This window comes from Sceloporus occidentalis, unplaced genomic scaffold (genome assembly GCF_023333645.1).
Source record: "Sceloporus occidentalis isolate IW3139 unplaced genomic scaffold, rSceOcc1.0.p SCAF_2, whole genome shotgun sequence".
Taxonomy (NCBI): domain Eukaryota; kingdom Metazoa; phylum Chordata; class Lepidosauria; order Squamata; family Phrynosomatidae; genus Sceloporus; species Sceloporus occidentalis.
In genome coordinates this window covers 245,094,753-245,238,931 of record NW_028316982.1, presented here as the reverse complement: position 1 = coordinate 245,238,931, position 144,179 = coordinate 245,094,753, and the positions used below count along the sequence as shown (strand labels likewise).

Sequence of the window (144,179 nt, the reverse complement as noted above, 5' to 3'; positions counted from 1 at the left end):
TGAAGGCACTACTTTCCCCCACTTCTGTCACAACTCTAGAATGAAGTGGTATTGCCTTTCTATTTAAATCAGTGGGTAGGTTTGCAGGGTCCAGGAGCCACTTTTGCCTTCTCTTCTGGATATTGTTGGGGGAGAATACCCTCCAATTCCCTCTGGCCTAAAAAAAATTGACAATGGCTAATCCCTTCCCAAAAAGGCCTTGGGGAGGAGTGTATTTTGGTATTTAAATATTATTTAAAGAGGTCATTTCCATTCTCTAAATATGTGTATATATCTTTGACCATAGGCCTGACAGATTTACATTTAATCCCTCAGAGGTTACTGGAGGTGGCATTTTCAAGGAAGTTTGGGGATGGAGGTTTAAGACCTCCCATGGTCTACAGGCCACAAATTTTCCAAACCCTGATATAATTGATAGCCATTCTCTCAAAGAATGTCATGTAAATGTTGTGCCTGTAAATGTTATAGCACCTGGCAAACTTGGCAGGCTTTGCTGCTGTTTTCTTTTTTTCACCCCGGGCATTATACAGCTGGTTGATCTAGCCAGACTTTGAATCTTCCTCAATGCTTCTGATCTAGCATTGTTCTGTGGCACTCTAAGAAATTAAATGGCTGGCAAGATATTGCCCTCAGGTCTTGCCTATAGTGCTGCCACTGCAGCCAAATAAATCCCCCAGGGGTCTTGATAGATGGTGGGGGTCTATGGGAGCACACTTTGCCCAGTTCCCCCTCCCTGAGCTGCAACCACAGCTCTTACTTGCACACCCTCCAGCATTTCACAGATGAAAACTGGGTCATGTGTAGCCAAACAACATCAGAGTGTGGTTAAGATGACAAATGTTATTAATGAGGCAGAAAACACAAAGTAGGAGAAGCTGTAGCAGTATGCTTTGTTCAAACCTACTGAGAAGGACAGGATTTTGCCATTGGCTCCTCCCCCCCCCCCCCCACTGAGTAAACTGAATGAAACTACTTTTGCACTTTGACCTCAGTTCACAATGACTGAAGTAAGCTGAGAACAAAGAGGAGAACTGGGACATTTTAAAAGCAGCTGAAAAATAGGATAACAGAGAATTAATCAGGACTGTCACTGCCAAATTGGAGGGTAACTTATAACCCTCAAGAGTGTTAAGGAGCATTAGAGTGTCAATTTGCTATTATTTTCTTCTTACAAGGAAAGTGACTCTGTTAGTGGCTATCCTTGGAACTTCCAACCATATAGAACCATAGAGTTGGAAAGGGTCCTATGGGCTACCAAGTCCAGCCCCCTGTTTAATACAGGATCTCCAGCTATAGCAGCCCCAGCAGGATAATGGGAAGATGCCAATATGACATTTAGGGCCTGTAGCTTAGTAGTGGAGCTCAGGGTCTGTACTCAGAAGAGCCCAAATTCAATCACTAGTAGTTAAAATTACTCCACTTTAAATGATTTCATGAAGTAGCTCCTAAAAGACTTTTGTGTAATGTCATGAATAGTGAGGGCTGGCCAGATTAGACAGCATTAGGTTAGGTTGATCATGTGCATCATAACTTGTGTTTGCATATATGCTGTGAAATTCCAGATAGATCAAGGTCAAATTTTTGAGCTACCAGCAAGAAATATCTATATAAACTGAAACCATGGAGTTTCAGAACAAAGGTCACCACAGTTTGCTTATGCTTTGGATTGATTGTACATGGCTGTGAAGGAGCATCAATTCCATACACATGTTCTGATCAAGCTTGTACAATTGACCAGTTTGCTCAATTTATATGCATTCATAACTTCTATGTGCTTCTTTAGGGGCTATGTAGGAACTGTGAGAGTCCCCCAAACCACACTTACCAGTAAGCAACTGCTGGGATTGTCAGGGGTCTGTTCCCCCACCGATGGAGAAGTGGCTGCCTGCTGTTTTAACCCCACCAAGCAACTGATCTCTGGCTTGAGGGGGATTTATGCCAGGAGTCATTTTTCTGCCTGTCGTGTGGGAGCTTGCTCATGGGAGGGGGTAGGAAGGTGAAGCAAACATTCCTGGATCAACAAGGATACAGATCCCCTTTGATCCCAGCAGCTGCTTACTGGTAAGTAGGGCTTAGAGTGGGGTCTGGCCAGAATCCACTACATAGCTCAATAGCTATGGTGCTACATAATATGTAATGGCCATTGGCCTGAGCCCCACTAACTAATGGAGGGAATAGCTAAATTAATTTTACTGTCAGCAGCATCCTGTCACCATGAGCAACTTGAGCAAGATGGAGACAGTCCCATACCGCTAATTGAAGTAACCCAGCCCAAACTACATTCAGATATATATATCCTCTTGACAATGCTGGAAGGAAAGCTAGGTTGAAAGTATTGACTAGCCCAAAGGCTCCCATGAGCTTCATGGCTGAGAGGGGATGATATCCTGAATTTCCTGAATCTCGGTTTAATATTCTAACCAATAGACCACACTGTCCTAAGGGAAAGGGCCTCAAATGAACATTCTGCCTCGGGCCTACCAATGCCATAAAAAGACCCTGTTAAAAGCCTATTTGGTGTGTGTTTCATGAATTTCACAAGGTTTTCTTATTTGGAGGTGGTTTTACCAGTTCTTTTCTCTGCATGATAGCCTACAACACCTGGTATTCATTGGTGGCTTGGTTTCTCATCCAAGTACTAACCAGAGCTGAACTTGCTTAGCTTCCAAGATCAGATAGGACCTGATGCCTTTAGAGTATTTAGGTGAAGTAGCACCATAAACACATACAATTCTCAGAAATTCAATGGTGGGGATGGGAGGGGCGATATAAACATTTGAACAAAACACTCTAGGTTTTCACAGTCATCTTCCTATCTCTCAAGTGGCTGACTTAATCCAGATGTCATGACTGTTGAAATTTGGTGCCATTGCCGTAATCAAAGCTTGGGAAAGTTGCCATTTTGAACCATAACTTGCAGAATCTCCCTGCAGCCAAATTGTAGCTGTAGCTGGGAACTGTAGTCCAAAATAGGTACTTTTCTGAATACAAGTTATAATCCTTTAGGTATTTTCAGCCCTGACATCATATATGTTAATATGCAGAGGGTATAAAAAGGCAACAGGTTCAGTTTCTAGCAATACCAGGAAAGACATCTCGGTAAAAATGTACTGAGCAACTCTAAGTGAGGGAGGTTCATTCTGGGCTTAGTGATTCAAAAGCAGATTTATATAAAGCAATTCCAATCGTTCATGTACAAGTGACATTTTAAATTATGGAAAGTGTTTTACATAGATGCAAGGGCCAATACTGAAGACTGCAGCAGTAAGTCAATAAGATAGTCTAACATCTCCTTTATTCCTATGTGTAGACCATCCTTCTCCAAAGTGGTGACTTTTCAACATTTTGGACAAGAACTCCCATAAGCACCAGCTAGCATGGCAAATGGTCAAGCATTGTGGAAGATATTGTCCAACACATCTGGAGGGTACCAGTTTCATGAAGGCAAGTGCAGATTGTTGAATTCTGAATGTTATGGGGATGAATTTGGAGATCTGCCCAGTGTGGGCTGAGGACATTGCCTTTTTCTTATAGCACAAATGTTTGTTCTGAGAAGTGAGTATTAATGAGGCTGTATTGACACAAGTAGACATAAAACTAATTTCATATACTCTAAGGTTTACAGCTGCGTCAGTTAATTTGTCGGTTTTACTGGCCTTCTAAGTGAGCTGTAAGGTTAATCTAAATGTAAGCAACTTTACAGGTTGACTACACTCTTTACAAGCTTGGTCTACACAGAAGTGTCAAATTAGGGCTATATCAATAGATAAAGGGGAAGAAAATAGCAACACTGATGGCCTGGTCTTTCCCAGCTGATATCTTTATACAGTGCTATAAAAGCCAATTACTCTTAATTTAAAGAGGTGACAGATGTTGACAAATCTTCATCAAATTGTACTCTTTAGGAAACTATTAAATCCAAACCTAATTTCAAGCAAATCATGGCCAGATCTCACTAAGGCACCATAAAAGCACATAATGGTATTGACACTTCCAGATAATCTAGATTAATAGTTTTAAATGCCTGGAGTCTGCCCCTTCTCCCATTTTTTCTACTTATTTTGGAAGGTGGGGCATTGTTACATTCAATCATTTGCATAAAAATACTGAATGGTTATTCTTCATTGACAGAGAACAAAAAACATAGGAACCTGTCTCATAATGAGTGAGATCCTTGGTCCATTTACTGACAGTACTGATTGGCAGCAATAGAGAGCCTGGGTTTCAAGCAGAATTGTTTCCTAGATCTGGGAATTCCTGGCCTTAATGGTCTCAAATCCAAGTATTAACCAGGCCTGTGCTTAGCTTCCAAAATCAGATAAGATTCAGTATGTTCAGGATTTTGGAAGGATTTATAGAACAGAATATTTCCATCATCATCCTGCCTTTTTCCCAATCTGGGACTAAGCATCTTATAAATATTAAGAGATACAGCTAAAACCTTTACCTTGTGCAACATTTAAAAATATAATTAAATGATCAATAAAACTATCACTAAAATGTCTGACCAATCGCTGAGATCTTGCATTAGTATACCTAGCACATATGTCATCTACAGGGCTCCCCCAAGAACCTCCAGTAGGTTCCTGCAGATGCCTTTTACCGTGTGCCCAGCTACAGGAAAATAGCTAGATGTGTCTCTGTTGATCCCCCTGATCTCCAATCAAGTGGCGATGGCTGTGTTGTGGGAGTTGCATCACTTTAAAAGTGGTTTTGGGGGCATTTTGGTCTTCGATAAAGAATTCTAGCCTCTGCAATGACCAAAAAAACCTTGGATCAAAAATCCACCAAACAGTAATACCTTTCTTGGCCAACCAGAATGCACAATATACATGTTAGAAGCTTTTGAAGCTTCACTGGCTTCTTCATCAGGCACACCAAATCATTGGGCAAACCATCAGGCAAACCAAACAGGAGGAAAAAAATGAAGATGTTAGTCAAAGACCTGCATTTTGCTGTTTCTCTTCCTACGGTAGTTAAGATGGTATGGAGGGGCATATCTTGCAGACTGGCACCTCTTCCTTCTGGCCATATGGCAATTGGGAAATTCTCAAAGTCCAGGAAATTTAATATCCATTTGCATCTTAACAAAGACATTTCCTTTGCAATCCAATATGTCTCCATGTTGTCTCCCAAAAAATATTATCTCAAAAAAAAAAAAAAAAATGGGTTACAGTAGCTTAAATTGGAGTTATACTGTTGAAACTCATTGACAGAATGCCAGTAGGTATCTCTTGTTTTCTGTGCAGTTGAACCAACCAATCTCTTTAGAAATTTATATTAGTGTGAAGTCAAAGGCTTTCATGGCTGGCACCCATAGTTTTTGGTGGGTTTTTTGGGCTATGTGGCCATGTTCTAGAAGAGATTCTTCCTGCCGTTTCACCAGCATCTGTGGCTGGCATCTTCAGCGAATCTCTGAAGATGCCAGCCACAGATGCTGGCAAAACATCAGGAAGAAACTCTTCTAGAACATGGCCATATAGCCCAAAAAATCAACCAAAAACTAATTTATCTTAGTGTTCTTTCTTTTTTGTTTTTCAAAGGGGGGAGGATTTAAAGCACTGATAGGAAACCTGTGGCTCTGCTGATGCTGTTGCACTGCAGTTTCCATTCCCCCAGTCTGTACAGCTTGAGTCTCCCTTATCTGGAATTCCAAAATCTGAAATATTCCAAAAACCAAAACTTTTTTCATGAGTGGCTAAGATAGTGGCACCTTTGCTTTCTGGTGATTCCCTGCACAAAGACTTTGTTTCATGAAAAAAAAAATATTTAAAATATTGTATGCCTTCAGGGTATGTGTATAAAGTGTATTTGAAACATAAATTAATTTTAAGACATAACCATGTTAGTCTGAAAATCGGTATGCAGAAGGACCTTGTAGTACCTTTGAGGCTATACATTTGTGTATAGACTTATGTTCCATTTCCAGAAATGATGTATGTATATGTAAATACAGGTATACCAAAATCCAAAACAGTCCTGGTCCCAAGCATTTTGGATAAGGGAGATCCAGTATATATATTCAGGGGTCAGAAGCACTGGGATTTTTCTCACAGTACCTGGAGGATCACACTTTCTTCATCCTTGATCTGAAGTTCACATTGGAATGTACATGGAAGCTGAAATCATACATCAGGAGATATTATTATTATTATTATTATTATTATTATTATTTATATTCTGCTTAATCTTGAGGAATCCAAGCGGATTACAGCAGTAAACGAGAAACATTTAAAAAGAAAATTCCAAGATCCCCATCCCTCCCCTCTGTCATAAAAGCATAATAAAAGAGATTGAACCAAAAAAGAAGTTAAAAACAATGATGTACAATAACAATTAAAATGAGATAAAATTTCAAGCAGAGACCGGGTAGAATAAAAGCTAAAGTTGGAGAATAATGAGAGGGGGGAAGAGGGGAGGCAAGTCAACAAGGATGTTCTAGTCTGGAAAGGCCTGCTAGAAGAGATACCTCTTAATAGTCTTCTTAAAGATTTCCAAGGTGGTAATCTGACAGATCTTGTCCGGTAGGTCATTCCAGAGTTACAGAGAGGTAGCTACATCTCCATAGGTATGTCGCCTGCTGCTACCCCCAAAACCTACCATTTACATATTGCAGCCTTTACCAAACACAGCCATTTCCTCATCCAGCTCTTTTCTTGTAGCAACACATGCTGCCATAGTTATCTGCTACAGGAGGATATCTGGAAATATCTCTGCTCATCCCCTTATTCTCCATCAACATGGAAACAAACCTAGCATGCAGGGTGTGTGTGTGTGTGTGTGTGCGCGCGTGCATGCATGTGTGTGTGCGTGCATGCACGTGTGTGCGCGTGCATGCATGTGTGCGCGCGTGCATGCATGTGTGTGGAGGCTGCACTGCTTACAAGGTAAGCTTTCAGGCAGAACCTTTAGTTGTTGCATGTGCAATGACCATAAAATGAATTGCAATGGCATAAGGCAGACATATGACATCATAAATATTGAACAGGATGACAGTTAGAGAAGTTATGAACAAATTCCAAAATCCACATTGTGGGTAACACATTGCAGTAATACCTTTATTAGACCAACCAAAAAGGCAGAAATATAAATGAGTGAAAGTTTTTGAGATCTTCATATCTCTGCATCAAGGGAAGATGTTATCAAAAGCAGGTTGTTGGAGGAAAACCAAACTTGCTCTTCAATGTCTATGAGGAATAGCATAATAGGGAGCTCAATATTTTTAGTTTGGGGAAGAGAAACTGAGAGGTGATATGATGGCCATATGTAAATATCTGAACAGATGCCATGTAGAAGATGAAGCAAGGTTTTCCCCTGCCCTGCTGCTCAAGAGACTGGAACACAAACTAATGGATTCAAAGTACAATAAAAGAGGGTCCACCTAAATATTAGGAAGATCTTCTTGACTGTAAAAGCTATTTGGCAGTGGAACAGGATGCCTCAGAGGTGGTGAACTCTTTTCTTTAGAGATCTTCAACCAGATGTTGGATGGGCATCTTTCTGGAGTGTTTTACTTTAGTGTTCCTGCATGGCTTGAGTTTGGACTTGTGATCTCTTCCAACTCTATGATTCCATGATTTTAAGTCATACAGAAGTCTCTGTCTTGTCTAAGTAATAAAAAGGAAGAGGCTAGCAGACTCTGAAATGAGGTTAATCAGATGCCATGAAGGTGTTAGGAATAGTCCCTAGGCTTCATGGGAGCAGGAAAAGCCTAAAAGTTTGTTACTCTGTTTTGAAAATACAAAACTATACTGTAAACATGCATACATTTTGTGACCTTTTTGGTTGACCTTACAGAGATATTTGTCTTATGCCCATTACAACAACCCTTACTTTTTGTTTGCCATGAGAGCAAAAGCTTTTAAAAAGCAACCCTCAGGGTCAATTAACAGCTTTTTAAGTTTATATTATCTTGTGAGAGAATTGTACCAACACACTTGTATTGCACCGTATGGGTTAATTTACACTCTATATTTCCCCCCAAAGCTGGGCCTTTTTAACTCTGAGCTGTTTGGAAACATGCTTTGGAAAAGACACAGAACAGAAAGAGCTTCATTGCTAGAGTCAGTTAATGTATCCCAAGCAAAGCCGTGTGTGCTCATAACAGTGATAAACTGCATGGCCTTGAGTGAGTGAGTCAGCTTAGTGGTTATCTGAACTTCATCTGTCTTTTAAAAAATGTTATCAACAAAGCACAAAGGGTTATGTCTTCACCTTACAGGTGTAGGACACAACCTTATGTCCTCTGGTAAATCCGACATATGTGACCCTGATGATAGCTCAGGGATCATGTTGCTCAGTTGGGAGGCCCATGTTCCCTAGAAGCTTCTAGAGATCGGTAAACTTTAACTTGGCCAATACTTGGTGTCTTTTTAGTGGTGGGGGTGGACACAGGTTCGGTTTTGGGTTCTGCTTTAGGCCACTCATTTAACTGCATCAAACAGTATTCTTTATCTGAAACATTACAATCACTCTGATATTTTTTTCTCTGCTTAGTCTAAAAAACACACACACACAAAAATAAGCCTGGGGATGCTGTTATGAAGGAATGTTTATAGAAACAAGTGCTCCTTATGAGAAGATGGGTATGTTTAGCCTGAAAAAGAGATGGTTAAGAGGTGAAATGATAGCCCTGTTTAAGTATTTGAAGGGGTGTCACATTGAGGATGGAATAAGCTTGTTTTCTGCTGCTGCAGAGACTAGAACACAGAACAATAGATGCAAGGTACCGAAAAAGAGATTCCAGCTCACCATTAGGAGGAACTTCCTGACAGTAAGAGCTGTTTGACGGTGGAATGCACTCCCTCAGAGAGTGGTGGAGTCTCCTCCTTTGTAGGTTTTTAAGCAGAGGCTGGATGGCCATCTGTCAGGGATGCTTTGATTGAGAGTTCCTGCATGGCAGGGAGTTGGATTGGATGGCCCTTCTGGTCTCTTCCAATTCTATGACTCTATGATTCTATAAGTAAATCTAGATAACAGTTCTGCATAAAATGCTGTTTTCTGTGGAAAACAACCATGTGTGAATTTTGCATACCTCCCAAATTGCAAATAGGTTTTGAAAGTTTACAGCAGGAAGAAGACTGCTAAAATTAGTTGTTGCTTCTTCCAACAAGAAAATGAATGGAGAATTATATCCCTAGTCACCACTCCCAGAAAGTTCAAAGGAAAAGGATTCACTCCTTTTTGCCAGAAAAAGGGTGTTTGGGCAAGAGCTGAAAAAACAATCTGAGAGCCATATTTCCCACGCCACACTTTTATGTATGGAAGCAGGTAGTTTCAATAAGCAATGTGAAAAGCCTGTTTCTTCAATACTGTGCATAATATGGACACAACAGAGCAAGTGATACTAATGTGAAATCATTGGTACTTACTTCTGAGTAAACATGCATAAGCTGGTGCCATAATATTATAATGCCTGCAAGAGGAAGGAAGCCATAAAAACATATAGATACACTGAGAAGATTGGGTGCCAAGATACAGTGAGATGTACAGTGGCATTAATGAACTAAATTGTTCTTTAAATGAAGCAGTATATCTCTTTGTGGTGTGTATATCTTTTTATAGGATCTCCTGGAGTTTTATAATCATCTTCTGTTCCCAAGTGTCAAATAGCAGCAATATTGATAACATAGAGGTATAAATGGCAATCTGTGTATAATCCTGCAACTATTTAATATCTTCTTTACTGCACTATATGAATTTATTGACCACTCCAGTGCAGCACTGAAGACTAGAGTTATTATTATTAACCTTTATTTATGAAGCGCTGTAAATTTACACAGCGCTGTACATACAATCTTTTTAGTTAGACGGTTCCCTGCCCTCGGGCTTACAATCTAAAAAGACATGACACAGAAGGAGAAGGGAGTGGTGGCGGGAAAGGGTAAGAAGTCCAGCAGTTCCTCTCTACCTCCAAGGCCTGGACCAAGGCAGATGGACTGGAGGGAGGGCTTGGCTTTAAAATGGAAGGTTAATCTTCATCCAGGGAAAATACATACTCTCAAGTAGGATAATACATATACAATACATAGCAATACAGGAAATGGTTCAATAAACAGGCAACAAAAGAACATCAGATAGTAAGCGACAATTATGCAATGCCTGGGAAGGCTTCTCTGAACAGGATGGTTTTCAACTCCATTTTGAAGCTGGTTAAAGAAGTTAGATTTGACAATGTTAGAAACTGAATTCAAAGCCTTATTTGGCCCAAAGATCAGAAAATATACTTTTTTGGAGTACAGACATGTTGGCTAGGGGATTGACCATTGTGGCTGGTGGATTCTGTGAGTTGTGATCCAAAAAAAGTAACATTTCTACACTTTTGCTTGAGTGTTATAAATCAGAGTATGTTAAAATGTGAGAAGAACAATCACCAAGCTCACTGAAGTTATTTTGTTGAACCACAAATCCTATCATCATCATCATCATCATCATCATCATCATCATCATCATCATCATCGTATCCCTCTTTTCCCCCAGCTGGGACTCAGAGCAGCTTCACAACATTTAAAAATAATACAATTAAAAATCCAAGAAGGAAGCATGGGCAATACCCATAATGACTACAGAATTCTGGGAGCTATAGTTTAAAAAAGTGATTTCCCCAAGTTTTGGGGATCATGCTAGACCTATTCACCTCATATGTTTCTGACACAATCCTCATGGGGGGAGTAGCTTTCTGGAAAGAAATGTCACTTCTATGTATGAAGAAGGCTCTCCATAAAATTTGCAATTCATTGATGTCTTTGTTTGTGAGCTTTGTGACAACTACTGTTGGAACTAGAATACTGAACTAAATGAAGCATAGACTGCATCCACACTGCAGAAATAATCGAGTTTGATACCACTTTAACTACCATGGCTCAATGCTATGGAATTCTGGGAAATTTAGTTTTGTGAGACATTTAGCTTTCTCTGTCAGAGATCTCTGATGCCACAACAACTACAGTTCCCAGAAGTCCAGAACATTAAGCCATGGCAGTTAAAGTGGTGTCAGACTGGATTATTTCTGCAGTACAGATGAAGCCTTAGTCAGATCCAGCCATACTATACATATATTATTATAAGTCAAATGTAATTTGTCGATAGGTGTTAACAGGTATGTAATGGAAGTAATTTACAAATACTGCAGGGAAAAATAGCTGTCTTTTTATTATAATCTATGTTATCTCTATTCCCCCCCCCAAAAAAAAAATCATGGTCCATACAAAAAAGCCAATAAAATGGTAATGACAAAAAAGTTATTGAGGTGATTAACATACACATGATGACCTACATCTTAGTGTTTCTGTCTAGTTAAAACAAAATTGTAGACAGTTGTTGTTGTTGTTAACTGGCTTCAAGTTGACTTCACCTCATGTGAAGTGAGACCTCTCCAAGGCCCCTGTGCTCAACCACTCTGGTCAGGTTCTGCAGGTTCAGGTCTGTGACCTCCCTGACTGAGTCTATCCACCTACCACGTGGCCTTCCTCTCTTTCTATTGCTCTCTACCTTTCCTAACACTGTTTTCTTTTCTAATGAGCCATTCCTTTTTGTGATGTGGCCAAAGTATGTCAGCCTCAGTTTAGTCATCTTGGCTTCCAGGGAGAGTTCAGTCTTGATCTGTTCTAGGAACCATTTGTTTGTGTTTCTGACCATCCATGGTATCCTCAGCACTCTTCTCCAACACCATATTTCAGATGAGTTGATTTTCTTTCTAGCCACTTTATTCACTGTCCAGGTCTCACATCCATACATGGTGATGGGGAATACAATGGGCTGAATGATCCTAATTTTAATGTTCAGTTTTATATCTTTTCACAATAGGAGCTTGTCAAGTTCTTTCATATCTGCCTTTTCCTAGTCTTCTGATTTCTTGACTGCAGTCTCCACTCTGATCACTGTTTGATCCAAGGTACGGGAAATCTTTTACTGTTCTGATTTCCTAATTATCTAGGTTGAATTCATTAGTCCGTGGTAATTATTTTTGTTTTCTTAATATTCAACATTAAGCCTACCTTAGCACATTCTACTATGTTTACTATGTTCCAAAAGAAGAAAATTAAAGATGGTGTTGTATTTGTCCATTAGTGATTGTAATTGTAATTTTATTATGACTGCAGAAATATTTGGCTTCACAGACTACCAGGTTCTAGATTCTTGGAAAAGTATACAATTAACTTTTCCTTTACATATTTATTCCCATGATTACATATGCAAATGAAGCAACTCAAGGATGTAGCCGGGGGGGTTGTTGGGGTCCGGACCCCCCCTTCCGTTAGATAAAATGAATGGTGTGTGCTGCCGCACCGCTACACCCAAGCCCCATTATAATGGTGGCACTTAGTCTGGACCCCCCCTTCCCAAAATCCTGGCTACGTCCCTGAGCAACTTCATGCAAAATGATCTCCAATATGTATGCCGCGAGATGTTTTCCAATCTGCAAGTTCAGTGACATTTAAGATTGCTATTAAAATTATCAGTACTGTAATAATCTTACAACTCAACAGATGTTCATATTGCTGTGGCAACAGCTGCATCCTAAACATTGGCAGCATCCAGAGTTTACACTGAGCCATTTGCAGCAAAATTCTGCTGAAAAGAAATGCTCATTTAATCTGCTCTTTGTGTACTCATGGCAAAGTGTTATGATGAATGTTCTTCCTGGGCAACTTTAGAATCCAGCTTTATGTTTAGCCAATTGCATCTGTCAGGATGCTTCCTAAATTATACCAACTTCTGGGATGGGGGTCATGGATTAGTCATATTTAATTGTTGCCACAAAAACAGAGAGACTTTCAAACAGCATGTCCCTTGTGGCAACTCTTAAAGTAGGCCTGTGCTTGTAGTAAGACTATGGCTGTGTCCACATGGACCAAATAACACAACCTCGTGGTGATCTGTCTTGAATAATGCAGGACCCAGTCTCCAATTTTAGTGTGAACTGTCTTCATGACATACAGCTAGCTCAGCACCAAAGAAAATGCAGAGCCCTCCAGAGCAACGCTAGGTGGCTATTTACACAGTGTCATACTGTGCTGCCCACCACTGCATGAGTCAGTACCTCTAGATCAGAATGAGGCACCCAGCAATGTGATCGACACTGCGGGCCTCATTTTCAGCCTAGATAGAGTGACCCATGGCAATAGGCAGCACAGCGAGATGCATGTGTGAACAGTCACCCAATGTCACTCTGAAGCACCCAGGTAATGGGGGGACTTCAGGGCTAGAATACACTGGGCTGTCCTTGGAGTATTCTGGCCTGTGCAGACATGGCCCAGTGATGCAGGGGGCTTGCAGTTATTTATCTTCCCAGTGTACCAAGCACTGGTGCCATATTTGTGCTCATTGGCTACAATTGCTTTTTTTCTCTTTTCCCCCTAGAAACTAATTGGAAATCAGAAGCCAGTGGCTCATGGTATGGCACCAATCCAGGGAAAACCACTTTGAGTAGAATTGAAATAGACCACAGTGCACATAATCTTTTGCCAGGATTGGGAACCTGAGACTTGAGCCAAATCTATAGCCATCTGGGCTTCCTCAGGTGGCAACATCCTTTTCCCACAATATTGTTGTTTGTTAGTTTCCCACTTTTGCATGGATTCCTAAAAGGTTAAGATGCCTCCCCAAGTCTTGCTTTCTGGCAATAAGAGCTTTAAGCTAAAATATGTTATTATCTAGTTGCAGGATTTTTCCTTTAGCCCTCCTCATCACTACAATGTCCTGCAACATTTGAGAATTTATCTCAAACTGAATTTCATCCCTCCTCTGGAAAAAGTTCCTTTTTCTTTGGCTTACGTTTGAACTCAACCAGGTCATCAACTCAGCCTAGAGTTCACTCTTTCAGTCAAAGGAAGTTGGATGATATAAATTGGGTTCAAATTGAATGTGGCACTCAGGGTTTTCCTTCTGAATAAATAATTTTGAGGACAGCAAATGGGCAAAAGCTACTGCCAGCTGGAGTGTTTTTTCCCCTTCCCCCTGCCTATTTTATCAAGGTGATAATCTGTCCTTTGATCCTATGTCAACAGTGCAAAGAAAGTTGAAAGCAGCAGCCACCACCCAGTCCCCACCACCCTCTTCCCCAACACGGTCATTGGCATCTCATAAAACATTTACAAAACCTGTCATAAACAGGCTCGATAAGGAAACAGGACGCTAGATTTCTGGAGTCAGCAGCTTCGAAGGAAAGGACCTTCCTATCACTCCAAGGTTCCTCTGTTTAAACAGCAAACATTACCCCACCAACTTCACCCTGCCATAAAATCTTTGAGCAAAGACTTTTCACCAGCCTTAGAGATTACTTGCTTTGTTTGGAATGCATCACTCAGTCAGCCACCATCCACATTTACAGCAATCCAGTGTGGTGCTGGCTAACAATCCTAGGTTGGAAGTGATTTTGCCATGGTCTGGGGCCCAAAAAGAAGATGCAGGGATCCTTCAAGTGCACTGGGCACCTCTTTTGTGGGGGTTTTTATGTTCCTTTTCTAAATTGTATTGAAGCAGAGTGCAGTAATACAAAACCTTTAACAAGAAGATTACAACCCAATTCCTATAAAATTATAGAATCATAGAGCTGGAAGGGGTCGGACAATTGGCAAAGGGGTCAGAAAAACCTGCATCTTATCACCTTACCTGTTCAAATTATATGCAGAACATAGGAAAGCAGGCTTGGACACAGAAGAAAGAGGAGTGAAAATAGGAGGAAGGAATATCGACAATCTGAGATACACAGATGGCACCATAATACTAGCAGAAAACCTCACAGATCTGGAACTAAGGAAGATCAAGGAAGAAAGTGCAAAGGCAGGCTTAGTGTTGAACATAAAGGGGAAAAAATAATGACCACAGGGCATCTAAACAAATTCAACCTAGCCAATGAAGAAAAAGAAATATTAAGAGTTCTCACACCTGGGATCAAACATTGTAGATTATCACACAGCCCTTCCTCCCACACTAGACATGGGATATAAACTTAAATAAGCAGATTTTATAACACATCCCTATGCTCAGGCAGTAGGCATCTTGTACCTGATCCATGTTTCTCACACACCTTTTAAAAAACAATCTTCAGAAGGGTATAGTTAACATCTGGAGACAGAACTGCATTTACATGGTGATAATGGACATATCATGACTCATTCGAAAAGACAATACTGCTTGGTAAGATAGAAGGCAGTAGGAAAAGAGGAAGGCCACAATACAGTGATCTTTACAATATATAACTCATTTTTTTTGCAAGATGTGAGCAGGGCTGTTGATAACAAGGTGACTTGTAGGTGTCTCATACCTAGATTTGCCATAATTTGAAGCTTATATGATGGCAGTTAACAACAAAAATGGAAGAAATTTGCATTTTCTACATCATTTCTAAAGTAGCAAAAATTTTCTTTGCCTCTGAAAGCACACAGATGCTGCTGGTATCATGTTACAATAGAAATAGCTTCTGACAACCTAGTTTCCACCAGATGGAGTGGACCATAATTTCCATCAACCAATGCTGGCTTGGATTGAAGGGTAGTGTGATCCAGCACATCTGGAATGGGGCACCAGATAGATATTTGTCATGGCAGACTTGCTGACCAAGAGGGCTTTAGGGCTTTAGGGAGTTGTACTACAAAAAAGCTAATTTTTCTACATCTGAGCATGAGTTCTTCTTCCTGAGACTTCAATGAGACATAAGTCCTTATGCAGTTCTGAATGACAGCCGATTTGGCTGTCTTTCAGTGCAGAATCCAAACAGCAGCCAAGGCTGTTCTTCTGACTATCATAAAACCTTCCAGGGCTGCAAAAACAGGTCAGAGAGCTCAAAGAATACAGCTCTGGTACAGTAATAATTAACAAGGCAATGACACAAATCTTTGGGCTTCTTTTCCCTCATTATCAGTGATAAAGAAAGGTTATACAGTGTACACAACATCTCTCAGTCAAGGAAGCCCAAAGACATTGGGAAGCCTAATGATATTCAGTTGCTAAATGCTCCAAAGACAGGGAGAGCAGCAAGTTTTAAAGTCTGCCTCAAATCACTGCTCTCTCTCTCTCTCTCTTTTGCTCCCTCTGTCTCTTCGTGCCATCCTCTGTGAAGGACTGACGCCCCAATTGAATGAATAGGAATCTTCAAGAGGAGTGTGAACTAAAGCATGATCAGAAATTGGAAATGTTAGTTTGGTGAACTATAACTTCAAACTTTCTGGAATTTATTGTAATTTTTACAAGAAATTTTGTGGCTTTTAAAAGCTCTGCAGAGTATAGTGTGGTGGCTGGAGTATTGGACAGGGACAGAGAGAGTCAGGTTCAAATCCCTACCCGGCCATAAAGCTAATTGGGACACCTCAAACCAGCAACCCACTGGGTGACCTTGGGCAAGTCATATGCTTTCCGCCTCAGGGGAAGGCAATGGCAAACATCCTCTGAACAAATCTTGCCAAGAAAAACCTATAATAAAGTTGCTGTAAGTTGGAAAAGACTTGAAGGCACACAACAACAACAGCAACCATGGCTGAGCAGGGAATTAAATCCCGGTCTTCAGTCGTGGTCCAGTGCTCAAACTATTAAGCCACACCGGCACATTGTCAATTATTACTCTGCAGTGGATCATGCTCCCAAATATCTAGATACTCATATATTCATATTTTTGATTTGTAGCTGTGTTAGTTTTATCACACAGTGCCCATAACAATGCATTACAGTAATTGAGCGAATTGTAATGTTTCCTGCTTAGGCACTCCTGGAGCTGCTAACTTGGCAATAAAATATCACATTATGCATATTGATGCATAATGAAGCATTTAAACCAATAATATTGAGTCATAACTAACCTCATAAAAGGAAGTTTGTCTTACAGGCCAGCAATATAACAAATATTAGCAACATTTCCTATCACACTTTCTTATCATATACAACATGGACAAGAAGCAATACATTTGTATCAGATTTGCATGTGCTAATTTTCATTTCATAGACAGAAATCTGGGAAATCTAAGAATAAAGAATGAGATCCTCATTTAGTCATGCTCAAAGTAAATTAACTAGCAGAGAATCCCACTGAAATCTGTGGGAAAGCAATAATTTCACAAAGCTTTGAAACAGATACGTTGAAATAATTGCTTTTCCACATATGAACCCAAAAAGTCACCATTGTGCAGTGGATTCATTCTGCTGATATCTGCAGAAGCAGAGTTGTGCAAACTGTATGTTCCTCTGTGCCTTATCTTTGCAAGTTACATGTTGCTCACTGGATGTTGCAGTTGTCCAATATACTTGTATAACTTTCATTGTGTTGTGCATCATGTTTTGTGCATTGGGGTTGCTTATCCTATACTTCAAACTTTGGTTGTACAGTATATCATGCATTGTGGTTGGTGGATACATAATCTATACTTTGTGTTGTGGTTGTATATCCTGCAGTTTGCATTGTGAAATGCACCTAGTCATTGATATGTGTTGAGCAATATTGCTATTCTGAATGTGGTTTGTGTAATGCTCATGAAACATATCTCTAGGTGTGGACATTTGTGCTATGCTAAGAGGATGTTGGATTGAGGCCAATGTTTGTTTCCTTGAGCTCTATGGAGGAAAGGAGGAATATAAATACAACAAATAACCAAAGACAACAAAAGGAAATACAGTACATCTCACCATAGAGCACAAGACTTGCATCAGAAAACATGTGTGTCTGCTGTTTAGCACACAGTCATGGGGTAGCTCTCATTGGGCAACTTTGTATGAATTTTTTGAGGGCTCAGGAAAGTTACAGTTTGGGACTACCACTTCCAGAATCCTTCAACCATCATGGTCAACTGAGGGATACTGGGAAATGTTGTTATAATGTCTCCAAGTTTTGCTTCTTTAAGGACGTTATCACATGGGAGGAATCTCTCTCAATTTCGAAAGAAAAGAAAGTGGGGCCAGTTCGGAAATGAACACAAGTATGTGGATGGTTATCACACCACAGAAAAACACAGCTCCCACCCCAAAGCCAAAGCAGTGCGAATGCAAAAGAAATTATCATCTTAGTACGTACCCATCATAGTCCAGAATTTGAATTAACATCCCTGCTCATGCGCAGTGAGGGCAGAATTGGATTGTGACCTTTTTACACTTCTGACGGGGTTTGCTTCCATTTTTGCCTTGTTTTGCCTTGTTTCACGTTATTTGTTCATTTGTTTGCCTTGTTTCATGTTATTTGTTCATTCACTACCCTTTATTTCAAATTATTCACCAATTCACCAATTCAAAACCAGTCCCAAGTAACCTTCTACTTGGTTTGAGCATTGGGTTATGACTCTAGAAGGCAGGGATCGAATCCCACTGGGCAACCTGGTGCAAGTCACACTCTCTCAGCCTCCTCAGAAAATGGCAATGACAAGCCCCATCTGAATAAACCTGCCAAGAAAACCCTGTGACAGGTCGCCCTAGGGTCGCCTTAAGTTGGAAATGACTTGAAGACAAACTTCACTTTTCCAGCCCCTTTGCTCCCAGAGGGAGCAGACAGGGAGCACAGGAGAGAAAATTGCAGCCAGCAAAGGAGCTTGGGAATTGTAATCTGATTCGAAGGCAATCCAAGGGCGACTGAGACATGCGTTCCATACCTGGCAAATTCGAATTGAACACAACTTTGGAGTGGAACAGGATTTGTAAATTTCCGTTTTCCCGAATTTACCCATCTCTCGGTTGACCCTGGATTGGGTTCGAGTTGACTTAGCATTGCCTTCGATTACATGTGATAACCTCTTGCGAAAAAACGTAAGCCCCTATGATTGCACCCAGGATCACACTGCATTAACCTTCCAATTTCCTTTGTGTGATAATGACTTAAGTCAGACTTGAACTGGTCAACCCTTCAGGAGGGGACATCTTCAATGGGGAATACCCCCTGCAAAGCAGAATGAATAACCACTCCAGCAGGAAATCAGAGCTGTTATATGATCAAGTGCAGTGCATTAATTCTCTCCTGGAGATTAAAATGAAAAGCTGTCTATAATGAGACATTCTCAATGTGTCTGCATTTATATTTTGCACTGATAGAATCTCCGTTTCTTATGGAGTAACACATGGATAAATGGTGGTAGCCTTTGATTGCATCCATGAATTACATTTGCAGCTGCTTTTAAGTTTATCAAATTTGCATTTCCTAAAACACATCCTGTCTTTGTGTGTATGTGTGTTGGGTCTTTAACTTGTTTGTTTCCTCCGAACCCAGTGGGCTTCTGGGGGGTGGGTGGGAGGACAGATTGTTAAACCAGAGGCAACTCACACATTCACAACTTCCCGCTGAAGAAAGCTTATCAAGAAGATTCTATGATAGGAGTGCCATAAACTGGAATCAACTTAAAAGTACATAACAACTAAAATATGTTGTTGGGCTGTACTCCCACCTCCTCCAACTCTCTTGGTTTGGAGGGATGATCCCAAATAATCCTATGTCATATCACTTATTCAGCTACCTTTTAAAACTATCCCAGTTTCTGTCTCCTCCTTACTTGAGCTTACTCCAGTTGCTGCAAACTGAGTTCAAAGTGCAAAGGTAGTTTGCAATCAGTTAACTCATCAGGAAGGAGAGGAGAGAAGAAAGTGGAATCTCCCCCTTCCCAGCAGCCTCAGGCAAACACAAACTGCTGCAGCCTCTCCTAGCTTCTTTGTTGTTCCCCATCAAATGCTTGACCAGACTCTGATGTTGTTTGGACAAGACATATCCCAGTTATCATCTGTGAAATATTAGAGGGTATGCATCCTCAGCATTCCTTATAATTGTCTAGCTTAATAGCATCCTTATTTTACTTGTGAAATTTTGAAGTGCAAGTAGGAGAGTATTTCCTCTCACTTAAAGACATACTCCAAACACTTAACCGTTTTGCAGATCATGATATGAATCTTTTCAATCTGGCTACATTTGTGGGGTTGAATTAAGATTGCCACTTTTTTTCTGACAGGCTTTTCATCTTTATTAACCACATGGTAGGCAGGATCAGCATAATTCTTTCCATGCTTTGAATGGTTTCTACCATTTGAATTTGGCTGGTACAAACATAGGACAATTTAGTTCAATTTATTTTGGATGTGAGAATTCAGCATGTGCAGAATTTTGTCGGAAATTCTACTAAGATAATTTTTGATTTAGGGAAAGGTGCAAACATAATATTCATTCATTCCTATACTAAAGTGAATGCAGCAAAACAAAAGTTTTGGAATAGTTCCCCATGGCACCTGAATTCAATGCTAATCATCACTTCATGGCAAGTATGCCAAACCCAGGGCTGCCCTTTGGACTATTTCCTAGTGATCCTGTATGGCCCAAGGGTGCTTTTTGGCACGACAGGGAGGATCAACATATTGTATTTCCTCTTAAAATGGGGAGAAAAAAATGGAAGGGTTTGAACTACATCACCGGCGCCTTTCAGTCTGTGTTTTACTCCATAGTTTATCTCTTACCTTTCCTTGGCAGTTTAAAAACCGTACAGTGGTGAGATAAACAGAAATGAGCAAGTGCTCAAAGGATCGTTATCTTACCTGCAAGTGCCAATAAAAAGGCCATAATTTTAAAAATGGCATATTTATATTTATATTGTGCATGCAGATGAAGGAGCGTTTACATTAGTCAACAGTTTCAAATGGCATGTACTCCTGGGTGCTACCTACTTTCAGTTTACATAACTTCCACTAAAGACTCTGGTGCACGGTTTTGGTTTGCTGTCAGCTGGATGAGGGAACTGGAAGCAAAGTGGGCGGTAGTAGTGGGTACGTGGTGGAATTCATTGTCATAGGAGTTGATTTGCTTTCCAAGCTGAGCAGTATTCTTGCCACACATGCCACCATTGCATAAGGGCAGAAAGTTGGCCCCCAAGCCCACAACATTTGCCCACTCCTGATGTGAACATTGACACATTGGGATAGGACTTCAAATATTCATGTTCTAGATCACATTAGGGCATGAAAGTTACTGGGTGGGCCACTTCCTCTCTCTGCCTGAACTATTTCTCAGGGTTGCTATGCAGGGGTGAGAGAAGATTCATGCATGCCACCTTGAATTTTCTGGTGATGCAAAAAACCTCCCAACACCTGATAAGTAAATAAAAGCAAAGTAAATAAATAACAAATAAAGAATAACAATAAGAGTCAAAGGTGGGCATCAGCACTGGAGTCTTCTTGGGCCCTGGGGCAATAGCATTTGCCCTAGGATGCCAGTGTGTATGCCAACATGGAAAACCTGGGTACTCATACTAAGTGGGCAGGGTCTGAACCATAGAATCATAGAGTTGGAAGAGACCTCAAGGGCCAACCAGTCCAACCCCTGCCATGAAAGAAAACACAATCAAAGCACCTCCAACAGATGCCCATCCAGCCTTTATTTAAAAAAAAAAAAAACCAAATAAGGAGACTATATCACACTCTAAGGAAGTGTGTTCCACCGTCAAACAGCCCTTACTGTCATGAAGCTTTTTATAATATTGAGGTGCAGGCCCTTGAAGCTGTTCATCAGCAGTTAACACTTGGACAGCAGACAAAGCAGCAGTGCCACCTGGTGGCTTCCGTTCCACTGAAGTGATGAGTCTACTCTAGCTTTTGGTTGTGAGTTTAAAAGGAGCTTTCCAAGTTGCTGAACAGGGATCAGTTGGAATAGATGCATCTCCCCCCCCCCTCCCACCACCACCAATACACAATAGAAGATGTCAGCTACCACTGCTGAGCAGGTGCAAAAGTTAGGTGGCCACAGTCTTCCACACTAGGATATAGAGAAGAATTGGGTTCATGTTTCACAGATCCTCATAGGCTAATTTATCTGTATAGATGTAAATAGACAAATGATAAATTTGCCTATTTGCAAATTTATACAGATCTGTGATGCAAAGGCATGCCCTCTTTCATCCTCATTTTGGCTGATATAGCAGGGAACACCTTACAACGTGCTATGTTAAACCCCAACAAGATGAAACATATGAATGTTGTGTGTCAAAATGCATTCCACAGCTGATGAAAGGGGCCTAAAAGTGCAGATGAAATAAAAGCCTGCATTCTGTTAGAGCATATCAATTTATATTAAATTTTGGAGTGTGTGTGGAATTCACTTTGACCCCAAGCTGACCACCTAGGGGCACCACCATTTCTCCAAAGCAGAGATGTCATGTAGGCAGCTTGCAAAGGAGTGGGTAGGAGCCCTGGAGACAAGGACTGGAAGTTTGAGAGTTGCTAGACAAGAAAAAAATCTCCTCCAAAGACCAGTACAATACTGGCTGTTTGTTTTCAGCCTCACATCTGATGGCCCAGTGATTATTAAGTCAATGGTCATCTATTCATCTGTTTGCCTTCCTTGACTGTGTTCAGATCCAGTGCCTTGGCTCAGTCTATTCTTCACCTTGGTTTAACAAAAGCCCAGGTCTTAGTACCCTTTGTCTTGGCTGCAGTTAAGCCATTAAGTTCATAGCTAGAGGCTAGAAATTGTCTATATAAGCCTCAGTCTAAGCACATACTGCTGTGCTACATTCAGAATACAGCCTGGCTTCACGTCAGACCGAACTCTGATTTTAGCTCCCTTTGCCATTTTCCCCACATTTCAGCGGCTGTGTCATCTCATCATCTACATCCACATCTAGTTCCCAGAGAAGCCTTCGGAAGTAAGTATCTCAGCTCTCTCCCAATTTCCCTCCTTTACTTTCATTGAGAATTGCTTGTGTGCGTGAATGTGTGTGCCCCTTTGCTGTGTGTTTGTTTTGCCCTGTTTAGTAAATAATTGGACTTAATTGGAGCAGTCTGCCTCAGCATCATCTCTCAAGGGAATTCTTGTGGACCTCTCTTAGACATCACAGGACAGGGTCTCGCGAGGGTGTTGTTAGGATCCTACCTCTCAGCAATTTGAGCTAAATTCAGAAATTCCCCTAATTAGATCCTTTCTAACAATTCTCATTCCTGCCACATTAACTCTGTGAGATGCCAGTGACAAAGAGATGCTTGCACCTTGCCAAAACAATCTGAGTAGAGGATATGAACACTTCCAAGTGTTCATATCATGAAAAATGTGCATCCATATAATCACAGACTGAAGCCAAGTGAAGTCAAGAATTATCTTAGTTCAGTTATAATGTTTGCAGCATGGAGAAGTAGGAAACAGGGCAGTCTCAGGCCTGATTTGTTCTAGGACCCATTTGTTTGTCTTTTTGGCTGTCCACAGAATCCTCAAAACTCGTATCCAGTAACACGTTTTAAATGAACGGATTTTCTTTTCATCCACTTTCTTCACTGTCCAGCTTTCACACCTGTACATGGTGATGGGGAATGCAATGGCTTGGATGCTTCTAACTTAATGTTCAATTGAATATCTTTACTCTTTAGGATCTTTCAAGCTGCTTTTCTTATTCCTCGTCTTCCTTTGATTTCTTTACTGCAGTCTCTATTCAGATTGATGTTTGATCCTAGGTACAGGACATGTGACCTATTCTATAGATGACAAGGATCTGCAGCCCAAGATTGAATTCAGAGGCATGCCCTAAATTGGCTAGCATCAACTGAATTGTTTAAGAAGCTAAGGGGAGCCCTCCTGAACTAGAACAAATATCTGCCTAGTCTATTTTCATATTGCCAACAGTGTAATTCTAGATGTCACGAGAAGGATCTGAGAACAATAACACCCTTCCACTGATGTTCCCCTGTAACTGGTATTCAGAGGAACAATGCCTGTAAGGTAACACACAGTCATACCCACATGATATAAACATCCATTAATTTATACAACCCTCTTTTCAAACTGCATGCAAGGTGGCCAGTGCAAGGTCACTCAGTGGTGACTGATGGCTGAGCTGGGAAGCGAACCCTGATCTCCAGAGTCATAGCCCAACACTCAAACTGCTATGTCACACTACTTCATAAAGTTACATAGCATAATAGATCATATAGGAGTCTGGTGCTAGCCTTTGACCTTCATGTAGGGATGTCATGTTGAGGAGGGAGTGAGCTTGTTTTCTGCTGCTCCAGAGAACAGGACCTGGAGCAATGGATGCAAACTAAAGGAAAAGAGATTCTGCCTCAACATTAGGAGGAACTTCCTGAGAGTAAGGGCTGTTAGATAGTGGAACACACTCCCTGGGAGCGTAGTGGCGTCTCCTTCCTTGGAGGTCTTTAAGCAGAGGCTGGATGGCCATCTGTTGGGGATGGTTTGACTGAGATTTCCTGCATGGCAGGGGGTTGGACTGGATGGCCCTTGCGGTCTCTTCCAACTCTATTATTCTATGATTCTATGTGATTGCTTCGAGTATGTGTTTTCATGGGAGAATCATTGCTCAGAAGAGGAGACATTGAAAGAAGAAATTACACTTGCTTCCTTCACATCAGTCTTTCCCACCTTTCTGTTTCTAATTATGTCTAGAAATATAAGACTGAATCCATTTGAACCCAATGTCTCAAGTGTGAAAATACAGGAGTCAAAAGTTGGAAAGCTGTACGAGTAATTAATATAAAAATCCACCAGGGGGCAATATTGGACCACAGGAAAACTCAGCATTGTTGAAACTCCAAGAAATTTTACTCACTAATATTCTCCATGGAGAGTTAGGAATGATGTAATGCAAACAGAAGAAAATATTAACTATTGAAATCTCATGTAGTCTTATATACTATGGTATCTCTACACTGGAAGCAAGAGTTATCTTAGTCCAGAAGCTTAGCTTCAACATGTTTTCCTAACAGGGGTACTGTGTGTGTGACAGTTGCATGACAGGCATAAATCCAAATGGTGCAGATATTTTAGGAAGCATTAACATTTGTATTCTCTCAGCTTTAAGGGGCTTTTACTTTAGAGTAAACACACACACACATACATAGATAGATATTGTATGTGAGCATTTAGAAAAGAATGCCATGATTACTAAGAGCTTCTCAAAAACAAGTCCAAATATCAGCTATGTTTAAATATTTGAAGGGATGTCATATTGAGGATGGAGCAAGCTGGTTTCCCAGCAGACAGGGTCCTAACCTCCTGTATTCTGGGTTAGCTCCTCCCAATTTGCTCCTGTAGGCAGGGACAATAGAACAAAGACAGGCCCCTATATAGGGAGGAGTTAGCCCCCCTGGGCCTCAGTCTTGTTCCTGCTTACGCTCCTGCAGGACGTGTCTCTTCGAGCCAGCAAAGTTTTTCCTTTCGCCGAAAGCGGTTTGAGAGTTTTCTTGGCCTTCCCTTCTTCTCCTCTCTCCTGCCTTTCCCCCCTTCCTTGGTGGTGGGTATGGCAGAGGACCCCACAAGCATGGGTGAAGGGTCATCCTTAGCTCAGGTGTCCCTAGCTCAGGGTCTGCCGGCTCAACAGAGGGAGCTGGCTTCAGAGGGAGACCCAGTGGGATGTGTTTGCTGTTGCTCTGCAACTTCTTCACTACAGCCGCTCCAGTCCTTTTCTTCTCTTCATTTTCTCTTGCTGCCTTGGAAGCATGAAGAAAGATTTAATATGGCAAGGGCTCCCAGGATTGGAGAAAGGTCTTGGCTTTGCCAATGTCTCTCCCTCTCCTCCAAAGCTGCCCCCTTTTATGGTGGGAGCACAGGAGATTTCTGCAAACAACTTTGCAGCACATGGGAGCCGTGGGAACAGTTGGTGAGGGGTATCCCCTCCATGTCTCTGTTTCTCCACATCACCTCTGCCCAGCTTGTTTAGGGCCAGAGATCAGTGAGGAAACTGGCCAGATGTCATGGAAACTTCCCTTCTCAGCATCTCTGCCCAGCCCATTTAGGGGCAGGGTTCAGAGGACAGGTCAGCCAAAAGCCATGGCAAAGTATTTCTCTGCATACCCTCTGCCCAGCCTCAAACAGGGCCAAGGTCATAGAAGCAAGCCAGCCAGAAGACACAGGAAAGGGGGTGAGTACCAGGGGCCCTCTCTCCAGCCAGCAAGGAACCTTTGCCAGATCTAATGCCCTCACTTAGGGCAGGCATTGCCAGAAGGTCTCTGCCATTGCCATTGCAGGCACTATGCCTACAAAAGGTTTGGGACTCTGCCAGGAGGGCAGATGGGGGCATAAATTTTGGTCTCCTCCTTCCTTCCCATCCCTGGCCCCAATGGCACCCAGAACCCCAACAGGTGTGGGAGATCCTATTGCAGACTGGGAAACACATGGTGGTGTTGCCAGGGCTCCTGCACATTCCTTTTGAATTCTTATAATGAGATGATGTGTAAGAAGGCAGAGAACTCCTCCTCTGCGTTCTACAGCTGCCATCTTGGCTGCACGGCTGTAAAGGAAGCTAGAATGGACTCAGCAGGAGCTGAAGCTTCCAATTCTAAAATGGTCTTTTTTTGGCTGCCACAGAGCATCCCATAAAAAAGCACAAAATGGCTTCATGTCCTCACCAGAGAGAGCATGGCCTCTGCCACCCACTTCTAGGAGCCCTGGTGGCGCAGTGGTTAAATGCCTGTACTGCAGCTATTCACTCAAAACCACAAGGTTGCGAGTTCAAGACCAGCAAAAGGGCCCAAGCTCGACTCAGGCTTGCATCCTTCTGAGGTTGCTAAAATGAGTACCCAGACTGTTGGGGGCAAATTAGCTTACTTGCTAATTAGCTTACTTGCTGTTCACCGCTATGATCTTTGGAATAGCGGTATATAAATAAAACAAATTATTAATTATTATTAAACAGAGGCTGGAGGGCCATCTATTGGTTATGCTTTGATTGAGAGTCCTTGCATGGCAGAATGGGGTTGGACTGGCTGGCCCTTGGGGTCTCTTCCAACCTAGGATTCTATACTTTTCTGATGGAGCACATGGATACAAATCCTCCTGTGTTCCCTCCTCAAAAATAACAAAAAAATTGGGGGGGAACCACTTGTGAATAGCATGGGGAGAGAGTTCCCTTCATCCCCAATTGTGTTTGGCTGCCCCAAACTATGGCACTCTTGAGAGAGCAGTTGGAGTGCTTAGTCTCTCCTTTCCACCAGAGATGATCCTTTCTCAGGATCCAGATATACCTCAGATAAATGGGGAGCCATGTCCCACACCAGCCCCCTCTGCCCTTCCCAGCTACCTATGCAAGTGGGAAGGGAGTTGAGGAGCAAGCCAGCTTTTATAATACAGCCAGGTTACTATAAAGCCTGCCTGAGATTAAAAGGGCTAAGCTTCTAAACCCCAGCTTGAAGTTGGGGTTGTCTCAAACATAAAACAAAATGCCCTGTGAATATCGGGGCTACACTACAGGCCATATGCAGCTATCTACCCATGGTTACAAATGGTCTTCAGTCACTGCTAACTTAAGAGCAGTTTCCTCAGTGCCTGGAAGAAGCTACTGCCCAGGCAGTCTCCCTTGATGGGGCAAATCAAGGAGGGGAGAGCCCCCACAGCAACAGGTCTGGGGGCTCAGATTTACAAGAGATACTGGTTAACTTTTCTGGTGTCCATTTTATTACTGTTAGCCCATGAGGTTTAAGTTGTGCTGTTTCTGCCCACCCCCCTTTCCCTTTTACCAGGGCAGAGGAGATGCCTGGGAACTAATTCATCTAGTGAGAGGGCTAGCCATAAAAGCCACATGATGGCTTTTCTTCCTCCCTGCCTCCATTAGGGCCAGAGTCTTTTTGCCTTAGCTGGAACAGCCTAAGACATAAGATGAGTACATGGTTCTGCCTCCCTTGTGCAAAGGTGCAAAGGTATCAGCCATAGCACTTCTCATTAAGAGCATAAGCTTTAACAATACAGATTCATTTAAAGTCTAATAAACAGGGTAACTCAAGCAAGGAAAAATATACTTTGCTCCTCTGGTCACTCAGCAGATCTCTAATGCTTACACACATTGAAGATCTTTGGTAAAATCATCTCATATGAGGTGATAGATATATTGGATTAAGATGACCAACCAAGCTCCACTTTAGTGGCAAAAAGGTTAAGCCCCTGTTAGAAAACACAGAGAACCTCAGTCAGCTAGCCTCAGGAGAGCCGGCTCCCCTCTCCTTCCCTTCTTTCACAGGAGAGATGTCTGTTAAAGGGAAGAAACTAAAAAATACAGTTTCTTCCATGAGATGGTTTCTCACTAATACAGGAGGTTAAGAAAGATTCTTAATCAGAAACAAAAAACAAAACAAAACACCAAACTGTGATTTTACTATTTTATATTAGAGACTCCATTTTACTATGCCATTATATTTTATGTGACTTGAGCTTCCATGGATTTAGTATCCATGCAAAGTCATTAAACCAACTCCAGTGCTTATCGAGGACCCACTATTCTATTTAAAAATTTACATTTGTTTTCCTTTGACAGATCTTTTTTGTGGGGAAAATTCTGTCCTCGAAAGTAGATACCAGAGGGTTATCCATGCCAAATCCTCTGTTACCGTTTCATGATTCCTTAATCAGAAGTTCATTCAGCTGGGAGACCCCTCAGCCTTCCTATAGGTTGATGATAGTCTGCTACATGGAGTTGGGTGATTTTTGAAGCCTCTAGACAAGTTTATCCTCAGATGAAATCAGATTTAATTCTGACCATAGGCCCTGTTAACACAGAGTGCATCCACGCTTCTGCATGGACTCACCAATGTCTGCGAGATAAAGGTGAATTCAGTGTCTCCCTTGCCTAACCATGGAATTAGTCTTATTTTACACAAGTACACAGATGTTCCAGTAAAGAACTGCACATTGTTTTGAAATATTAGTTGGTGGTCATCCATTAACATTCCTCTTTCAGAGTGGTAAGTCTTCATTGCTACAAGTTAAATCACCTTAATATCACCTTCATTGTTATAACCAGTTGACAAGGTGATCAGTGGTAGGGTGGAAGCTGCCATAGGTCCAGATTAGATCAGGTTCTATTCTGATTGATCACATAATCCACCATAATCCAAGTTCTCATCGACTGCTTCAGGTTTTCAGTGGCTGACCTGCTACAGTCCATCCAAGATAGCATTAAAAATGGACTCAGACCCAACATGGTTAGAAGGCAGGTGTCTGCCAGCACGTCGGTTCTGCTCCATAAGAGAGCGGCTAGAATGGCGGCTGTCCTCACATTAAGAGGCCCCAACAGGGCCCAGCCCACCAGATATTGTTTTCCAACTTGGGACGTGACCACAGTCTTAAAGGCGCTGATGGCTGGGCTGTTTAAGTCCCTCGGGAGGCCTTCCTCAAACACCTCTCCCTCAAGGTCATCTCCGTCATGGCCATTACCTCCGCCAGACGGGTGTCAGAGCTGGGGGCCCTGTCAGTTCGTAAAGACTTGTGTATTTTTAGGCCAGAGTCAGTGTGCCTTCGTCCAGACCCTACCTTCGTGCCTAAGGTCAACTCAGTCTTTCATGTGTCACAGGACATTCTCCTGCCTTATTCTGCCCCATCCTAAGAAGGACTTGGAAGAGACCTGGCGCACATTGGATGTGTGCAGAGCCCTCAAAATCTACATCAAGAGGACTTCAACCTTCAGGTCATCTGAGGCGTTGTTCATTTCCTTTCGCCCGGTCTCTTTGGGGCACAAGGTATCAGTCTCGACTCTGACTAGGTGGATCAGGTCTTGTATTCAAGAGAGCTACCGAACGCTTGATCTCACTCCCCCCGAGGGGGTGATGGCGCACTCAATCAGGAGTGCATCAACCTCTGCGGCCCTGACCACTAGCGCCTCCTTGTCAGAAATTTGCAGGGCAGCCACATGGAAGTTGCCTTCAACCTTCATAAGACATTATAAACTGGACGTGTCTCAGTCCGCTGAGGCGTCATTTGGAATGAGGGTCCTCCAGCAGATTATGTTGGGGGCCACAGTCTCATAGCAGCACTTCCCTCCCAGTTCGAGAGGGCTTTTGTAAATCCCAGAATACAGGAGGTTAGGACCCTGTCTGCTGGGAAAACAAACGTTGGTACTTACCCATGATACGTTCATTTCCAGCAGATGAGGGTCCTAACATCCTGCCCACCTGGGTGCTGCCTGCGGCCTCCGACCCTGTCTGCTGGTAGACCTGCCTTTTTCTTCTTGTTACTGGATTGGTTTTCTGAGTTCTTGTTTGTTCTTTGACTAGTTTTTCTAAGGTGTTCTAGTTAACCCTTAGCTGATGTTAATAAAGTTCAGTCCCTTGATTTTACCTTACTACTCGCTTGGCTTGTTATTGACTGAGGCCCAGGGGGGCTAGCTCCTCCCTATATAGGGGCCGGTCTTTGTTCTATTGTCCCTGCCTACAGGAGCAAATTGAGAGGAGCTAACCCAGAATACAGGATGTTAGGACCCTCGTCTGCTGGAAATTAACGTATCACGGGTAAGTACCAATGTTCGTTTTTCTGCTGCTCCACAGATTAGGACACAGAGCAATGGATGCAAGCTACAGGAAAAGACATTCCACCTAAATATTATGAAGAACTTTGTGACATTAAGAGTTGTTCAAAAGTGAAACATGCTGCCTTAGAGAGTGGTCGAGTCTCCTTCTTTGGAAGTTTTTAAACAAAGGGAATGGCCATCTGTAAGGAGTACTTTGACTGTGTATTCCTGCATGGCAGGGTGTTGGACTGGATGGTCCTTGTGGTCTCTTCCAACTCTATGATTCTATAGCCCTATACAGACAGGCCAAAATAAAGCTGCTTCAGTTCACTTTGGAGGTATAGTGTTTCAATTATGCATGCGTCCTAAGAGTCTGGACGCTGCATCAAAGCACGCACTCCAGTCCTTAGGACTGGAGCGTGGCTTTGGTGTGGCTTCTGGACTCTTAGGGTGCATGTATCATTTAAACAGCATACATGCAAAGTGACTTGAAGCAGCTTTATTTTGGCCTGTCTGTATCAGGCCTATGACTCTAAGTCATGGCACACTTTTTAAAAATAGAATTACAGTCTTGGAACAATAAGGAAAATGTTGTGGATGTAATTATTCTGATTTCAGTGAAGACTTTGACAAGGTCCCCAATGATATTCTTGCAGACAAGTTGGTGAAATGTGGACTAGACAGCTGTTAGACTGATTTGATGGTGGTTGATGTGTGACTGGAGAACTGGATCAACACTAACAAAATTAATTTCAACAGGGATCAATATAAGGAACCACATTTAGCCAGAATGAGAGATGGCTTGATAGCAGTACTTGTGAAAAGGATGTAGGGACCTTAGCAAACCACAAGCTAAACAGAGTGATCCAGTAGCAAATAAAGACAATGCAGTTTTAGACTGCCTCAACAGGTAAGAGGACCACTCTTTTCTGTTCTGATTAGATCTCAGCTGAGTACTTATTAGTGTCCAATTAGCATCCAATTCTGGGTAGTACAATTTTAGAAAGATATTAGATAACCAGAGCGTCTCTAGAAGAGACCAATCGAAACATTGTGAGGAATGGTTTAGGATGTGGTTTACCATGGAGAAGAGAAGACTGAGAAGTTATGCAATACACCAGCCATTTTTTAATCTCTGAAGGACTGTCATGTGAAAGATGGAGTAAGCTTGTTTTCTGCTGCTCTAGAGGACAGGACCTAAACTGATAAATTCAAATTACAAGGTAAGATATTTTGACTGAACCCTATGAAGAGTTTCCTGGTGATGAGAACTGTCCATCAATGTACAAACTACAGTCTGCCCTCCATATTCGGAGGGGTTAGGAGTGCAAGACCCCAGCAAAAGTGGAAAAAACATGAATACAGAGGAAAACCAAGTATGGAGAAGGAGGAGCACATGCATGCCCTTCCCAGCTGCTCTGTCCTGGGCTTTTTCTCCCACAGAGGGGAGGAATCCCAAGACAGAGGAGGAGGAGTGCATGCATGCTCTTCCTGGCCATCCAAACTCACAAATAATAAAATCTGCTAATATTATGCCCGCAAATGTGGAGGGTTGACTTTACCTTGTAATGCAGTGAATTTTCCTTCTTTTGACAGCTTTTAAGGAGTGGCTGGATGGCCAGCAGCCAGTAATGCTTTAGCTGTGGATACCTACATTGCCAGGGAGTTGCACTCAATGACCCTAGGACTGTTGTTAATAATTGCTAACAAGTTGGTTTCAACATATGGCAGTGGTATGAATGAAAGACCTTCATGCTATTGTTAACAGCCTTATTAAGGTCATGCATATGAAGGTTTGTGGCTTCCTTGATTGAATCTATCTCCCTGTACTGTGGTCTTTCCTCTTTTTTATCTGTCTTAACTTTTTGGTAATCCATGGTATCCATGGAAGTCTCCTCCAGTACCACATTTCAAATGAGCTGATTTTCTTCTTGACAGCATAGAAATGTATGTACTATGATTCCGCAATTATCTGGATCTCTGTATATTTGCTGTTCACTCAGCTGAAAAATAAGCTGGCCCCTATCATTTCTATTGATGGTGTTGACAGGTTTTGAATAATTCCTCAGTTCTGAGAAAATATGTGGGAGAGTAGCAGCTTTTAAATATTGCCTTTAACAGAATTATCATACGCATTTTCTCCTTTTTTTTAGGTGTGATGATGCACGATGTCTCTTCTAGCTGGTAATAAAAGAAAGACTATAAAATTAGAATGGATTTGGAGTTTATTCTAAATTGAGGGTGGGCAACAGTTAAACCACACACCACTCCATCCATTTCTGCAACCCCTGCAGCATCCATCTCTGCAACATCTTACTTTTTTATTTTTTTATTATTATTATTTTGGTCAAGACATTGAAAATGTAGTCCAGGAACTGTCATTCTCCTTTAAACTAAGGACCCTTTCACACTTCACAATTATAGCATTATGATTCCACTTTAATTGCCACGGCTGCATCCTATGGAATATCAGGGTTTGTGGTTTGGTAAGGCACTAGAGCTCTCTGGCTGGGAATTCTAAATGGTGGTAATTGCTGTTCATAGAATCATAGAATTGTAGAGACCACAAGGGCCATCCAGTCCAACCCCCTGCCACGCAGGAAATCTCAATCCAAGCATCCACAACAGATGGCCATCCAGTCTCTGCTTAAAGACCTCCAAGGAGGGAGACTCCAGTACATTCTGAGGGCGTGTGTTCCACTGTCGAACAGCCCTTACTGTCAGGAAGTTCCTCCTAATGTGGAGGTGGAATCTCTTTTCCTGCAGCTTGCATCCATTGCTCCGGGTCTTGTTCTCTGGAGCAGTAGAAAACAAGCTGTTGTGTACCTTCAAGTCATTTCTCACTTATGGAGACCCAAAGGAGAACCTATCATGGCGGTTTCTTGGAAAGATTTGTTCAGAGGAGGTTTGCCATTGCCTTCCCCTGAGGCTGAGAGCATGTGACTTGCTCAAGGTCACTTAGTGGGTTTCATGGCTGAGCTGGGAATCAAACCTTGGTCTCAAGAGTTGTAGTCCAACACTCAAACCCACTATGCCACGCTGGCTCTCATAGGAATTCTAAATACCTCTCCTCAAACTGCTAGAAACCAGCTGCCACTACTTGATTCTTAAGATTTCTGTAAATAGGGCTATCTGTGTAAGTAGGGCTATAAGTCAAAGAACAACTGTTAGCCAGGATCTTTCCAGTTATGTGTTTACAGAGGTTTACCATTACATTTTGATGTGCAATCCTTCATCATAACAATTCCTGTAGTAACACTGTGAGGGACAGAAACAAAAAATACAGGCAGCTGGTTAGTCCAATCTGATAAACCTGTTCTAAAAGTTTTCACCATGTAAAATTCAAAGAGCCAGTGTGATGTAGTGGTTTCAACATTGACTTACAACTCTGGAGACCAGGGTTTATTGATTGATTGATTGATTTGATTTGATTTGATTTCTATCCCGTCTTTCTCCCCAAAGAGACTCAAGGCAGCTCACAAATAAAAATTCTAAAAACATAGTACAATAAAACAATTAAAATTATCATCTAAAAACAATATAAAATTACAGACATTAAAACTACACTAAAACCATGATACCCACCTTATATAACAACCACCCAAGCCATCAAAAGCCTGCCTGAATAAAGCTGTTCTTGCTTGCCTTTCGTCGGGGAGGCCAGCCTTGCTTCTCATGGAAGGGCATTTCAGAGGGCAGGAGCAGCCACCAAGAAGGCTCTCTATCGTGTCCTCACCAAGCGAGCCTGTGATGGTGGTGGGACCAAGAGAAAGCCTTCCTTGAAAGATCTTTGGGCTGTAGTAGGTTTGTATGGGGAGATACGGTCTCTCAAATAATCTGGACCTACAAATCCCTGCTTGGCCATAGAAACCCACTTGGTGACTTGGGCAAGTCACACACTCTCAGCCTCAAGGACAAATCCCCTCTGAACAAATTCTGCCAAGAAACCCATGCAATAGGCTCATTTGAGGGTCACCATAAGTCAGAAACAACTTGAGCAACAGTTCATGGATATCCTTTGTTCATTCAGTATCAAGCCACTCCCTAAAAACCTTGGATTACAATAGCATTAACTCACATCCATTGCTATGAATATCTATTCCCCTTCCAACTATTGGGGGACTGCACTTTAACTCAAAAGGGACAGGGAAACCCCAAGGAATGGCAGATGATGTCACTGTCCCTGCTAATCAAAAAGTCTTACATCTATGACCCTGTGAGCCCAGACTCCACTACACCACTGCATTTTCCAGTAGAAACCAGAGGGATCCAAAGAGATATAAGTGATGGGCAGAGGCAGCTCCTCTTTCTTATCTTTACTAGGCAAGAGCAGAGGGTAAGCATGGTCTGTATGTCTGGCAGGAAATTAATATATACTGGAAGTGAATCTGAAGAAGAAGCAGAACATTGATGACTGTCTGCAAGAAATAATCCTGTGGCTTTGTGAGTCGCATTGAAAATCTGTTGGGAAACAGAAATCTATTGGAATCCAAGTGGAATATATTGACTCAGAGTGTGGTGGAGTCTCCTCCTGCTGAGATTTTTAAACAGAGACTGGACAGCCATCTGTTGGGGGGGGTGCTTTGATTAGTGTTCCTGCATGCCAGGGGAGTTGGACTGGATGGCCCTTGGGATCTCTTCCATTATTATTATTATTATTATTATTAAACTTTATTTCTAGAGCACTGTAGTTATACACAGCACTGTACAAAGTCGGTAAAATTAAGGAGTGTATAAAAGCCTGCCCAAGGTGTACACTCTAAGATAATAACAATTAAATAGAGGAATAGATAAAATTACCATGTAGAAAAGAAAAGAAAAATTAAAAACATCAACTATAAAAGCAGATCACATCACATCAAACATTATCAGACAGCCAGATGACAATCACAAATTCCCTGAGAACGCTTCCCTAAACAATATGGTTTTCAGCTCAGCCTTAAAGCTGGTTAGGGAAGTGATGAGCCATGCATGCAGAGGAAGAAGGTTCCAGGAATAAGGGGCAGCAAGAGAGAAGGGACGGATCTGGGACGGGGCAGAGAAAATCCTGGGTTGAGAGAGGAGACTTTGGCTACCAGAGCAGAGAGTGCGAGTAGGGATGTAGGGAGAGAGAAGATCAGTTAAATAAAGAATCCATCTCTGTGATTCTATGATTCTATGAAATGTTGGGAACACTTTTTAAAAGTGGGGATCAGCATTTGGCAGTAACTAATTGCAGACAACAAATTACTTATAAAGATATTTAAAAAGTAAAGTATAGTTTACAAAGGGACTTCATCCAATTTGCAGTGTAGCAGTACCTTTTAAAGTGACTTTTCCTAAGTTGTGGCCTCACTAAATGGTGGAGGAGGAATCTCATGTTAGACATTCTGGCTTGTGGGAGGTAGAAGGAAGGACATATATTTGTCCCACAAGCCAATGACTTGTACCATTCCATTTTCAAAAGTAACTTTTTAACAAATATTTAAATAAATTTCAACTCATAAAATGTTGAGAAGTTGTAGTTACTTTTTGGATATGGAAAAATAAAGACCCCCCCCCCTAAAAATGGTAACGTTAACAATGTTTGTAACTACAGTGAGTCCTTGAGGTTGGTTCCAAGACCCCCTGTGAATACCAAAATCCATGGATGCTCAGGTCCTATTATATACAATGGGGGTAGTAGAATGATATCCCTTATATAAAATTACAAAATCAAGCCATGGATGGTTGAATTCATGGATGCAGAATCCATGAATAGAGAGGGCCTACACTGCATTTTAAAATAGGTTTTCAAGCTCTGGTGGGAAAACCATTAAGCAGCATTTCTATACTATGTCAGCCTCAGCACTGAGCCATGGGCTTAAAGTTGACTTGATGAAGCACTTCAAGCTGAATATGTTGAAATGCTTTTCCAGTAAAAAATTAAAGATAGTTAGCCACAGTCTTCCCAGAGCTTTTGTCTGCCCATGATATATTTTCTGACATAAAGACCTCCTGTGGAAATTTCTGAATGCTTCACAGACTTACAAAATGATTCAGCTCCACATGGTAAGGCAGGCCAGTCATCATCAGCTTCCTGTCTACTAAGGTAGCTGGCATGAGAACAGAACAAATCTTGCACAGTGAACAAGAATTTCAGAGTCTGGTTCTGTGGTTATACCACTATTACCTATTCCTGCATTTATCTTACTTCTTGGTCATTCTTTCAAGCTTTGGAGAAGCCATGAGGCTTGTTTTGAAACATTTCCTCCTCCTAATCTAGGCCCTTCAAGAAGAAATATCCTGGCATGAATACCTGAAGTGCTCAGCAGGCAGGCAAGAAAATAATTATCTTTCACTTCTCTTTCTAAAGATCTGAATGCATATAGGTAGAGACAGATTTCTGCAAACATTACTTGTTTGGACTGCAACTCCCAGACTCCTCCATCCAGCAAGTTTAATGATCTGTTCTAGAATCTTTTGTGGTATTAATGTCAAGCTGAGCAGGCTGTAATTACCAAGGTCCCATTCCCCTTTATTTTTGAAGATGCAGATAACATTTGCCCACCAGTCTGCAGGGACCTTACCAGTTCTCCAAGGATTGTGAAATATTACACATGAAGATTCTGAGATTCCATCAGTTGCATCCACACAAAGGAAAAGAAATGGGTGGGACTCCATTCCTGGCCCATTCCTGAACACACGTGTTTAGACAACACACAGGTCCAAAATGGTTGAAAGACAGGTCAAATCCACATTTCAGCATGATTTTCTGGAATAAAAAGAGTCCCTGTTTGCCCCAGTCAAGAATCTCTGAATTCCCTGAGTGTGCAGAGTGCTCAGTATTGCAGAGATGGGGGGATGTTCATTGATGAGAGAGCAAAAGAGATAAGGAAGAGGCACCATGGACCAGGTGAGCCACTGACCCAGAGGAGTGTGCAGACAGTATCAGCCCGCTGTTGGTGCCAGTTGTTCAAACAGCTTGTCTACCCAGTCGATCTGGTAGCCCCAACATCAAATCGCAATTTCCCTCAGTATGGACATGGCCATCTGTAATACCCTTAGTACCCTTGGATGTGGTTCATTTCACGCTGAAGACCTCAATTCTTTTACGGTAGCTAGGTGTTCTTGTACCATATCATTCTCCATTCTGGGCTCCAACACTGCACTCTTTGTTTTGTTTTCATCGGGTAGTGCACTGTTTTCCTTTGGGGACAATACAAAGTAGATATTGAAGTTTATCACACGGGAGTAATTTCTCTTAATTTCGAATTAAAAGAAAGTGGGGCCAGAACGCATTCACGTGAATTCGCTAGTTCAGCAAATTTACACAATCAAGCTGAGTGATGCATAATCAACATGCATTCCCAACAGGATGATAGCCAAAGTCTTTGATTAAATTAGCGGTAGCAGAGTCATCCTCATGATCAGGCAGAGTAAGACTAATACAGCAGGAGAGCAGCTGTGAAAGCCAATGATTCTTCTTGAATCCCTTGCCCATGCAGATCTCTTGGAGGACAGAACAATCTGTGTGCCACCCATTTTTTCTTTCACCCTCTTGTTGCCCTCAGGGGCAGGAGAGGATATTTTCCCATGGCCATACTTGAAGTAATGTCCCATTGCCTGCCCAGTTTGCTTCCTTCTGGAAGTGGGATATGGAAAGTACCACTATCCTGCCGTTGGGCCTCAGGCAGAAAATTGTTGTGGGCCAATTGTGAGAAATGGAGTTGCCTCTGTTTCTGTTTCTGTTTCTGTTGGAATAGCTATGATGTGCAGATGTTCATCATGCTTAGAGTCAGAGAAAGAAACACACTTCATATTTTCCTGTGTTCAGGTAAAGAGGTAGAGTTTGGATATGTTATTCTTTTAAACTACAACCCAAAGAATCCCCCAGCCAGCATGGTCATGGGGGACCCTAGGAGCTGCACTCCAAAAGAGTAACTATTCCCATTTCTGGAGGGAGGTAAGATACCATCCATGTGTTGTAAATTGCATGATGCAATCTTACTGTTTCCAAGTCGTGTCAACAGCTCTCCATCTCATCTTTACATAAACACTTTGAGATATAAACAACATGTTACACCCTGGACCAAATCAAAGCAGTTCCGTGCACCGTCACTAATGCAGTTAATTTCCTACTAATAAAGTGTCTTCCTGTCAAAATTAAAACAAGCTGCCAATGGCTGCAGCCACTTCTCCTTGCACCTGTGTAACAAATTTACCCATGTGATGTCCTGAACCACATCTTGCAGGCTATTCTGCTTCAGTGTGCCTTGGTGGGTTTTTTTGCATATTTTTCTTTTATGGGAATAAGATATGCACTTTCCTGATATAACAAAATGTGTTCAGGGAGTACTTTGGTTGCATATCTACCTGTTTATTTAGGCTGTTGCCAAATGAACTGAGTATAGAAGACGGGATAGGATGAGAAAAAGATGAAGGCTAATATTCTCTACCAGGTATTTAGTTGAGTATACAGTGGTCCCTTGCCTTACGTGGGGATGCGTTCTGGACCCTGCCGTGTAAGCTATGAGAATAAAGCAAATGGAAAGTCAACAAAAATGATATCTTTTTACTTTCAGGAACTTCCTAAAAGTAAAAAGGTGTCATTTTTGTCAACTTTCCATTTGCTTTATTTTTGCGTTATTGCTGTTTGGAAGAAATGTCGTCTGAAAAACATCCCGCATTTGTGGGTTTTTTTCCTACTTTTAAATCCCATTTCTGAGTGGGACTCATAAGGTCCTATGATTCTATTATTCTAGGTAGCTGACAGCAAATACTGGCCATTGTTACTAAGGTAAGTGTAGGCTAAGGGCCAAATCAGATTTTTGGAAAAGTTACTTTTTGGATTACAACTTCCAGAATCCCTTAACCAGCTTAGCCAGCATGAAACCTATAACACAGAAAGTTCTTGCTCAACTAGATATGTTTAAAAGTATAAAGGATTTTTATTTCTTTCTGTTTCTTCTGTTTTCAGATAACACATTTTACTCACAAATACAATAGACCCAAGATCCTGTGTGACACAGTGTAATGTAATAGTTCTGCATGTAGAACTATGCTACAGCTAAAGCAACTCCATCTTTTGATTTCAACTACAATAGGCAGTCATTGGGCTAGGTGAGCTAGTATTGCGTCTTGTGTGGGATGTCCTCCCACACAACACCTATCTGCTCTTCCCTGTCAGTAACAGATGTTGGTAGAAATCAAATACATAGCTGTGTTAGTCTGGAAAATCAGTGTGCAAAGGGATCTTGTAGCACCTTTGAGACTAACTGAAAGAAAGAAGCTGGTAACATGAGCTTTTGTAGACCTGAGTCCTCAGATGCATGAAGCAGATGGTCCAGGCACAGACCCACATAAGCAGGTTGGGTGTGAGAATAGCAATAGAAATGCAAAACATGTGGTTATGGAGTTGAGGTGACAAGCTCATTTTTAATTATGTTCATGGGGCGGGGGGCGGAGAGTCAGGAGGAAAGATGTTGCCAAAAGCCAAGGGGAGTAGATCCCAAAGACCCCTTTGCTTACCTATGTTGGTTTATTATTTTGAGTGAGATGGCTGCCTCAGACAATGGCCAGAATCTTATTGGTTAGTCCCAGCTAAAGCAGACCCATTGAATAACAAGTCAACACACAGGTAAATCTCTGGCTTATCAAGACATGATTATCAAATTTGCAAATGACACCAAAGGACAGGATCAGAATTCAAAGTGACCTTTTCAATTTTAATTTTAAAATAATAATAAAATATTATTGTTTAATTATTTAGAGTCTGGAAGTTGTGAGATGTTAAAGTTTATGTGTTATTTGCTTTGTGTGTTTTGTTTGTCTATTTGTTTTGCTTATCTATATATTCTATAGTGGGCCCTCCTTATATGCGGATTTGCCATGCGCGGATTTGAGCATCCGCGGATGGCAAACCCATATGATCCCCAATGACGGCGTGCATGCATGTGCGCTGCCATTGGGGACAAAAGTCCCTCTCCTCCCCTCCTCTTTCCCTCCCTTCTTCCTTCTTTAATTCCCTCCCTGCCTCCATCAATCCTTCCTACTTACCTCCTCCTCCTTGCCGCTGCCACCGCCTCCTCACCGCCACCACCGCAGGAAAGGCCGGGTGGTGGTTGTGGAGGCCAAGAGGCCTCCGGGCTGCCACCTGGCCCTTCCGCAGTGGTGGTGGCAGTGGCAGAGTAGCAGTGCTAGAGGCCTCCTCGCCGCCTCAGCCTCCACACCACCACCACCACCACCACCACTGCTGCAGAAGGGCCGGGTGGCAGCCCGGAGGCCTCTTGTTGACTTAATCTGAAGTGATCTCTGTTATTTTTAAAAGCCTGACAGTTCATTCAATTTCATCAGCTAAGGCTGCTATTGGGTGCCATCTACACCAGTGATTCCCAAACTTTGGTCCTATGGGAGTTTTGGATTTCAACTTTCAAAACCCCAGCCAGCTTGGCCAATGGTCAGGAATTCTGGGAGCTGTGATCCAAAACATCTGGAGGACCAAATTTTGGCAACCACTGATCTACACTGTAGAGTTAATGTGATTTGACACCACTTTAACTGCCATGGCTCCATCCTACAAAATCATGGGATTTGTAGTTTTGTGAGGCACCACCAGTCTTTGGCAGAGAAGGCTAAAGACCTTGTAAAACGACAAACCCCAGGATTCCATAAAATGGAGCTACGACACTTAAAAGTGGTGTCAAACTGCATTATTTCAACAGGGTAGATGCACCTATAGGCCCTGCTCTTATCATACTACAAACCAGTCATTACCTCCCTAAAAGAAAAAAGTCCCCAGGGCCTGCACATCATAATATTACCTACCAGTTTGGAAAGGGCACTGGGCTCATCCTTTCTTGAATGAATACCATGCAATTAGCACCTTTCTCTCCAGTGCAGCTGTATCAGCACCAGCTGGAGAGATAGATTACAGCTCCTTGGTTGATTTCCCAAAACAACTGATTGCGTGCAGACAGCTTGCCAGGCCAAGGCATGGCATTCATCCAAGCTAGGAAATAGTGCAAGTGACATCAACGGGTATCTGTGTCTCTGTGTGTAATAATGAGTGTATTTTTTCAATGATGGTTTTCCAATCTCCGTCTTGGAAAAAACACACCAACCCAAACACTAATAGTAACATATTGGGTTACTGCTGTGGAAACCACATGATCATAGAAGGCTGTTATTAGATTTATGAAAGATTACAGCAAACAAGACTTGGGATAACTCCAAGCCGAATGTTGCTTGATTCATCAGGGGGATTTCAGCAAGGGGTAGAATATCAGATTTAGAATTACTGCTTAGCAGGAAGGTGATGTCAAACGAATTTGCAATTTCAAATGATTAATTAGCAATGTGCTGTGACTATCCCTTTTCTTATTAAACATTATTAGTAATCTACTTCTGTTGTAGAGGGGGGATTTAAATTATTGTTTACCAAACCTCCTGACTGTTTTATGGGCAATCTGCTGCTGCTAGGTATAATTGATGTAAAATCTGATGCCAGCTCCCTTTCTGTCTTTAGTTAAGGACTGCCCCCACTTTTAAAAAAAAAAATGAGTTGGTACTTGACAACTCAATCATGCATCTCTCCTCTTCAGATGCAAGCTGTTTCTGTGGCTGAGATGGACCAAGCCTCCCCCCCCCCCCCGCCCAGTTCTGGCATCTAACATGAGGACTCAAGCCATCACAGCCACAGCTGCTGGGCTATTAGTCAGTAGCTATTAGTAGTCAGTCCCTCTCTTGGTCTTCACCTTGTGTTTCTCTTTTCTCTCTCCCAAAGTTCCATTCCCACCAACTGCAAACTCATTTTTAAAATAATAATAATAATAATAATAATAATAATAATACACTTTTTGGGTTATTTTCCATGGATAACCATACCAAAGTCCCCCAAAGTCTAGCCCTTCCAGATACCTCTGTATTTGGCTATATATCAACCAAAAGGGTGGCAAGGTTGCTTCACTTCTGTTTGGCATTTTGGCTGATACATAGCTGAATATGGAGGTATTTGGTGGAGGTAAACATTTCTGCTGCCCCCCCCCCCCCCCAAGAGGATGCAGTGGAAGGCCCTCAGTGAAATCTATGCTTTTCAAACTGCCTTTTCAAAAGCCTGCTTTAACCATCCTTTAGCAACACACCCATGAATTTCATCAGAGCCCATTCAAGTCAGTAGAAACACATCTGTTGACCCCAGTAAACTATGAGTCAGATCTCATTCAAAAGATGGAGCTACATCCTATTAAAACTCACTGTTTGTTTTTCCTTGGCTCCAGCAAGGAATCATTTATCTCCAATGTCTTTATGCTGTACTCAATGAGCTGAAAATATCTACCCAGACATTCTTCCCATTGCTTAACTTGACCTATGCCTATGTGGCACTGTAGTCTCCATCCCACCCCATAGGGAAGTGGGCTTCACCTGCTGATGCAATTATTATATCATGGCAGAGGATAAAGGGTTGCTGATGTGAATAAACAAAATTCTTGGTCATCAATGCACTGGATCATCTGTTTACCTTTCCAGATATTGAAAAGCAACATATCCCTGGTACTTCACATCAGTGCTGTGCAAAGCTGAAGTCCTTGACAATCTGTAAGCCATCATCTTCCAGTCTGCACGGTTTCCGGTGGGGGGGGGGGGGGGAGAAACAGCTGTAGCCAATGGGTACAAATATGATACTCGTCAGTCCCTGGGACTTCAAGTGAAAAAGATGCCAGCCTCCATCAAACTGCCTGACAAACACTGTTCAACTTGACAAGAGTTTTGTCAGGGACATCCCTATCATTAGGTAGTGAAAGCCCTGGATGGCAGATACTGCAAGGCAGAGAGCACAGCCCATCCAGTGCCCTGGCCATTTACTTTTGTTGTAAGACATTGATACAGTCTAACTGCATTCCTTGAATTACCCTACTGCTTCCCCAGTGTGGTAAGGTTTATCTACTTGCCAAAGCTGAGGTAAGTCCAGTTGGATTCTGTGTGAGGGATGGAGAAGGGCTACATGACTTGTGAAAGATTCAACTTGGAGGAGATATAGGCGCTGTGGCATAGCTCCATGTCAATATCCTATGTAGAAGTAAATTGACTCCAATTTTCAAATTTTTAAATTTCAGATTCTAATTCCAACATTTCTGGTGCAATATTGCCAGCTAGGACCTTTCTCAGGACCTGCTTTCCAGTGCTGGAAGTTCAGTTATGGCAATATGAAGCAATAATACTCTTTTATATTTCACAATAATATTAGTGTTGGTGTAAGCCCTGTTGTCCCAAATGGCAATGTTTGCATGCAGCCATACTAGCAGCCACACACATGTCATGCTGCTATTAGGGATGACAGGACTTGAGTGACCACATTTTTTTTTTGTATCCCCACAGGGTCAGGAACAAATCCCCCACAGATATGAAGGCTCAACTGTAATTACAAGAGGGTGTCACCCCTCATTTATTGGGAAAACTGGCTCCTAGATGAGCCCAGGAGTGGCCAAAGTATGGCCCCCCAACTGCTTTTGAGCCTCATCTCCCAGCGTCCCTCATCACTGTCTAATTTTGCATGGAAACTACAAAGGGTTCCTGTACCTGTAATGGTTATGTACAAGAGGGAATTTCAGCAGCTGCTTGTCAGGCAACCATTTAACAAACAACACCTGCTGAAATTCCCTCTTTTACATAACCATTACAGGTACACGAATCATCTCCAATTTTCACTCTAACAACCTGATTCACTGTGTTTTGATGACGCAGACAATTAGCCCCAGGCTCGGATCGGATGTGGATCTGATGGATCCAGGCTGATCCTGGGTCAAAGAGGTCCTAGCATAGGTGAGAAGAACCTGCCATTTGCTGCAACAAACCCCAGCATATCAGATAGCCCTGGGCATCCTTTACTTCCCTCTTCTCTTGCCACTGGTGAAAAGACCCCCATTGCCACATCTGATGTGGAAATGGGGCACTTGGCCATGTGTGTGTAGCCAGCTACCCCATTTCCATGTGAGATGCAGCAATGGGGATCTTTTCATCAGTGGCAATAGCAGAGGGAGGTAAGAGGTGTGTGGCGGTTGTGGCTCCACGGTGCGGGGACAAGTGGGTGAGTAAAAAGTGTAAATACCAACCTGTCCCTGAGCCAATCTGGGGACTGATTGGGGTTGGGACCCAGGCCAAGATAGTACAGGCTTAACCTATGCTATCCTGGTTCACCTGCTCAGTGCCTTGGAGTCCAATGGTATTCAGAGAGCCACACAGAGGGCTCACCAGATTTAGCTGCTTGAGCACAGGCTTCTCCTACCTGCCATCTGGTAGTTTTTTACTGGAATGCCAAGGATCTAGAATCTGAATGCCCTCATCTGCTTAGCCATGGTCAGTCGCCAAGGTATTTCACACATCAGTGCTACTGACTGGATTGGATTTGATGCTGGACACTGAAGTTGCTGACCCTTAACTTACCTAAAACACAGAAAGACCTTGAGAGATGCCATAATATAATCTGAAGAATTCCAAGACTCTGCCATATAATAATTAACAGGAACAAAGCAGAGAGAAAACAGATTTTGTATTTTATGGTATTCTTCAGGTAAATATCAAGGGCAAAGACTCTAGCAATGAACAAATATCACCACATGTTCTCTTCTGTAAATGAGAGTATTTTGTTGTTTAAAAGTACATAAGAAAACTCCACTGGCTTATTACACATTAAAAGCCTTTGCAAAGAGGTGATTCACTGTCAGAGGCTTTGTTAATTGTGGTATTAATGCTTAAAAAATATCCTGACAATTGCATGCAGTCACTCCACAATGTCTAAGACATGAGAAAATATAGTAGATATTCTCAGGCCTACATTTGGAGCAAAGGTACAAAGGGGCTGCTATTTTTATCTTTTAGCACAAAAGCAATGAATAACTATTGTAGAAAGCTGAATCACCATTTGGAAAAGTCTCCTTTTGGGCTGCAACTCCCAGATTCTTCACTGGTCATGCTAACTGGAGGAGTCTAGGTATAACCCATTTAGGAACCTTTCGAAGCTCTTTGGGGAACAGGACTTTTACTATGTACTATTCAATGCAGGAAGTGCTCAGTAGAGACTTCATATTGTTAGTAGTAATTTGGCCCCAGGTGCAGTTTCTTTTTATACAAAAAGAAATCTAGAAGTAGTTCTAAGGCAGAGTCAGGCAACTTTTTAATGGTTTGTATTTTAATATATTATATTTTAATTTATAACTGTTTTAATCCTTAACATTAATTGTTTATTTAAATTTTATATTGATGTATTTTAATATTTTGTATTGCTTTTACATTGTATTGTTTTATACTTGTTCACTGCCCTGAGTCCCTATATTAGGAGAAAGGCAGGATATAAGAAAACAACAACAACTTCTAGGGATTTGAGGGGCATTCAAGCCCATAATTTATTATTATTGATACTTAAAGAGATCTTGTTTTCCCCCAAACCAGAAGTGACTTCTTTCATTTGGAAGAAAACACATCTCACTGCCTAAAACATGTCTGCTCCCCCAAAATGGCCAAGATTAACCCAGTCATGCTTTTTGGGGTACAATTGGCCTATTTTATGTCAAAATATTTTAGGGGTGCAAAAACATGATTGCTACACTGTTGAAGCCTCATCTGATAATCTCCTTAGATGAAGTTTCCTCAACCTTACCTTGAATTGCTGAGCTGAGCATAGAATAGGACTGCCATACTGCATATCTAAGCACCTAATTTGCATATTATGCAATTATATTAATTCTGCAAATTACTCTAATTTGTATTGTTTTTCTGCAAATTAAGCACATTAATTATTGCATTTTCCCTTTCCACTGTGTACCAACCTTCATAACATTTTATAGTTAACAATATTTTATAGCTCCCCAAAGATCTGAGAGGAGCAGTACAGAATAATGCTTAAAGTTCTGGAGCTGGATCAGATCCAAGTTCAAATCTTTGCTCATAGACTTTGTCATGCCCTTTCGGTATCACAGGCGGGTTACACACCACCATTAAAGTACGTGCAGAGCGCGTACTAGGGTTAGGGAGGTGCGGTGCTTCCGCACCTCCCTAACCCTAATACGCGCTCTGCGCATAAAAAATGACGGTGGCCGTTCCAGACGGCTGCTGCCATGAGGACGTCATGGCCGCGCCACCTCTATATGGGGCGGCGTGGACGTGATATCCTCGCTCCGCGCCAGGGCACCTAGTGCGCCCTTAGAGCGGACCAGGAAGGAGCTCCGTTTCGGAGCTCCTTCCTGGTTTGCGGCGCCGCTTTGCGTCGCTGGGCGCAGCCTTCAGATGGCTGCGCCCAGTGAAGCAAGGGAGAAAGGGGCCAAGCGGCCCCTTTCTCCTCCTACCCACCGCCACGGGGTGTCCTTGGGGCTTGAAGCCCCAAGGACACCCCTTTTCAGGCTGCGGAGAAGCGGCGTTTTGCCGCTTCCCCGCAGCCTGAAAAGCGGCGGATCGGGACCTCAGCAGCTGCCGTTCTGGCTGCTGAGGCCCCGATACACCGGGGAAAGGGGCAGGTACAGCCCGCCCCAAATGTCTTCAAGTTGTTCACAACTTAGGGTGGCTCTAAGGCTCCCTATCATGAAATTTTCTTAGCAAGATTTGTTCGCTACCTTTCAGCAAACCTACTTATAGGGTTGTTGTGGAGATTAATGGGGAGAAGTCTAAAGTATGTACGTGCATTACTAGTGCAGTAGAAATAGATGGAAGACTACTAGTACCAAAGAAATCTTTCTCATACTTCCACTTCAGTACTGGTATGGTGCTCCACTATATGTTGCAATGGTATCCACACTGTCCAACTTCTGCTTCCTCCCAATTATTGCCTGATTTAGGGAATGCAGAATGGGGGGGGGGGGGAATCAGCTGTCAGGAGGTAGAGGAAGAGAGTGGGGTATGGGCAGAGAGATCGGAGGCAAAGAGAAATCAGGTGGCGAAGGGCAGCGGAGGTTGAGGGAAAGAGAAACAGGGTTGAGATCAGGATGGTGTTGGCAGCTGGGGTCACTCTTGCTCTCTTCTCCCCTCTCCCAAAGTGTAGGGTTGCTATGTGCATGTTCACACAGGAGTCCTGCCCTTTGGGAAGAAGCAGGAAGACAAACAATCCCAGCAGCCAACATCTTCTCAAAGCCGGCTGCTGTGTGAGTGGGAGAGTGGAAAGGAAGAGAGGAGCAGGATCATACCCACTCTCACATGATTGACTGGGAAGGGAAACTGCAGTGGAAGGGGCCTACCACACAAAGGCAACATTGAGAGCCTATTGACAGGTTTTGTCAGTCAATGAAAAGCTGCACGACAAGTAACAAATGGAATGCAAGGCAGCAGCAGGATGGACACAATGTTGTGTGAGAAGTACCAGCTACAAATGCTTTTATTCTTTTAAAATCTTGTTTTTTAACCTCGTGTGAGAATCTCCTAAGCTTCAGGACAGCTACTGTGAGTCACTGTAATATAGACTGAAGATGGGTCCCTCTTTCAGTCTGAGAGCCAAATTTAGCTTCAGAGATTTTTCTCAGGAGCCACATTCCAGTAATGGGTTAATCCAAAACCAAAAGGCTGGAATCAAACATTACCAGCATATTTTAGTTTAAAGCTCTTGCTGCAAGTACCATGGGCCCTTGCCTTACGTGGGGATCCGTTCCAGACCCCCCTGCGTAAGACTAATTTCACGTATGCTCGAGCCCCATATGTGGCGGTGCGGCGGTGTGGGAGCGTGCGGGGCACCACGGGTGCACGCCCCATTCATTTGAATGGAACGTGCCGCCCCTTGCACCACACGCATTCCTCACGGCTTGAGCGAGTAAAGTGTGCCCATGTATAACGTGGGCGCACTGTATCTAAACCTTAAGAGAGGCTTTCAAATTTTGGGTGGGATGCAGTGTCCACATAAAAATTGGAAGACTACCCAACAGTGGTGTCATGAAAAACCCGAGGGCCCATTTAAGACTTGGCGCTCTGGGGCCTGAGGTTCCCCACTATGGCTGTAAATAATATATCAGCTTGGATAAATAGAACAGTCTGACTCAGTATACAGCAGTTTTGTCTGCTAGTATAAAGCTCACTTTTCTGGAAGCTGTTTCTCCTATTGTATTGACTCACTGAAACAAAACCCCACCCTAATTTCTAACAGAAACCTGCAAAAATCCAGGCTTCGGTTGACAATCAAGTATGCAACAAGACAGATAGATGTATCTCTAAATAATCTACTTTTCTTCCCCCCCCCCCCCCTTTTAAAAAAATCTCTTTCACTTTATTTGGAGCACCATTTTAAATGCATTAAGGAATTAATCCTGCTTGCAATAGCATTGATGGGAATAACTTTGGTAGTATACATTAAGATGAAATGGCAAAAATTGTCACCAAGGCAATAAACTAGCTTGTTTAGTCTTCATTAATTGCAAGTGTTGAGTCAGCTCACAGACCATCAGCTCTCGTCACTTGCACCTTGTCTGCATAATTATTTAGACAGTATCTCTTTGAACTGAATGAAGTTCTATGCCATGGCTTGGTTGTGCAATTGGAAACAGATTTTCTTGGCTTATGTAGTACTGCTTGTAGCATGCACTGTTTTCCTAGCCATCAGTCATATTCCTTTATGTTTAGGTATTGGAATAGGCCCAGGGGTTACTATTTCCAAATGTAATTTTGTGGAGGGCAAACCTAGCATCCATGGCTACTAATCAAAGTTGAAAAGCTTTAAGCCACTGAACATCAGTTGCTTGGAAACAGTGCCAGGGGAAAGAACTATTGTTTCTACATTTATTACATTTATATTCTGCCTTTCCTCCCAAGAATTTGAAGTGATGTACATGGCTGTCCTTCTGTCAGTTTATTTGTGGCCATGGGGGATTCTGGGAACTGTAGTCCCAAATGTTAAGTGTGTCCTTGGTATCAGCTGGGGTTTGGTTCCACGACCTTCCGTGGATATCAAAATCCATGGATACTCAAGTCCCATGATACACAATGGCATGGTAAAATGGTGTCCCATATATAAAATAGCAAAATCAAGGGTTGCCTTTTGGAATTTATATGTTTTTGAAATAGTTTGAAGCTGTGCATAGTTGAATCCAAGGATAAAGAATCCATGGGTTTAGAGGACCAACTGTAATTTGTTTAAGCTCTGCCACCATCTATGTAGAAATTTCAGAGGTGTGGGAGAGGGGAAAAAACTTGCCACAGAAGCCAATATCTTCTGTAACAAAGCTCTGAAATATATAAATAAATATATAAATGACACATCTGTTCCAGGCCTGATGTCAGGCTAATGTTAATGGTAATGATGCCAAGGTAATGACTGGCTGACCTAATCAAGCAATACAAGAATCTCTCTAGGAAGAGGCAGAGATGCCAGCAAAATCTGCCACAAAATCCATTAGTACTGTAGCAGAAAGTAGTTACCAGGCGTGGAGGCAGACTAAAATGCAGGCATTGCCCTTCCAAAATGAGAATTCTGCCTCCCTCATGAAATTTGCCTTCAGTCCCCGGATAGACAGTGAGACATAGAAAATTGCTCATATTCCCTTGGTAACTTTGCCTGCCCCTTTTCTTTTTGTATCTAAGCTGTATTTCTAAATGCTTAGTTGAAGTTCTTGCAATGTTAGAAATTTGGAAACTGAAGGAAAATTTTATTGGGGAGGCAGAAATCTTATGGGGGAAGTAATGTCCTCATTTTGCTCCCTCCCCGTATGTAGTGAGGCTCCTGAGTACTATACTGGTTTTCATTTCTTCTGAAAGGGCAGCATCTTCACAATGCCAGACTGCCTTGTTATCTCAAAAAAATCTGGCCCAGTGAAGATGATCTGCTTTCACCTTAAATATACTGTATGCTTGTGGAATATATTGCATTACTTTTGTATGTAAGAGGTGATGATGAAAGATATGCAAATAAAAAAGAGAACATAAGCAAGCACTTTTCTATATGCAAATGCATAAGTGGTTTTGTGCTAGTGCCTTGCAGAAAAATTGGTACGTTGCATATTGCTTTCTACTGCTAGTATAAAAAAGTTTCTAGTGTACAAAAATATTTAGAAAGAGCACTCTGCAGGCAACATGGTGGATGAGAGCACCTCACTAATTCACATATAAAGTGTTTGATTCATTCATCACTAGTGAGAGGTGTGAGGCCTGAAAACTGTCTAAAAAAAATTTAAGCCTCTCAAGGATACTGATTTTCTAATCCTAGATGTATGGGCACAGGTAATAGTTTATTCAGTGGTGTACTCTGTCTATTCATAAATAATAATAATAACACATGTTCCTGGCAATCAAAAGGAATATAGCAGCTGAAGTTCATTTCAAACTGAATCCAAAGCACAACACTTGAATTAGCAGCATTAACGGGAACCCTGGTGTCACAAGATGACTTCTATAAGCTCCCAGAACTCCTTTTCTATAAATACAGGACTAAAATAATGATGTAGGATCTCAGTAACATAAGCAGACTTTGAAGCTTAATAGCTCAAAATTCTTTACAGGCCACATCTCAGTCACACTTTCTATTAAAAACACAGAACACCACTTGGCCTCTGAAAATTAAATATAACTACAAAGAACATTTTAAATTGTTCCATTTAGCAACTCCTATGCTACCCAGGAGAAATTTGTAAGATAACTCATAAACAAGACAGTTACTAAATATATAACGTTTTCCAGCAAATTCCTTGAAGTTCAGCCATCTTTCTTTTTCCACCACAAAAGCACTGCATGGCCCAAAAGCATACATAAAGTTTCCATACAAACCAAGGAGTCAGCTGGGAAGTTTGTTTACAGGAGACTGGAATTTGGTACACTGACAAGTGGAACAGGTTATTTTATAACCAGGGCCCTAGTAATAATGGTGATTAAGCCAGATGCCTCATTCTGATGTCTGTCAGTGTCTTGTTCAACATAAAATATTAACACAATAAACGAGAAAGCTTTGACTGAAGAGACATTACTAGGGCCCTCAAAGAAATGCACAATCATTTGAGACACATTAAAAACATTAAATAAATAACTAAAATCCAACTAAAACCAATCCAAACATTTTTTAAAAAGTAATTCTAAATTTGAACAGTTTTAAAACAGCCAGAGAAGACAATCCTTAATTTAAGAGCCAAAGGCTATACAAAATGGCAATGTCCAAAGCCTTCCAGAAACTCAGAAGGGATGGAACCAGCCTGACCTCCCTTGGGAGGGACTCCCAGAGTCAGGGTGTTGCTACAGTGAAAGACTTGTCACTTGTGCCCACCAGCCAAAGGGATTCCACTGAGTATCTTATATTTTGGATTAGCATAGTAATATAGGCACGACAGAAGGGCTGGTGGAGGACAGACGCCCAACTAGCCTAAAAAGATGGGAGATGGGATACAAGAGGAAGGAATCATAGATACATTATCTTCGGGCTTCAAAGAATGTCTTCAGGTAGTTTCCAGAGATACATTTGTCTTCAGTTCCTCATGGCTCCTCAAATGCACACTACTCTGCCTTCTGCACAAACCCACATCCCAGTTAATTAATGGCCCAAATGGCAAAGTTAACATGATTTTCTGGGAACGGCGGTCATGATGGGGCAGTGAACAGAGCACACATTCACTGTGTCTGGATACTGACACTAATAAAGGGCATCAGAGCCTAAATCTAATTTCTGGACTATAACTAACAGGATTTCCCCAGCCAGTATGATATCTGGGGGATTCTGGGAGCTGTTGTCCAAATTCCAAATTCTGGCACAGACATAGCCCAATATAAAGTCAGCACAATCCCATGTCCTGTTGAACTAGCAAAGAATTAGTCCGATAAGTTGATGAAGTCAGAACCAAAGAGGATTGAGGCAGGGCAGGGAACAAGAACCTGATGATCCATCAGATGAGACTGTTTCCCAACTGCCCAAGAAGCCTCTGATAAGCTTAGCCCATACAGTAGAGCTGTTAACAACACATGTGGGTGTTACAACTGGCCTATGCCAAGTACAAAACGTATGCTGAATAACCATTCAACTCCAGTATTTCACCAGAACATTTGGAACAATTTTTAAAGTACCATGATCACCAAATGAAGAAATAGCCACCAAAACGCAAGACAGACTGAGTCAAACACAAAAATCAAAGTTTGATAGGAAAAGTAAGCAGCAAAATGTTCCCAAGAAGCTGCTGCTGCAGAGAAAACAGAACTGAGGGCTTAGGTTGAAAGTGAGCTTGTAGGTAACTCAAGAGAGTGGATAAGCCAAGAACGCTTAAAGAATACCTCCAGAAGGATCCAAGTGAGGCACTGCACAAGCACATTGCATCATTTGCATATGCCATTTGTGTGATTCACAGAGCCCATGAAGAAGAAATATCACTACATAAAGTTGTTCCTGCTCCTTTTAACAGAAATATGTAGAGGCCCAGGATATGAAGCTACTCAAGGCATAAGTGGTTCTAGCCAATTGTTCTAAGTCAAACTCTGCTATTAAAAGGGACAACTCTAGAAGGTCTTGTTTCAATAACTGTCTATTAATTATGCTGCGTATGAAATGCTCTAATTGGTCCTGAGAGAAAACACACTCCTGCCTATTTTCACTGTACAGTATTATGTCTCATTTCTATAAACTTATATTGCACTCTCCCTTAGCCAACTTTTCTGTTCAGCATACAGCAACATGCAGAATATCTCTTATCAGTGATTAATCACACCAAACTCTGGAAACCAGGGATTAGCAAGGTTATCCTGGCGAAAGCTTGTGAAATGTTTCACACAGAGTACCCTCCTCAACCAGATTTTTCATTTTTGAAATTAACTGAAAATAGACAGACTCATAATCAGGGTATATACTGTACATAGTGCTCTTGATAAACTGTAATTCACTTTCCCTCTCAGTGTCAGCAACACATATGGGACACGTGGCGTCAACAAAATGGGACAGAGTGGGAAGGCAGCTGACTGCTATTCTCACCCTCCCCAAAATTAAAACTTTTTAGCACTTATCAGCCAGATGGAAATCATACATGAATACAATGAAGCCACCCACTGCTAGGGCACAGTGGGCTTCTCTCACTCTACTTATGTTGTTTTAAACTTAAAACCAAATGGTATTGGACAAGTAACCCAACGCACCATCTGTCCATTTGCACTCAAAGTGTAACCATACATTTAAGATGTAGCCACTTGTTATTGAAGTTTGATGGCTCATCATTATCCTTTTGGCATGCACCATTTATGACATAAAACAGTGAAGTAGTTATGGTGAAGTAGCACTTTTTCTAATAACTGCAAATAAACACATTATTTAAATTTAAGGAGCAGCATGAACTGACTACCATGTTGTAATTTTGCTCTTCCGGCATCTGTTCCATGGGGATTTAACAGATTTGGCAACTAGGAATGAGATCCTACATTACTGCAGTACAGCACATAGTCAAGTTGCATTCTACCTACACATCATGCAATCCCTATATTGAATACCACTGTACTACAACGTATGTGGACCACTGCTAAAGGTGTACGGCTGACATCCCATTACATAATTGCAATGCTCCATGACAGAATAACCAGAAGCCCATTGTGGATAATACACACACTGCCCAAAGCACATCTATACATGCTCTGCATCCAGATCTCCACTTCCATTCCTTTCAACTTAATACAGCCATTCTACAATGTCTAATATGAACATTTAATAACTGGAATGTTTTGAACTGGTGATAATCCTAACTCATGCTGTTGTGTATCTTTAAGTTATGGTGATCCTATCACAGAGTTTTCTCGGCAAGATACATGCAGAGGATGTTAGTCATTGCAATTCAGTCAATACAGATTTTAAAGAGACGTACATTTTATTTTTTGAAGATGTGGATATCTTGAAGCAGGCATGGAAGGCAGGCATTCTCCTTTTCTAAGCAAGAAGGACTACCTCTTAAGAGTAAATTTGTCAGATGAAATTTTAAATAACTGAAAATAATCTAAAGTGTGCTGGCAGTCTTGTTTTCTTGTAAATTGCACAATAATATTTAAGACTGAACCCATTAAACATGGCAACTCGGAAGAGCTACAGGAAGAAGCCTGTTCTTTCTGTCAGGAAATTATCCACTTATTCCATTTAAAAACTCCCTCTGTCACTACTGCAGCCAAACACTTGTCTAGGGTTACACTCAATGATGAATATGCACAGGAACTCTATGTTAGCATGACTCACTCACCTGTATTTTCAGCATTCAAAAATTTGCCTCTATCACACATATATTCCTTCGAGAGAACCCAGTGCAACATGCTCAGGATGCAAAGCATCAGCTAGGAAATAAAAGAACTAAAAAATAACATAGTAGGCTTGTTCATTACCAGGAGCACCTCCTGGGGATTGGATCATACCACACTGCCTGAATCTTGCTTTAAATTGTGAGGCTTATTTTTCGATTATTTGCAATATGGTGACCACTGGGACATGAATACAACTATCCTCTTGCATTGTCTGACCCTTTGGCTCCATTTCAATCAATTTAAATTATTTTCAATCAATCACTTCATTTATACCCTACATTTCCTCCAAGAATGAAACTCCAACTGGATTACAGGATAAAAAAACCAACACATAGTTAAAAATATGCAAACTCCCCTCCTCCCCCAGATTAAAACAGTACTAAAAGCACAAAATAAAATTTTGTATTTATGCCAAGGAATATTTCCTATGTTTCTACATCTTTGCAAAATGAATTCTGGATTATTTAGAATTAGGCCATAATAAATGTGTTGCTGAACTTTACAAAGGTGCCAACATGACTTCTGTTGTAACAAAGTGAATACTTTACAGCTAGGACACTTGTTGCTTCAAATGGAGGTGCCCTTCTCTGTAAATCCAAGGCTGAAGAGGCACCCCATCTCATCCAATAATCTGATTTGCTCTAAATTAGAATGCGGGCTTCTGTTATGGGGTAAACTTCATACTGTAGAGCTCTGGTGCACTGAGCATAAGTATCACCTTTGCAGACATAATCACTATTGCTATTCCTGCAATACAATTCGTTCTTACTAATTTGTTTTTATAATGGTCATTTAGGCCCATGGCAACATAAAATTAAAACTATGCAATATACTGTACCAAATTCCAATAACTTCTCCAATTTGGTAATTTGGGGTCAGGGGAAGACACCAGTATTTTTAAAGTCATAAGAAGAAGCACAACTTCTGGTTTATTTTTAGCCACCTACCAAATATGGATAAAACAAACTTTTGCTATCTTATATTCTTGAACATTTATGAGACATAAAAATCATGGGTACATAAACTCGTTATGCACTTTATTTATTTCAAGGAACAGAGGCTTAGTGGTTTCCAGCACTCACTTCTCAGCCAAAGCCACTAAAATGTGTTGGCGTAAGGCTAGTCAAACATTATATCTAGTTGAGGAGCTGGAGAAAAGCTGTGCCTGAGCAAGTTGTCTGACAACGTTTATTGCAGTTTCTGGTCAACACACACATTTGTCTCTGCAGGGAAGTGATCAGTCATGAACTATGCTACAAGCCAAGACTCAAGATAGAATTAAATCCTAAGAGCTGTGTGTTCAGATACATAATTTGTATATATAGTGAGGTACATAGACTTTATACTGTATTAGTGTAGAAAAGTATGAAAATAGGGGCTGCTTCACAGCATCCAACCTGCCTAAAACTTTTGTACAAATGTGATTGATGTAATATTCCTCCCCAACTTTTGAACGTGAACATTTCTATAGAAACCAACACCTAGGGCAATTAAGAATATCCACAAATTGCATTACAATCCCCAAAATTAATTTCAATAATCCTAACACAGGTATTATAAAATTTTGATCTTTAGTTTGCAATTTTAGCTGAAGGTGCTAAGAATAAACAGCACTTAAGGAATTACAAAAGTAAAAACTAGAATTAAAATGACATATCCAGTTTGAGCCATAATTATTACCAATATTTCATACTGCACAGTGGTCAAGATACCAAATAATTTAAATTATTAACAGAAAAGGTATGCACCATTCAAGCCTTAAGAACTTCATATTTAACTTTATGCCCAGAGATTCTAAGAAATACTACCCAACAGTGACACACTGTGACAACAATGTGAGTCAGAAGTGAGGATAGTTTGTCATCAGAAAATGGGTACAGTTATTGTGTATTTTCTGGAACATCCGTGATCCAGCTGCTGACTTGAAAACACATTTGCAGATCATGAATACAAAGAACAATCCTGTTGACATACTGTTCTGACTCAGGTTGCCAATGGGCTCAGCTGGTATTTGAGAATAAGATAGCTGATGGAAATTCCAAACAAACGTTAGGAGTTTTTAAGTTCACCATTAAAAAATTCAAATGCATTACATGATACAGTATAGTAGGAAGATATACGGTCCAGTGACACTACCTTAAAGCTTGCACTTACTTTACAAAATAACAACAATAAAAATCATAATATTTACAAAACTCACTTGTTTCAATGAAATTCAGTATGACATACTGTTTTTCTACCCACATTACCTATATTACAACAGTTTGCATGAGAAAATAAGGAAGCAAATTAACATGTTTTACCACTTTGACAGCACATAGTTAAAAATTAAAGAGATTGCATAGTTTTGATACAGAATATAAAACTCACCCACCCACCCCCGAAAGCATGCAACACAAAAAAAAGCTCTAACCTGATAATAATAATAAAATGTATTTCTACCCCACCTCTCCAACAAGATCGAGACAGCTTACATCGATAAAGTCAACATCAACAACTATAACAACAAATTTATATGCCACCTCTCCCTACTCAATGGGCTTTAATAACAGTTATAATTTCCCCCCTCATCTGAATGTTTTGCTTGTAGATTCACACAGGAGTGTTGAAAGAACGCAAGGGTTGCACTGGAGACTTAGATCAGAAAGAAACCTGGCGACTTCATCACTGGAAAAGTACTTGCATAAGGAGGTATTAGATGTTTCCTTATGTAAGCTCATAGAAAACACCTAAGCCACCAGCAGCTGTATGTGTGTAGTGTCCCAAGGGATCCCTCTAGAATGAAGGATATAAATGAAAAGAAGAAACAAGGAAAAGGATAAAGTGAAAAAACTAAATCTATTACGGAATAAGAAAGGGAGAGGGAGGGTAGAATTTGAATGTATGGAAGTGGGAATATAAGAACCATTATTATTATTAAATTTTATTTATAAAGTGCTGTACATTTGCACAGCACTGTACATACTGTATTGAGTATTCAAAAATTAAAACAAAAATTAAAAACATGCCTAAGGAGTACAATCTTAGGCCCGGTACAGACCACCCAAAAGGGCGGTCTGCTGGCGCCTTGTTTTGCTGCGCAAGGAAGCTGCAGTGAAGAAACTGCGCGGCTTCTTCACGCTGCAAAAGAACCCGCAAAAATCGGGTTCTTTTTGCAGTGCCATAATGATGCCGCAGTGCACCAATTGCGCATTCGCAATGTCATTATGGTGCCACAACGTGCGGACACTAAGCGTCCATTGCATCAAAATGGCAACGGACATGATACAGTTCATGTATCATGAGTTCATGAGTTCAAGATGAATTAGTTTCTCAAAAGGGAGATACTGAAGGCACAATTTCAAACAGTTCCAATAAGGAAGAAAAATGGGAGGTGTCAAGAAATCAGGATGGATGACTAATGAACTTTCAACTGAGCTGTTTTAAACGGAACATGTATAAGAAATGGAAAAAGGGGGAAATCACAAAAAAGGAATTCAATCAAACAGCTAGCATGTGTAGGGGTAATGTCAGAAAAGCTAAAGTGCAAAATTAACTCAGGCTTGCTTGAGAGGTTAAGAACAATAAAAAGGGCTTCTTTGGATATGTCCGCAGCAAAAGGAAGAATAAGGAAACGATAGGGCCACTGTGTGGAGAAGATGGCAAAATGCTAACAGAAGACAGAGAAAAGGCAGAATTACTCAACACCTTCTTTGCCACAGTCTTCTCAGAAAAGAAAAAGGGTGCTCAATCTGAGGATAGAATCATAGACAAAATTGGATAACAAAATTGGGGGTATACTTATCAAATTTGCAGATGACACCAAATTAGGAGGAGTAACTAATACTCCTGAGGACAGGATCAAAAGTCAAAATGACATGAATAGACTAGAAAGCTGGGCCAAAGATAACAAAATGAAATTCAACATGGAGAAATGTTAGGTACTGCACTTAGAACGGAAAAATGAAATGCACAGATAAAGGATGGAGGACACCTGGCTGAACAAGACTACATGTGAAAGGGATCTAGGAGTCTAAGTAGACCATAAGTTGAACATGAGTCAACAGTGCGATGTGGCAGATAAAAAGGCCAATTCAATTTTAGGCTGCATCAATAGAAGTATAGTGTCTAGATCAAGTGAAGTAATAGTGCCACTCTATTCTGCTTTGATTAGGCCCCACCTGGAATATTGTGTCCAGTTCTGGGCACCACAATTCAAAAAGGACATTGAGAAACTGGAGTGTGTCCAAAGGAGGGCAACTAAAATGGTGAAGTATCTGGAAACCATGCCCTATGAGGAACGAATTAGGTAGCTGGGGATGTTTAGCCTGGAGAAAGGAAGGTTAAGAGGTGATATGATAGCCCTGTTTAAACATTTGAAGGGATGTCTTACTGAGGAGGGAGAAAGCTTGTTTTCTGCTGCTCCAGAGAACAGGACCCAGAGCAATGGATGCAAACTGCAGGAAAAGATTCCAACTCAACATTAGCAGGAACTTCCTGACAGTAAGGGCTGTTCAACAGTGGAATACACTCCCTCAGAGTGTGGTGGAGTCTCCTTCCTTGGAGGTCTTTAAGCAGAGGCTGGATGGCCATCTGTCTGGGATGCTTTGATTGTGAGTTCCTGCATGGCAGGGGGTTGGACTGGATGGCCCTTGGGGTCTCTTCCAACTCTATGATTTTATGAACAGTTGCATTCTACTTGGTTTAAAAAGAAACGAGTTAGGAGAACTTTCCTCGGAAAGGGTTCATGCTCATGTGGAAATCTAAAGTAGAAGGGCAAAAAGTGCCAGCTTCAGGCTGCATTGGGGTATGCTCCCAAACCTTCCAGAAGCTGCGCAGAGAGCACTCCAATCTGGAAAAGTTGGCACAAAAATGAGCAGCAATAAACTGCTCCTGCTGGCAGCAGGGCTTGGGACTGCAGCAGCAGCCCGCTTCAGAAGCAGCCTCAAGGAATCACCGCAGTCCCGGCACAATCACGGCTGGTGTGGTCCCAGCGCAGTCTTTTTCGTTAGTCTGCTTCAGGCCTAGGTAATTCTTTGATTTTTAGACATTAGGAAAGTTCACACATAGTAATAAGCCATAGCTTAGTGTTAAAAGACTGAGTCGCAACAATCCTTGGAACCTCCTCCTTTTCCCCTCAGAACATCCATGAGACAATCTGAATTTTTCACTTTTGTTTTGAACTAAGCATATCTTAATTTAAAGATATCCCAAAATGACCAGAAATCTCTGCTTTTGTCTAATTGTTGCAGTGGGTATAGGCCACATGGGATGAAGAGGAAATGAAAATGGCTCTGAAAGCCTCTCTGGTTGCCCACTCCTGGGTTTCAACAATTCCACATTTAGGCTTTACTTAGTGCCAATAAGAGTCAAAGTCATTTAGTGGTTTGTGCAACTATTTTCATTGAGACATGAAGTTCACTAATAAAGCAATCCCATTCAGATCTACTCAAATGTAAGTTTCATGGTGTTTAATTAGGCTTAATATGAGGTACACATGTACAGACTTTCACCCTAATGACCACATAATTTGTACCTCTAGAACACCTCACAATTTTTTTCCCTCAAAGGCTTGTAATGCTCATTTTTGCAATGCTGGTACTTCAGACAAGCAAGGTACATAAGAAAATAAAAGGCCAAAACAAGGCTTCAGAAACGTTCATTTTATATGTATATGTATATATATATAAAAAGATCTTTACAATTTGACATGACCCTTTCACGTTTGTTGAATAAAATAGCTCACTTGGTGATCCTGTTAAAAATCTATCTGGGTATATGAAATCATTTTCCTGAGCTAAATAAAACAGGGCAAGTAAATACATTAATTGTAGCAGCAGACAGAAAACAGATTTACATTTTAACATGGCCAACAAAACAAAATGACAATGAAAAAACCCCATATTCTGAAATATCAAGGCATAATAGCTCTTATTAGGAATGTGCATTCAATCTTTTTTGTAAGAAGTTACATTCAGCCACTGTCAGACATAACAATGATGATGTACAAAGAGTCAATTAGAAGAGCATAGTTCCACATTGTCCCTTGTTGTAAGGTTCCAATCAAATCTCCAAGACAATTGTTATTACTTTTAAAAATTACAGAACAGAGCCATTATAGGATTGTAAGAAGTCTTTAGTCACATCTTTACTTTCAGAATATTTAATCCAATATTCATCTGGGATGCTTACATCCATTGCAATGATAAACCAAAAAAAAAATAAAAATCAAATCATTCTGAAGCTATTGTACATTTTCAATTAATGTTACAACTAAGTCCAGGTATTACACATACACTTGTCTCTCTGGTTCTTCCTGGGACTTAACATACATATTAGTAATTTTTTAAAAAGTTTTGTAATAAAAAAGAGAACAAAAATCCTGGCACATTTATCAATGCTCTAACATTTTATGGTAATAAAACAAATTCTCTGTTTTAAAATGCCAAAGTAAAGTTTAATTTCAAACTCCTTAAATAACCATGTCAAATATACAGCATGAGATACTTGTTCCTCATGGAAGAAGCAAGACCTATTCCTTCTCCAGTTACTTTGCGTTATGAAGGTTTCATTGAGAAATGAGATAAATTTCTTAAATTATCAATGAAATAGAATATTCTTAGTCTGTTCAGGTAATTTACAAATCTAGAATCCAAAAATGTTGGAACTGAGAAGAATACAAAATACATAACTTCTATAAGTTGCAATAATGCTTAAATAAAAATAAAACTATAGCTATAAACCAAATTCTTCCCAATAGGGAGTTTAAAATCCAAACCTGCTTCCACAGAGGTACATATTACTGTAATGTAAGCTTCTCATCAGAAGCAAAACTTACTTGCCTTCTTGATTCTAGTACCAACATCATATTCTATTAATTTATTCTAGCCAGGAAGGCAACAGTTAGGATGACTTTCTTTAATTAGATGTGCAAAAAACTTAGAAACTGAACATAGGTAAAATTAGTGTACAGAATCAGTTGCATTTTTAATAAACAGAAATAAGAAACAAAAAAATAGCATATCAAACATAATTTTGCTTTTGCTGCACTTTCTTCCAATGCAAAACTAGCAAAATTTCAAAGCACACTGAAGACTATGAAAATATGTCCACTGGCTCAAATGGACTTTTAATCACATTTTCTATATATAGTATTAGCTGCTTGATAGCAAGTTCTTCCAAGAGTGCCTGGCCTCTCTGTCCCCACCGGCCATTTCTGGTGGATCAGCACTGTCAGCAAGACACCTGAGCAAATTAAGTGACATGATATGATGAGTTGAAGAAAGCCTCTCTGACACCATGGCTTTGTTCTGTGCAAACTATGCTACCACTCCCGAGTCTCTCCATTCCGTTGTTTTAAAAAGACAGATATTAGTATTTTCTTTCAACCAGAAAAGAAGTGAGGCAAGAAGTCACTTTTCACTAGAGACCCAGTCAATCCCGAGATTGATAGAAGAGGATATAACCAGACTCTGAATTCTTTGAGATGTCTGATGTCAACCCGTAGAATTCTTCAATAGCTTGTGCATCTATTTTCTGGAACAAAATGGAAGGGTATGACTTCCAAGGAAATCTGAAATAAATTCTTAAGCTTTGCAATAAAATTTAGATAACTGAGCGACGAATGTGAAAAAAAGAAGATACACTACTAAAAAAAAAAGTGCATGGAAGTCTGCAACAGTCTGACACAGCTCCATAACGATCTCATTAGAGCAGAGTTTGTTTGTAAACATTTCTATTGTTTTAGAGGTTATCTAAAATGGAGCATTAGCATTCACCATGAAGGCTCCTTTTCTGCAATTGTGGGGAGGGAATTCTTCATGTGGATCTGGCCCTTCCTTTGTGCTTCATTGTGAATCACCATTACCACCCAAAGTTGGGTGGGCCAATCCCATCTTCCCAGAGATGGTATGACAAAACTCCAAATACTGCTAGTGGCTAAAAAAACCCAAGACCTCCACCAACCAGCTTGGGAAGGATTCTTGCCCCACAATTGCAGAAATCATAGAATCATAGAGTTGTAAGAGACCGCAAGGGCCATCCAGTCCAACCCCCTGCCATGCAGGAAATCTCAGTCAAAGCATCCCTGACAGATGGCCATCCAGACTCTGTATAAAAAAAAGAGAACATTCACTGTGAGTGAGTACCAATAGTTCATTTTCCTGCAGTGTAGGGAGGCAATCCTTCATGGTGGGACCTACACAAGTGATTACCTCACCATTTGGGCAGGCAACAAAGACTCAGAGAGGGAACCTTTTCTGGAATGTTTTATTGCTCCTGGCCACTAGAAGGCTCCTCAGCACTGGAGAGCTGCATTTTACTAGGTTAGTGAATGTTTTCATGCCTTTTGTTGTTGAGTTTAACTGGCCTGACATTTTGGGCTAATGGAGTCACTGCTGCTTCCACATACTCACCCACTTCCACTGAATCCACAGCCTGCAAGCTATGAGGGAGAACGAGTCACACGACTCCCAGGGAAGGTCCTAACCATTAATAAGCAGGGGAAGGAGGAAAGTGAAAGCATCTGCCACACATGGGCACACTTGAAGTTGTGCCAGTCAGTTCCTTCACACAGCCTGCTCCAGAACATGACACTACACTACCCTCTACTGCTGCTTCAGCAGCACCTACAAACCCAACATCAGAGCCTCAGAAAGAACTGGCTGATTTGAACCTTCTGTGTACCCTGATGGTGTTTGCTCAGACACAGTAAATTACAGATTCTTCATATGAGGACTTAACTGCATTCATTCCCCATGACACCTGGCATGACCATACTCATAAGGGTGGTAAAGGCTGGGATAAATAATGGTTCTACAACCAATAAAAGAAAAAAAATGGAACTGAGGTTGATCATACTCATTAGGATAGTAAAACCTCAGGTAATAATGATGTTCAGCCAGTGATTCTATTCCAATCTTAGACTTTAGCCAGAGTGCTAAATACCCTGTCCTGATCCAAGGTGAGGCAAGATGGAACTGGGAAGGTGTGACTTGCCCTCTCATAGGGTGATATGGTTCACTGTCAGGTTGAAGCCCTTTCTGTGACATATGAGGGAGGAGCAAGAACCAGAACAAAAGAGTGCCTCCCACACTGCAGAAAATCTAAGGAAAACAGAACAGGTGCTATAAAATAACTGAAATCTAGTAAATCTAGAATCCTTACCTCTACAATGTCATCATCAAAAAGCAACCAAAAATCATGACTCTTCACAATTGCAATATAGTGTCCTCTGTTAGGTCCACTGTGAAGAAGAAAACAATTTTTATACTAAAGTTTAACTTTAGGTGCACTTTCTTCTTACCATTATTAATGTTGCAAACAACATTGATAATGTCCTCTACTTATTTTCTCTTTAAAAGTAAAGCTACACTCATTTGACTCTGTCAATAAGTATTTTTTGTTTTTAAGACACTTTATGATTCTGAGAAATAAGATCTGTATTCTTTGATGACTTAGGAGAGCCAGTCTGTGTGGATGAGGCATCTCCTCATTATACTCCCAATATTCATTGCTATTGTTAAATGCCATCAAATAAACTTCAACTTATGGCGACCCTATGAATGAAAGACCTCCAAGTCACCCCTGCTCAGATCTTACAAACTCAAGGTTTCATTGATTAAGTCTATCCATCTGCAATGCAGTCTTCCTCTTTTCCTACTGTCTTCTACCTTACCAAGCATTACTGCCTTTTCTAGTGAGTTGTATCAATTTAATCATATTAGCTTCTAGGTAGAGTTCATTCTTGATTTGCTCTTGGACCCATTTATCTGTCTTTTCCTCCTCCTGCTCTGTCTAAGATGGACAGTTTTTAGCAGCAGCAACACTGGGAAGATGGTGGAGGAGGGCTAGAAAAACAAAATTTTAGTATTAGGTTGCACCAGCTTGTTTGAATAAACACTGCAATAAAGCTTGAGTTGGGAAAGAATGGTTATTCTACTCTAGCTGATCCTACTCTAAGTATACATGTCTGTCTATAAAAGACAAGGTAAACAGTAACTGCCTCCAGAATCCTTCAATAACTGTGTGCGAACAACAAAACAGAGAGAAAAGGGTAAAGCAGACAATCTTGCCTCACTCTCTATTCCCAGATCTGGATATTAAAATGGAAATCCTAGGAAAAGTGGAGGCTTGTGAAAGAAAAAAAACTCCCTGGATGCATTTTGGAAAAGAAGTAGTCTCTAGAACAGGGGTAGGCAACCTGTGGCCCGCGGGCTGGATGCGGCCCGGCGAGGCCTTGGGACTGGCCCAGCCCGGTCCTGCCGCCGAGGCCTTTGGCTTCTCGCGCACAGGGCAATTGTCTATAGAAGCCTCAGAAACATGCATTTCTATTAACATTTTTTAAAAAATCAGCAAATTTTTTCGCGTGTTCTCCACTTTTTTTAAAAAAGTGTCCATCATTTGAAAATTTTGTCCTACATTTGTCCCGGTTTATTTATTTATTTAAAGTTTTTTTTTAAATATTTAATTATTTATTTTTTGGCTTCGGCCTCCCAGTTGTCTGAGGGACAGCAACCCGGCCCCCGGCTCAAAAAGGTTGCCTACCCCTGCTCTAGAAGTTCAAAATCTTTTTGTTTTTTTTACAGATGGATCACCTGACCTGGTTCTTTCATTTCACGTTAGCTTTGGATAAAGAGTTTGCTGAAACACACTAAACTGCTCTTATTTTCTGTAGTGTAGGAACCTATCCCTAATCTTTCTATGGCCCGAAACAGATGAGCAGGAAAGAACAGGCTTCTTAAGGCAGCCCAAAACCAGCCCAAAAAAGGAGCGCTGAAAAAATATTCCTTGTCACTGGCCGGCTGCGGGACTGCAGCATCCAGTCGCCATAGTCCCAGGTTGATCAGCACTAGAGCGCCCAGAGGCCACTCCAAGCCTCTGGTCTGCTTTGCCTCTATATTATTTCTGCCTCTGATACCAAATTTTCTGTTAAAGAAGAAATACCCAGGAACATATCTGCTTGTTAACAGATATAGCTGTATTTTCTAGTCTGCCAACAACAGTACAGTTACCCCTCCATATCAACATATTTTTTATCCATGGATTCAAGCATCCTATTCCAAAAAACAAATCTTGATGTTGCCATTTTATATAATGGGTGCCATTTTACTATGCCATTGAATCTAATGAGACTTGAGCATCCATGGATTCTGCTATTCACAGGTGGTCCTGGAACCAAACTCCAGTGGATACCAAAGGTTCACTGTAATGGGTCACACCATATTTTATTACCTTCCACAATGAACCACCACAGCCACAAGATCATACATTCTGTCAGGATTAGTGGCATCTCCTGATGTATTAAACAGCCGAAGTTCTAAGGGAAATACTACCCTGTAAGAAAGTTTTGTATATCGATGTAGCTGATCCATATATTTAAATCTCTTCAGATGGAGAGCCAGAATCATGGGCAGTTTTTTCACTTTCATTCTGAAATGATAATAATAATAATAATAATAATAATAATAATTTATTTATATCCCGCCTCGCTACAAAATGCAATCGGGGCGGCTTGCAAGGTTAAAATATACAGTCCGAACCCTCAACCCACCCACCACTTAAAATACAATTAAACAATGTGGAATTTAAAACATAAAACATACTTAAAAACAATTCGATAAACTGTGGTGAAGTCAGAGGTCAGAAATTAGATTTTCCTTCTGATGGCTGGAGAACTATTCAGGAAAGGCCTGAAGGAAGAGATCTGTCTTTATAGCTTTTTTTAAAGCTGTTTAGAGTGGTAATATGATGTATCTCGTCTGGCAGGCCATTCCACAATCTGGGGGCGATGGCTAAAAACGTCCTCTGGGAGGTTGTAGACAGCCTTGTTTAACAAGGCTGTAACAGTTTTTCCCCCGAGGATCTAAGTGTGCGGGGAGGATTATATGGAAGGAGGCAGTCCTGAAGATAGGTTGGACCCAAGCCATTTAGGTCTTTAAAGGTAATAACCAACACCTTGTACTGGGCCCAGAAACTGATGGGCAGCCAGTGGAGTGATCTTAAGATTGGTGTTATATGGTCTCTTCTGGATGTACCAGAGACCAATCTGGCTGCCATGTTCTGAACTAACTGAAGTTTCCGGACCAAGCACAAGGGTAGCCCCATGTAGAGTGTATTGCAGAAATCAAGGCGTGAGGTTACCAGTGCATGTACTACAGTCTCAAAGTCCCTGAAACAAAATGAAGCTCATCAACACACTGATTTCCAAGATTTCATGACATCTCAGGTGTGCTTTTTTGAAGAGAATGTACAACCACTAAACATGATTAAAATGAATCCCAACATCGAGACACTTTCTCAACAATTAAGACTACCAACCACTGAAGACTATGTATACAATAAAACCACGATTACTGTAGCTGCACCTTCCAACATAATGTTCAAATAATGACCCATGATTTATGCATAGCAGATTACAAACTATTTAAAATATTGATTAAAAAGCAGCTGGATGGTTTAGTATATAGCTGTTGGAAAAGGAACACCCAAAATACTCCAATGCCCATGGGACTGTTTCCAAATTATGCTAAAATGAAAATAGGATCGGAGTGCATAAAAAACAACAATCCCTGCACAATATAAATATCTTTGATACTGAACCAACTGAACCATGATTGCCTGCAATACAAATCAGTCCTCTATAGCTGTTAATTTGTAGCAATTCATCTGAAAGCAATGTAGCGAAACTATGTAATATCCTCATGGAATGGATCACACACTTTCACTGAGATGTAGAGTGGTCTGTGCACTAGATCAAAATATAACATAACAGAGGTACCGTATGGAATCTCTTAACCACTATAAAGATCTGATGAAATGGAATTTCTTGTTTAATACAGTGAGTTGTTTATTTAATATAGTGTAAATTTATTTAAATGTATCACTCTGTGAAGAGTGTAAACAGGAAAAAACACCTCAAAATACCAATACTTTCAAAACACTAATTGACAGTAGATTAAGGCTAAACAACGGTACTATTTCTTGAAATTATTTACATTACTTAAAAGCAGATATGTGAAAACCATGGCTCTTAAATTGTTTTTGAACTAAAATTCCCATAATCCCTTACCACTTGCTTTGCTGATTGTGGTTGATGAGAGTTGTGGCCTAACAATATCTGGACAGTCACAAGTTGCTTGCCCCCAATCATAGTTTTATAAACTATTCTAAGTGTGTTTTGATTCCTTTTCATTCTCCTGTTCTTTTCTCCTCCATTCCACTTTTTTTGGTGGTGCTACTCATACAACCCAGATGAGCTCTTGGGGACAACCACTTTCATTTCCCATCAACTGTAGCCCAAGAAGCTAGAAATTTTCATATCATAGTGCAGATCTAGGGTCACTAGAGACAGAGTTGGAGAATATTCCATTCAGAGAGAGTGCTAGTTTCTGTTCAGGAACATCAAGTAACATTCCACAAATGGCCTTCATTAATTTGCCACAATTCAGTTGTATTCATAACTTGGATATAGAAGAGTAAGAAATTCTATTCAGCTCAATAGCTCATATTAGTTTCAAACATAGATCATCATCATGGACATTTTTTCAAAAGTACATCTATAAAATCATATCCATCAAAATGTTACTATAGATGATCTGTAAACAAAACACTGTTCTGTGATTATTTGCCCAAGTGGATTCCTTGTGTTTTCAGTTAGGAGATAAAAGCTAAAAATAATTATTTGTTTTATCTATGAGGCAAAGCAGCATGAAAAACCTGATGGGAAGTGCTCTCTGGGGCACTACCTGGTCAGGAGCATAAAATTAAATGATCTGTGTTGTCTATTTTAATTTAACAACAACAAAGAGGTACACTGCTAATGTGATGGAAAGAAAAAGAAAAAAGGAGTTAGGTATTCTAAAAAGTGACACAATTTGTGTGGGTAGTATCCAAAGTATTTATCTGCTATTTAAAATTCACAAAACAAACCAAGTAGCATAAAAATTGTAGCAGACATAAAAACATGAAATATGTAAAATGAGGACTAAGGTTCTGTGTTCTCTAGGAAATAATAATCAGTCTCTATAATCACAAAAAGCCTGGAAGAACAAAGCCTGTGTTGAGAGACTTAAATGTTCTGTGTTACCCTTTAATATAGTTTTCAAGCAGAATGTTCTGTGATTCCACTCCAATATAGTTTTCGGCCAGACGTGTTTTGACCAATGGTATTCCTCAGTGGCTGCAATTTCTATATAATTATCTCTAAAAATATGTTGAATAATCAGAGTACAAGGAAATCACCAACTTCTCTCCTGTATTTCACAGTCTGATAACTTAGGTGCTTTACAGACCACCCAAAAGCGCCCTCATTTGCTGCACGAAGCAGCCGCAGCGGCCAAACCACACGGCTACTCCGCGCAACAAAAAGAAGCCGCAAAAAGCGGCTTCTTTTTGTGGTGCGGTAATGATGCCGCAAGGCGCCAATGGCGCACTTGTGGCATCATTACTGCACCGAGACGTGTGGACGCTAAGCATCCACTACGTCAAAATGGCGGCGCCCATGTAGAATGGGTGCTGCCATTTTGTACGTGCTCGGCACGTAGTAGGGTTAGGGGCGTCTGGAAAAGATGCCTCTTTCTAACCCTAGTATGTGCCGAGCACCTACTTTTTGCCCGTGCAGAACGGGCCTTGGTTTCTTTTGTGAATTTTCAATACTTTGGATAATATCCACGCAGATTGTGTCTGTTTTATAGTTAGCTGAGCAAAAAGCTGAAGCACTGTATGAAAATACAGTTGTCCTTCCATATTCGCTAGGGTTAGGGGAACAAGACCCCCGTGAATATGGAAAACCACAAATAACAAAAACACTGTTTTTACCTGAGAGGACACCTCTCTAGGAATCTCTAGGTCCTCCGGGGCAACTCTGTGGTCAATGTCCAACATACACTGACCATAGAATGGCACTAGAATAGCTACAAATGGTCTTTCAGTGCAACTTTTAGTTAAAGTTGACCACAGAGTTGCACTGGAGGACCTAGACAGTCCTAGAGAGAACATATTAATGAAATCTGTGAATAATCAAATCCGCAAATATGGAGGGATGGCTGTATACTCTAGTAAAAGGCTTTTCTTAAAGCAGTGTGAGTACCCTGGAAATAATGTTGATGAAAATATAATAGCATCCTAAAAGAAGGAAGAATAATGTATTTTGATTGATTCCCCTATGTAATAGTGAAACCTTATTCCACAAAACTGATGAAAGTGTCAATATTCTTAGAAATTACTATGCTTACCTTGTCTTTTGAATGCTATAACAACATCTCATTATTTTGTCCAGTCACTCAAAAATGGGAATATGAATTGTATATGTGATTGAACATTAAGTATTGTGGTAACATCTGGAACTTTAGCCAATTATTTTTAAAACAAAATACAATAGGGAAGGCAGCAGGAGTGAGGATAGTTATGGATGGATTAGAATACTACATGATCATAAAATGTTAGGGCTATGGACCACTGAATGGCAGGAGTCAAACTTTTAAATAAATAATTCCACTAAACTTCAAGCATGCTAGATAATAAAGGCAGTATATTTATTGAGCTTGTTATCAAAACTGCACCTTCAAAATATGACAGAAAATGAAACATTTAGATAAACTGCTAACAAAGTCTAAAATCTACAATATGTACCTTTTGTGTGCTTCCTGTTTACTGCGACACTCTTCGCAATAATATTTATATTCGCTGCACAGAGTTTCTGTATTGCTGAAACCCCTAAGACAGAAGAACATACATCAAAATGCAAGACAGACTTCAGCTAAAGAACTAATTATACCAATAGCTTAACAACCATATAGCATAATGATATTTAGTGGTACAGATTCAATTATTAGTGAATATGCACAGTTCAATGAAATGCAAACACCAGATATTCCCCAAACCTGCATAAAGTAGTCCAGTAAGACATAACCTATTTCATCTCAAGATGACCTTTATAGTTACTTATGTAGGAAGACAGAACCAGCAGTCAGGTCTCTTTCATACCTTAAACAGTGTGTAATTGAAGTATTTTGCTCCACATCAACAGAAAGATCTAAGAAATCTTCATCTTTGCTGCTTATCTGGAAATTAAAAATTTATTTATTATTATTTATTTAAAAAGAAATGCTGGAATTATTCTTTTGCCCCATACAACATTTTTTAATACACGATCTCAAGAATTATTTTTTATAACATAGTTTTTTGTGGGTTTTTCAGGGGCATGTGTATATGTTCTAGAAGAGTTTATTCCTGACGTTTCGCCAGCATCTGTTGCTGGCATCTTCAGAGAATGCTGGCATGGAGAATGCTGTGTGACCCTGGGTAGGAAGGAGTGATTTCCATGTTAATCTGTGTATTGTTTTGTTGTTGATGGCAAGGCCTCAGTGTGGGAGGATATGCAAAGAGGATTGGTGTTTGTTTAGTGATCAGTCTGTTTAAAAAAATCCCTGACCCTGTGTGGTTTTTCATTTGCATTTGCTGAGTCCTGATTTTTCTGTTTTTCAGGACTGGTAGCCATACTTTGTTCACTATAAAGATTTCTTCTTTCCTGTTGAAGTTGTCCAGGTGTTTGTGTATTTCAATGGCTTCCTTGTGCATTCTGACCCAATAGCTGTTGGCACATATCGACTTTACATATTTTTAACAACATTTTTAACATCAGGTTTTCAGCAGTATTTTTCTGTCAATCTATGTAGTAAGCTGCTTTTGGTCTGATATCAGGAGAAAAGCAGAATATAAAAAAAAATTGCAATCAAGGCAACTGATCTTGAAACGCCCTTAACAAGCTGTGCTGCAGCTGGAGGAAAATGGAATGACAATTGCCGTCTCCTTATCTGCCAATACTGAATAATTACAAAGCCTGTATACCCAAAGCAAAAAGAGAGGTAAAAGTGACTCATCCCTGCGATTTCTCAAGTCACAGAGTCACAGAGAGAACATGCTGACTGCACTGGCTCCCACAATAGGCTGACAAAGGATTGCAGTCCACACTGCCCCTCTCCTGCTACAAGAACATACCCACAAAAATGGAGCAACTGTGGCTTCAAGCTGCACCATACCATTTTTTCCCTGCATACTGCTCCAAATGCATGGACATGAGCACACAGATGCTCTGCTAGCAGCAGCCAATCGCTTCCCTCGTCCCACCCAGCTGCTAGCCCATTCGACACCCTGCTCAATCACATGACTGACTGCCCATACAGCACATCGGTGATCCCAGTGATCATGATGCTCACTCCACCCCACCCTCACCACCGTGGTTGGCAGTGGCACTCATGTTGTAATCAGCTGGCCTGTATGTGGGGCCCAGAACAAGCAACAGTGCTCACTACATGCACTGCAAAGTGCACCAACAACAACACCAGCAGGCACAGACACGGGGCTGTGTGTGCGCAACACACCTGCCATCAGAGCTGCCCCAGCCATCAAAGCATTTGGTAAGAATAAATCATTAGATATAGTGAGATGTGATGGCATAATAGTTAAGACACCAATTTTGACAAATTGGAAGGTTGCCAGTTTGAGGACCAAGCGCTGTATGATGGGATGAGCTCCTGTCACTAGTCCCAGCTTCTGCCAATCTAGCAGTTCGAAAACACCCGAATGCAAGCAGGTATATAGGTACCACTTCAGTGGGAAGTTAACAGCTTTCGGTGCAGTCATGCTGGCCACATGCCCATCAGAGTAGTCCTCAGACAATGCTGGCTCTTTGGCTTAGTAACAGACATGAGCACCACCCCCTATGGTCAAGTTAAGACTAAATGTTCATGTCTAAGGACTATCTTTACCTTTATAGATGACATACCAACAGAACTTCTACAATCTACCACAAAAAGACACAGACAATCAATATACATTCCCAACCCCCCCCCCCCCCCGGCAAGGAGAAAAAAAGAATGCAATAACTATGGGATGATTGCATTAATTTCACATGCAAGCAAAGTCATGCTCAAAATTCTGCAACAAAGACTCCTACCATATATGGTACAAGAAATTCCAGAGATGCCAGCTGGGTTCAGAAAGGAAAAGGCACCAGAGATCACATCGCAAACATACACTGGATAATTCCTGCACCACTTTATGAAATGAATTAAACATTAAAATTGATATAAGGGTTTCTTGCAGTTATTCTTGGTTAACATTATCCTACTTTGCATTACTCTTTGCTCACATTAGCTGCCTCATGACCACTCAGGTGAGTAATGACAATTATTAATCCAGGGATTATATATATTTGAAACAAATTCAGTGTGCTACATGTATTCATACTGAGAATGTGGTATTGGTATTTTGAAGAAAACTTTGGAAAATCATGAGTATTTAAGTATTAACTCCAACTAAGGATAATGTAAGTGTTACATGTATATTACCTTGACATCAGGAGCCCTGGTGGTGGCAGTGCTTAAATGCCTGTACTGCAGCCACTCACTCACAAGCCCTAAGGTTGTGAGTTCAATACCAGCCAGAGACTCAGGGTCAACTCAGCCTGGAATCCTTCCAAGGTCGCTAAAATGAATACCCAGCTTGTTGGAGGCAATTGGCTTACATATTGTAAACCGCCAAGAGAGTGCTTAAGTGCACTGATAAGCGGTAGAGAAATGTACTTACTATTGCTATTGACTAATATACTGTATGTATCCTTTTATATATTATTTTTTGACTTTTGAAGGATCCCATGTATGTTGCCGATTTTGACTGATGAATGATCATGAAATGGCCATAAAACATCCTGGGAATAGTCATCTCAAGGAATGTAGCTCTAAATTCTGCCACAGTTTTGGATCCAGGAAAACAGGTGAACTAATCAATAATTTCAGTATATGAAATTTGAAACAAGTCTTGCCAATGGATATTATTGCTGTATTTTTTATGTGTGTGTAGCAACTGGTTGATTTTCTGTTACATAGTTGTTTTAAATATATTGTGGTAAATATATTCACCCATGGTCTTGGAGTCCTCTGCCATACCCACCACCAAGGAAGGGGGGAAAGGCAGGAGAGAGGAGAAGCAGGGAAGGCCAGGAAAACTCTCAAACCGCTTTCGGCGAAAGGAAAAAATGCTGGCTCAAAGAGACACGTCCTACAGGAGCGAATTGGGAGGCGCTAACCCAGAATACAGGAGGTTAGGACTCTGTCTGCAGGGAAACCTTAGTTTCACAGGTGTAAAGATCCTTGACATAGAATGCTACTCCTTCTGCCTTACTGTTTGGTCTATCTCTCTGAAATAGATTATGTCCCTCTATTACTACATTCCAATCATGAGACTCATCCTACCAAGTTTCAGTGATGCCTATACAACATGCCTGCTCTTTTGTGTTAAGAGTTCATCTTGTTTATTTCCCATGCTCTACGTGTTGCAGTCACTGTGGTGTAGTGGTTTCAGTATTGAATTATGACACTGGGAAACCAGAGTTTGAATCCCTGCTCGGTCATAGAAACCCACTGGGTGACCTTGGGCATGTCACACACTCTCAGCCTCAGAGTATGACAATTGCAAACTCCTTCTGAAGAAAGTTACCAAGAAAATCCTCTGAGAGGTTTAGGGTTCCCATAAGTCAGAAATGACTTGAACGCACACGATAACAACAGTGGTTCCCAACCTTTGGTCCGCTATTTGTTTTGAACTTCATCTTGCAGAAGACCCAGCCAACTTGGTCAATAGTCAGGAATTATGGGAGCTGAAGTCCAAATCAATTGGAGGACCTAAGGTTGGGAACCACTGTTGTACACTAATGCATGTTGTTACTGTTGTTGTGTGCCTTCAAGTTGTTTCTGGTAGAGAGCCACTGGTATAGAGTCACTGTTAGAGAAATCTAAGACCATCAGCCATTCCCTCGAGTTTTCCCCTCATTTTCCCCCTCCCACTGTCACATTCTTGTATTATTTGCTTTGTTCCCTGTATAACAGGCTATTATCTCCAGCACTTGATGAACTCCTGCCCTCAAGAATACTGTCTCCCTCCCCCTGAGTTTAACTCAGTTTAAAGCCCCCTTGATCAGATTTTTCAGACTCTGGGCAAAAACGTTCCTGACAATTGCTGTGAGGTGCAATCCAGCCGTTGCCAAAGTTCCCTTGTCTTCCTGAAACTGCAGACTATGGTAAAAGAAGCCAAATTGTTTCCGGCAGCACTATCTGTGAAGCTGGTTGTTCACATCCACTATTTCCCTCTCCCTTCCTAGGCTCCTTCTCCTCTTCAACTTGGAGGAGAAACAAAATGATAACCTGTGCATCCCATGTGGACCAACAGGAAAGGGTAACGATCAGTGGGCTTGATGAATCTTTTCATCCTCTCTGTTACATCAGAAATTTTTGCTCCAGGGAGTCAGAACACTTCTCAGGTCATCTTGACAGGCCCACAAACCACTGCTTCTATTTCTTTGTGCAGCAAGTCTCCTACCACCACCACCACCACCACCACACAGTTCTTATGGATTGGCAGTAGCCATTCCATGTGCTGAATCTCCCACAATCACCTATATGTTCTCCAATACTGTTGTTCTTGTTGCTGTTCCTCATCATCCCTGATAAGGGACAGAGCTTTAAGTCAATTCTGTAGCTCCAAATTCACAGAATGAATCCCTGGTCCTTCTACTTCTCTGTTACATACCCCCAAATGTCTACTGCCTGTGTCTAGAAACTGACCTCCTCTGCAAGAGACATTCCCTGCGTGTTCTTCCTTCAGGACAGTCTGCTCCATTCTGTCTACAAAATCTTTATGTTCCCTAATAAGCTGAAGAGTAGATACACAGACCTCAAGTTGCTGGACCTTCTCTTCCAACAGAGCAACCAATTTGTTTTGTTGCAGGTGTAGATGCCCACATTCTCCAGCAAAAACACAAACATATCACAGCTGTGCTATACCATATTCAGTAGTCTTAAGTAGCTACTGAAACAGAACTCCAGGCCTCCTCCTTGTAGTAAAAAGCAGTAGGAAAAAAGGAAGACCGTATAACAAGTGGAGAGCCACAGATCAAGGAAGCCACAGCTGCCTTAGTTTGCAAGCCCTAAATAGACCTTCATAGGGTCACCATCATTCAAAGTCAATTTAACAGCAATTAACACCAAGAACTATATAAATAATAAGTGCCTCTCAAAATTTCCTCTTAAGTTTCCTCTCTGCTTTTTCAGTGGAGTCTCATCCACTATGGAAGCTAAATTTATTGACTGTGAGGCAACACTTGGTAACTTTCAGACAGTCCTACATACTCTCTAGTGGGCAACAGAAAATTAATGAGATGGTAAATTGGGAACAGAATTTGTTTCTTGTGTCTAATTCTAACAACACAGTTTCTAATAGTAATACCCCCATATATAAATACTGACAGCAGAGCAACTAATGCAAATGGAACTGTTACAGGCTTGCATCCAATCAGTATCCAGTGCAACAGACTGCTCTTCTCCTCCACTCCTTCCTGCATCTCTCAGTGACACCAGGAAGCTATCTCTGGAGTGTTTTCCAGGAGGGCTTCAGTGGAGGTTTCATAACTTTGCATAACTTTAACTGTAGTTCTTTGAGTGGCGATCTGTGCACTCAACCCCACTTGTCCTCCCCTCGTCATGTCCTGCTAGTTTTATGGACTGCTGCATCGGCATCACTGAACTAGCAGTTTTGGCAGGAAGACGTTTATATAAGATTGCTGCAGGTGGAGCTGGGCTAGTGCCAAAATACTTCTACAGGTATTAGAAGCCAGACCCACACTGAGAGGGAGGAAGGAGAAGCAGCACCTTAGAGAGAATCCAAGGTCCCATGCAGCTGCTCCTACCTCTGTGTCCACTACACAAATGTTTAGGAATATCTTAATTAAAAGAATTTATAAATTTCAAGGAATATACATTCTAAAAAAGTCTAGCCAAACCTTGTATGAACATAAAACATATTGGCTGGCATCTTGATGATTAACTCCTACTGCAGCATACCCATTCAATCAATTTTTGAATGATGAATCAACACAAAAGTAAATCTGACTCTGATATTCTAGTCAGGACAAAGAATAGGAATTAGACCATCATTTCTTTATAACTCTTCTCTCCCCTTGTCTACTACTTAAACCAAACGTATTGCTAATAATTTTATCTACAATTTAATTTGCTAGAAATCGTACTGCTGATAACTTTGGGGAAAAAACCAGGATGTGGTCAATTAGCATTTGTTCCAAGCACAAGACAGCAAGTTAACACTATTCTGTTACAAAACAGCCACTTAATAATAATAGCCACTTTTTGGTTCCCCTGAGGCCGGCTACAAAATGAGCAGCTGTACTCTTCTCTATCATGAAATCCCCAGACACAACTCAAATCCAACTCAATATTTCTTAATCAATTTTGTTCATTTTCCTCCAGCAACAAGTATTTTTGATATTCATTCTATTACATTAACAATTTAGGAGCTTACAAATCATATTACAGTGGAACCTCGCCTTATGCGGAGATCCGTTCCAGACCCACCTCCCCGTGTAAGGCGAATTCCGCCTATGCTTAAGCCCCATTAGAATGAATGGGGTTGTGCACGCACCATAGAGAATATTATAGTGTGGCTTCCACATAAACCGGAAGCTGCGTATGGCGTGCCCGCGTATGGAGCAGGCACACTATAGTTAAGATATTATGACTCCATGACTGCAAATATACTAAAGAAGCCAGGGTAAACAGACATAATTGCTACACTACATGGAATAAAAATGATCTGAAAAAGACACTTACTGTTTCACAAGTGAGACATCTTGTTTCATTAGTTAATGTTCCCTGGAAGATTTCATGAACCCATGTTGGGTCTGGCGGACTGTTATTGTTTTCACTGTCAATACAGCCATTTGGCAGACGACCATTTTGCTTCTCCTGCTTTCTCTCTTCTTGCAAAATATCTGCTACTGTATTCAGTAAGTAGTTCAAGAACTCATGTGCATCTTGCTGCATATAGTTGTCAAAAAGTTCTACAAAAAGATGTAGTGGACTATTACATGGCTGAACCAGAAGCAGGGAACAGCAACAATTTAATATACAACATACAACATCAGTTAAAACATACATCAGTTAAAACAATCTATATTTAAAATTCTGATTTAAAATTTAAAAATAATCTATTATTATTATTATTATTATTATTATTATTATTATTTGTATTCTGCTTAATCTCAAGGAATCCAAGCAGATTACAGCAGTAAAACAAGGTACAGTTAAAAGAGAAATGCATTAAAAATTCCAAGATCCCCATCCCTTCCCCCAAAAGAGATTAAAGCAAGAAGAAAAGTTAAAAAATAAAACCTTAGTGTTTAATCTAGATAAGCCTGCTGAAAGAGTTTGGTCTTTAACACTGTTTTTAAATTCAGACAGCTTATTCAGTTGCTGAATCTCTTCTGGCAGGGCATTCCATAGACTAGGGGCAACTGAAGAAAAAGTCCTCTGGGTGACTGTTGCCAACCTAGCTAACTACTGTATAGTAAATATCCCCCAGAGGACCTGAGCATATGAGGAGGATTATACAGGAGATGATGATCCCACAGGTAGCCTGGACACAAATCATGAAAGGCTTTAAAGGTAATAAATAATACATATTTTATGCTCTGTGCTTTTAAAAATTGCTTTAGATGGTTTTAAACTACTGGTATTAAGTGGTAAATGATTTTTATATTTTTAATCTTTAAAATTACTGTTACTATCATTTATTGTCCTAAATTGATTTTATTGTTTTATTGCTTTTAGATCTTAGAAATTAGGGCAAGATGTAGTTATTTAAATAAATAAATAAATAAATAAATAAATAACCAACCCTGCCTTCTATCCTGTGTTTTTGTGATCAAGCAACAAGAGCTTTTGCAATACACAAGTACCGTCTGCCCTTGATACACACATGGCTACCGTACTGAGTATTTTGATAATACTGTTCAACAAATGGCATAAAATGAGTGGAGAAATTGCCTACAGAATACAGTGGTGCCTCGGGTTACGAAATTAATTCGTTCCGCTGTCAATTTCGTAACCCGAAAGGCTTTCGCAAGCCGAATTCCCATAGGCGCTAATGGGGAAAAGCCGCAATTCCGTGTGAAATCGCGCCGAAAAGCACCAAAAGTTTTTTCGTAACCCGAAAAAACTTTCGTAACCCGGAACAATGTTTTCCAATGGGATTTTTTCGTATCCCGAAAATTTCGTAACCTGGGTATTTCGTATCCCGAGGTACCACTGTATGTTGATACAGCTAAAATAAAATAAAATTCTAATCAATGGCAATGATTTGAGAAAGCAAAGGAAATATGTATGTTATGACTCTGAAATGCTGACTCTTAATAGTTCTCATTTAATCACACATACAGATTCTTTGTGTATGATGTGTGCCTGTGCATGCACACGATTGAGAGAGAGGGCCTGTACAGACAGGCCAAAATAAAGCTGCTTCGGGTCACTTTGGAGGTATGCCATTTAAACGATGCATGCATCCTAAGAGGCCAGAAGCCACACCAAAACCATGCTCCAGTTCTAAGGACTGGAGTGCAGGTTTAGCACAGCTTCTGGCCTCTTAAGATGTGTGTGTCATTTAAGCAGCATACCTCCAAAGTGACCTGAAGCAGTTTTATGTTGACCTGTCTGTACTGGCCCAGAGAATATTTTCTAAATAAAAAAGTGAAAATCCACAGCCAGAATCCCAACCCTGTTTAATTCATCATCTGCAGGTGTGCTCACCCACCAATTCCATCACATCATTGGTATTTTGTATGATTAAAAATCTATCAAAAAGTCTGAATGAACCTTTTAAACTGCAATTATTTGAGCAATTACTGCCTGACATGCTATTTTCCACAAGTGAGAGTCTTAATACAAATATAATTAGTTCATCTGAAATTCATTCAGATCTCTTTCTCAAACATTCGGATGGCCTTCTGACCATATAACGTTTTAAACAATTGCAAAATTACTTAATGACATTGCAGAAACAGAAATGAGACCTACTCAAGAGTTAGCTATACAAAATTCATCATACTGGCAGGAATTCTTTCTTCTATTCAGTTTTTATGTCACACAAGGGTACTTGCTGAGCATCAAGAATGGTGAAAAAGAAGAATGGGGCCAATCTGGTCATCTCTGCTTTAACAATAAATGTTTCAGCTCTGGCAGAATTTAATTCTGGGGCAATATGCAGGAAGTAAGATAACAATATCCACCTCTGACCCGAAACAGATGGGCCAAAAGCAACACTTTCAGGCTGATCTGGGAGTGTAATGCTCAGGTGATGCACACTCCCGGATCAGGCCAAAACTGCCTAAGGCAGCTCAAACCTGCTACAAAAAGGAGTACAAAAAAAGTGCTCCTTGCCAGAGGTCCATTGTGAACTGTGGAGGTGGCTGGCCCTGGGACCGCGTGGTGTCTGGTCGCTGAAATCCTGGGCCAAAAAGAAGTGATTGGGACCAGAGCAGCCCCTGGCTGCTCCCTTTGCCCCATCTGCTCAAGGCCTTTAATTCTCTTTAACCATCTCAGTGGGGATACACTATACCGGTACCTGAAATCAGCAGATGGGCTGAACAAAAGCCCACAAACTGAAAAATGATTCAATAAAATGGCTGGATTAATGGATAAGCATTCTCTTGTGTCAGTGAGTGGTTGTCGCTTTGTTCTGAGTTTCGTCTTCATCTTGTGTTATGACTGGATGGAACCCATCCAGAGTATCCTTTCTAAGACATGTCATCATTGGTATGTCAGCTTAAGCTGGCAGAAGGCTCTTCTAAACCTCTTGAGATGTTGGAGTGAAGTTGTATATCTGAGCTTTCACAGGGAGTGCCCCATGAAAGATCAGATTATAATATCACTCAAACATCACAAGAGGTCTACCGCCTTTTGTCAGTTTAGGCTGACATACTAGTGATGTCATTTCCTAAAAAAGAGATTCTGTCTATGGATATCCATGTTTTGTAAGTGCCCATTTGGATTACTGCAAGGTGTTAGGCACAGGAGTACCTTTGAAAATTGCTTGGGAATTCTAAGTAGTAACCTACCTGCTTTATTTTGTGCTACCTGAGGCTGAGCAGCACTCTTACTTACAAGGCACAGAATACTACTTTAACTATGTCAGCACAACACTCTTAAATTCAGATTTTGAGGATCAATTTAAGCAGGGAAAGTGGGTATGGAAAATGGAATGGCAATGCCTTTCTGGTTAAGTACAACTGATAGAAGCAAACATTTCATAACAGCAGTATAAAATATTACCATTCTCTTTTCGCAGCCTTGTTATGAACTTTTTAGGAGGTATCACTCCAACCTTCTTCTTCTGAGTGGCTATGCTGTGAAAGAGATCAGCCAAGCAGGTGAGAAGGCTCTCTTTTTTTCTAGGCTGACTCTTGTATGCCAAGACCTTCTCTCGAAATGGACGACAAAAATAAAGCGCCTGAAGAACTGAATTGCAGTAGCATGTATTTCCAAACTAGAAGATAAGGAAATTATCTATTAAGTCAGTCTGAAAAGTCAAATTTGTCTACTAAGAAAGGAGCATGAAACAAATTTGGGTTGATAAATTATTATTATTATTGTGTACTGTGTTATTTGAGTGTTGGACTATGACTCTGGGGACAAGAGTTCAAACCTTGACTTGGCCATGTACACCCACTGGGTGACCCTGGGCAAGTCTCTCAACCTCAGAGGATAGCAAAAGTAAACCCACTCTGAAGAAACTTGCCAAGAAAACCCCGTGATGAGGTTTGCCTTAGGGTCATCATAAGTCAGAAACAACTTGAAGGCACACAACAACAACAACAACAACAACAACAACAACAACAACAACGTTAGTTTAATCACCAATGATTGATTGATTTAACAATCAACAAAATAGGTACTGGTTCATTACCATCTTTGTTCCACAGTTTTGTATTCAGAAATATTCAGCCACTAATTTTGTAACATTTTTCATTGCTCTTTTGAAAAGTTTGTTTTAAAAGCTGTGTAAGGTATTGACCAGTTTGCCATACATGCACAATACAAATGCTGTCAGAATTCAAACTGACAGTTATAATATTCATCCGTGGACCCTTCCCATCCATGGGAAATGGTTCTGCCCTGCACAAATGGCAAAAAAATGCAGATGGTTGCACCCCATATTATTCAATGGTGGAGATATGCATTTGGATCTGTCAGCATGCACCCACCGCCACTGAATAATATGGGCCTTGGCAACCCACAAGTAGTCAAAAGTGTGGATTGCCAGCCTGCTGATAGGAAGAGTCCATTTTATAGTTTTTTGTGGGTTTTTCGGGCTATGTGTCCATGTACTAGAAGAGTTTATTCCTGATGTTTCACCAGAATCTGTGGCTAGCAACTTTATGGTCCACTTTATGTTCAAGAGATTAAAAATGAGCCACAGACTTAGGCATGTCAACTTTTCCTTTCTTCAGAGGATATAACCTCTCCATTTTTTGTTAGACTTGCTTATGACTTTTTCATCACAATGTTTTCAACTCTAAACATAGTTAACACTATTTAGGATTAGTCTTAATATTTCCAACACCCTTCCAACCTTGGTTTCAGTGGGGGCTCTGACTGATTGCAGATAACTATGGAATAATCCTGAATTAAGGTTAAGGTCAATAAAGGAAATAAAGGACAAAAATTATTGCAGGAAAGAGAAAGACAGATAGTATTGGAGAGTGGTATGTGCTCTGACGTCTTAACTATGGCTAAGAGCTCAAAGTACCGCTTCTAAAGGTGAAGGTGAACATCTTTAAGGGAAGGAAATCCAAATACTCCTCTATTTACATTTCTAAAACAATAATGGCCATAAGTTATTGTGAGATATCTCTTAACTTCCTAGTCAACTAAACAAAAAATGCCATGCGAAACTATTGACTGTTTAACACTTTCCCAAAATTTTGCTGTGTTGAGCACTAATTGAAACAGATCAACTATGCAAATTCTGAGCACGAAGAAAAACATAGGCCCTGTACAGATGGTCCATTTTGTACATACTCTGTACGTACTAGGGTTGCCTAGGGGCGTCTCTTTTAGACGCCCGCAACCCTAGTACGGATGGAGTATGTACAAAATGGTGGTGCCCTGTCCACACGGGCACCACCATTTTGACATAACGGCCATGTCACGTCAAAATGGCACGGCGCGCCCTTTACGTCTTGGCGCCGCTGCAGGGCTCCTGTGGCGCCCTTTCAGCAGCGCTCCTTCCTTCATTGTGTCGCTGGCACAGCCTTTCTCTTTTTCCCTGCCACTGTCAGGGTGTCCTTGGAGCATGAAGCCCCAAGAACACCCCTTTCCAGACCGTGGGGAAGTGGCGTTTTGCCGCTTTCCCGCGGCCTGGAAAAGCAGTGGATAGGGGCCTCTGGGGCTGCTGCTGTGGCAGCTGAGGCCCCGATCTGTTAGGGAAAAGGGCGGGTGGAGGCCGCCATCCCGCCATAGTTGTGAAAGTGGCTAGAGTACACCTCAACTACATACAGGATACAGATTGTTCAACTTTGCACATGACTAAGGATTGGCAAATAATACTTCAGCAAATTTTAAAATTTATATAATTAATTACAATGGTATCCTTTTCAAAAGAAGTAAAATATACAACTTACATTTACTAAACCAAAATAGTGTTCATTGACTGGAAACTGTTCTGGACCAATTTCTTTCTCTAAGGCTGAGGCATTAGCGCCCTAGGAGGGGAAAAAACAATATTTATGAGTTATATTTAAGATACTTTCTAAGGCACAGCAATAGCTTGCATAAGAACAGCTAAAGGAAGGAGGATTGGTCTTCATCCTACAACTAAGATGGAGGCCAATGATGCAAGTTTCAGAGCACATTCAACAGGACAGCTGGGGATATGGAGCTAGTCACTGATTACAATTTCTCTTTTTCTAATGTTTCTAGAACAAATGCACAGACCTATGGTAGTATGTAGTTGGTGACAGAACTCTGATTTAATTTTTTTAACATTTCATGTAATAAGTATTTAAAATTATGGTTGGCTGTGAACATTACAAATTATATGAATTCTGCCAGCAACTAGATACTTTAAATGTAACCATCTGGAGGCATACAGCAGTACTGACAAAATAAAATTTTTAAAACCGATATATGAGAATAGATTTGGAAGATTACACAGTATCCAACAGTTTGATCAACAGAAAAATGTACAGTATTATACAAGGTATATATATATTTTCAATACACAATATGGCAAGTTACGTACATTATCATTAAACCACAAAATTCGACGTACTTTATCACCCACAATTATGAGGGCAGAAAGAAGGCAGAAGAGTGAAACTAGGGCTGTGTCTTCACTGTGGAAATGATCCAAGTTGACATCACTTTAACTGCCATGCCTCAATTCTGGGAATTATAGTTTATTGTGGCAGCAGAGCTCACTGACACAGAAGGCTAAATGTCTCACAAAACTACAAATCCCAGAATTCTATAGCACTGTGCCATGACAGTTAAAGCATTGTTAAACTGTATTAATTATGCAATCTAGATGCAGCCATGATGGCAAATAATACAATTCCAAAGCAGTTAAGTAGTATCAACTTAAATTACTGCTTCAATGCAGATGCAGCCTAGTTTATCCAAATGATATGCTAGCTGCTCCCCAGTTCCTACATGTGCTTACACGATTTAGTCCAACAATTACGTGCCATACTTAAAACAGCCAAAAACTGGACATTAAGGAGAAACAAGCATGCTTTTGATGTTTTTCTTTAATCAGAACAATTAGCCTCTGTTTAGCTAAAGCCAGCTGTGTTAGTGTTTTATTCTATAAAGCAGGAATTCGGAACCAGAGGCACTCTAGATATTATGGGATAACAATTCCTGTCATTCCTGACAACAAATTATAGCACGGATTTTGGTATCCACAAGAGGTCTTGGAACCAAATTCCAACGGATACCTAGGGCTCACTGTACTTTATTAGACATGATACCTTAATTCAGTGAGTTACTACCTTTTTTGAGAGCCAGCAAAAGTGTATGTCTTTGCCTTGCACCTTTTAGAAATAAAAATATCCTTCCCTTACACTCACCCTTTATCATCTGCCCTACAACACACCTCCATGTTTCTATATTCATTGAAAACCAGTGTGATATAGTGGCTTGAGTGTCTGACTACAATTCTGAATACCAGGTTTCAATTCCCAGTTCAGCCATGGAAATCCACTGGGTGATCTTGGGTGAGTCACATTCTCTCAGCCCCAGAAAACCCCATGATAGGTTCACCTTACGGTCACCATAAGCTGGAAACGACTTAAAGGCACACAACAACAACGAACAATCAGTCACTTGCTTGTGTTGCTTTGCAAGCAACCGTGCGGACTTAAGCCGCTCGGATAGCCTTTTGCTGAAGGGCAGGATATAAATCATAGACTCATAGAATCATAGAGTTGGAAGACACTGCAAGGGCCATCCAGTCCAACCCCTACCATGCAGGAAATCTAAATCAAAGCATCCCCGATAGATGGCCATCCAGCCTCTATTTAAAGACCTCCAAAGAGGGAGATTCCACTACACTCTAAGGAAGTGTGTTCCACTGTCAAATAGCTCTTACTGTCAGGAAGTTCTTCCAAATGTTGAGGTGGAATCTCTTTTGCTGTGGCTTGCATTGATTGTTCCAGGTCTTAGTCTCTGGAGCAGCAGAAAACAAGCTTGCTCCCTCCTCAATATGACATCACTTCAAATATTTAAACAGGGCTATCATATCACCTCTTAATCTTCTTTTCTCCAGGCTGAACATCCCCAGCTCCCTAAGTCGTTCCTCATAGGGCATGGTTTCCAGACCCTTCACCATTTTAGTCGCCCTCCTTTGGACATGCTCCAGTTCATCCTTTTTAAACTGTGGTGCCCAGAACTGGATACAATATTTCAGGTGGTACCTGGCCAGAGCAGAATATAGTGGCACTATTACTTCCCTTGATCTAGACACTATACTTCTATTGATGCAGCCTAAAACTGAATTGGCCTTTTTAGCTGCCATATCGCACTGTTGACTCATGTTCAACATGTGGTCTACTTGGACTCCTAGATCCCTTTCACATGTAGTCTTGTTCAGCCAGGTGTCCCCCATCCTATATCTGTACATTTCATTTTTCTGCCCTAAGTTCAGTACATTACATTTCTCTGTGATAAATTTCATTTTGTTTGCTTTGGCCCAGCTTTTTAGTCTATTCAGGTCATTTTGAATTTTGATCCTGTCCTCTGGGGTATTAGCTACTCCTCCTAATTTGGTGTCATCCGCAAATTTGATAAATATGCCCCCAATTCTGTCATCCAAGTCATTGATAAAGATGTTGAATAGCACTGGGCCCAGGAGAGAACTCTGTGAGACTCCACTGGTCACTTCTCTCCAGGATGAAATGGAGCCATTGTTGTGCACCCTTTGGGTTCGGCCAGTCAACCAATGACAAATCCATGTAACAGTTGCCCACATTTCACTAGTTTGTTTGCATGAATGTCATGGGAAACCTTGTCCAAGGCCTTACTGAAATCAAGATATACTACATACACAGCATTTCCTTCATCTACCAAGCTGATAATTTTATCAAAAAAAGAGATCAGGTTTGTGTGGCATGACTTGTTTCTCTGAAACCCATGTTGACTTTTTGTGATTATGGAATTGCCATCTAGATGTTCACAGACTCTCTGTTTAATGATCTGTTCTAGAATCTTTCCTGGTATAGATGTCAGACTAACTGGACAATAATTCTTGGGATCCTCTGTTTTTCCCCTTTTTGAAGATGGGGACAATGTTTGCCCTCCTCCAGTCTGCTGGGACTTCTCCTGTTCTCCAGGAGTTCTCAAAGATTATTGCCAATGGTTCTGATAATATATTTACCAGTTCTTTTAATACCCTTGGATGTAGTTCATCTGGTCCTGGAGACTTATATTCATTTAGATTAACCAGGTATTCCTGTACTATGTCTTTACTTATTCTGTGCTGAAATCCCCCTATTCTGTCCTCTGCTCCATTATCCTCAGGTTGAGCACCCTTTTCCTTTTCTGAGAAGACTGAGGCAAAGAAGGTGTTGAGTAATTCTGCCCTTTCTCTGTCTTCTGTTAGCATTTTGCCATCTTCTCCACGCAGTGGCCCTACCATTTCCTTCTTCTTCCTTTTGCTGCGGACATATCCATAAAAGCCCTTTTTGTTGTTCTTAACCTCTCTAGCAAGCCTGACTTCATTCTGCGCTTTAGCTTTTCTGACTTTACCCCTACATGTGCTTGCTATTTGTTTGAATTCCTCTTTGGTGATTTCCCCATTTTTCCATTTCTTATACATGTTCTGTTTAAAAGTTAGCTCAGTTGAAAGTTCATTAGTCATCCATCCTGGTTTCTTGAGACACTTCCCATTTTTCTTCCTCATTGGAACTGTTTCAAATTGTCCCTTCAGTATCTCCCTTTTGAGAAAGTCCCATCCGTCTTGAACTCCCTCATCTTTTAGTATTCCTATTATTATTATTATTATTATTATTACTACTATGTAATAGAATAATACAATAAACAAAATAAGAAACACTTTTATTATGCATCAATTAACAATATAGCAACTCCTTATGGAAAACATAGGTCTCTTTAAAAATATTCACTTCTAATTCAACTACTGCAAAACTACTGTAACTGTCACCACTTTGGAAATTCTGATCTCTGTGTAATATTCTCCAGTGTAAGTAAGGCATTTGACAGTGTGATCCATCTGTGCTTCAACTGTCTGGACAAGCTACCTAACTGCTATTTGATCACTGTGTGTACTACATGCAAAGTAATGCTACTAAACAATCTGGATTCTTGCCTATAACCTTTGCTTAGCAGTTTGTTTTTGTATTCCAGAACTGAAATAAGACCAAGTCATGCAAATGAGTGCTTACAAACTGTACTTTCCAGATGACTGCATTCTAATTGTCTATCCTCACATGTTATTCAGCTATAATTGTGGCTGCTTACTCAAACAGGACAAGGCTCTGACCTTTAAGAAAACTGTAAGTGGGAAACATTCAAAGACATCGGTGTTTGTTTTTTAAATGAAATATCTGCAATACTACAAGCAGATTGTGGGTTAGAATATAATGCAAATCTGCTAATATTTAATATAATACAATTATTTATAATTCAAGTATACCCCACAATCTTTTAAAATGGCCTCCATGGTCCAGCAATACAGAGATGGTTCAGGGCTAGGAGAATAAGCCCTATGCGCAAGATTGCCTCAGATCAGGTGCATAATCCACTTAAAATGGTAACTTCCTTAAGTGATGCCCTTAAGCCAGAGATGGGGAATATATGGTCCCTCCAGATATTGCTGGACTGCAATTCCCATGAACAGTAATCACAGTCAATGGTAAGAGATGTGGGAGTTATAGCCAACAATTGGAGAACTGTTCATTCCCCATCTCTGGCTTAGCTGCTGGCCTTGCACCAAAACCTCTATCCTGGGTCCTTTCAAACTACACAATTTTAGTACTATGAGTCCATTTTAAATGCTACGGTTTCATCTTATGGAATCCTGGGATATGCACTTTGATTAAGGGTATTTTGAATGCTCAGCCAGAAACCTCTAATTCATCACAAACTACAAACTGCTGGACTCCAAAGGATGTTGCAGTGGCATTGAAGTGGAATATAGCACTCTAAGTGTGTAATGTGAAAAGGCCAAAGGTTTCAAATACTGCCCCAAGCAATTTTCAAATAGTCACACCAGGACACATAGCTGGAAGACTGGGCAGAAACCATGGTGTTGGAGTTGAAGTTGGTCTGGAAAATCAGTATGCAAAAGGATTTTGTAGAACCTTTGAGACCGAGAGAGAGAGGTTGGTAGGATGAGCTTTCGTAGACTTGAGTCTGGGGAAACAGACTCCAATCTACAAAAGCTCATGCTATCAACCCCTCCCTTTCAGTTAATCTCAAACGTGCTACAAGATCCCTTCGCATGGTGATTCTGGGAGATGGCTTGTCTGCAGCAAGTTCACTATCATATAGAGAGAGGCATCCTATCACCCTTCAAAATACTACTTAGTTGAGGAGGGTGGAAACTTAATTTAAATTACTGAATAAATCACTTTGACTTAAAACCAGTCTATCCTGTTTACCATACGAACAGATGCTGCTTGCAGCCCCACAGGCAAGATTTTAATTACTGTACTCAAGGTCAAGACATACTTTGCTAATCTGACAGGAGTCTTTCAAAGAATATCACACATTCACTTGGGGCATCATATAATGCCTTGCCAAAGTTTCACAACTTTTGAGGAGTTGAATAAATGCTCTGGTAAAAAATATTCCACGCGTCTGAACATTCACACTACTGGATAGCACTCTTCTATTTATTTTGTATCTGTTGAAGTTGTAGAAGTATAGTGTTATAACAATGAAATCAACAATTTCCTCTAGCATTTTGCTACTTTTTAAAAATCACACCTTAAAAATCTTTATTACTGATTAGCCATTACAAAGTTGTAAGTTCTCCAAAAGACACCTATTTGTAACATTAATAGCATACATCTTTATTTACATGCAATTAACTGCTGTTGTTAGCTGTCTTCGAGTAGACTTCGATTCATGGCATGCTGGTGAACGAGACACGTCTTTAAGCCCCTCTATCCTCTACCTCTCTGGTCAGGTCTTGCAGGCTCAGGCCCATGGTCTCACTTATTGGCCTGTTACAGACTGCCAAAATAAAGCTGCTTCGGGTCTCTTTGGAGGTATACTATTTAAATGATGCATGAGTCCTAACAGTCCGGAGGTCGCGCCAAAGCCACACTCCATTCCTAAGCACTGGAGTGCAGCTTTGGTGCAGCTTCCGGATTCTTCAGATGCATGCATCATTTAAACAGCATACCTCCAAAGAGACCCGAAGCAGCTTTATTTTGGCAGTCTGTAACAGGCCACTGAGTCTATCCATTTGGCATGCAGTCTTTTTCTCTTTCTGGTGCCCTCCACCTTCCCCAGCATCATTGGCTTTCCAAATGAGTCGTGCCAAAATCTCAAGTCCAAAGTGGTCATGGGTTCAAAGGGCTTGGATTGCAAACAAGACAGCACAGTGTCCAGACTCCAAGCAGATGTCGGTACCAAGACCAGAGGATGGAGGTTGTTGCAACCTTTCAGGAAACTCTTCACAAGAGGGTCCCTGAAAAAAAGGTTTGCCATCAAACTGGAAATGGGAAGAGATGGCAGAAAGATAACACTTGATGGACGTGAGGCACAGCCCCGACTCCAAAAGTGTCATCAGAAACGCCAAGACACTCGGGATGGGGAAAAGTCTCTCACGGAGAGAAATTCAGCAAATCTCTTCCATTTGGAAGCATAGGATTTCTTGGTGGCTGGCTTCTGGGCAGCCAGGATCACAGTCCGTACCGAGGGAGGTAGCGAGTCTAAGGACAGAGCCTCCACGCCACCATCGGCAGATTGTTGATGTCCAGATGTTGGACCCAGCCGTCCTGGAGAGTGAGAAGGTCCAGACGGAACTCGAGACGGAGAAAGTCCCTTTTTGAGAGGTGGAGCTGAGGCAGAAACTACGGTTGTCTTGGCCGCCAAGGGGTGATCAGGATGGCATCCAAGCGGTCCCTTGTCATCTTGGAGACCACTCTGGTGATCAGCGGAAATGCAGGGAAGGTGTATAGCATCTCTTCTGACCAAGCGAAGGTGAACGCGTCTCGCTCGGGAGCAGAACTGGGAACAGTGGCTGTTGAGAGCAGTCGCGAAGAGGTTGACCTGGGGGGTTCCCCACCGACTGAAGAGGTCGTCGTCCGTCTCGGTATGGAGTCTCCACTCTTGGCAGATGTTAGAGGATCTGCTGAGCTGGTCGGCCAAGTCATTCTCCTCTCTTGGCAAGTGGATTGCTTGGAGCAGAATCTTCCTCGGGATGCACCAGTCCCAGTTGCGAAGCGTGATATCGAGCAGGGTCTGAGACCTGGTGCCCCCTTGTTTGTTGAGGTAGTACATGACTGTGGTGTTGTCCATCAGTTAGCCAGGGCAGTTAAAGCAGTCTCAAACTGGATTATTTCTGCAGTGTATTTTGGCTCGTAGTCTCAGACATGTTTATATAGCTTACATGGTGTAGTGGTTTGATTGTTGGAGACCAGGGTTCCAACTTGGTCATGTAAACTCACTGGGTGACCTTGAGCAAATCACACACTCTCAGTCTCAGAGGATGACAATGGCAAACGCCCTCTGAAGAAACATGCCAAAAAATTCCATGATATGTTCACCATAAATCAAAAATGACATGAAGGCACATAACAACTACTACAAAGCTTAGTATTGTTTTTATATATCTGCAGACAGCACCAATTCCCACATATATATCATGCCCAGAATAACTACAGGTTAATTATTCCTTATCCAGAAATCCAAAATATTCCAAAATCCAAAACTGTCCAAATAGGTGGCTGAGGTTGACACCTTTGCTTTCTGATGGTTCAGTGTTCAAACTTTTTTTATGTACAACATTATTTAAAATATTCTGTAATATTCTGTATAAAATTACCTTCAAGCTATGTGTATAAGGCATATATGAAATGTACATGCCTGGTGAGACCTGGGACCTTTCTCCAAGACAGCTCTTTTATATATTAATATTCCAGAAATTGGGGGTAAAATCTGAAATCCAAAACATTTTTGGTCCCAAGAATTTCAGATAAGGGATACTTAACCTGTACTAGGATGTTATAAAGTCACTCTCCAAGAAAACAGAACAGTTCAAAGGTTGCAATGCAGAATATTTAAAGCCACTTTAAATTTCATTGCAGTGGATATGGTGATACTTATGAAGGAGATTCCAAACAGTGAATGACTGAGCAAACTGTCCTACTTTAATATATTACTTTTTGATTAAGTATTTAATTATCAAAAACAGTTTCATAATTTAGAGAAAGTGCAGGAAAACGTAAAACCAATATGTTTTACTGATAAAGCTTCAGATCATATAACTTCACAATGTGAAAAATGCTTGCTTGATGGCTGTTGAGTTAGGGATGCCATGGGTGAATCTACCATAATTGGATTATTTATTTCCCTAGAGAGAACTGAGCTGCTAGGATACCAACAAAATGATTATCCATCAGTCATCTGAGAACCCCTTCAGGTAGCAGCATTTCATACTGCACTATTGTCGGCCCTCCATATCCAGTACACAGATTCTTTATCCATGGATTCAACTATCCATGGCTTGAAAATATTTTTAAAATATATGGATTCCAAAAAAACAAAACAATTTGATTTTGCTATTTTATGAAAGGAACACATTTTACTATGCCACTGTATTTAATGGGACTTAAGCATCCACATTTTGTATCCATGGGAGGTGGGGGCATCCTGGAACTGAACCCCAGAGTATACCAAGGGCCCACTGAAAACTGTAACTGCTGTAAACTACTTTGAAAGCCAGTTTTTGGCTGAAAAGCAGGATGAACATTAAAATTGTAATGGGTTTTACAGAGAATTATTTCTTTTTCACAAAATCACTATGAGCTTGAGAGAGCATAGCTTTGTTCAGACATCACGGTCACATATTCATCACCTCCTGTACGATTTCCTGTAAGAGTGGCTGCTGTGTCATATGGTGCAATAAATTGTCACTAACATTAACCATGACTAATTTTCAAAGGGTGACAGTGTGGCGTAGTGGTTTGAGTGTTGGACTACAACTCTGGAGATTAGGGTTTGATTCTTCCACTCAGCCATGAAACCCACTGGGGTCACTTTGGGCAAGTCACACGCTCTCAGCCTCAGGGGAAGGCAATGGCAAACTTCCTGTGAACAAATCTTTCCAAGAAAATCCCATGATAGGTTCACCTTAGGGTAGCTATAAGTCAGAAACAACCTGAAGGGACACATCAACAACACATTTTAAATAAGCAATCACAGACTTGGAAGAAACCACAAGGGCCATCCAGCCCAATTCCCCAGTATGCAGAAACAATCAAAGCACACCTGAAACCATGTCTTCAAGCAGCAGTTCCTAAAACTGGCTTGTTGAAACCAGTCACAATGTTAAGTAACATTCCTGCAGTAGAAAAGCCAGTCAGTGTTCTGAACGATTCATGACCTTCTGTGTGTACACATAAGCCTAGGAGGCAGCTAGGTTTATTTATGGTGCACCAAACCAGTGCTTCTCAGCAGTAGCGTTACCAGGGGGGTGAGGACCACACCAGATGACACCCTAAACGGGGAGGCCCTACTGCTCTTCAAAAAAACTATCTTTTGGCAGAAAAAAGGGACTGTGGCATCCACCTAATTCCCTTTAAAATGCTTTAAGAGATGGTGTGAGTGGGGTGAAGCTCTATGGGAGGAGAAAAGAGAGGCCTAAGAATTTCTCAAAATTTCAAATTTCAAAATTTAAATTTTTAATTTTTTAAAAAGTCTGAATTTTAAAAAATATTTTTTCTTAATTTTTTTTTAATACATCATATTTTAACCAAGTCTTCACTATGTATATATATGTAAATACATTTAGGTTGTGCATGTGATATTGTAATTTGAAGGTACAGTCTGCCCTCGCCATACACGGGGGATCCGTTCCGGACCCCCTCCCCCGCATATGGAGAAAAGAATGTATGCTCAAGCCCCACAGGAAATAATGGGGCGTGTGCTTGCGGCGGCACACGGTGCAAGTATGTGTCCCATTATTTCTGCCTGGGATTGCCTTCTGTGTGAGTTCAAAACTGTGGAAGGCAAGCCCTTCTATAAGGAGGGCCAACTGTATAATTTTAATTTTGTTAGTTATTTATGTCATAACTATTAGCATTACATGGTACAGTCGGCCCTTCTTATAGTTGGATTTGCCATCCGCGGATTTGAGCAAATCGGGAAGTTGTCCCCAATGGCGGCACATGTGTCACCATTAGGGACAACTTCCTTCTCCTCCCCTCCTCCCTTCCCTCCCTCTTACTTACCTTGAAGGCCTTAGCTCACCGCCGCTGCCCGGCTTTTCCTGCAGCAGTGGCAGCGGCGACAAGGAGGCCGGGTGACGGTGCGGGATGCCTTGAAGGCCTCTGGTGGCGAAGAGGAGGCGCAGAGGGCAGCAGCGCCAAAGGCCTTCAAGGCCTCCCGCACCGTCACCCGGCCTGCTTGTTGCCACCGCCGCCGTGGAAGGGGCAGGTGTCGGTGCTGGGGGCCTCTTGGCCTCCAAAACCGGTATCCGGCCCTTCCGCGGCAGCAGAGGCCTCGAGGAGGCCGGATGCCGGCGCTGGAGGCCTTGAAGGCCTCCGGCACGGTGGCTCTGCCTCCTCACGCCACCGCAGGCATGAGAGGAGACGGCATTCCTGTTATTTCCAAAAATAAATAATTAAATCATCCTTATTCCTAAAAGGAATAGAAATCTGTATCTACAAACAACAAACAAATAACTTGCTTTAAGTGTTTGTTTTTCCAGTTATTTCACCCTTGCCAAATCAAGGCTAATGGTTGGTAAGAACAACACTTACAGTATATACCCGACTATAAGTCGACCTCATGTATAAGCTGAAGGCAGGCTTTGGGGCCAAAATTATAAATTTTGATATGACCCGTAGATAAGTCGAGGGTAAAACTTAGGAGCATGTAACAAAAGATCTAAAAGATGAAAGAAAACAATGCTAAAGAACGGACAAAATTCCAGTAGACATAACTGTTTGTGCTCACACTAAAGTTTGGATGGATGAGAAAACAGAAGGGGGTCCATGATTCCAGGACAGACTATACTCTTACCTTTCACCAGGGGATGGTTCCCTTTTTTTATAAGAGTTAAAGTGCAGGGGTTACATTGACCTGTGTATAAGTCAATCCAGGTTTTTAGAGTAACTTTTTGACTAACATTTCTAGACTTGTACATGAGTATATACAGTAAATACTTATGTCTTAGGACTTGCATAGACATAAACATAAATACAGTACAGTGTATTCTACTAAAGTGATCATAGTACATAATTCTAAAGCTGGCTTTGAAGCAAAATCAAGGGTCAACTAGATCATTCAGAGTCATTAACAGCCAAGCATATACAAAATTAAAAAGTAGATATTTCACCTAAGTGGAAGGATGGCCCACTGGGTATTTATACACCTGTGGGTGTTCAGTTCTGTAGCATTTCCGATACTTGGAATAATATCTGACCACAACTTCAGTTTATTTCAAGGTATTTGACATATACAGGGTGAATCAAAAAGAATGGTGCAGAAGTAAACGTACAGACTTGGTAAGAAATAGCACAGACATCTCTTGAATGCCAAAAACCTGGACATAAATCTATTATGGTAATTGTTAGAGAGACAATAGTGTTGAGATAAGATAAGCTATCCAAGTCCATTATTACTACCTAATAGTAATAATGGACTCAGAAGCAGTTATATAGCAAAACCATTAAGCAGACAAGAACAATGTAACATCAAAAGACCTACACCTCACCAGCAATACTTTGCTGCATCATATGAACTGCTGCCCCGGTGAAACAATATCTGGCAGAATGCCCATATTGATGACATACGAATACCATGAACTATGAGCTGTGGCTAGAAAGAAGAAAAAAGAACCTAACTTTAAAAGAGTATTGGCTGCATTCCTCAGGTGTACTTCAATATAGTGGAGCCTGTGGTTACAAAATAAGCTGTGCCAACCAATACTATAAGCACAAATCTTTTAAATGTTTTTGCATTTATGTGCACTAACTGATTCTCTCTTACAAGTTTCTGTGATATAGTAAACTTCTTTAAATGTTTACAATTTATTGTATTTTTATTTAAAACAGATGAACTCTCATTTAGCCTGAAATCCAACCTTACTAATGTAGTAGCTTCTAGAAGCCTTGCCCATCCTGGCAAGGGTCAATGGCAGTTGTAGACTAAAATGCCTGGAAGCTATTGTATTGGGGAAGGCTATCAGACAAAAATAATATAATATAATAATATAATAATTTGTTTTATTTATATACCGCTGTTCCAAAGATCATAGCGGTGAACAGCAAGTAAGCTAATTAGCAAGTAAGCTAATTTGCCCCCAACAGTCTGGGTACTCATTTTAGCGACCTCGGAAGGATGCAAGCCTGAGTCGAGCTTGGGCCCTTTTGCTGGTCTTGAACTCACAACCTTGTGGTTTTGAGTGAATGGCTGCAGTACAGGCATTTAACCACTGCGCCACCAGGGCTCCATAAACATCTGGATTCAAACTAGAATCATAGAGTTGGAAGAGACCACAAGGGCCATCCAGTCCAACCCGTTGCCATGCAGGAAATCCAAATCAAAGCATCCCCGACAGATGGCCATCCAGCCTCCGTTTGAAGACCTCCAAGGAGGGAGACTCCACTACACTCCGAGGAAGTGTGTTCCACTGTCGAACAGCCCTTACTGTCAGGAAGTTCCTCCTAATGTTGAGGTGGAATCTCTTTTCCTGCAGCTTGCATCCATTGCTCCGGGTCCTAGTCTCTGGAGCAGCAGAAAACAAGCTTGCTCCCTCCTCAATATGACATCCCTTCAAATATTTAAACAGAGCTATCATATCACCTCTTAACCTTCTTTTCTCCAGGCTAAACATCCCCAGCTCCCTAAGGCGTTCCTCGTAGGGCAAGGTTTCCAGACCCTTCACCATTTTAGTTGCCCTCCTTTGGACACGCTCCAGTTTCTCAATGTCCTTTTTGAATTTTGGTGCCCAGAACTGGACACAATATTCCAGATGGGGTCTGACCAAAGCAGAATAGAGTGGCACTATTACTTCCCTTGATCTAGACACTATACTTCTATTGATGCAGCCTAAAATCGCATTGGCCTTGTTAGCTGCCGCATCGCACTGTTGACTCATGTTCAACTATAGGTCTACAGTACTTGAATACTGACAGCCCTGTACTTTCAGCTAACTTAGCATTTAATCTATGGGTCACATTAAATGATCTATACCTAATAATGCTAAATGTAGTATCATGAAACTCCAATATTTTATAGGATAAGGGAATTTCAAGGCATTAACAGGTTGCAAACCTAGTGGCACACAACTGGCTTGGCAGATGCATGTGCATACACCAGTAATCTTTATTCCTTACTGGGAAAATGGAGAACATCCTCAGTGCTGAATGAGCTGTCAGTTAAGGATCTCTGGGAAGGGGTAATGAGAAGTCTCGCTATTGCCTTCCCCCAATATCTGTGGACAATTTTGGAAGGAGCAATCTATAAGGAACTTTGTAGAGGGAATGGAGATCCTGCTCTCCATTGCTTTCCCAGTGTTCCTTCCTTACTACCTGTAACTGTGGAGAAAGAATGACATATAAAACTGGCAAAAATTCAATAGGAGAGCATAATAACAGTATCTATACAGCCATAGCCCAGGCCATACTTTTCTGCTCTAAATGACGAGAAGAAAGATGTAATCAATGGCTAGAATTATTATTATTATTATTATTCATTTTTGTTTAGATCAACATTTTAGTGCAAACCTTTCCACTATTCTAGAGCTCATATGGATACTCATAAGTATCCATAACTATGTGCAACAGGACATACAGATAGGGAACAACTGACAATCTCCTCAAAATAATTGTGTCAAGGAGGATTTTATATGGTGTGTGCTCTAGTTACGTTTTTAACCTTTTGTATGTTTTATGTGATTTAAACTGGTTTTAGCTAGATGATTTTAATTATTTTTAAACTTTTATTGTAAAGTTTTAAAACAATTTTATCTGGGAGCCACCTTCTGGGAGCAAAGCAGTATGGAAATGAAATAGATAAATAAATAAATGACTATTGTGCCTTTTTCTAAGTGACCAACACTTCATTACCTGGTTTACGTTCATTCAAAGAGAAACTAATATCCCAGTGCCCTCCCCTTAAACAAAGCATTTAAACACTTTTAAGTGGGATTGGAACATTCCTGTCTGCACATTTTGAGATTAGGGATAAAATCCACATGCAGATATCATGTTGTAAATAAAAAAAAACAACCCTCTTCCTTGATTAGGCTTTTTAATTACTCAGGTGATTTTTTTTTGTACAAAATCTCATTTATTAGTCTTTTTCATAATTACATAAATAACTCATACGTCAAAGTACCAGCACTGGCATCAATGCTATGTCCTCTAAAGCTGATTAACACTGATTTTGATACTGCCCTCCTTTCCCCAAGTAATTATGACATGAGGAAATAAAATCTTTGCAGAGAGCATGTCTCAGTTGAAAAACTATGACATGCAAATTCAAATGATACTCAGAAGGAACAATCTGCAAGATTAAACAGGCTCTATTCTATATAGGTTTATGCAGCAATTTATTAATCTTTCAAAAATAATACAGAATGCTTCCTTGTTTCAAGGCAACACACCAGTAAGTACTACATTTCACATGAGGAAAGCATCTTCCTTAGTTTACACACTATCCTCTGAATACAACACTCATATATCCTGCTGTACCAGTTCCACTTAATCTTCTGTTATCTTGAAGGCCCACCTCCTACATCTCTCCCCACCCACTCATTTCTCATTATTATTCTCAAAGGACAATCGCCTTTCTCCACTCCCTGCCAACTCAGGGTCCTACTTCTAGAACACGAGATCACTAGTTGTGTAGCATTGTGAGCAGAACACAAGAACTGAATCTACTGGGGGACCTCTAGGTGAATTTGAAGTAGACCGACAAGAATTTCTGGCTATCTTTTTTTAAACAGTAGCCTCAGCAGAGTCAGCATAGTGTAGTGGTTTGAGAACTGGACTTTGACTCCTGAGACCAGGGTCTGAATCCTGATTCGGCCATGGAAACCCACTGGCTGGCAGCAATGACAAGCCCCCTCTGAGGACACTTGTCAAGACGCCCCCATGATAGGTTTTTAATATATATATGGCAGGGAGGTTTTTATATGGGGTGTGTGTTTTGTTATGTTTTTAACAGTGAGGACAGGGGCCTTAATTTGCAAGACCTAAGCAGAGCAGTGGAGGACAGGGGAGCTTGGAGATGCCTCATCCACAGGGCTGCCAGCCAGTGGGTTTCTCAAGGGCAATTAACCACAACAACACGTTTTATGTAATTTTATACAGTTTTTAGCTAGTTGATTTTTCTTTTAAATTTTTATTGTAAAGTTTTTAAACAGTTTTATCTGTGCATCTTCAGTTTCTTTCTGAGAGAAAGGAGGCATAGAAACGAAATAAATTAGGGTCACCAAAAGTCAGAAATGACTTGAACGCACACAACAACAACAGCAGCAAAACCATTTCACACCTTTCCACCCTATGAAAGATGGTTAAGATTAACGAGTGGGGATTTTTGTGTGTGTGCAGGAGGACTCAGGAGCTCTAAGTGCCCAGTGTTTTCTAGGTGGTGAATCTCAGGGACTTCTAGGCAAAAAATGAAAAGTAGTTCCTGCAAACCTGAAATCCTGTTCTCACTCCAATGTGGCCCCAAGCTCCACATGCCCCTCTCTCTTTTTTTATAGGGCTCACCTTCTTAAATTGAGGATACTGTGTACTGCCAAAAAGACAAACAAATGGTCCTTGAACATGTCAAACCTGAAATCTCCTTGGAAGCCAAGATGATCAAACTGAGGCTATCGTACTTTGGCCACATCATGAGAAGGCATGAATCATTTAAAAAGGCAGTGATGCTGGGAAAGGTGGAGGGCAGCAGAGAGAGAGGAAGACCGCATGTCAGATGGCTAGATTCAGTCAAAGAGATCTTGTTGTTAGCTACCCCCCAGTCGATTCCAACTCATGCCGATCCTGTGGAGGCGACATCTCCAGGACTCCCTGTCCTCCACCTCACTGCTTAAGTCTTGTAGATTCAGGCCCATGACCTCCCTGATTGAGTTCAACCATCTCTCCTGCTGTCGTCCTCTCTTCCTTCTGCCCTCAACCTTTCCCAGCATTACTGTCTTTTCCAATGAGTCGTGCTTCTCATGATGTGGCCAAAGTACAACAGCCTCAATGTGATAATCTTGCCTTCCAGTCAGGCATGATTTGTTCCAGGACCCATTTATTGGTCTTTTTGGCTGTCCATGGTGTCCTCAGCACCATATCTCAAATAACTTTATTTTCTTTCTATCTGCTTTCTTTACATCAGGGAGGTTGCAGGTATGGATTTACAGGACCTACACAAAGCAGGGAAGGACAGGGGATCGTGGAGATGTCTCACCCACAATTATTATTATTATTAACCTTTATTTATGAAGCGCTGTAAATTTACACAGCGCTGTACATGCAATCTTTTTAGTTGCCATGAGTCAGGGTTGAGTCTAAGGCAGTTAACAACAATAAAATCTCTGAACCGGGTTCCCAACCCAACCAAGGCTTTAATCCAGTGCTCTCATGGCACTCAGTGGGCCTGGCTTCCAAGGAAAACCCACCGCGTGATCAGAAGTCCTACCCACAAAGGAGGCCAAGGCACCACAAAATGGAAGGCATTCAAGAAATATATATATATCCCATTCTTCCATGCCAGCAATTTCTGAAGATGCCAGCCACAAATCCTGGCGAAATGTCAGGAATAAACTCTTCCAGAACACGACCGCATTGATCGAAAACCCCACGAAAAATTAACAACAAGAAATGGGCAAGTATTTTCCAACGATTCTCTATGGATCCGTCATTCTGTGGTCTAGTCTCTGGAGTAGCAGAAAACAAGTTTGCTCACATTGAGGATGGAGCAAGCTTGTTTTCTACTGCTCCAAAGACTAGGACACCAAATAATGGATGCAAGCTCCAGGAAAAGAGATTCCAACTCAACATTATGAGGATCTTCCTGAGAGTAAGGGCTGTTTGACAGTGGAACACACTCCCTCAGAGAGTGATGGAGTCTCCTTCCTTGGAGGTCTTTAAGCAGGGGCTGGATGGCCATCTGTCAGGGATGCTTTGATTGAGAGTTCCTGCATGGCAGAATGGGGTTGGACTGGAGGGCCCTTGTGGCCTCTTCCAACTCTATGATTCTATGGGCAAGTATGGTTTCCCTATGGGTAAGGGCTGTCATTTGTTTTAATAGGTCCCTTGCGCTCTTCCAGGAGAGAAGACCCATCCACTCCTACACTGCCTCAGGGACCCCAAACAGGGGTGACCAGACGTCCTCCTCCCTTGCCAGGACACCCATCCTCCCTTTCCAGCTTCCGTCCAGGAGGAATTCCCAAAACGTCCCCCATTTTGAGCAGGACTAAGAAGCCCAAGTGTACATTTCCAAGGCACGTCTTCAGCTTTTCTTTTGGCCAACGTCCTCCTCTCTCCTCCTTCGGGGCTGCCTATGACCCCTGGCCCCCCTGGCTCCAAGGCCGACCAGACACGCCCTGCTCCTCCTCCTCCTCCTCCTCTCCCAGGCTCAGAAGGAGGTGGAAACGGAGGCAGGCTGAGCAGACACCTGCCCTTCATCTCCACCTTCTGCCCGGAAGGAGTCCCGACACGTCCTCCATTTTGAGCAGGACTAAGCAGCATCCATTCAGAGGAACGTTTTACAGCTTTCCCAGGCCCTCTCCTCCATTTCCTCCCAGAAGGAACCCCAGCAGCTCCTCCATTTTGAGCAGGACCCAGAATGCCGTAAGCTTTCCCAGGCCCAGGTCCTCCATTTTGCGGTGCCTCGCCCTCCTTCTGCCCAGACTCACCATGGTACAGATGGAGGCGATTTTGGAGACTGTCATGAGGATTTCCATCCGCGCGGCGCCATCTTCCACCCAATCACCGAGCCCAGGGCAGCCGGGGCAGTCCCGCCTGAAGGAAGGAAGGGAGGAAGGGAAAGGATAGCAAGCAGCACCAGAGACAGAAGAGAGACACACAGCGAGACCTCCCGGAGGCCCCGCCCACCTGACGACACTAGCCCCGCCCACCCCCAGCCAACAGTTTTCTAACCGCCGAAGAGGGCGCGCGCCGCTCCCTCCAACACGCTTCCGCCCCCCTCCCTCCCTCCGTCCCTCCCTGCGCGAGACCAGCCCTTCCCTCGCGCACTCAGCCCGCCCCCTCCTCCACTTCCACGCATGCGCCAGCCCAGCCGGCATCGACTTACGCCCACGACTGCTTGAATGTACAATACGTAGCGTTCCGCTGGGCCCTAGCGCCGCCGTCAGCTTACTCACACACACACCGTTGTTTTTATTCATATGTGTGTGTGTCACCATTATATACACACACACACATTACTACTGCCTTTCTCCCCACAAGGAGGTTCAAAGAATAAATAAATAATTTAAATGAAATAAATTTTAAATATAATATATATATATACACACACACATAGATATAGATATACACACATACGTGTAAATGTATGTGTGGGTGGGTGTCTACATATATATATATATATATATATATATATTTGAGCCTCCTGTGGAGAAAAGCAGCAATAAAAATGAAATAAATAATATTTTAGATAGATAGATAGATAGATAGATGTGTGAGTGTCAGAGAGAGCGAGCGCTCTGGTGCCGCAATAAAATGCAGTTCCCAGGCTTCCCTAGCACTGAGGCAGGCGGGCATTCAAAGCAGTCTCAAACTGGATTATTTCTGGAGTGGTGTTCTGGATCTGACACATCTTTGAGTTAAGAAAGATGCATAGTAACTCAATAGGGCAACATCCAGAGAAGCACAGAAAGAACCACTGCTCCAGATCTCAGAGTGCCCTCAGAAATGTTCTCTAATGAGTTTGCCAAATAATTTGCAGAGAAGAATACTTGGGTTTACTGTAATTTGACTTTGAAAGCAGAGCTTGAGGAGAGAATTGAGGCACATACTTGTCCAGTTTGATGGATGAGTTTCAGTTTGTTCAGTACGATGATATGGACAAGTATGTGCCCAACCTCAGTGGGTTAAGACAGAGGCGATAAACAAATGCCTTGAAGAAACAAACGAGAATACTGATTAATTCACACAAGTAACCCATCAGCCACAGATGTGAATATAGATTTTAATCAGCATTTTAATCAGAGATGTCCCTCTGAAAGATGTGCTTCCAGATTTGCTATAAACTACTGAGAGCCACCTCCTGCTTCAGACAATGCTTTAATTTGGATTCCCAACAACAAATGACCTGTCAGTTAGTAAATTGTAATTGTTGTGTTCATTAAATATCCCAATAGGACAGCTGTGTAATTAATTGATTGAAAGCAGAGCAATTAAGGTTGCAGTCTTGAGCACACCTATCCTGAAGTAAGCTCCACTGGACACAGTACATTTTAATTGTGAGTAAACATACCCTAACTGACTCAAAGAAACTTTAATACCTTGATAGACTTGCTCAACAATTTGTATTGAGTGAGTGGGGTTTATTTATACTATGTGGCCCTTGGTTGAGAGGAGGTGATTCCTGGGATAATAGCACTTCAATTGCGACACTGTATGAAAATGTTAATGGCAATTGCATGATTTGCAAAGCATAATTGCTGTTTAAACCCCCGGTTTTCCCCATGTGATAAAGTCCTATGATTCTTCTAGGATGACCATCCAGGAGCCTCTGTTTAAACCTTCAAAGAAGGAGACTCCACCATGCTCCAAAGCAGCCTCTTCCACTTTCTAACAGCTCTTATCATCAGGAGGTTCTCCCTAATGTTCAGGTGGAATCTCTTTTTCTGTAGCTTGAACCCATTGCTCTCAGGGATAGGGATTTAGCATGTTGTAGACTGCCCCTGAAAATACAGGTTTGTAGCCCATGTGTATTCCCAGAGTCTGGATGCTTCGGTTTCAGGGTGACCAGATGCTCTAACTACAAAGGAAGACAAGGCATTGCAAAATATAATGTAGGACAGCCAAGAAAATGTAAGGCATTACAAACTAAAAGCTACATCAGGTACCACTGATCTAATGGACAATTTTCATTTCCCCCACAAATGACGACTCCCAAGATGCTGGAGGAAAGCCAAAAGTCCATTGACAGTTTATTTTAGCACTCCTTCCAGTGTTTAATCATATTATCTATTTATTTATTTTTACTTGTCATGCTTTGTTAGGACCTTTAAAAAATACCTAGATCTATTCAGATGCTATTTAAGTCTGTGTCACTTAAGGGCACTGACTCTTAATCTGCCACCCATAGCAGGCAATAGAACTAAGGGCAAAGGAAGTGAGGATAGCACAGGTTCCTTCTTTGTGCATTTACTATTTGTGCTTACCATTCACTGTTCATTAAGTAGGACTTCAGGTGAAGTTGGAAGCTGGTTAGAAATGTTACTATATACATATATATATGATATATGTTATCGTAAATATATGATATACGGTATTTGTAGTTGTTTTGTTGTGTTCGTTCAAGTCTTTTCTGATTTATGGCAACCCTAATGTGACCCTGTCATGGTTTTAATTGTTTATTTGGGGGGGGGGGGGGATGTTCAGATAATAATAATAAGAAATAATAATAAAAAAATTTATTTCTATACCGCCTTTCCCATGATCAGGGCGGTGTACAACATAATACCAATACAAATACAATCACAACACAATAAATAATAGCAACTATAATCATTAAAATTACATTAAAACCAATTTCTGGCCAGCCGACCACTGCTGCCAGAGGGGGAAGCTAACCAAGATCAGCGTCCGGGAATGCTAATAAAAATAAGAAGGTTTTAAGCTCCTTCTTAAACTGGGCCAGGGACGTGGCCGAGCGGAGCTCTATGGGCAGCGTGTTCCAGAGGGTTGGGGCCGAGATGGAAAAGGTCCTCCTTGAAGTGGAGGCTAACCTTGCCCCCGGGACCCTCAATAGCTGCTGCCCAGATGTTCTGAGTGTGCGGGGCGGATTGTATGGAGAGAGGCGGTCCTTAAGGTATCCTGGGCCCAAGCCAGATGAGTTTGCCCTTCCCTTCCTCTGAGGCTTAGGCCTGTTACAGACTGCCAAAATAAAGCTGCTTCGGATCTCTTTGGAGGTATGCTATTTAAATGATGCATGGGTCCTAAGAGTCCGGAGGTCGCGCCAAAGCCACACTCCACTCCTAAGTACTGGAGTGCAGCTTTGGTACAGCTTCTGGGTTCTTAGGATGCATGCATCATTTAAACAGCATACCTCCAAAGAGACCTGAAGCAGCTTTATTTTGGCAGTCTGTAACAGGCCTTAGAGACTGTGACTTCCCCAAAGTCACCTAGTGAGTCTCTCTATGGCTGAGTGGGGATTTGAACCTTGGTCTTCTGGGTCCTGGTCCAACACTTAAACTAGTATATCACAAGATCTATGATATAGAAATAAATAAATAAAATAGGAAAGTTACACATTGGCATGTCCTCACTTTAGACTGACAGCGTTTAAAGGAGGGATGGTGAATGTTCAGCCCTCCACATGTTGCTGGACAGCTGCACCCATCATATCTCAGCACTCCTGGCAAGGGATGATGGCAGTTGTGATCCAGCAACATCTAGAAGACTGCGTGGCACTGTCCCATGATTTACAAGCACCATCACTGCATTGCCATATCCAGCTGGGTAGCAGATGCTGTGTGTACTCAGAAGCATCATCCATCAGGGCTGCTTGCCTATTAGAGAAAAGAAAAAGAGAAACCCCAGTCCCCTGCTAGGCCAGAAGTGGAGTACAAGAGGCACAACAGCTGGCTCTTAGTCAACACAACTTAGCCACCTGCGTCTCTGCAATCTCCAGATAAATAAAAAGAGAAGCAATTCAGGGTTTTGGCCTCTCTCGCTGGAGGAGGATAGGGGCCTTACTCCAAAGTGGCCATTTAGAGCACTTCTCAGTGCTAACTCCAACTTGATAAACTGCACAGCCACCTCCACAAAGTAATCTGGGCTCGGAAAGATAAAATAAATCATAGCCTGCTTGCAGGCTCAGATGCCACCAATATAAGAGTGAAGGACACTGGGCTTATCTCCTGGACTTTGGAGTGGTTTGTTCCCAGTGCCACATGGCAGGAGGAAGGAAGGAGGACCTGCTTGCATAGATATCCCTCCAAAGAACAACACAGGGACAACCTTGAGAAAATACAAGCCTGCAATTAACATTGCCGTTTTATTATATGTCTTTGAGGCTGAGAGAGTGTGACTTTGGCTAAGGCCACCATGTGTTTCAAGTGGCGGAGCTGGGAATCGAACCCTTAGTCTCCCCCGTCAGCGTCCGACGCTGAAGCCACTACGCCACACTGGCTGTCAATCGACTATCAGGCTGAAAGCGCCCCTCCCCCTACTATCAACGTAGGCCCCGCCCACCATTATTCATCAACGCTTCCCCTATGGGGTCCTTCTTCTTAGTTTGTCTTCGCAAGTGCCTGCTTCCATACGGGGATTAATCTAGAGAAGAAAAGATTTCTGGAGGAGCCATCGTTCTTTTCCCAGCGTGTTTATAGAGGGGGAAATCCCTCCTCGTGAGAATAGGAAGCCTTTATTTTCAACCAGGCACTCTTTATGGACAGCCATAAAAGTGCGTAAGCCCCCTCCGTGGCCGGAAAGAGCGTAAAGCCAGCGAGGCCCCGCCCCCTTTCTTTTCGGCCTGGGACGCCATTTTAGAGGTACACGCGGAGAAAGGCTGCTCCTCTTTCGCCGTATAAAGTGGGTCGAGGGAGAGGGAGGAAGGGTCCCTGAAATGGCTGCTGGGGGAGGGAAGCAGGAGCGGGTTTGGGAAGGAGGGAGACGATGCTGGGAGGAAAGGGGTGGAAGGGAAGGAAGGCCGCCTTGGTCTGGGGCAGTGGCTCACTGATTCCCAAACCCTGGCCTTCCAGATTTGTTGGCTTTTTGGACTTCAGCTCCCAGAATCCCTGACCATTGGCCAAGAGCGCTGAGGCTTCTGGGAGTTGAAGTCCAAAAACTCTGGAGGACTAGAGTTTGGGGATCACTAAGTTCCCAAGCCTTGATCCTCCAGATGTTTTCGACTAAGATTCATAGAATAGTTGGAAGAGACCCCGAGAAGGGCCCTCCAGTCCAACCCTATTCTGCCACGCAGGAACTCCAAATCAAAGCATCCCCGACAGATGGCCATCCAGCCTCTGCTTCAAGGCCTCCAAAGAAGGAGACTCCTCCACTCTCTGAGGGAGTGTGTTTCAGTGTCGAACAATTCTCATTGTCAGGAAGTTCCTTCTCATGTTGAGGTGGAATCTCTTTTGCACACATGGCTCCAGTTTCTCAATGTCCTTTTTGAATTGTGGTGCCCAGAACTGGGCACAATATTATTCCAGGTGGGGCCTGACCAGAGCAGAATAGAGTGGCATTATGACTTCCCATGATCTAGGCACTATACTTCTGTTAATGCAGCCTAAAATCACATTGGCCTTTTTAGCTGCTGCATCACACCATTGACTCATGTTCAACTTGTGGCCTACTAGGACTCCTAGATCCCTTTCACACGTAGTTTCATTCAGCCAGGTGTCACCCATCCTATATCTATGCATTTTATCTTTCTGCCCTAACTGCAATACCTTGCATTTCTCCACGTTGAAGTTCATTTTGTTAGCTTTGGCCCAGCTTTCTAGTGTATTCAGGTCATTTTGAATTTTGAGCCTATCCTCTGGGGTATTAGCTGCTTCTCCTAGGAGCAGCTTCTGGGAGATGAAGCCCCCAAAATTTGGATGAAGTCCAAAACATCTGGAGGATGAGTGAGGGGATCGCTGAGTTCACAAACTTTGATCCTCCAGATGTTTTTGACTTCAGCTCCCAGATTTTTTGACTGTGGGCCAAGCTGGCTGGGGCTTTGGGAAACTGAAGTCCAAAACGTCTGGAGGACCAAAGTTTGAGACCCACAGGTCTACTACACTCTAGAAATAACACAGTTTGATAGCACTTTAACTGCCATGGGTTCATCCTGCAGAATGTTAGAGGCTGAGGTCCATCAATATTGTGGAAATAGTGTGGTTTGATACCACATGGGTTTATCCTGCAGAATCTCAGGGGCCGAGTTGCATCTATACTGTGGAAATAGTGCAGATTGATACCACTTTAACTGCTATGCCTTGATTCTACAGAATCTTAGAGGCTGAGGCTGTATCTGTAGTCTAGAAATAGTGCGGATTGATACCACTCTTAACTGCCATGGCTCCATCCTACAGATTCTTGGAGGCTGAGGGTTTGTCTACACTCTAGAAGTAATGCAGTTTGATATCACTTTAACTGCCATGGCATCTCTCTGAGGTTGGGGGTGCATCTATACTGTAGAAATAACACAGTTTGATATCACTTTAACTGCCATGGCATCATTGTACAGAACCGTGAAAGCTGAGGGTGCATCTACACTTTTGGAAATAGTGTGATTTGATACCACTTTAACTGCCACGCCTCCCTTCTACCAAATCATGGAGGCTGAGGGTGCGTCTACACCAGTGGTCCCAAAGAGATTTTTGATTTCAGCTCCCAGAAGCCTCAGCCAATGGTTTGGGATTCTGGTAGCTGAAGTCCAAAATCCCTTAAAGGGCACAGTTTGGGGACCACTGATCTACACTGTAGAAATAGTGTGGTTTGATAACTAACTGCTATGGCTCCGTATTGCAAAATCTTAGAGATTGAGGGTGCATCTACACTGTAGAAATAACAATTTGATACCACTTTAACTGCCATGGCTCCATCCTGCAGAGTCTTAGAAGTCGAAGGTGCATCTGTGCTGTAGAAATAACAGTTTGATATGACTTTAATTTCTGCAATGTATATGGTTACATCTTAGAAAATCCCAGAGGCTGAGGGTGTGTCTACATTGTAGAAATAATGCAGTTTGGTAGCGGTTTAACTGTTATGGCTCCATTCTACAGAATCAAACACCATCTGTGCTAGATGGATGAATGATATGACGTGTGTATGCAGGCCATCTGGGTTCAAGGCAGTATTTGAAAGTGTGGTACTATAGTAAGGATTGACAACATGAAAATTACATGTCTTTCTTTTTGTTTTTACACATCTGTAGCTATAGGTACCCTACTGCTACTACCAGATTTGATTCAGTGATGGGTCTAAAATGGCCCTCAGAGTGCTAGAAACTTTGACAATATGGCTCCCACCCCCTGGGCATACTTGGGGACATTTGAGGGGTTTTGTTTTGTGTTGGTGGGGTGTAGCTGCACAAGATTATTGAGGAGACAATGTAGCCTCTAATCTCAGTCACCCTTCCTACAAATTAGTGCTAGGTGGTCTTTTCTAAGATTTTGTTCCCCTTTGTTTTGAAGACAAATTATGGTGCTGTAAATATAAGTCAGCAATGCTTACTGAAATGCTCCTTCTCCCATATTTGTATCTGTAACTATGCAGAATCCAAAGGAGGAGGTATCATACATAAACACTTTAATAGAAGAATCACTATGTAAATCACGTTAGGTCAATAATAGGTAAGTTTCCAGTTTGTGGGCTATTAATTTATGCAGTTGTGTTTTTCCTCTTTTGCAGTAATCAGTCAAGATGACCAACACAAAAGGGAAGAGGAGGGGGACACGTTACATGTTCTCAAGGCCCTTCCGCAAACATGGTAGGTAATATGTTTGAACCACTTAATCTGAGCATTAGGTTATTGTCTCCAGCTGACTCGGGTAAAAAAACTGTTGGATTAATTGGGGTAACCACTGAAGGGGGGGTTAGCCCTCACATGCCATATAATTATCACTATTGGTTGAGACTGAAGTATCCTTAATGTAAAAGTTATTTCCATGACCATTCCCCTTTGTGGAATGTTACGTAATTTATGAAGGAAATTCTTGCTTGTAAGTATAGCTTGAATCTGAACAGAATTTCCAGCCACTTTTATACACCCGTCGGTGACTGAAGCCCTGTGAACGCCCAGTGCCGTAAAGCCGCAGCTATCGCACCCTTTCCAGGGCACAAAAAGGAGCATGTGGTTGCCGCAGCCCCGATCTAGCTATCAAGGGGGCAGCTGGAAGCTGAGGCTCCTGCCCTTATTCCACCACTTCTTCCACCAGATATAAGGTTCTGCTTGAATCTGTGTTGCCATCGTGCGTGAAGACTTCAACTTGTATCCATCTCTGCTTCCTCTTGTTCTACCACTGTGGCTACCACTGTCAGTACTCCCTCAATATTCCATTCTCTTACCCCATCCTGCCAACCGATTACCTCTATTATTCATTACGTTCAAAACTAATTGTCTTAATATGAAACAACATAAGGTACAAAAAGCCCATGTCATCACAGTGGCCACTTGTGCTCTGGTGTGCCAGTCAAATTTTATTAGCAAACAGATCGTGAATACTTTCGAATTATATTGTGTGTGTTTGTATTAAAACTTGCAAAACTTAAACAAACATGTGACTTCCTACATCTTTTCCATAGGTGTTGTCCCTCTTGCAACCTACATGCGCATCTATAAGAAGGGTGATATTGTTGACATCAAGGTAACTTTTTAAAAAAATGTTCTCCAATAAAAATTAGTTTATAGAGTTTTTCTTCTATGGAAAACAAAAATCAGGTTAAACACAATTTGATAGAACTAATATCTGTCCTGAATTGAGCCTGGATTTTGTGGCATGTATAGATACCTTTTGGGTATGGGACATAGTGGCTTAGTTGTTCCGATACTGACTCTTGACAATTGTAGGTCAGCAGATTGGCAGTTCAAGACCCAAGTGTCATGTGAGCGTAAGCTCATGTTACTGGTCCTAGCTTCTGCCAACCTAGCAGTTTGAAAACATGTAAAAATGCAAGTACATAAATAGGTACCACTTTGGTGGGAAGATAACAGTGTTCGATGAGTCATTCTGGCCACATGACCATGGAGTCGTTTTTTACAACACTAGCTCCCTCTGTTTTGTAATGGAGAGGAGCACCACCTCCTAAAGTTGAACATGACTAGACAATCATATCAAAGAGGAAATTACCTTTATAGATACTTGTTGATCACCATATAGTATATGTTGAAAAATGTGTAAAGGAAAGGCTGTGATCTTTTTAGCCAGTCTTGCTGCATACAGCTGATAACACCTAGTGCATAGGAATTGTAATTCTTTCTTACTGTTAAATATAGAATGGCTTCTTGGAAGAAAGTTTTGATGAAAAGTTTTGTAATACAGTATCAACTTGTTAGGAAATAAGTCCTTTATGGCTGATACAAAGCATTACTTGGAATGCTCGATTTTGTGACCTATACAAGCACTACTCCACTAAACTTTCTTGAGTCTTGACACTCTGGGGCTTGATGATGACTGTCTCCTATGATTGCTGTTATAACAGCAAAATGAGCAAATCATTTCACCGGCACTGAAAGCAAACCAGAGATGTCATCTGGCTCTCCGGCATAATTTATTTTATTTAATTGCTTGGGTCTTAAGATGAACGTTAGTGGCAGTTGTGGCTTATTGGGCCATGCAAATTATGTTTGCACATTAGGAATGGTTTCCTCAAATGGTTTCCTTGGTCTAGTTTTGGTTTGAGAAACTTACGTTCAAGTCTTGAGACCAAGCAACAAATACAGGTATACTATCTCACTTAACAAAGTAGATGTGTTCCTAGGCACTACTTCTTAACAGAAAAGTTTATGCTAGAGGCAGAAATAACATGAAGTGTATTGAAATAGCATCCTTCACCACAAAAAAGAGCAATTCAATGTGTTTCAGCAATTTTTTTTTAAAAATCTGAAATGCACAACATACACATGTGAAACGAAATGAGCAGGCCAGGCAAGCTTTCCATAATTTTTTTTAATGAACCTTGAAGAAAGCACATTAAAGCCTCTTCCAGGAATTTTTTTTTCAATTACTAGCCTCTACTACTCCTATGATTTCCATTTTGGTTGCCAAATTTATAGATCTGTTCTTCTGGATGGGTGGGGTGGTAAGGCAGATTTAAGTGCTTTCCCCATGTCTCTCAGATTTGTTCTTTCTGCATGCTCACTACACGGTTTAAGCTGCAGTTTACCTTGCCTGTTATAGGCAAGCATACAGCTACAGCAGGATTGGCTAGAACAGAATCCCTATCTTTCCCAGCCCAAGTTTTTATAGCCTTGTTTACTACATATATGCTGCTGCAACTGACATCAAAAGTCTGTTTTTCTCCAGCATTATTTTACTATCCTCCCAGTGTTGATGCTGCTTAAAAAAAACTGGCAGCTAAACAGAGAGCAAGGAAGGTGTTGGGGGGAGATCATAAAAAAATACTTAGTTAAAAAGGAGCTTGTCAGGGGCTTTGTTAATGAAGGTATGACTTTGTATTGAAGGTTTAAGATCACAAGAGCATTCTTGTAACTTATTATCCTACCTTTTCCCCAGTTTGGGGCTCAAGGCGACTTAAACAGATTTTTAAAAATATACTTAAAAATTCACAAAATACAAAAGTTAACTAATACTGTGGCATAGATTTTGTTAATATGTTATTTCAGGTATTTTCCCAGGTATTTATAATATTATTGTATTAACAGGGCATGGGCACAATTCAGAAAGGCATGCCACACAAATGCTATCATGGCAAGACAGGAAGAGTATACAACATTACTCAGCATGCTGTGGGCATTATTGTGAACAAGAAGGTCAAGTAAGTGCATTTTCGCTACTTAACATTGTTTGGAGCTCTGTTATTTTGATGTACTTCTGTCTCCCACTTCACTTTGCCAATTAGACAGTTCTTGTCTCTCTTGGCCATTCAGGTGGGGTAAAAAAATATCCTTTTAAAACCCTGCCAGATTATATTTAACTGGCTTGGATCCTGTCAGAGGAAACAAACATTTGAAGAGTTTAGTAAAATCTGAATATACAGTGCTACCTCGGGTTACGAAATTAATTCGTTCCGCGGCGCCGTTCGTAACCCGATACATTTCGCAACCTGAAAAGGCGCTGGAAAGCCGCTAGCCGCGGCTTCCGATTTGAATTTCGCGCCGAAATTAATTTCGTAACCCGAAAAATCTTTCGTAACCCGGAACAGTTTTTTTAAATCTAACTTTTTCGTACCCCGGAAATTTCGTAACGCGGTCAATTCGTATCCCGGGGTACCACTGTACTGCTAATCTAAAGCAAAACTTTATCCAGCAGAGCAAGGTCTTACTTGCATTCTCCCTTGTGATCAATAGAGTTGCCATAATGTAGTAATTTGATCTCCATTATTAGCTTCCTGAACCCCCCAAACCTGACAGTCATTGTTGGTGTCTTCTTTCTAGGGGCAAGATTCTTGCCAAGAGAATTAATGTGCGTATTGAGCATATTAAGCACTCAAAGAGCAGAGACAGCTTCTTACAGCGTGTGAAAGAAAATGAAAGGAAGAAGAAAGAGGCAAAGGAAAAGGGCACATGGTTTGAACTAAAACGCCAGGTAATCTATGAGATGTGGTCAGACATGTATGGTGTCCATATGTTAATGTTAATACTAGAGTGACTCTTATGTTCAATTTTAGAAAATGGAAGAATCTAAGGGATAGAATATCATACATGGCTATACCAAAATGTTGGGAAGCAATTAAGTTTTTGGCAAGAGAAAAATGACAGGTTGATGCATTTCTGAAATCTTGACAGTGAGTGATAACATAAGTATCTCTTTTAAACAGAAATAAGCAGCAGAGAAGGCTTTTCTTTATTATTCTTGGTTTCATTTATTTGTTTTCAGTGCTAGTGAGGCATCTTCTCCGTACATGATATATGGGAAATGCTTACTTTGTTACTTTTTGCTTAAGAATGCTATATGTCGTGTCCTGTTTTCAGATGGCACATCAAACTGGGTTTCAAAAGAATGAGTTTCAGAAAAGCAGTGTGTATACAAAGATAGATAAACAGAATTGCCAGATAAAATATGGCCAGAAGAGAAATGCTATAAATTCTCAAGTACAAAGTATTACAGTATTAATTTTTAAGAACAGTTCTAAACAATAGTAACAGTGTTCAGGAAGAACATATGCAATTGTACAACTCATGGAGATGTGAAGTCTTGATTTCTCATAGTTACTGAAACCAGATGAATTGGATTGCTGTTATGACTCACCATTTTCTCTTCATTTTCTTTCCCTTTCCCCTTTACTATTATAGCCTGCTCAACCAAGAGAAGCTCATTTTGTGAGGACTGGTGGCAAAGAGCCAGAACTCCTGGAACCAATCCCATATGAATTCATGGCATAGTGTATATGAACAAAATAAAATCCCTTGTTGAGAACTGAAATATGTAGTGTATTCAAATGTATGTCTTCTGAACTTGCTTTATTTATTTTGAAATGTGTATTTGGAGTAAAAGAGTTGTTGTGTTCCTTCAGCTTGTTTCTACTTTACGGCGACCCAGAGAGGTTTCATGGGGTTTTCTTGGCAAGATTTGTTCAGAGGAGGTTTGCCATTGCCTTCTCCTGAGATTGGGAACATATGACTTGCCCAAGGTCACCCACTGGGTTTCATGGCTGAACGGGGAATCAAACTCTACACCATGCTATCTCAGAATGAGCCGAAATCATTTCTGTATGACAGGAGTGTGCAGAAGATAAACCGCATTCCAGTAACTTCATAAGAGTCGAAGAGATGGAAGAGACCACAAGGGTCATCCAGTCCAACCCCCTGCCTTGCAGGAATACCATGTTCCACTGTCAAATAGCTCTTACTATCAGGAAGTTTTCCTAATGTTTAGGTAGAATCTGTTTTCCTGTAACTTGAATTCATTGCTCTTGTGTCCTAATCTCTGGAGCAGCAGAAAATAAGCATGTTCCATCTTTAATATGACATCCTTTCAAATAGTTAAATATGATTATCATGTTATCTATTAACTGTTGTTCCCAGCTCCCTAAGCCTCCCCTCATAGGGCATGGTTTCCAGCCCATTTACCATTTTGTGGTGTATCCACACTGCAAAAATAAAGCCGTTTGACACAACTTTACTGTTATTCTACAGAATCCTAGAATGTTTGGTGAGGCACCAGAGCTCTGAAACCAAGCTGAATTCCTCACCAAACCAAAGCGGGATGGAGCCATCACAGTTAAAGTGGTGTCAAACTACCTTATTTCCACAGTGGGGAACAGCTGTTGGTCACCCTCTGGACATATTCCAGTTGGTCAATAATCTTTAATACCCAGAACTGGATTCAGTATTCCAGGTGAAGTCTGACCAAAGCAGAATAGAGTGGTACTATTCCCTTGATCTAGAGGCTAAATTTATACAGCCTAGAATTGCACTGGCTTTTTTAGCTGCAGTATCACACTGTTGATTTGATAAGAGTTCACTAACAGGCATTGTGTGAGATAGGCACAAAAACAGGCCCACAAAGGGCAGAAAATCTGTTGATGTACCCAACTGTAATTCCACCATTGCTATAAGTCCACCATAAGTCAGTTGACTTGATAATAAAGGCCACCTTACACATATGTATGCATTTTTTTGAGGGGTGGGTTGTTACAGAGGTAGATATTCTCTTCCAACCCCCCCTTCAATGACCAAATTCCCCCCCCCCAGCTCAAAGTTCTGCTGTGATAGCCCTCCTGGTGGCGAGCTCAGGAGGTCAGACACATCAGGTTATACCCCATAGCCAGATGCAGGCCAGTGACATCTTCCAGCAGACCTTATCAGCATATATCTTCTGGCTGTTTCTGGCTATGAAACAAAGCTAGATGTTTTTCCTATCTCCTATGTTCCCCACTAGCCATGGAATGACCAAGGGGACCCATGAGTCCTGTGGGTGTTGAGCCAGGAGTCATTGCCAGTTTCTTCCTGTGGAATTGTTATGCTACATTAGGCAATGTGCGGTCTCAGTCACAATATGCTGAATGTCTAGTCCTTGGACATACTTTATTGTTACTGCCCCCAAGCAGAAGAGAGAGCTGTTCATGGAAAACAATTAAGAATTCAAGGATTTTAACACAGCTGTGATTAGGCAGCAGCAGGTCACGCTTAATCAAAAGGGAGCAGCCAGACAGGAATTGGTCTTTAGTAAGTGAATGATATGTTGATATATGGATTTGAATGTGCTGTATTGATTTTAAGATGTATTTTATATATGGAAATTGGTGTTCCATTTTTATTGTTGTAAGCCCGCCTCGATCCATAGGGAGAGGCAGGAAATAAAAACTTCTATTATTATTGTGAGCCTACATGCTCCCTTTCCAGACAATACGATGAATACCCTAAACATGTCTTAATCTTGTTTGAGCATTGGACAAGGATTAAGGAGACCAGGGTTTGAATCCCTACTCAACCATGGTAACCCACTGAGTGATGGTAACCCCCTTCAGATGAAGGCAATGGTAAATCCCCTCTGTAGAAATCCTGTCAAAAAAACCCCAAAACTTTTTCACCATAGGATTGCCATAAGACAGAAGAACACAACAGCAAGAAATTATCTGAGACAAACAGATCCGACACAGATCTTACCAGATACAAACCTGTAAATATATGTCGGAATGTCCTAGAATTGTTTAATAAGGAGGGCCCTTATACACACTGCTGCCTCAAGTCTAACAACATTATCATGGAAAAGATTTAGACACATGGTTTCACATTATCTTGATTTGGCCAAGTTGTAACAAATGCATCATCTTGTCTGAAGGGCCTAAATGAGCAATAGCTGAAGAGGAGCTACTGTTTGGACAAGATGCCAAAATCAAGCTTGTCCAAGACATGTTTGCTTTAGATCCAATTCCTTGCCCAGACGCCACTTAGCAATTCCCAACTCCAGGCCATTTACAGTAATCTGTCTGAATTTACCAGCACAATGTATCCGGAAGCAGCTCAGCATGTCAATATCTGAATCATGAACAACCATACACAAATTCTTTCTACTTTGATATTATTCACAAGGGAAACTTGTGGGAGCACTGCTGTGACGTCCAGAGAGGCCGTGGGGGACACTTGCAGGAAGATATAATTTGTAGCACTCATGTTTTGCAGATGTCATGTTTTGTGTTATTAAGGACTCTGTAGAATTTCTCTGTAGGTGTCTTTTTCTGGCTAATCTCCCTTTTGTTTCTTTCACTCTCTTTCATCAAGAATTGAAATTCCCATTTCTAAATGGTTTTTGAGTTTGTGTTTGCTGCTATTTTGTCTTCTACCTCATCCTAAGACTTTATTCTTTTTACCACCCCCACATCTATCACTTAACCTTGGCTTTTCAGAGTTTGAGTCACTGTTCTTTTTCATACCAATCCAGCTTATTCAGATGATTCGAAATGCTGCAAAAAGAAGCTAAGAACAGAATACAAATGTATGCCTTTACAAACAGATAAAGAGATCAAATTTGGGAGTTTTGATCAGGCTGAAAAATATTTGCAAGATAGAACAGCTTTTGTCTGGAAGTATCAAGAATTCAAGATCTAATCTTTAGGTGATCACAACTTATTTCTTACCTATATTATTACTATATTTGCTAAACCTGGGTAGTCCAAATTAACTGAACCAAAAAAAGCCACAAACATCATAACCCTTCGCTGCAGCCCCTTATGACAGTGTGATACAATATTGTTGGCTTGAGGCAGAAATGTTAGAGTAACACATGTATCCTGTGCTCCTGCTTTATTAGGTAGGTCTTTTTGTTCTGTTCAGAAGGTTAGAGTTTGTGCAACCAAATTATCTTTGTTACAGTGTGAGATCAATGACAGTTTTTTAAATCTGAAATTCAAAAATAAAGTGACAAAGGCTTGATTCCTATTGCCAAGCCCTATTATTGTAATCCCACCAAATCAATAGAATTTGGATGAGTGCTGCCTTGCCAAATTCCCACCAATTCAATAGTTGGGGCACTGATTCTAGTTGGGACAAAAAACAAGATTTAGATCTATGTGTGTGATGTGGGGGGGGGTAATTGCTTAGAAATATAAATAATAGGATCATGGGGTTGGATGAGATCCCTACTCCCAATCCCTTGCCATGCACGAATACATAGCTAAAAGCACTCCTGAGAGATGGCCCTTGGTATCCACTGAGGTTTGGTTCCAGGACCCATCATGGATAGAAAAAACAGTGGATGCTCAAGTCCCATAATATGCAATGGCACAGTAAAATGGTGTCCCTTATATAAAATGGCAAAATAAAAGTTTGCTTCATGGGTTGGAAAATGTGAATATTTTCAAACGGTGGTTAGTTTAATCCATGGATATCAAGGGCCAACTGTACTAGCATAATTTCTATATCTAGACTGAAACTGAATTCACACTGGAACTGAACAATCTGGAATGCTACATAGTAATTTGCTTTTCTGTACACATGCACATTAATTGTTTTGCTTTTCAAAGCCATACACTGATAACTTCCATCTGTCTTACATATGAGTTTCCTACAAATTTCAACAAAGCAGCTATGAAACATATCTCTCTGGAGAACCTTGAGTGGAACTCATTACTTTTAGTGTGTCTGGATTTTAGTTTATCTCTTTTCACAGGGGAGGAAATGTGATTCACAATGTTATCATTCCTTCAGCTTAAGTAGTCGGTTAGTAGTGTCTTGCAATATTTCTGTAACGTAGGTTTATTACAGTGCTAAAGCAGTATTCCTCATTTTGTCACTTATTCCACAATATCACTGAGATGTTAAAAGTTTAATGACATTACTTATGAATATGCTGGAAAGCTCATGAGATACGCTGAATACATATCATGCTGTGACTAGAAATAAAGCAATATGGAAATAAAAAACAGGTTCTGCTACAGAGTGGTTTGGATATTTCTTTTAGTGGAACAACATGGGTGTGACTTGACTGAACTTTCTTACTGAGACTGGTTAGTTTTATATTTTGTGGGTCTGTAGGGGAAAGGATCTGCTTTGTTTTGAGTGTCAGTGGCAACAAGTAAATGCCAAGGATGCAAAAGATGAAAGAAAAAACAGTTCTAAATCTTATATAATATTTGAAATGGTCTGGAGACTTATTCAATAAAGATGTATCTAATATCTACTTATATAAATTTATCCTATTTGCCTCTCTTGAACCTATATGTAAATAGAACACCCTTGTCCAGTAAAGTCTGCATTTACGAGATCTTTCAGTGCAGTCTCCAACTCAAAATCTTCACACAACAACATATATATTAGGTGAAATTATGCAGACAACTGCATTATAGTGGGGGAAATGACTTGCAAAAAGTGCACTGAGAAAATTGGATACAAAAAGGTCTATAGTGGGAGAAATGTACACAATATGTTCAAATTATTGTACAGGATTTTTGTGGGGGAGGAATAAATTTGGAGATAGATATGGAAATGGGCTGAAAAGAATGGCTAGGAAAGTAAGAAACTGGGGAATAGGAATTAACACATTTGACCATCCCTAGAATAAATTGGAATAAACCAGTGACCTGCAGAACAGACTCCTATTGCAGACATAATCTGTTGCTCTTACAATGTATTGGACTGTAGCCAGGAGTGTAATTATAGGAGGGGGAGCCATTGCCCCTTCAAATAAGAATTCTGCCCTTAATGAAATTTTCCTTCAGTCCCCAAATTTTTAACATTGTTGGTGAATACCTTCAATTCGTTTCTGACTTATGGCTACCCAAAGGTGAACCTACCACTGGGTGTTCTTGGCAAGGTTTGTTCAGAGGAGGGTTACTATTGCATTCCTCTGAGACTGAGAGTGTGACTTGCCCAAGGTCACCCAGTGGGTTTCCATTGTCAAGCAGGAATTTGAACCAAAGTCTCCCAGATGCCCAGTCCAGCATTCAAAGCACAACATCATGGTGGCTTCTAGAAGTTCAGAAACTTAATTTTCAGCTGAACATTTAGAAATATCATTTAGGCATTCAAAGCAAACAGGCAGGTAAAGTTGCCAAAGCAATGTGAATTCAGCAATATGCTAGGTGTGCATAATTTTCATTGGCCCATTCCCTGCAATGCTAGAAATTTGAGAACTGAGGATTTCATTTGGGAGAATTTTTATTTAGGTAGCAATGACCTCATTTTGTGGACCCTCCCCATAGCTACACCTCTGATTGTTCATCATCACCACACCAGATGACTATCTGGAGGGAATTGTTATGGAAGGCTGGCACAGGACAACCAGAAAGGTTGGATGGAGCCCACACTCCCCCTAACCTGGTTGAAGCCCACATGAATTCACAGCACATGACCGTGTTCATTCATTTCACACAATTGATGTAAATTAAATAAATGAGCTCCTTCTGTGCACAACACACACACCCCATACACACCAAATGGGAATCTAAATGAAAGACAAATGAAAATGAAAAATCCCATTGTTTGTTCATTGCTTTTCATTAAGATTTATTGCAATGAGAAATTGTCACAGGAAGGTGAAAAGGAAGGGAAAGAGAAAGACTGACCAATGAAATTGGCAAATTGGAAAATTCTGTTCAGCTTAGATAGCAACTATGCTGGGTTTCTACACCATTTTATATTATAAAATGTCCTATCCGAAACCCTTTGGAGGCTGAGCAGAACAGCTTGGAAATGTAGGGTCCCCCCACCCCATTCAAACATTGTGCATGGCAATATGACTGTTCAGCCCCTGGAAGAGTTCTGGCAAGGCAGAGCCAGGCAAAGCATAGCAGGATTATTTATTATTTGTTTATTTATTTAATTTGTATTACATCTTTCTCCTCTAATGGGATTCAAGACAGCATGACATATAGCATCTAAAAAAACACAGCACAGCTTTAAAAGTTCTTAATACAAAAGTTAACAGACAATAAAACTAAATATAATGTTAAAAACATCATTAAAAACATCAAGCAGCATTAAAACGGAAGCCCCCCCCCCCCACTACAACCCTACCTTCCCTTAAAAGCTCTATATGCTGCAACATACTAAGAACTCAGTGATTCCTTAAATAAAAAGATACTTACCTACCCACTGAAAGATAACAGGGAAGGGGGCAACTGGACCTCCAGCAGGGAAGGGAATTCCACAACTTGGGAGCCGCCACCAAAAAGGTTGTCTCTTGCGTCCTTACCAGACGTGCCTGGGATGGTGGTGGGAGCAAGACAAAGCCTTTCCCCATAAATCTGAGAAAATGGGCAGGCTCATATTGAGAGATATGGGTTAGGCAAAGCCAGGCCTAGTAGCAGTTCCAGTAAAGTAAGGGTGGAGATCCTGCAGTCCCCCTGATATTCTTGAACAGTAACCAACAGCATTCCTCACTATTGACTATTATGGCTAGTGCTGCTAGGAACAACTTGTTGTTGTTGTTGTATGCCTTCAAGTCATTTCCAACTTATAGCGACCCTAAGGTGAGCCTATTATGGAGTTTTCTTGGTAAGATTTGTTCAAAGGAGGGTTGCCATTATCTTTCCCTGAGGCTGAGAGAGTGTGACTTGCTTAAGTGGGCTTAAGTGGGTTTCATGGCTGAGCTGGGAATTGAACCCTGGCCTCCAGAGTAGTAGTCCAACAGTCAAACCACTATGCCATCCTAGCTATCCAGTTGTAAACAATTTGCACCCCTACTGTAGGGAAGGGAAACAAGCAAAAGCAAGGCAGCCATTTAGGTACAAAACAGTACCTTGGACAGCTCCATGAGAAGCTCTTGCTTTCTTCAACCACAGGCAAACTGAGTTGTTTGTTGTTATTTGCCATAGACTTTGGCTTATAGTGACTCTGTGGATGAACATCCTGCAGATCTCTGGTCATCAAACTGTATCTACATCTATTCCCATCTCAGCATGTTCCACTGGCATGGAAACAGTATTGTTAGAATTTGAATCTTGGTACAGTACATGTTTATATGGGTCTTAGTAATTTTTAGACGTTTCCATGAAAATAAATATTTTTAAAATCAGGCTAAAGTAACATTAACTGGAATGCCAATGTTGAGGTTGTGCTTAGGTATACTGATGTGCCGACAGGCTACACACAAGGCAAAATTACTTTTCTTATTGAAAATGGAAGGTGCTCAATAGTTGATTCCCATGTGGTATGATTACACTACTATGCTGTTTTTTTTTTCTCTTTGTTTTTCTGCAGAAGAAAGATGACAGATATTACGGGGAAATCATTTTGATGATGACATCATGCAGCTGTGTCATAAAAGGTCAACCAAGAAAGTGTGGCAAGTCCACACAAAACACATCATACCGAAGCATCTCCAGATAAGCTGCACATTCAATATGCAATGTAGTTTAACTCTTAGCAAACCTGCAGAGATTGAGATTGCACACAGGAGCATGAAAAAAGCCTTAGCTGTCAGAGATTCTGGGAGCTGCAGTTCAAAAAATATATCTCTCTAATGCCCTACGTAACTCCGCCTGAAGCACGCACAGGATTGTTCGATATATATATGTGTCCCCTCTTTCTTTCCAATTATATCAGGTTCATCAAATAAATTAGAAAATAAAGTGTACAGTGCAGGTGAGAAGGGAAAATGTGTCTAACTTTTAGTTCCCTTTCCCTTTTGCCTGTGACTTCAGAGCATTCAGGTTCTCTACTGTGCTAATAAAGAATCCCACGTAACCTCAGAGACTAGCATGTTTATTATAGCCTAAAGTTTTCTGTACTATAGCTGCATGAAATATTATCCAGAATTTCAAGTAGAAATATGATTTTATTGTTGGACTAAATCAAATCCCTACCTAGCCATGGAAACCCAATGGATGGCCCTGGGCAAGTCACACTCTCTCAGCCTCAAAGGAAGGGCAAGAAAACCTAGGGTAGGGCTACCATAAATCAGATTCAAAGGCACATAAGAACAAATATGATAAACATCAGTATACCTCCTTAATAATATTCATATTAATTAATAATTTCCTTCATGGGAGGAGATTGAATTGGATGGCCCTTGAGGTCTCTTCCAACCCTGATTTTATGATTCTAATATATTATTATTATTATTATTATTATTATTATTATTATTTAGTATTAATTAGTGTTTATTAGACTGTGCACAGTCTTCTAAAAATATTAGAAACAGAATAAATGAGGAGCGGATTGTACAAAGAAATTAAGTTTAATTTAAAGAAGAATATTATTGTATATGGAATGGTCCATGGAAAATTCCAAACAAGAAATATAATATTGGGGGGGGGGGGGGGCTTTGGGGAGAAAACATGAAAGAGGAATCTTGTTGGGAGAAGAAGTTGGAAACACATGGTAATTATATAAGTGTATAGAAGATGTCAGAGAGAAAATTACTGTATATTTTTTTCTTTTACTTTCTCTGTTCTTCCTTATCTTTTGATAGAAAAGATTTTTTTTAAAAAAAACAACAACCTAGTATTGTGAAGTCGAAGGCTTTCACAGCCAGCATCCATAGTTTTTTCTATATTTCACTAGGAGCTGTGGCTGGCATCTACAGAAAATACTGGCATGGAAGAGAGTGAAATATACATACTGTTGGTTGAGAGGAAGTGATTTACATGTTGATTTGTGTATCGTTCTGTTGTTGAATGGGTCCTGAAAAACACCAAAACCAAGACCCAGCAAATGCAAATGCAAATGCAAACCACCCAGGGTGAGGGGGTTTTCTCAGCAGACAATGGATCACTAAGTAAATGGACACCCTGTAGGCCTTGCCATTCAACAACAGAACAATACACAGATCAACATGCAAACTAGTTTCTCTCAACCAACAGTATATATACCCCACTCTCGGCCACGATGCCAGCATTCTCTGAAGGATGCCAGCCACAGCTGCTGGCCAAACTCCAGGAATAAACTCTTCTAGAACACGATGTCATAGCCTGAAAAACCCACAAACAACTACAGTATTAGTATAAACAGTACTACAACTATTTAGGGATGCAGTGGCTTAGAGATTAAGATGCCAATTCTGATGATCTGAAGATCAGAAAGTTAGCAGTTCAAGGCCCAGGTGCTGCATGATGGGGTGAGCTCCTGTCACTAGTCCCAGCTTCTGCCAACCTAGCAGTTCAAAAGCATGCAAATGCAAGCAGATAGACAGGTACCACTTCTCAGAGGGAAGATAACAGCCTTCAGTGCAGTCATGCTGGCCACATGACTACTGGAGTCATCTTCGGACAATGTTGGCTCTTTGGCTTAGAAACCGAGATGAGCACCGACCCCTACAGTCGGTTACGACTAGACATTTGTGTCAAGGGACTACCTTTACCTTTTTTTAAAAAAACTATTTAATATCAACAGTATTAATAATATCAATATTAATTAATATTTAATAATAACCTTAATAGATAAGAAAGATGGGCCAAAGATCACAAAATGAATTTCAACACAGAGAGATGTAAAGTACTGCACTTAGGTAAAAAAAAAAATGAAATGCATAGATATAGGATGGGGGACCCCTGGCTTAAGGAGACTACATATGAAAGGGAGCTAAGATCTAGGAATCGTAGTAGACCACAAGTTGCATCAGTTAACAGTGTGACCCGGCAGCTAAAAAGGCCAATGTGATTCAAGGCTGCATCAATAGAAGTATAGTGTCTAGACTGAGGGTAGTAATAGTCCCACTCTATTCTACCTTGGTCAGGCCCCACCTGGAATATTGTGTCTGGTTCTGGACACCACAATTCAAAAAGGATGTTGAGAAACTGGAGCGTGTCCAAAGGAGGGCCACCAAAATGGTGAAGGGTCTGGAACCCATATCTTATGAGGAGTGAGTTAGGGAACTAGGTATGTTTAGCTTGGAGAATAATAATGATAATAATAATAAAAGGTTTTATTTATATCCTGCCTCTCCCAAAGGATTGAGACAGGCTACAACAATAAAGACTAAGAAGGTTAAGAGGTGATATCATAGCTTTGTTTAAATATTTGAAGGAATGCCATATTGAGGAGGGAGCAAGCTTGTTTTCTGCTGCTCCAGAGAACAGGACCCAGCGCAATGGATGCAAGATGCAGGAAAAGAGATTCCACCTCAACATTAGGAGGAACTTCCGGAGAGTAAGGGCTGTTTGACAGTCGAACAAACTCCCTCGGAGTGTAGTGGAGTCTCCTTCTTTGGAGGTCTTTAAGCAGAGGCTGGATGGCCATCTGTTGGGAATGCTTTGATTGCGAGTTGCTGCATGGCAGAATGGGGTTGGACTGGATGGCCCTTGGGGTCTCTTCCAATTCTTTGATTCTATGAACCCTACTACTAATAATAATCGTCAGCAGCAACATCAGTAGCATCCTCATCCAGCCTTGTGTCAGGAGAGGGGCACTGCCTTGCATCCCTCCCTGCGCACTTGCAGGCGGAGTCTTACTTTTGCCTCGCCTCTGCCTTAGGCAGCCTTTAAAAGCTCCTCGCTCGCTCCTTGGCTCTGCAGCTGAAGCAGCAGCAGAAGAAGAGACAGAAGCAGCAGCAACGCTGACTCGGGCTTCCCTGCCTTCCCTGGAAGCATTGCAAGCCCAGCGCCCTTGTCTTGCTCCTGGAAGGCTGGAGTGGGGTGTGTGGGGGGCTGTCTGTGGCTCTGGGTCTTCTTCTCTGCCCATGCGGTTGCGGATCATGTCTAACAACTACCTCCTCGCCCCGATCCAAGAGGGACCCTCCGAGGACCTGGCCAGGGAGGTGAAGCTGGCCGTCCTGGGCACCGGGAGCGTCGGGAAAAGCGGTAAGCCCCAAAGAAGGCTCCAGGGAAAGGCTGGGGCCAGGAGGGGGGCCTCTGGGAGGAGCAAGAGGGCAATACTGGCATGTGTGTTTCAGAAGATATGTGTGTTTCAGATTTTCTTTCTGCCAACATGGTTTCCTTTTGGCTTTTGGAGCATGTTTTCTTGATTGCAGTGATTCCCAAGTTTTAATAATAATAATAATAATAATATCTTTATTTATAGCCCGCTTCTCGGTTGCTAGGACAACCAAAGCGGCTTACAATTAAAATTTCACATAATGCCATCAGAAAATCCCAATCTTCCCTCCCCCTTAAAACAACAATTAAACACATTCCTAATTAAATATAATCAATTAAAATAATTAGAGAAAGGCAACGGGTTACAGAATATTTTCATGGGATAATAGACTCGATAGACTTTGGTCCTCCAAAGGCTTTGGACTTCAGAAGTCCTAGTCCCTTGGGCGAACAGGGATCCTGGAAGCTGAAGCTTGGAGGGCCATAGTTTGGGAACCGCTGGAGAGTCCCCTTCTTTGGAAAAGTTGCAAAGCTGCAGAAAGAGGACACTAATTCCAAAAAAAACCCTGCAGAAATAATCCAGTTTGAGACCACTTCAACTGTCCCTAGTTCAATATAAAGGAATTCTGGGGAAGTGTAGTTTTGGGAGGCATTGAGCCTTCTCTGATGGTGCCACAATAAACGACAGTTCCCAGGATTTCCTAGCAGTTAAAGCAGTCTCCAACTGGATTATTTCCGCAGTGTGTTTTGGACCCTAACACAATATAGTGGTTTGGCTGTTGGTCTAGGACTCTGGAGACCAGGGTTCTAATCCCTGATCAGCCACGAAATCCACTTGGGCAAGTCATACTCTCTGTGTCAATGGCAAACCCCTCTCTAAAGAAGCTTGCCAAGAAAACACCTTAAGGTCACGGTAAGGGGAAATATCTTGAAGGCACACTGCAAGGACAAGCTGCAGAAATGTCTTGTGATGCCTTCAACAGGGAACCTCGATTTCAACAGGAGCAAACCCTGACCTTTTTGCAGGAGCTGGAGGAATCCAGCTGTCCATTCAAAGAGATGGCATGGCTGCCAAGTACGAAAGGTCTCTACTGATGCAGAGTAGGTTGTCTTCAGTTCTGTCTATGGCAGAGTTTGTTAACTCCAAGCTAATTGGAGGACTCTAGTTGTAACCAGAAAAGAGTAGCTTTTCCAAGCTCTGGTCCATGCCTTGTAGATCTGTGATAAAACAATCAACAGTTGTCTCCTTCTTTGTAATTAAACTCAATACATATGTAGAACAGTGGATCTTTTCCAACTGCTTTAGTAACCCACGGACTCTGCTTCTTTTCAGCTATGATAGTACGGTACCTAACCAGGAGATTTATTGGCGATTATGAGCCCAATACAGGTAAGTTTCTGCCTTTCTTGCTTTTTAAGAATGTCCTTTTCATTTAGAGTAGTACCTATTCATGGAGGGTTTCCCATGAAAATTTATATTCCTATATCTTCCTGTACAGCTATCTTCCCCAAATACAAGAGGGACAGAGGAAAAACAGGGATTTGTAAAAAGCTCCATGTATGCAATATACCTACAGTTTACATCCCATTCCTCCACCTTCCTTAGGCTAGTTTAAATGGTTTTCCCTAATGCACCATTTTGTCCTCCCAACAACCCTGTGAGGTAGATTAGGATAAGAAAATATGATTTGCCTAGGGTCATTGTGTAGGCTTGAAGTCTCAGTTGGGGCATGAACTTGGATCTCTCAAATCCCCTTTGGCCCTTCTGTGTATACTATGTTCACATGAGAAAGGAATGGACTCTCTGTCTAATATGAGCTGCCTTTCCTCCACTAACTAGAGTGGGGCAATTTTTAATAGTCTTTCATTCTTTCACTTCCAGGGAATCTGTATTCAAGACTTGTTCACGTTGAAGGCGATCAATTTTTTTTGCAAATCCAAGACACCCCAGGATGTATTGAGGTACAGAATAACCCTATCTATCCCAGTTCTGAAAGTGTTATTGGGTGTAATGTATTCACTGAGCGATTTTAAGGCCAGAATCTTGTTGGTGACTTAGGTCCAAAACACATGACAGAAATAATCCCTTTTGAGACTGCTTTATCTGACTTGGCTCAATGCTAGGGAATTCTGGGAATAGTAGTTTTGTGAGACATTTAGCTTCCTTTGTCAGACAGCTCTGGTGCCACAATAAACTAAAATTCAAGGATTTCCATACCACTGAGCCAGGGCAATTAAAGTGGTCTCAAACTGGATTATTTCTTCAGACCTTACTCTGGCATGAACCCTGGTTATGCAGTGTAAGTATTTTGGTGGACATTGCCCAAGGAGGAATCCACTGTCTCCTTGTGCAATGCATTTGCCTGGATGTGCAGGATGGAGAGCTCTGCCTCTTACCACACATTAGCTGGGGGCTGAGTAGGCTTCAGTACCATCCAGCTCAGTTGCTGGGGTACTCATGGGAACCCTTTGTCAGCCTAGATCAGGGGTAGGCAACCTTTTTGAGCTGGGGGCCAGGTTGCTGTCCCTCAGACAACTGGGGGGCCGAAGCCGGGGGTGGAGCTTCACCCTCCGGGGGTGGAGCCGCATGCCAGGGGTGGGGCTTCCACCCTCCAGGGGCGGAGCCACATGCTGGGGGTGGAGCTTCCACCCTATGGGGCGGAGCTTCCACCGAAGCATCATCATCATCACCACCTCCACTACTATCATTGTTACAGCAGACCTTTCAGTGCACCAAAAATACACAGAAATGCACTTTGGAAAGTCACACTCCTCCTCTTTCTCCTCCTCTTTCTCCTCCTCCTGCTCTTTCTCATTGAGAGGGGATTTTGCACAAAGAACACCCAGGGCAAGTAGTAATAATAATAAATAATACTAAGAATAAAGTTACAAGCAAGGAAATTACTACAATGCAACTGAAAATAAACTGCAGCAAGCATGCACACAATTTCAACCCAGAAAAGCCACAAGGTGCTCAGAGGGGATTTTGCAGAAAGAACACCCAGGGCAAGTAGTAGTACTAATAATAATAATAATAATAATAATAATAATAAACTTACAAACAAGGAAGTTACTACAATGCAACTGAAAATAAACTGCAGCAAGCATGCACACAGTTTCAACCCAGAAAAGCCACAGGGTGCTGAGAGGGAAGTTTGCAGAAAGAACACCCAGCTAACCCCCTCCCCCAATGAACCGACCTCTTGCCTTGCTGTGGCTGCAGCTGCCGCTCTGGCTCCCTTTCTCCCTCGCTCTACACTCCTTCTGCCTCCTCCTCCTCCTTTCCCTGCTCTTAGGGAGGAGGAGGAGGAGGGCAGAGAGCGAGGTGGAGCCTGCTGCAGGCCTACTGCAGCTCCTGGAGCCCTGTTGGAGTGCTCCAGGGGCTGCACCAGGCCTCCTACATGGGCGCCGCCATTTTGTTTTTCAAAATGGCGGCCAAAATCTCGTGTGACCTTTGACATCCTGAGGTCACGCGAGACTTCGGCCGCCATTTTGAAAAACAAAATGGCGCCCGGAGCGGCGAAAAACAGGGGAAATCGGCGGCAGGACTGCTCGGGGGCCGCTTGGAAGGCCTTGGCGGGCCGGATCCGGCCCGCGGGCCGCAGGTTGCCTACCCCTGGCCTAGATCACTAGTGTGGCTATCCTGGTGGAAACATATGCTCCACCAGCAATTCAATGCGATCTTGACCTAATGTTGGGGAAACTCCCACCGAATACAGTGGGCTGTGGATCAAGCCACCTTTGCACATTGAAGTAACATGCACATTGCTTCAAAGTAACATTTTGGTCTAAATCCAGTTGCTAGACCCACTGTATCAATGGAATATACATAATTGTTGAGTTGCCCTTCAGCAATTGATTCAGTGGGTCTTCTCTGGTCCAGCAATTGAATCTGTGCCTCTGTCACATTGGATAGGCAGGAAGAAGCACAGTGAAAAGACCTAATGGTGTATAGAATAAGGTGAAAAATGGGATTTCACTTCAATGATTTGCCAATATTTGGACAAATTTAGCATGCAATGTGCAGTCTGTTCCAATGCTGTGCTGGCTAGGATTCGTGGAGCTGTAGTAAAAAAAAAAAAAGTAACTTTCCCAAGCTTTGCCTCCATTACATTCAAGTAAACATCATAGGACTGCAGTTTTAAAAATGCTGATCTCTTATGCCAGCAATTGATGCAAATTTTAGTCAAAACCATCTGGAAGTCACTAAGTTGGTAAGGTCATTTGGCGATCACCAACTTGGTCACCAAGTTGGAGTAGGTTGTCATAGGCATTTAAGTTATGATGCTTCATAATGAACAGACGTTGCTGTGCTTCAGGCAGAAAACACACTGAAAGCTTTCTGTAGCACTTTGCTGCAGCCTAATCAGGAGTAATTGTAAAGTATCTTGCTGGCTAGGGCTGAAAGTGCCCATTAAGGAAGGAATGCACTTTTCCTTTAATTATCTCTTCTGGTTTTAAGTGTAAGCATTAATAAGCACACTTGTAGCTGTCACATACAGAGAGTTGTTTGAAACACTGGCAGAAAACATGTCACATCCAATGCCACTTGCCCTTTGTAAATCTTGAACTGTTAACATAGAATAGATTGTGGAAGGTGAAACCTCTGTTCCAAAACAACAGATAAATCTCGAGGCAAAGCTGTTCTTAATAATGAGCAGCATTTCCAAATGCTGTTGTTGTAAAAGCTTTATACCTCATTTCCCAATTTATTAAATAAACATTGCACTTCTTCACAGGTTCAAGAAGACATTGCTCAGATGTTGGATTCACTGTCCCGGTGTCTGAAGTGGGCAGATGGTTTTCTCTTGGTCTATTCTATTACAGACTACCGTAGCTACCAGTCTATCCGTCCCCTTTACCAACACATCCGGAAGATCCGCCCTGATGCTAAAATCCCTGTTGTCATTGTTGGCAACAAAGGAGACCTGACTCATTCCAGACAGGTGGCCATGAATGATGGCCTCCAGTTGGCGAATGAACTGGGCAGTGTGTTTCTAGAAGTTTCCACTAGTGATAATTACCAAAGCGTATGTGATGTGTTCCAGTATCTTTGCAAAGAAGCCAGCAAAACACACAGCTGTGGCAGCGGAGAGAGAAGGAGGTCCTCTGTCATTCCCCGCCCCAAATCGCCAAATATGCAGGACCTCAAGAGACGTTTCAAACAGGCTTTATCTTACAAAATCAAATAAACCTCAGCCTGAAGTTCCTCCTGAACAGACTGTTTTATAAAATATACATTTATAAGAAAATTTTATTTTTGTACCAAAGCTCCTTGTCTGTATTTGAAAGTATGAGACTTTCTTGCAATGTTTTTGTATGAATTAACTCTCCTCCCCACAAAAATAGGATGACTTGTAACAAAATAAAACTGGGAAAGAGACAGACCCAGGTTGCCAGTTTCTATGATGGTTGTTTGCTGCATAACCTAAGAGACATGATGTAGTTGTATTTCTGCTCTGTCACGCTTCCGTAACAATCAGGAAATGCCTTAAATCCTAGCATTTCAATGTAGCTTGGATGACGGATTGGGATGTTCACATCCTTCTCAGCACACACAAAAACACGCTGAAATCCTATTGACATGGCTGGTGCTATTACTAGGCAAAGTGAGGGATTTGCCTCAGGTGGCAGAAGCTGGGGAGAGGCAGTCCCTTTACTATTCCTCCTGAGCTACCCAGCCATGTAAATGTACCTCACAACCTATTCTGTACCCGTTAAAGTAACCCGTATCCCTCGGTAGTAGAGAACCAAGTGTGTGAATACTGTATGCTGTAGTCATAGTAGTTTAGTAGCACTTTAACTATCATGGCTAAATTCTGTGGAATACTAAGATTTGTATTCTGTAAGCTGCTCTAGTTCTGTAGTTCTCTTAGTGGAGAATTAGCTCTCCAGCCTACAAATTCCAGGATTCCATGGGATGGATCTATAATTGTTAAAGTGATATTGAATTATTTTAAGTCTGTGATGGAGATAAACGCTAAGTCTCTAAGCAATGTTGAAATAAGATTAAACTCTCAGTGGAATTGTTGTGGAATGCATCTTGTACTTTGGCTCAGGCAGAAAAAATTATCTTCGTTGACCCTTCCCTATGGATTACTTTTCGATTAAACCAAAGGCTGCCTGTTCCTTCAATATATAAATATGGGGTGAGAAGTGCCACATGACCAGCTGTGTAAAAAGGTGTGAAGCTATGAGTTTATACAATGCAAAATAAAACTATTAGAAACAAACATAAAAATGTGAGTTACTTACTACTTTTTAAAATAAAATGTGTCTCAGAATTTTTGTCTTAGCATATTGAAATTGGCCCCAAGTACAGACCAGGATCTAACAAATAATGAAGATAGCCCCAAAAACCAAAAGAGAATTGAATTTCTTGATCTGCCCACCCAATGGTAATTGGTAAAAGTCTTTCAAAACTTGTTTGCAATATGTTTTTTCCCCCTGCTCCATTAAACAGAGGTTGGATGGCCTCCAGTTTGGGATGCTGTAGTAAGGGATTTCATGAAAGCACAGGACATCTAGCCTAAACTTGGAAAAATTACCTTTTTGAATTACAACTAACAGAATCACTTTGCAAGTTAGCCACAGGCCATACTGGCTGGGAGATTCTGGAAGCTGTAATTCACAAAGTAAATTTTCTGACTAGGCTAGACTAGATAGCCATTGAATCACTTTCAGACTTACAATTCTATGACTGAGAGCAATTTCTGTTAAAGAGTTCCCTTCCACCTGAAATCAATGCTGGTAGGATGGGGATTCTGGATGGAGTACTCCAATAAAAGTAACTTTTACCAACTCTGCTTGAGGCTAGGCTTAAAGGAGTTTCCTCCCAAGTAAAAATGCATACGATTGGGTTCTCACTCATCATCCTTCAATGCACATTGTCAAGGGAATACTAATCTCTATGGGATTCAGTGTCTACAGCTTGTAAAGAGCTGAGTTGTGTATACCAGATTCACTAATTGTGGAGCACACTCACAATTCTTGGGACTTGCCAGATTTATATTTTTTCAGGAAGTTTGGCCCATTATAAACGGGCACCCTAGGATGGACTCAGTCCATGCTAGGGTTAGAAAGGGGCGTCTCTTTCAGACGCCCCTAACCCTACCACGGACTGAGTCCGTAACAAATGGCGGCGGCCGTTCCACATGGCCGCCGCCATCTTGATGTAACGGACGCTCTGCGTCCACACATCGCACCCCGGAAATGATGCCACAAGTGCGTGACTAGAGCCTCGTGGTGTCTTTTCCGGGGAGCAAGAAGGAGCGCGATTTTCGCACTCCTTCTTTGCTGCGTCCGGGAACCACGCCGTTTGGCTGCTGTGGTTCCCAGACGCAGCAACCGGCGGCGGCAGCAGACCACCGCTTCTCGGCGGTCTGTAACGCACCTATGTTTGTGAGTAGCATGCCAGCAGAAGTAACCTACAAACAAAAGGGGAAATGAGCTGATGTACAAAATTGTTGGATGTATTCACCTTTTCCACCATTTGTTGGTATATGCTTTCAAGCTGACTTCAATTTATGGCTGGCTTCCCATTGCAGAAGTTGATGGGGAAGCACTTGGATTTTCTTAGATTAAATCAGAGAAGGTCTGCCATTGCCTTTCTCTAAGGCTAGGAGGGTATGACTTGCCCAAAGTTACTTAGTGGGTTTCCATGACTGCGTGGGGATTTAAACCTTAGTCTCCTGGGGTCATAGTCCAACACTCAAGCCATTACACCACTCTGGCTCTTGCCTGTCCACCTGATGCAAATTCATAGATTCTGAACCAAAGTTAACCTTCTTTTATTCCAGCACATGGCACTCCAGATATGGCTGGATAGCAACTGGCAACAACTCTAGTGATGTTGGCTAGGGTTGATGGGAGTTTCAGTCCAATAACATCCAGAGGGCTATGCATCCCTGAAGCTGCAGTCCTATACTGTACAATGGAATAAATTCTACTGAACTTGAGGGGACCTATGTCTGAGTAGACTTGCATAAAAATGAACTGTAATTTATCCGCCCCGCACTCTCAGAACATCTGGGAAGTTCTTACTAGAATATTATAATACCAGGTTAATGACAACTTCACATAAGGCATTCACTGCCACGGCCCCAAGATTATGGAACGACCTACCAGAAGAGATCCGTCTCATTACTATCTTTTGAGTGTCTTAAGAAGACACTCAAAATGGATCTCTTCCGGTGGGCTTCTCCACTGAATTCCATATAAAAAGGTTATGTCAACTGCTCTTCCTTGACTCTGATTGTTGGCTAATGGACAAATTGTAATTTTTATAGAATTAATAGGAATTCTTGATAAATTCAGTGTTAGTATTTTATTGTTGTATTGATTGTAAATTGTACTAAATGTCTTTTAAGATTGTAATCCTGCCTCAATCCGTGGGCGAGGCGGGAGGTATAAATAAACTATATTATTATTATTATTATTATTATTATTATTATTATTAATTGTTATGGTAGCTGGCTTAGAATAATTCAGTTCTCCATATGTTGTTTGACTACAAATCCCAGTAGCCTAGCCAGCATAGACAAATGTCAGGCATGCTGGGAGTTTCTGTCCAACAACATCTGGAGGGCCACAAAAATCCCCATCTTTGCTGTAGGATCACATGCCTTGTTGAACCACATCAAATGCCTGCTTAGTTACAGAGCTCATTGGATGACCTTGGGTAAGTCACTGTCTTCAGTTTTGTGTTCTTAATAAGGTTATTACAAGAAGAAATATGTGCAGCTGCCTTCTATTGAGTCATATCACTGATCTGTCTAGTTCAGTCTTTTGTGAATGGCAGTTGATCTCCACAAATGGAGACAAAGGTCTTTCTTACCCGTATTTTGAGATTCCAGGGATTGAACATGGAGCCTTTGGCATGTGATGCATGGACTCTATTACTGAGCTATTACATTTGTCCCTCCACGTTTGCTGGGATAGGGGTACAGGACCCCTGTGAATGTGGGAAAACCACAAAGAACAAAAGCACTACGTTCTTACCTGAGAGAACACCTTTCTAGGAATTTCTAGGTCCTTCAGTGCAACTCTGAGGTCAACATCTGCCAGACACTGATCACAGAATTGCGCTGGAGGAGCTACAAATGCCTATTGGAGTGTTCTCTCTAGGAAACTCTAGTTCCTTCAGTGTGACTTTTGGTTAAAGTTGACCACAGAGTTGCATTGGAGGACCTAGATATTCTTAGAACATTATAAAATCTGTGAATAATCAAATCCACAAAAGTGAAAGCCACAAAGGTGGAGGGACAAGTGTATATCATAGGGGCTATCATTATGATATAGTTATATTAATCCCACACCATTTTGCCGAATACTGAACATTCTCTTCTGGAGAGCATTAGCCCACTCCCAGTTCAGTGACCCTGACGTTTACTCTCCAGAATTAAACTGGTTTAATCTTCCATTGCTCTCTTCTCAGGGTACCTTGGAAATTACCGCTTTTCACTGCCATTGACTTGTAGACAAGTAGTTCCCAAACGTTGGTCCTCTAGATAGTTTGAACTTCAGCTTCTGGAATCTCTGACCTTTGACAAAGCTGGCAATTCCTTCTGGGTGTTGAATACTCAGAGAACAAAATTTGAGAACCTTTGCTACGGAACAGTGCTACTCAAAGTGGTGATCAGTGGATCAATGCTGATCCATGAGCGATCAGCTGATGGTTTGTGGAAAGTTTCCAGGAAAGAAAGAAACGTTTTTGGCCAATGGGCATAAATATGGTACTGGTCCATGACACATCAGGGAACAAAATTGCTGGTCCACACATCAAATAGTCTAGACTGCTGCCACACTACAGATTTAATGCCGTTCCAGATTGTTTTAACTTCCATGGCTCCATCCTATGGAATCCTGGGATTAGCCTGTTGTTGCACCAGAGTTCTTGGACAGAGGCTACATATCTCACCATGGCAGTTAAAGCAGTGTCAAATTGCATTAATTCTGTGCTGTAGATACAGCTTTAGAAGCAGCATTGTAGACCACATGCAGATTCAACAATATTTTTTCACCCTTGTAGAATCCATATCACCCCAGATTTTAAAAATTTGATGGAGCAAAATAGCAGAAGCTCAATATCAAATGAGAGCAGCTCCCAATGAACACGAGGCATGCTTTGTAGACCTAGAGTGTTGAATCTCAGCTGGAGAAGAACAGAGAACTGGGGAAGAGTGCTGCATCTAGGATGACCTGCTGGACCCTAGAAAATATGTTTGACTGCCCAGGAGTGGTGGAACTCTGTTAAGAGGCAAGAGTGCGCTGGAACACATTGTAACGTGAACCACTGCTATTTATAAAATTATTCATAATAACAACATCATTAGATTCCCCCCCCCCCCCCGCCCCATTCATAAATGCTCTGCTAACTATCAGGGTTTCCCACTTTCTTGTATTCAAGGTCATCTGTGCAAAATGAACATCCAGCCCTAGCGGATGAGAATGGATTTTGGGATAGTGTTCTATATGAACTGCATTCAAACAGAAATGAACAAAAGCCTTTTTTTATTTTTTTGCCCAGCACAGTGTGTCCAAATGGAGAAAAAAAATCATTTTGAATTCCATTTGAACTGTGTAGAGAGAGGAAGGGAGGGAAAAAGAGAGAGGCGGACTTTGCAAGAGCAGCCAACAAGCCCAAGAAAGCTCATTTGATGAATAGAATGGAGATAATTTAGGGAATGAAGCCAACATTTGTCCATGCTCTTGTCTTCTCCACGCTGTCCTTGGACAGGGTTCCCAAGTGTCTAACTCCTGTATGAAAGGGAAAACAGAAATGAACAAAAGCAGCATTTTGCCAAGCATGGTGTGTCCAAGTTGGAAAAAAAATTCCTTTGTGATTTGATGGCAACCAGTTGTCAAAGATATAGAAGATGAAAAAGGTTCACAATGAAAGAGAGAATGTTTGTCATGATTCTTAGCTCTCTTGGGACTTTGGATATACAGTGGAGTGTATTTTATGGAATTAAGATGATGGTTTAATTAATTAATTAATTAATTTCATTAATGGTCTGGCATAAGCTTTGAAGATACTCTTTTTAGAACCTTTGTGGGTTAATTAAAGTTTCAGTTCCCTGAAGAAATCCATAAAAATACTGTATTTCCAGGCTGAAACGCATTGGGCTAATTTCAATATTAACATCATCTCTCTTTTCAGCATTTTGAGGCTTTGTCTCCTTTCTACATCCCATCTATTTGATGTTTTTAGTCCTATTTGCTTTGGAGAGAGTATCTGAAGATGTCCATCATCTGTCATTGTTTGTGGTTGCTGAAAGGATGTGCTTATTGATTTTATTGCTACTTAACCTTCCTTTCAAGGATGCACTACATCATTTTCATGCTACTTTAATAACTGTGCCTTCACCCTTAGGATTTGTGGTTTAATGAGGAACTCTCTTCCGCACTAAACAATTATGGTACTTTGATACTACTTTTAACAGTTATGACTTCATCATATGGAATCCTGGTGTGTGTGTGTGTGTGTGTGTTTAATAATTTTGTGAGTATTTCCCCCCAACTCCCAGAAGGCTCTAGTGTTTTACCATACTACAAATTCCAGGATTCAATAAGATACAGCCATGGCAGTTAAAGTGGAATCATAGCACTGTAAACCTATGTTGTGAAAGACATTTGAGCATTCTTTTCTGGAGAGTTCGAGTCTACTTCCCTCAACTACAATCTCTCCCAATTTGTAATCTTGCCCCCACATACACACTTAAAATTTGCTTCACAGGGCTAGGAAAATTTTCAGAGCAGATGTTCAGACAAGTTTGAGAGAAAAGGGGCCAGCTATGAAAGAGGGTATGAGCTTCTTGAGTTTTTAACAGTTGTACAGTTTTTATGCAACCATTCAGGATGCAGGAGTCCTGTCCTCTTTGGTACCTGGCAACCCTAGAAGTGAAAAAGGAAAGCCAAAGGAGGCCCAGTCTCATGGGAAAGCTTGGAAATAACTAGTTGCAAATAACTACTTACTTGAAATTTGTGTCTTTCTCAAATAATCTGGGCATAACTATCATTATAAGCAACTAGTGAGAAGGTCAAAAAAGAAAGTGCAAAGGCAGGTTTACTGTTGAACATAAAGAAAACAAAAATAATGACTATGGAGGATCTTCAAAAGTTCAACCTAGACAATAAGGACATAGAAACAGTAAAAGAGTTCCTATTCATTGGATTAAACATTGAGCAAAATGGGAACTGCAGTGAAAAAATCAGAAGAAGACTAAGAATGGGGATGGCAGCTATGAAAGAACTATAAAACCTCCTAAAGAGCAAAGATATATAACTAAGCACAAAAGTTAGAATTGTACAAGCAATTGTATTGCCCATTATCATGTATGGATGCAAGAGCTGGACACTTAAGAAAATGGACAAAAATAATAAATTCATTTGAGATGTGGTGCTGGAGAAGAGTGCTGAAAATACCATAGATAGCAAAAAGGACAAATAAATGGGTCCTAGATCAGATCAATCCTGAAATTTTCCTGGAAGCAAAGATGACTAGACTGAGGCTGTCGTACTTTGACCACATCATAAGTAGGTATGGCTCATTAGAAAAGACAATAATGCTAGGAAAGGTGGAGAGACAAAGAGAGAGAGAGAGAGAGAGATTGAGAGAGAGTCCACCTGCTAGATGGATGGACTCAGTTAAGGAGGTCACAAGTATGAATCTGCAAGAACCTGGAAGAATAGTGGAGGATAGGAAGTCTTGGAGATGTCTCATCCACAGGGTCGCCATGAGCTGAGATCGGCTCAAGGGTGGTTAACTACAAGGTAACATTATGTCTGTTATTATGGGAATAACAAACTAAACAGTATCTAACTACTTTTCTGGAACATTCAAAGGATAACTGCAACTAATGGCTTTTAAGGTGCAAGTTCCCAAGATCTGAAAGCATGATTCTTCAGAAGTACACCTCTCTGTGTTCGGTGGAACCTATTCCTGAGTAAGTGTGTCAAGGCTGGAATTTTAGCGTCTTTATCTGAAGCTTTCTAGTGGAATGTTTTATGAGGGTGTGTGATTTTTGCAGAGAAGGAGAGAATGGACAGTATACCATTACCACAAATACACCAGTATTTTCCCATTCTACTCTGCCCTTCTACACTGGTGTTCTTTAAAGTGTGTGTGTGTGTGTGTTTGTGCAGCGCGCACACATGCATGTGCCAGGGACTCCTGTGGTTTTGTTATTTGCAGGGATAATGTCTTTTGTCTCTCCTAACCTTTGATATTTGGAGATTCATAAATTGTTTAGAAACAATTTGAGAAATATAAATCTAGGAGGCAGAAAGTCTGGGATGCAATCACACAGCTCTCATAGCGAGTTATGTGTTTTGTGACAGAATTGCTGTGATACAGATGAGCCCACCCCACTCTTCCTAGTTACTGAAATTGTGCTGTTATTAGTGAAGATTGGTGGTGAAAAAGAAGAAGTGAGAGGTTTCTCCCTCTATAATAGAAGGTAATAGGAACTCTGCCTTATGCTCATGTCACCTTATCACCTTGGCTGAACATAAAGGAACACACTTTCAAGATTGTTCATTTGCAATTCATAATTGACCTCTACCTTCAGAACAGATGAAGGTGCAGTTGCCTTCTTATCCAATAGTGAGAAACACAGCACAAAAATAGTTTGCCAGATATGTTTTCTGTCTATTGTAGTGGCTTTCAAGCTCTCCCCCTCTCTCCCCTTCCCCTGTTGTTACACCCTTGTGACCCCCTTTACCAGTGGCATCACTAGGGGGGATGCGGGGGGGGGGGTTCAGACTGCACCAGGTGACTGTTGGGACATGGAAAGACGTGCTGTGTTGAGCCACGCTGACAGGATGCCAGGGAGAAGGAATCTGAAGAGATGTCTGCAAAGGTATTCAGGCCAAGAAGGAAAATATTCCTTCACCACTGCAAACTGCCTTGAGCTCCCAGCTTGAGAAATAACAAGAGCACTTCAAGCTTTCACTCTACACGAGGGCTTTAATAAATAAGTTACTTTAATAAATAAAGTTACTTTGCCAACCAAACAACCATAACAACAAAACAGAGAGGCAGTTACTCTTACACCAACTGTCATAACTGACACTCTCTCTCAGAAGGACTGGCAGCATCAACATTCCATAATTCAAGTGTCAACTGTCAACTGCTACTGGAACTGTAATAGGTTCTGCTACAGCTCTATCTTGTGGTCACATACATGTCATTTCCTAACAGTGACATCCTAAAGGGGAGGGGGTGACACCACTGTTCCTCAAATATCTGTGTTTTGGTAATATAGGCTGTGACATTCCCCTACTTCCCTTTAAAATGCTTTAAGAGATGGCATGACTGGGGTTATGCTTTCATTCAGCGTTCTTGCATGGCAGAGGCATTGGAGTAGATGGCCTTTGGGGTCTCTTCCAACTCTATGATTCTATGATTCTATTATTAGAATAGGGCATCAGCCTCAGATAGCAAATGTACAGGTAAGGGTGGCATAAGCAGCAGGCACCAATACTAACATCCTCTAGCTGTTCTTTCTAAGCCTCCCAGCTGTTTCATCTCTTAGACAGCAGAGCTGTTTGTGCCATACAGCCTGTCCTCAGCAGCCACATTGGCCTGCTGCCCTAATGTCTCACTGCCAGGCAGAGGGCTTCTCTAGGTGGAATGGGAGAGGGGAAGCCATCTTGTCTTTTACCTTAGGAAGCAAAATGGGAAATTATTTATACCAGAATGAGTCAGCAGAGAGCCAGCAGTACGAGGCAGCAGTGGCTTCCATGTCAGTGAGGTGGCATGTCCATTCTGAGGTTTGCTGCTGTTGTGTGCCTTCAAGTCATTTGTGACTTATGAAAACCCTAAGGGGTATCATGGGGTTTTCTTGGCAAGATTTGTTCAGAGGGGGATTTCCATTGCCTTTCTCTGAGGCTGAGAGCATGTGACTTGCGCAAGGTGGGTTCCATAGCAGAATGGGAATCAAACTCTGGTCTCCAGAGTCATAGTCCAACATTCAAGCCTCTATGCCACACTGGGTCTCAGTTACACAAGGTGCTGCGCTCCCAAAATAAGTCATCAACCTGCTGACATAGGAGTTAACAGCTGTCACTGGTGTGAGAGCCATGTGAGCTGCATTTGGTGTAAACAAAAGTTGAACCCCACATATCTTTAAAGAGTGCATTTGAAAATATATATATCTATATATATATATATATTCATCACCTTTAGAAAACAGCGCTTCTTTTCTTGACTAGTACAGTTGCTGTGATTCAGCCTCACTGAAGTATGAAATGCTGTTCTGGAGGTAACACTTGAGGATGACACTGTGGTAACCATGACATGCAAAGAAAAGAAAAAAAGCCAACGGAAACAAATTTTAAAAAATATTCTTGCTCTGTAGCTTTCTCATTAAGGAGTAATAGCTCTAGCTAGTGATGCACAAATGAGAAAAGGATGATAGCATTAACAATATTACATTTTTTTCTGATGATGTGTAATATCTTCTATCTGTAGTTTTTTATATATTTATATTTCATTTTCTCTCTCCAAGGAGTTCAGTGATCACAAATACTAAATGTTAGTAAGGAACACAGTACTCATAATACAGCGCAGTTTCGAAACTGGTGGTCTTCATTGAAATCTTCAGCTTCCTCAATGCATCCTGAGATTCTTGTGCTCAGTCTCAGTGTTGGGCAGTGAGGCAAGTGCATCTTGAAATGGAAGACATCCCATTTGTCAAACTGAAACCCACTGTCTTGTCACATGGAGCAATGCATGAATGTCCCTGGTAGGAGGAGGATTTATGCAGAGAAAATGGCTTGTACAAAAGCTGCATCACTCTTGCCAGCTATTGAAGAAAGTCCCATTTGTATTATTAACAAGAAGGTGGATTACTCTACTCATTGTCTTTACCAAGCAGGAATTCCCTCTTGAAAGCTGTGACTCTTTCTTTCCACCCACTTCCACCAACTTGGTCCCATAACTTTAGTTCAGCCACCTTTGCCTGAGCTACTGATGAAACTAGCAAATTGCTTCTGCCTTTATTGCCTTCTTTGCAAGGCCATAGTAACCACAAACACTGTGGTTATTATGATTCCTGTCATCACACAGGGCTTGTGTTTGAGTGAATAATTTTCTTTTAGTTTGATATTATTGCTATGTGCCATTCCAGGGAAGAATAGGACATTATAGAAATGATTCAGGGATCTGCCATGTGGCTTCCACTACTTCCTTTCTGATCTACATAGAGCTCCAGCTTTTGTGGGTCCCAATGGATGATAAAGAGACTAGTCCATACTATAGCTGATAACAATGATGACAATGACAGCAACACAACAATGACAACAGGGCTTATTGTAGTCACACACCATTCACCAAAAGACACCAAAATCTCAAATATGGATAGCAGCAAATCAAACAGTTCCTACAAAAAATAATAAAAACTATAGGGGTGTGTATGTCTTATGCTTATTGTGACATTTAAAAACATTGATTCAGTCACAGAAGAGATCTTATCAGATAAACCATGAAATACTTTTTCAAATTGCTTTCTCTGCAGAACTGTACATGTAGCTGTATCTTCAATAACTGTATAAATGTATCTCCATTAGAGCAGAAAGGCCAAAGCGATCAGGAGGTTGGTGGAAGCTGTCACTGGTGTAATGCAGCTTCTGCCAGCTGAGGTGGCTGGTTCATCCTGCCTAATGTCAGAACTGGCCTTGATGAGAATGCAAGTTCCCAACCGTGCAGATGCATGTATGGACATAAAAACATAAGAAATGCCATGCTGAATTAGACCAAAAGTTTGTCTGGACTTGGAACAATTACAAAGGAAAGTCAAAGAAGAAAGTGCGAATGCAGGTTTCATGCTGAACATTAAAAAAATGACCACAGATGATTTACACATCTTTAAAATAGACAATGAAGACATTGAAATAGTTAAAGGTTTTCCATATCTAGAAATTGGGATGACTAAACTGAGGCTGTTGTACTTTGACCACATCATGATAAGGCATGACTATTTGAAAAGGCAACAATGTTTAGAAAGACAGAAGGAGATGGAAAAGAGAGAGACAGACCGCACACCAGATGGACAAATTTCACTAATAGCCCTAATGTCCACATTGCTTCTTCCTGTCTTGGCTACTAGAAACAGGTAAGGCTTCTGTAGCTGACACCCATCTCTGGTTTGTGGATGCATTCCCATGTACTGTATGATGACACTTTAAAATATGTTTGGATGCCAATTAAATCCTGAAAGCAACAAATATCTGTGAAATAACATGTATTGTAAAGGGAAAAGAACACTGAATACAATGTGTTTTGATCCTGAACATTATAACCATCTTTGTTATGTTCTGATATTCAAAGAAGAATTCTCCAAACACTTTCTTTGCTGTAATGACTAGGTGAATAATGCATTTCAACTGCTTTATATATAGCTCTTTTGTTCAGAGTGTTTGAAAATAATCTACACACACACACACAAACACACACACACACACACACACACACACACACACACACACACACTGTATAATCCATTCTCAATATGAATAAATATATTCCATTATCTACCCAACAGCTTCAGAAGAACTATTTAAAGATTATTTCTGCCCCCATGTCCCCTGGGTCAGTTTTAGTTTGTAAAGGATAATACAAATGCTAATAAATGTTAGCACTACAAGACCTTGGAATCCTTTAGCGTGGCGAATTTTGAAACATAATGAAAGTAGTGCACTTTTGAAGTGGCAAATTACTGGTGTTGCAGAGAGAGACTTAGATAACCATTTACTTTAAATAAAGCATTGCTGGTGGTCTGGCACACAGAAATCTTTTTAAAAAGGATAAGGAGAAAAGCTACCCAATGAAAGATGTTTTCAAGCTCAAGATGAAGAATTACATTATAAAGCTCTCTCTCAGAACCTGGGGTTTGTACATCAATAAAGTAGTTGGCTCTTTGGGTCTGTATCAATGTGTGGAGAATGTACAGCAACTCTACAAATAATATTGTCAAAATAAAATCAGCATTCTGAATTGTTCCTTTAAAGTTCCTGACAGCAAACATTCAAATTAGACCTTACTAGGTGCTATGTTGCTTTTTTGCTTCCATGTTCACCTAAGACAGTACCTACCTTTTCAGAAAGGAAGAATCAAATGAAAGATTGTGTTGTGCATCCAAGGCTCTGCCATTAACAACTGGTGGGTTACGGAGATAGGGTGTTTGCTCGGAACAAAATAGGCATGGATTTGGGTTGGCTTCCTTTAGGAGAGATTTCTCAACCAACTTAGCCTATCAAGATGATGGCACATTTAAAGATCATCAATTCCAGGAAGCCTCGTCTGGGAAGAGGCAGTTGTTGAGATATTGTGGCCCAAAGCTGCAAAAGATTTGAAGGACAAAACCAGCACACTGAAATGAATTCAGAAGCAAATTGAAAGCTACTGCATTTGGTTCAAGACCAATGATATGTGATTTTATTTCGCCCCATCTTGGAATATAAACTCAGTCAATTAATCAGTCAATAAATACTGAGTCCCTATATTGGGAGAAAGGTGAGATATAAGAAAATTAAAATAAATAAATAAATAAATAACAATAAATATATGTAAAGAATATCTCCATTTCCTTAGGGATCAATGGGCAAGGCAATGCTGTCTTTACAGCCAACATCCTATTTTGCCCCTTCCTTTGTCTTCTTCAATTCTCATAATATTTTGTTCTCATATTAGTCAGCTTTTGTTTTCTTCCTAGACTGGAAAACATTTGTTTTGTTTTGTTTTACGATGATGCATTAGATTATGTTCTCAGCTGCAGAGCATTTCAAAGTGTTATGTGCAAGGAAGAAGATGGATGTCCCTTTGGTAATGAGCACCTTTGGGAAAGGCCATTACAGCATGGCTCCCAATTTGGAATGGGCTGAGCAGTACAGTACTAGTACAATCATTTGTCTGTTGATTAATGCATTTTAAAGCCACATATCCCCACCATTCAGAAATAAAGGAACTGATATAGAAATGTTTAAAACATAGCTATCCATCCATTTCAGGTTATTATTTTTTAGGCTGGCCATTTGGCTTTCAAGAGAAACAATTGTGAGCTGAGGTGGGGGGTAGACATCTATAGTGGAGGACACAACACTTCCTAATCTCTCTGAGGCTTGTGCTGGGGATGGCAAAAGAATTTCACCTCTCCCTTTCTCTTTCTTCTTTCTTACCCATTAAATGAAGAATGGTTCCTTCTCATTGGCTTTAGCAGGAAGCAGTGATGTATTCCAGTCTTGTACTCCAGATCTCAAGCCAGGTCTTAAGTCACTACCTTCAAGTCTCAAGTTGAATCTCAGGTCTGGGATCCAACTTTAAGAGAGAAAGAAGGAAATGGTAGTAAGATATGTGAGTGTGGTGGTGGTGATGGTAAAGTTTCAATAACTAAAAAATCAAGAAGACATTCACAAAGTTAGGTTAAAAAATTATCGGAGGGGAACAACAACAAATAAATAATTATTTCTATAGCACTGTACAAATGTGTTAGGCAAAGAGCCTGAGGCAGAAGGATACCTCTGAAGCTTTTCAAAAGGTTTAGAGGGCTCCTCAATTGTGCAGCAGGGATCTAAACCTCCACCTCAGATCCACTGTCTAACATGTTTTCTGTTTCTGGATGAAGTTAGGCCAGCAAGTCAGTTGCTAAAAATATACTTCTTGAGTCAAGTGCAGACATGTCATCATTAATTGCTGAGTTGAGTCCAAGTCAAGTCACTCAAGTCCACATCACCGGCAGGAGGAGTTATAAACAAGCTAGCTCCAAGGCTGG

At 41.3% G+C, this 144,179-nt stretch overlaps 3 protein-coding genes and 2 non-coding genes across 6 annotated transcripts; 4 read left to right on the top strand and 1 right to left on the bottom strand.

Moving 5' to 3' along the window:
- Nucleotides 1-59,753: 59,753 nt before the first annotated feature.
- On the bottom strand, nt 59,754-100,883 carry LOC149319918 (ubiquitin carboxyl-terminal hydrolase 12-like). Its single transcript, XM_089512586.1, has 9 exons — nt 100,761-100,883; nt 82,828-82,908; nt 80,477-80,690; nt 76,982-77,211; nt 70,287-70,363; nt 69,933-70,016; nt 65,535-65,732; nt 63,468-63,546; nt 59,754-61,838 (listed from the first exon to the last, which is right to left on the bottom strand). The coding sequence occupies exons 1-9, from the start codon at nt 100,806-100,808 to the stop codon at nt 61,737-61,739; spliced, it is 1,113 nt and encodes a 370-aa protein (XP_089368712.1). The 5' UTR covers nt 100,809-100,883; the 3' UTR covers nt 59,754-61,736.
- A 4,648-nt stretch (nt 100,884-105,531) lies between these two features.
- Nucleotides 105,532-113,135, top strand: LOC149319915 (large ribosomal subunit protein eL21). 2 transcript variants are annotated; one of them, XM_089512584.1, is made up of 6 exons: nt 105,532-105,630; nt 108,442-108,520; nt 109,336-109,397; nt 111,416-111,528; nt 112,148-112,298; nt 113,006-113,135. In XM_089512584.1, exons 2-6 carry the CDS (start codon nt 108,454-108,456, stop codon nt 113,093-113,095), a joined length of 483 nt encoding a protein of 160 aa, XP_089368710.1. In that variant the 5' UTR covers nt 105,532-105,630; nt 108,442-108,453; the 3' UTR covers nt 113,096-113,135. The 2 variants fall into 2 exon arrangements, with proteins under 2 accessions (XP_089368710.1, XP_089368711.1); XM_089512585.1 differs by having other exon boundaries at nt 105,554-105,590.
- Nucleotides 110,192-110,268, top strand: LOC149319917 (small nucleolar RNA SNORD102). Its single transcript, XR_016280317.1, has one exon. It is a non-coding gene; the product is annotated as a small nucleolar RNA SNORD102 (small nucleolar RNA).
- On the top strand, nt 111,587-111,717 carry LOC149319916 (small nucleolar RNA SNORA27). Its single transcript, XR_016280321.1, has one exon. It is a non-coding gene; the product is annotated as a small nucleolar RNA SNORA27 (small nucleolar RNA).
- A 10,999-nt stretch (nt 113,136-124,134) lies between the features above and the next one.
- Nucleotides 124,135-130,611, top strand: LOC149319914 (ras-like protein family member 11A). The gene is made up of 4 exons (XM_089508205.1): nt 124,135-124,392; nt 125,741-125,797; nt 126,290-126,369; nt 129,147-130,611. The coding sequence occupies exons 1-4, from the start codon at nt 124,272-124,274 to the stop codon at nt 129,597-129,599; spliced, it is 711 nt and encodes a 236-aa protein (XP_089364331.1). The 5' UTR covers nt 124,135-124,271; the 3' UTR covers nt 129,600-130,611.
- The last annotated feature ends 13,568 nt before the right edge of the window (nt 130,612-144,179 follow it).

Bases quoted from the DNA above. Each gene is read 5' to 3' on its own strand.
- LOC149319918 (XM_089512586.1), bottom strand. From the start codon at position 100,808: ATGGAAATCCTCATGACAGTCTCCAAAATCGCCTCCATCTGTACCATG. The intron at 70,364-76,981 runs GTAAGTGTCTTT...TTTAATTTCCAG, and splicing joins GATGTCTCACTTGTGAAACA to ATAAGCAGCAAAGATGAAGA. The intron at 70,017-70,286 runs GTATGAAAGAGA...CTTCTGTCTTAG, and splicing joins TCAATTACACACTGTTTAAG to GGGTTTCAGCAATACAGAAA.
- LOC149319915 (XM_089512584.1), top strand. From the start codon at position 108,454: ATGACCAACACAAAAGGGAAGAGGAGGGGGACACGTTACATGTTCTCA. The intron at 109,398-111,415 runs GTAACTTTTTAA...TTGTATTAACAG, and splicing joins GTGATATTGTTGACATCAAG to GGCATGGGCACAATTCAGAA. The intron at 112,299-113,005 runs GTAATCTATGAG...TTACTATTATAG, and splicing joins GGTTTGAACTAAAACGCCAG to CCTGCTCAACCAAGAGAAGC.
- LOC149319914 (XM_089508205.1), top strand. From the start codon at position 124,272: ATGCGGTTGCGGATCATGTCTAACAACTACCTCCTCGCCCCGATCCAA. The intron at 124,393-125,740 runs GTAAGCCCCAAA...GCTTCTTTTCAG, and splicing joins CGGGAGCGTCGGGAAAAGCG to CTATGATAGTACGGTACCTA. The intron at 125,798-126,289 runs GTAAGTTTCTGC...TTTCACTTCCAG, and splicing joins CGATTATGAGCCCAATACAG to GGAATCTGTATTCAAGACTT.